This window comes from Lissotriton vulgaris, chromosome 7 (genome assembly GCF_964263255.1).
Source record: "Lissotriton vulgaris chromosome 7, aLisVul1.2, whole genome shotgun sequence".
In the NCBI taxonomy this organism is placed as follows: Eukaryota; Metazoa; Chordata; class Amphibia; order Caudata; family Salamandridae; genus Lissotriton; species Lissotriton vulgaris.
The window spans coordinates 1,227,166,326-1,227,310,504 of record NC_141695.1 but is presented as its reverse complement, the minus strand read 5'-3'; positions in this window follow the sequence as shown (position 1 = coordinate 1,227,310,504).

Sequence of the window (144,179 nt, the reverse complement as noted above, 5' to 3'; positions counted from 1 at the left end):
ATTGGCATCTCAACAGTGGGAGACATGTGGGACCATGGGGCTGTCATCACGTTCGACCGCCTGAAGGAACTCTACGAAATGGGACCACATGAAACCTATCGGTATGTCCAAGTTCGTCATGCTCTGCTGGCGGTTATTCCGGTGGGGTCAACTCTCCCAGAGTCGTCCCCGCTAGAGGATCGCCTCTTGACTGACTATATGGTGGAAAAGGCCACCTCCCTTACCTACCGGAAACTCCTGAATAATTCCCCAGACCCGCTAGTGCCTCTTAAGGGAAAATGGGAACAGGAAGTGGGGGAGATGGATGAACACGAATGGAATGAGGCACTGGCATCCCCTAAAGAGGCGGGCATATCCTCTAGAATGAGGCTCATCCAACTCAAAGTTCTGCACAGGACATACTACACCAGAACATTGCTTCACCACATACAGCGAGCCCCTGACCCCTTCTGCTTGCGCGGCTGCGGGGAGGAGGGCACACTATTCCACACACTCTGGGACTGCTCCCTTATACAAACATATTGGCGTCAGGTCATGCGCACCGTCTCACAAGTCCTGGAGGTCTCTGTGCTTCCAGAGCCGCGTCGCTGTCTTCTTAATGTGTGGGAACCAACTGACCTGTCCCGACATGGCCGCCTCTGGGTGACGATTGGTATGATGATGGCTAAGAGGGACATCGCGCAGCGCTGGGGGGTGGCAGATCTACCGAAGGCCTCCCAATGGTGTGTAAATATGGATAGGGCCATGGTCACGGAGCGGGCGGTGTATTTGTCCAGGGGGTGCCCGGCCAAGTGGAACAAAGTTTGGTCCCCATGGAATGTTTACCGGGGTGAGGTTTGTGAGCCACTTCCTGAAGGGGACACACTAGAGTCGGATGAGGAAGAGTGAATGTGAGGGGAGGGCATGGTGGCAGGGGGGGGTTACACCGGGTGGGGGCGGAATAACGGAATGGGGCGATTGCTACGGTATCTACCAAGATGTGCAAAGTGCTATTGGAATGGACTCAGAAGCACACTTCCACCTAACTGGCATTAAGTTTCCTGTGTCGATGGCAACGTGATTTCCCGAAGTTTGAATGTTCTTTTTTAGGTATAAAACAGAAAACGAAAACCTCATAATTTGGCATGGACCATTCGCAATCCCTTCTTCACAATTTCCTTTTGGAGCTTCATCCTCATGTCCTCACGACCGCATGTACTGTATTAATGCATATTTATTTGCTTATGCGCTTTCTTAGCGGCCGGCCCAGTTGGGTTGTAGGCGACGAGCTGTGTACTAATCTGTGAAGGCTCAATAAAGGTTTTCAAAAAAAAAAAAAAAAAATTATGGTCCAAGGCTAAAATAATCCAAGCAATGATAGCAACCCAGGCTCTCTATAGAGCTGGGCATCAATAGGTATATGCAAAGGGCCTCATTTACAACATTTTGATACAAGGCAGCACAGCAAGCCTTCCTGCTGCCCTGCCGTGCATCAACAAAAATAATCTACAAGATACAGCCTATTCCTGTCCTTCTCACATGTGCCAGCGCACAAACAGCTTCCATTGGTCAGCACAGACACCCTTGCATCATTTTGTAAAGGTGCCTGAGCTGAGTTGATGATTGTTTTTGTGGACACCTTCCTGCACAAAACAATAATTAAAGGCATTTTCATTTTTCAATGCATTCTGCAGAATGCAGGAAGCATAGAAAGAAGAACAAACAAGGGGAATAAAAGTATTTCTCCTCATTGCACCTCCTTATGCCTCCCATGGGGAGGCATTTGATTCTGAAGCATTCCCAGCGTTACAAAATATTGTGAATCTGGGAATGCATCACGTTCCATGGATGTTTGTGGTACCAACCACAGCAACAGCCATGAAATGCCACTTTTTTAATGCAGAATTATGCTTGAAATTCAAAATATATTTACAAGGCCATGAAAAGTCACAAGGGTGACTTTACATGGCCTTATAAGTATTGGGTAACCCATTGCGCTGCCAGTGCATCAATAAAAGTGATGCACGGGCGGCATATTGGGCTTGCAAATAAGGCCAAATTGTTTAAGACGAGACCAGGAAAAAGGCACTGCCCATGTCCCTCGTCTTGGGTTGGTCCAAGGCTGGGAAGGAAGCAGATGACTACAAAAACAGAAATGGCCGGTACAAAATGCAATGCAAGTAGATGCCAGAGGGCCTTACAAGTAAAAAGGGCAGGCCACGGCAGGCTGAAGCGAATGAACGACATTGCCTGAGGAGTTGGAACCATTGAGGTGCCGAATGGGTAAAATAGACAAATGAAGGGAATTAACTTTGAAAATCATGGGCACATGTAGAAAAAAAATGGCGCTTGCAAATCCTGATTGAGGAGCAGAAATGGACGAGGGAGACAATGGAAGGGGGTCACTTAACAAAATCATACGCATTTTCCAAAACAAAATGGTGCTTGCACCTTCTGTGGTTATTTGGGGGTGGGGAATCATGACCAAGACCACAAAGTGCTTAAAAGTGCCCAAAACTGAGGGACAATAAAGTGTAGAGGCAAGAAAGAAATAAATGGTGCTTGTTTTCAAGAGTGTTTCTAAGAAATACTGGTGCATCTTGGGATTACTTGTTTTCCTCTAAGAGCTACGCGTTTTTTGTTCTTTTCTGTTAATTTATTTATGTTCAATAGGGCAGCTATTTAAAAATAACAAGAAGGAGAACGCATAATATGAAGCCAGTGGTCCTGCCATATATTTGTTTCCTATTTAATTAATAGTGTTTTCCTTCCCACATGCAAGTAGGATTCAGAGAAAAGATCAAAGGAGGTTTCAGTAAATATCAAGGTAAATATTCACGCAATAGCTGTACTGCCTGCGTTCTTTTTTCCCACATTCATTGACACCAATGCTTACTTTGGCCACCACAAATGGAAGGAATGTGTAATTAATTGTATTTATTTAACAATGCCCTTACCTGATGTTGATTTGGAGCGCCACTGCTTCCTCTGCAAATATTCATTTGCTCTCTTATACGTGGCACTTTCATTATTCCTGGCAATGAGAGGATCTACAGTCGATGCCAGGTCCAACTTATTTCCTCCGATGGAAAATTTCCAGTATGATGCCTTAGAGTAGTGCTGCATGTCAGAAGAGATAAACAGACCTGCTGAGCGCACAGTTTGCTTAATTTGATGTTCGGAATTGCCACATTACAGTTTGTCTTTGTATCCATAACTTATTGAATTCTTTGGAAACTTCGTCTCTTACTCATAATTTAAGCGAAAAGCATAATCTATGTTCCCCACAAAACAACCACTAAAATAATTGTGCATTCAGCAACGACTGCAAACAAGTAAACATCAAATCCCTAGAACAGAATACTGATATCTGAAAAATGTCTACAGAAAATCAACACCACAAAACGGTAAGAACGACACCAGAATTACTACAGAGTACCGCAAAGCAGTGTTAATGACACAGAAGAAATGTCTCAATTAAAATCAGCAAAGCAATAGGTTTGTTTTAAACTATTTTATGTAAGCTTTATAAAAAATAATTGTCATATTCTTTGACTTCTACCCAAAGAACCTAAGTTGCACAATTGAGAACTATCTTACTTTTTTCAGTGGAAAAATGTAAAGAAATGCAAACATATTCAACTAAAACACTAGACTCCAGTCTCCTTGTGCTTTCCAATATTAGTCAGCTTTTATCATGATTGAGCACAAGATCATTCTCAGTTCCAGCTTCAAAGTTGCTAGAGCTCTATCCATGTCTGACAAAGGCCTTTACCTACTAATGGTTTTCATAGGCACTTGTGTAAATCAACTCAAACTTGCACAATTTAGCGCTTTTAAAAATGGAAAGCAAACTGATGCTATATTTTGTGTCATATTGCATAACACAGGTGCAAACCTTTAGTAGAGGAGGCCCTTTTGCTTCCTACATGACAATCCATGCACAGTAATTACATATATATTTTGCCTCAAAATAGATCATATAAATTTCTTTCTTAGGTATGGCGGTGGCATTCTTAATATTTCGCAACCACCCCTGCTTCACCATTTCCACAATACAGTTCTAATTCTGTCTATAACTCAAGAACTAAAAAGAAATATTATGTTATGTTATGTTTGTTAAAGTTTATAGAGTGCTCACATCACCCTGGGGCATCCCGGCGCTATCCAGGCAGGCATACACCTTGAGGGAAGGCATAGAGTGTAAATTAGCCAAGTTTCTAAAACAGGTTTGCTTTCAGCTGTTTCCTAAAAACGTTGTAACTTGTGATTTTTCGAATATATTGCAGGAGTTGGTTCCAATACCTCAGCGCAAAGAACGAGAAGTCTCTGCCTCCCGTCCAAACCAACCATATACGAGGAGTCTGTAGAAGGTCATGAGCCCTGGATCTACGATTCCTACTCAGAATGTATTTACGTTGTTTTTTCCCCCTAAGTACAGGGTGACTCTTTCATTGACCGCCTCATGCGTTAAACAGCAAATCTTGAAAAAGGATATTTTCTTTACTGCCAACCAATTCATCTCCTTCAAAAGGGTAGTTGAGGGTGAACCTGCCGGTTGGTTCAGGATCATTCTGGTTGCAGTATTCTGCTCAACCTGAAGTTTGGCCAGTAGTGTCTCTCCAACCTCCGCCAATAAAGCATTCCCGTAATCCAGTCGACTGATAACTATTGCTTGTACAAGTGTTCTCCGGTGTGGGACGGGAATGTAAGGTAAGATTTTCCTCAAGAGACGGAGGGAGTAGTAGCATAAACTTGTTGTGGCAGAGACATGATCTTTCATATTCAGGGCACGATCGAACTTTAACCCCAAATTTTTTACTGACCCTTTAGGCGATGGAGCCGGTCCCAGCTCATCCGGCCACCAGTCTCCCGACCAGACATCTATTGCTTTTCCCAACAGTATCAACTCCGTTTCTCCGGGTTCAACCGGAGACAGTTCACTGTCATCCAGCCCAAGATGGAAAGTATACCTGCGGCGCAACAAGCTTTGTCTAGTGTGGGGTTCGGTCCGATGGTAAAAATGAGCTGCGTATTGTCTGCATAAGAGACGATCTTGAAACACAGTTTCTCGCCAATCCTTGCCAGTGGGGTCATATACATGTTAAAAAAGGGTATTGCTTAAGCAAGAACCCTGCGGAACGCCTCTGCCCAGATGTCTTTTTTTGAAGGTGTAAGGTCCCAACATCACTGTTTGGGTTCTCCCTGACAGGAAGTCGTTTAGCCATTTGCGTGCCAACTCCTTAATGCCCAAGGCAACAAATCTCTCCGCCAGCCTGGAGTGCGAGATGGTATCAAAGGCTGCGGAGAGATCGAGGCGTATCAGGATTGCTGAGCCCCCGCTTCAATACTTAGGGTGAGTGAGTCTGTCACTGCCAGGATAGCAGTCTCGGTACTAAACCCTGGCCTGAACCCTGACTGTGACGGATCCAGGAGGTGATTATCTTCCAGGTAAGTACAAAGGGGCATATTTACAATAACTGGCGCATCCATGCAAATCAGTAGGGATGCGCCATTTATTGTGCGCCAAAGCTCCGCCATCATGAATGCGCTGCATTTACAATGCGACGCACCATGGGGCAAAAATGGCACAGATGCGTGACGCATCTGTGCCGTAAAAGTGACGCATTGCTGGAGTTGCGTCGCAAGCGCGACGCAGTTCCAGCAATGCTCTGGGGACCCTATCTAGTTAATGCTGCATCAATCCTTACGTCTGCATCAGGCAGGCGCAGGGTTTTGACGCAGCATGGGCCTAAAAGTGACTGAGTGAAATCTTGTAGATTTCACTCAGCCACTTTTAGGAGGCGTTCCTGCGCCAGAACGCCCCCCCCTGCACAGGAACACCTACATGTGGCGCAGGGCATTACAACATGACGCATCTCACAGATGCGTCACGTTGTAAGTACCCCAGCACCATGAAGCAGGATTTCTGCCACCGCTGCGTCACAAAAGTTATGCAACAGCGGCGTAAATGAGGAGCAAGGGGCTTGTAAATCTGCCCCTAAGTTGTCGGTTAATGATACCTTCCAGGATTTTGCTCAACAATGGTAACAGGGAAATAGGTCGGTAATTACCGAGAATAGAGGGGCCCACCTTTGGGCTTTTACAAAATAGGGCGCACAAATGCCTCCTTCCATATCGCTGGAATATTACCAGTGTGTATAGACTGACTAAAGACGTCTCTAATCGTTTGGGCACAACTGGTTGCTAGGAGTGTCATAATCTTTGGTGGGCAGAGATCTAAGGGTGTCCCAAATTTGGCCATAGCCAAAACTTTCATGACCTCCTCCGTCGTAATTGATGTAAAACTACTCAATGAGCATGCTGTATTTTCCTACTGCTTCTCTGGCATACTAATTACCGCTACGTGGTATGTGGTTGGTGGAATAAAGTTCTCAAAACGTGTGCTAACGAGTTACATAGTTCCTGAGACACCACCGGAGATTTACTACACACTTTCGGGGATACAAACTCCTGTACTATCCCAAACAACGCTTTGGAGGAGTTACTAGTGTTTTCAATATGGGTAATTATAAACTGCCGCCTAGCCCCTTTAAAATTCAGGGAGTATTTAGCTAGAGCCTGTCTGTAGAGTGCTTTATTTTCATTAGTCTTATTAGAACGTCACCTTCTTTCCAGACCCCCACAGCTAGCTCTTTCTTTTTTTAATTTCACCATATACCAGGGGGCAGAGGCCCGCCTTGTCATGCCACTCCGTTTCTGTATTGGAATATGGCATCCAATGCTATTTCCAAGGCGGAATTAAAAGCCACCAACTTAGCGTCACCATCTTCGGTATTTGTGACTGGGCCCGGAGAAAAAAACCTCATCAAAGGATTCTGCTGTGAGCTTATACCATTTTCTACCCTGTTCAGGAGTTAATATAGCAGGGCAGTTAGCCAATGTTTGGTCTAGTTGCTGCATATTAATCTCAATCAGAAAGTGATCTGTCCAAGGGAGGGGGTCTGGCACATTACATCTGAGCTGGTCTATATTGGAGAAGACCAGATCCAGTTGATGGCCAGCTATGTGTGTAGCGCCTTCGACCCTTTGAGTTAGTCCCATCAATTCCAGGGAGGAAAATAGTTTATTTACCTCAGGGTCTATCAAGTTTTCCCCATGAAAATTAAAATCTCCAAGCAAAATGAATGTATTTGTCGCCAGCACTTGTAGTGACAGGTGTTCCATCAAAAGATCAGTGAACCTAACTTTGGGGCCTGGAGGCCGATAGATTAAAGCACGGTACCAGCAATCCGATGCAGAAGCGGTAACCATAAAAATCCCTAATTCCAGACAGTCATTACTGACTGTCGAGGTCCAGTTCACCACCAAATGATTTTTAAAGCCAATAGCAATCTCTCCTCCCGTTTTTATTTCTCTTTCCAGATGCATGAGCTTGTAATTCTCAGGAATGGCCAGTGTGATTGCAGGTTGGTTAGCAGGACTTAACCATGTCCCAGTAAAAAAACACATATCTGGATCATAAGTATCTATTATGTACCATATTTCGTAGGTGTATTTGGCGAGGGATCTGACATTACATTAACATAATTCTGTTTCTTAGTGACTAGTTCTGGTGTTTCCTCCCGTTGTATAGAGCCCCCTACTAGTGCTGCCATTTGAAATTGGCATGACCTAAAGATTACTGGCCCTTCCAGAGCGTGTATTAACTTCTGGGTTCAGTTTCCCGGCAGCCCTCTATTTGCATGTGCTTGTGTTTTTATTTCCAACAGGGAGTCTGCAGAGTAGCTTATGGGCTCTGAAAACCGAGGAACTGTCTTAAAAAGAGCAGCATCTCTGGCCACTGGGCGTGTTACGTCACGGACGGGCGCAGATGGGCTTGCCTTTGCCTTCGGTATGCATCCTCTTTTTAAATACTGCCCCGTGTCAACCATTAGTGCGCTGACCGTGCTGTCCCCCCCAAGATGGCTGCCCGCCGTGCGAGTATCGCATGTGTGTCCTTGCAAGACCCCCTCCACTTCCTAGCGCGGCTGGAGAGTCATCGCGGGATCAAGCAGTGAGTGACTGCAGGTGAGAGCAAAAAAGTAACTCAATTTAAAACAACCAAAGCGTTTCTTAAAACAGGTTTTCCTAAAACTCCCGGCTTCCGCCTCAGGAGATACAGCTAACCTGGGATTATGCTCCACGATTGCCTCCTCTTTTATCCTGCCCCTGTGTCAACCACTAGAGCGCTGACTGTGCTGTCCCCACCAAGATGGCTGTCCGCCGTGCGAGTAGCGCATGTGTGTCCTTGCAAGACCCCCTCCACTTCCTAACTCGGCTGGAGAGTCATCGCGGGATCAAGCAGTGAGTGAATGCAGGTGAGAGCAAAAAAGTAACACAATTTAAAACAACCAAAGCGTTTCTTAAAACAGGTTTTCCCAAAACTCCCGGCTTCCGCCTCAGGAGATACAGCTATCCTGGGATCCTTCACCCACGATTGCCTATTCTTTTATCCTGCCCCTGTGTCAACCACTAGCTCACTGACCGCACTGACCCCCTAAGATGGCTGCCCGCCGTGCGATTAGCACATGTGTGTCCTTGCAAGACCCCCTCAACCTCCTAACTCAGCTTGAGAGTCGTCACGGGATCAAACAGTGAGTGAATGCAGGGGAGAGCAAAAAAGTAACACAATTTAAAACAACCAAAGCGTTTCTTAAAACAGGCTTTCCTAAAACTCCCGGCTTCCGCCTCAGGAGATACAGCTAACCTGGGAAATACAACAATAAGCTCTATACCTCTCTCTTTGGACAATAAAAACATGATGACTGATGACCTTTGCTGAGTTGCCTTCAACTCAATAACATTGTAACTGAAGCACTAAATGGAAACACTTAGAATACCCAGTAACCCTTAGCTATCATAATCCTAAAATGCAACCCTGGACAAAACCTCACCCTGAGTTGCAAATACAAATATGTGGCTCTGAAATAATGCTGAAGAAAGAATCTCATTGCTAATCATGCATTAATCGTTGTTGACTTTAAACCAATCTATTCATCACCTCCGATGCAAGCCACTCATTGCCTGTAGACAATTCAAACGATCATGGAGGGTTGACTACAGCACGGAACACAAAATGGCCTTTAATCTAGTCCTTGAGGAATACAAGGAAGCAATCACAAAAGCCAAAATGGATTACTTTACAACAATAATATATGCAGCCAAAAACGCCTCTAATTAGCTCTTTAAACGGTTACCGTCCTATCTAAATGGCAGCAGGATAACCAGTTCACACCAGGCCAAAACTTCTGTAATACGATTGCCAACTTTTTTCAAACCAAAGTACAGTCGGTCTATAACAAACTCCTCAGAACAGCGCCCAATTCAGCTGAAAATAATAATAATATCACTGATGAGAATTGAACACTTAGTAGCTTGGCTAGTTTTTTTACTCTAACAATAGAGAAAGTTAATAATCTGATATTACTGACCAAGTCAGGTCTCCCCCACTGACCCATGTCATCGTGCCACTTTACATCTGGTCTAGGAAAAGACCAGTACATTTCTAGCCCCTCTTTTAAATGAGGAGATTAGCAGTAGGACTTTTACACGTCTTGGAAAAAGGCATGCATTAGGAATATTTTGAAGAAACCCTCTTTAGATCCCACTGAGGTGAAGAACTAAGTCCAATATCCTGTACCGCGGGGATCCCGTAGAGGCCAAGTGTTACCTCCCGGCGGCTGGAACAATGTGACTCCGCAGGATTTGGTGCACTTTTTATTTATCTGTTTCCTCTATAATGTTCCCCGGAGGTTCTACTTGAAGCCCCTTTTAAAAAAACTGAATTTTAACCAGGTTCGTTCCGCCCTTTGTTATCTACAAATGTTAAAACCTGAAAGTACTTTATATGTGATTGGATTCCTAAAATCACCTCTAAAATCCAGAAATCGTAGGGAGATCTGACAGTTTTATATATCTCTGTTACCTTACCTGTAGTCTTTTTATCATTTTCATGTTTTTTTTTAATGGAATTAATTTTATAAAGATCTGTGATCTTGATCGTGTTATACCTTTTATATGTGTTTTATGTTTATTGTTGTAAAGTCACTTTTATGGTTTTTTACTCATGTAAAACCGAATAAAGTATTTGAACTGAACTGAACTGTCTACCAATACCAGTTAAATCTTAGAAAAATCAATTAACACTAAACTAACCCACTACTTAAATTGCAAAAACCTTTGAGACTCCCCCAACATGGCTTTAGAACACACCGCTCTGCCCTGATCATGGCCACAGAGGAGATTCACAGACAGTTGGATGTGGGGGAAGAGCCATCCTTATCCTACTTGACCTATCAGCCGCATTCAACACAGTTAACCATGTGGTGCTAATGCAGCGGCTGAAGGTAATCGGTAATAAAGAGACAGCTCTAACTATACTCTCCTCCTTCATGGCATTCAGGGAGCAGAGGGTCTGTTGGGACAATCCTAAATGAGAGAGATTCTGCCTCCCATGTGGAATACCGCAAGGCTCAGCTTTATCACCAACCTTGTTCAATATCTATGTTACCCCTCTGGCCAAACTAACCCGAGAACACAGTTTCACCTTGATCTCATATGCGGACGACACCCAGATAGTGATATCTGTCTCACAGAGGGTTGAAGTTACAGCTTTTAGCTTCCACAATTGTCTGAAGTGTATCATGGCCTGGATGAATTTAAATGTCCTCAAGCTTAAAACAGATAAAACAGAGGTCATTGAGTTTGGATAGGGTCCATCTCTATGGAATCACACATGGTGGTCAACTGAGACAGGTAACTGCCCCCTTCCATCTACTAAGGCTAGAAACCTGGGAGTAATGTTTGACAGCTAGTTAAAATGTTCAGGACAGATCAATCACCTGACTTCCTTATGCTTCTTTTTATTGAAGATTCTGCTTAAGATCTTGCCTTTCATTCCTCAGGACCTTAGGAAAATGTTAATAGGAGCTTTATTCCTCTCAAAAATTGACTACGGCAATGCATTATTGTTGGGCATCGACTAGAATCAGACTGCCAAACTGCAGTGATTGCAGAATGCTGCAGCACCAGTACTACTTAACATCCCTAAATATCACTCCATCTCCGCTAGCATTAGGCAGCTCCATTGGCTTCTGATCCAACAAGGTGTTGAATTTAAATCTCTTTGTTTGGTACATAAGGTGCTGTATGGTGGCGGAGCCATTGATATGCAGAAACTATTTCTCTGGTATTCCCCGCCACGGAAGGGCTACTTCAGGTTCTCAAAATCCAACAATCCAGATGGGGAGGGAAATGCCCATCCCACTGAGCAGCCAAACTTTGGAAAAGGCTGACGATTACTATTAGGCTACAGCCTAATAGGTTTCCGTTTTGTAAAATGTTTAAGACCTGGCTATTTCTCTGGTACTGAGCCTGGTTACTTACTACATGTTGCCCCTAGCGCCAATATACCTCTGCATTCATGCGCCTCACAAATACGCTACTTACTTACTTACTTACCTCATATGTAAGCCGCTCCCGTAGCATGGGTTAGTCTCGTAGTTCATGGATTTTTGTTACCAGTCTACATGAATGCCATAATACTAATCTGATTCCCCTCCACAGAGATACCATGAGTTCTAATTGTAACAGAAATCACAACAACAGGCACAGAGGGGGAAAGGTTTAGGGGAAGAGGGGGGAAACAATGAGGAGGGTCTTGTCACACTTCAGAACTGCTAGGGAGGTCTGCAATGAAATAACAAATGATTCGAAAAGAACCTTGTACCATCCATATCATGTACAATCCTTCTACCTGATTACCTCAAGTAACAAGTCCTCTAGCTCAGCCCTTTCTTCTCTAAATCTTAAGCACTCTCTCACTGGAAATATAAGCAAACAATATTTATTTGTCCTCTTGAAAATCCTTGTGATTTAATGTTTGTGTAAGGTGCTTTTAATCTTATTAGAGAATTAAGTGCTCTTACGTTCAAAGCCAGTTCCAGTCTTGTAAATCCAGGGAAAATAAAAGTATGTACAATGCTGACAATGAGAATCGGAGAGACACAAAGAGAAAATCAAGATGGTACCAAAAATTCAAAAGTTATAGAAAATAGCGGGCACACAAAATAGCTACAAATGTACAACATACTCAAATGGTGATGATTGAAAAAACGATCTGAGTAGCAAGACAGTGCATAAAGTAGGATGTCAAAAGTTCCGATCAGTCAGTCTACCACAAGGCACAGGCGCAACAATGATCCTTCAGCGATTGCCAAACACAAACTGCTTTTGGGAAGCGGTGAGACTCTGACTTCACTCTACTTTTATAAGATCTTAGTCCAATATGGCCGCCATATTTGAAACCCTGCTGCTCACGTAATTCAGGTTGATTTCGTTTTGGTTTTGGTGCTCACCACAATGCACACTAGCTATTGTCTGAATTTCAATATCCTCTGATCTAGCACTCCATTTGCAGTAAGCATTTAACAAACACCATTTAGACTTTTTCCACTAGTAACTTGACAATTATTAATACCCCTACTTTGTGTAATCCTTAGAGTATCCCCTACTTTAGGGCCTTCCTTAGGTATTTCAGGGTTATTTTTATGAAATTTCCTTATGGCCTGAGGGGCACAGACATTTTGTGCTAGCTCCTGAGAATTTTCCTCTTTACCGTAACCCTTCAATTTATTAAAATATTACAATTTCCTATTCAATATTCATGGATCCGGGATAGTATGAACCTCATCTTTCACTTCCGAGTCTTGCATTGTAGTGTTTTTTCAATTTAGGTAAAAATGAAGCACTGGAAGAATTGTCATTGTCTCTGGTAATGCCAAATTCATTGCCACTGGACTAATCAACTTACTCATAAAAATAATGCTTTGATAGTTGTGGGCTGAATTTTTCTGTTGCCATGCAATTTTTAAAATACAGGATGGAAAATCATACTATATCTCCTATCTGATACTGAGGTTTGTTTCCCTGTTTTGATCTGCCTGCATTTTTATCTCATGCCTTGCTTTCATTAAAGTGTTTTTTTTTTAATTTTTAAAACCTTTATTTTCAAATAGTGCACACAGCTATACAGCCTTACATCCCGGAGGCTGGGCAGCAAATTAGTAGACAATGGGTCAAAGTGCAAGAAGCAAGGTACCAGCACGTGTCAAGGTTGTAAATTTTCATTTTTTGTATTTTTATGAAAAAGGAACAAATACAGAAAAAGGCGCCAGAACTAGCGCTAAGAAGTAAGGCAATTAAATCATTATGCAGTGGGGCCCAATCTAGGAGTCGGTTAGGCACAGTGATCACAGTTAAATTCAAAACAATATGGATGCATAGAACCATGGGGGGGGAAGCACAGGATAGTAGTGAAACCAGAACGCCAGTTGGAGTTATAAGCTATGGGGTCAAATGTTCTTCCAGTGGGGCGGTTTCCGGTGGTATGCAGATGTCACCCCTGTACTCATTCCAGGCCCCCCACAGCTTCTGCCATTTCTTGGGTTGACCCCTGGCTACATACACAGTCTTTTCTCTGAACATACACCAATCCATGTTGGCCTTCCACTGTACCACCTTCGGGGCTGTTGTCGCACCCCACATCTGCGCAATGTCCCGTTTTGCAACCATATTCCCCAGGGTAACCCATTGTGTTTGTGCGGTGGTGTAATCTGTTGGGCCCCAGATATTCAAGAGGCATCTCCGGGCCTCCGCATGAACTTCCACCCCAGTTACCTCGCTCATAATCATGTGTACCCGCCTCCAGCAGGAGGCTATCGCACTACACTCCCAAATGATGTGCATGAAAGTGGCCAGAGCGCCACAGCCACGTCGACAGTGGCCATCAACCGAGTGTCCCATGTGTATTAATCTGGGACCAGTGACATAAACTCTGTGCAGAATCTTCAATTGCACCAGTCGAAGCTGGGCGGGAATAGCAACCTCCTTGGGGGACGACACCGCACATTGCCAGTCCTCGTCGTCGATCTCTATCCCGTCCCACACCCACTGATCTCTCACCCCCAGAAGAAGGTCCGTACGAATATTTATCAGTTTTTTATACGTTAGGGAGATAGCGCTATCCGGCATATGGCCGTCGAGTACCCGATGTTCCAGGGGAGAATATTCAGGGATCGTCTCGCCCTCCGGCATGACCGACAGGAGTGCGTGTCGCAGCTGAGCGTACCGAAAATATTCCGTTCCGCCCAGCTGGAGCTCTGTCTGTAGTAGGGCAAAAGATTTCACCTCCCCTCGTATCATCATATCCTCCACCCTAGATATGCCAATCATGTCCCACTTGTCGAATCCCTTGGTGTGCCACAGTTTACCCAGAATCTCAGAGTCATAAAGTGGAGTTGCCATCGTGAGCCTGTCCTTCCACCCCTGTGACTTTGTAATCGTTCTCCAGATATGCACAGCTATTTTCGTTGGCCCAGACATCCGCCTATCAAGAGATCTCATGTACAGCGCCCTATGGTATTTTCCACCATCCAGGAGCCACCGATCCATGGCATAGCCCGGACTATCTGCCGGGCCGTAAAGGCCGTGATTAAGGGCTGCCAACTGAGAGGCCCAGTAGTATCTCTGCACGTCTGGCAGTGCTATACCCCCATCATACCACGGGAGCGTGAGCTTCGTGATAGCAATGCGTGGCCGGCCATCCCAAAGCAGGGAACGTTGCAAGCTCTCAATTTCCCCCAAATATCTAGCTGGGACCGGGTCTTGAGTATTTTGCAGGGCATACAGGAACCTGGGTAGAGACATCATTTTAAATAATGCCGCGCGCCCAAGAAGGGAGAGCGGAAGTCTACGCCAACCCTCTACGAACCGTCGGAAACGAACAAGAGAAGGAAGCAAATTGTTCTCGTAGCGTGCTTTGGGGTCAGTTGAAATGTAAATCCCCAGGTATTTAAATCCCTGTCTCGCAACCTGTATGCCGCAGTCCCTTGGAAGACGAGGTGTCCCCCCTCTCAGAACGTACAAGTGCGACTTTGACCAGTTAATGCCCAGGCCACAGTGCTGGCCAAAGAGTTGAAGCACGTCACATACCACGATGAGAGATTTGCAAGGGGAGGTGAGATACAGAAGGATGTCATCTGCATATAGCGACACTCGGTCCTCGAATCCAGGGGACCAGCGAATGCCGTGCATGTCAGGGTGGTGCCGTATCCACGCTACCAACGGTTCAAGTGCCAGTGCGAACAAGAGGGGCGACAGGGGACAACCCTGCCTAGTGCCCCTGTGAAGGGCAAAGGCCGCTGATACACGACCATTGACCGTCACGTTGGACAGCGGGCTGGCGTATAAAAGTTTAACATCAGTCAAGGTAGATGGGGCGTCATGGCGCCCCAAATCCAGGCGCACTGCTGGTTCTGCACTTGTTTTAATTTATTCCATTATTCCATTATTTACTCCAAAAAATCCAAAGTACTCCGTGGATTAGAATGATGTTATTTCATTTATTTCCGATGTACTGTCAACACATGATTAGCCAATGCTTTTCAATGATACTTTTCCTACCGCGGATATGCCACAACAGGCCTTATTCCGGGCACGTATCTCAAACAATATACATCCTTAATATTCAATGCTGATGTATCCCAATGCATTTCAAACTTTTATAAGTTCTTCCTCAGGGGTTCACTGAAAAATTAAACGAAACATTGCTGTGAGCATATTGCTTAAATAGCTACAATTGAATACAATTTACACCAAAGTTACATAGCTCTGCTGTACATGTTAATCACCCCATGGTTAAATGCGCTGCCCTCAGAACTCGGAGCTGAAATGTTACCGTAATTACATTAAAGTGAATCACCTTCCTGTCTTAACTATCCCGATGTTGAACCCTCCTAAACCCAACGCTCAATCTCCAGTGTACCACCCCCGTTGATGTCCTCCCACTATCTATCCTAGTGTATCTTGCCATAATTCCATACCTGCAATATTAAGTGCTTCAAACGCGCGCAGAGGCGGTGTTGGACTTCACGCCATTTACTCCCATTAAATAAACTGTTGAGATGAAATCCCGCCGTTTTTAAACCCACCTATCCCAGCGTGTCATTGCCTTCACCTCTGTGGGATACTACCATTCCCATAATGCATTTCAACCCACAACCCGGTCTCCCTGCACCCACGTGATTCACATACTCGTTGCTTACTGTTCCCCGCCCACCCTATTGATCAAATCTAATGCGCATAAAAGCAATCTTTCTAACCACGTGATGTTTTTACATGAAGATTATTAACGTGACATGTATCAACGACGTAAAACACAGTAAAAATCGCACTCTAAATAATAAAACATGAAGCTCATGTCCTTGCTTAGTGAAAGCAAAATGCGTCCAAGCGAATTTCATTAACTTTTTAAAGATGTGCTTTTCATGTTAGTTTTCAGTCCATCAGACGTCTGTTGTTTTTACTTGTTCATTACTTTCTATGGGTGCTACTCGCAGATCGGGCAGACAAATATTCACAAATCTGGTCAAAGTTGCCGTGCACACCTGATTTCAATTTTTAAACCGTTGTATTCCATTTCTTCATTTGAGACGTTTATGCGTGCACCCTGGATGTACGTGGTCCACCCGTTAGCCACGTAGAAGTTAAACATCAGTCAAGGTAGATGGGGCGTCATGGCGCCCCAAATCCAGGCGCACTGCTGGTTCTGCACTTGTTTTAATTTATTCCATTATTCCATTATTTACTTCAAAAAATCCAAAGTACTCCGTGGATTAGAATGATGTTATTTCATTTATTTCCGATGTACTGTCAACACATGATTAGCCAATGCTTTTCAATGATACTTTTCCTACCGCGGATATGCCACAACAGGCCTTATTCCGGGCACGTATCTCAAACAATATACATCCTTAATATTCAATGCTGATGTATCCCAATGCATTTCAAACTTTTATAAGTTCTTCCTCAGGGGTTCACTGAAAAATTAAACGAAACATTGCTGTGAGCATATTGCTTAAATAGCTACAATTGAATACAATTTACACCAAAGTTACATAGCTCTGCTGTACATGTTAATCACCCCATGGTTAAATGCGCTGCCCTCAGAACTCGGAGCTGAAATGTTACCGTAATTACATTAAAGTGAATCACCTTCCTGTCTTAACTATCCCGATGTTGAACCCTCCTAAACCCAACGCTCAATCTCCAGTGTACCACCCCCGTTGATGTCCTCCCACTATCTATCCTAGTGTATCTTGCCATAATTCCATACCTGCAATATTAAGTGCTTCAAACGCGCGCAGAGGCGGTGTTGGACTTCACGCCATTTACTCCCATTAAATAAACTGTTGAGATGAAATCCCGCCGTTTTTAAACCCACCTATCCCAGCGTGTCATTGCCTTCACCTCTGTGGGATACTACCATTCCCATAATGCATTTCAACCCACAACCCGGTCTCCCTGCACCCACGTGATTCACATACTCGTTGCTTACTGTTCCCCGCCCACCCTATTGATCAAATCTAATGCGCATAAAAGCAATCTTTCTAACCACGTGATGTTTTTACATGAAGATTATTAACGTGACATGTATCAACGACGTAAAACACAGTAAAAATCGCACTCTAAATAATAAAACATGAAGCTCATGTCCTTGCTTAGTGAAAGCAAAATGCGTCCAAGCGAATTTCATTAACTTTTTAAAGATGTGCTTTTCATGTTAGTTTTCAGTCCATCAGACGTCTGTTGTTTTTACTTGTTCATTACTTTCTATGGGTGCTACTCGCAGATCGGGCAGACAAATATTCACAAATCTGGTCAAAGTTGCCGTGCACACCTGATTTCAATTTTTAAACCGTTGTATTCCATTTCTTCATTTGAGAGGTTTATGCGTGCACCCTGGATGTACGTGGTCCACCCGTTAGCCACGTAGAAGTTAAACATCAGTCAAGGTAGATGGGGCGTCATGGCGCCCCAAATCCAGGCGCACTGCTGGTTCTGCACTTGTTTTAATTTATTCCATTATTCCATTATTTACTCCAAAAAATCCAAAGTACTCCGTGGATTAGAATGATGTTATTTCATTTATTTCCGATGTACTGTCAACACATGATTAGCCAATGCTTTTCAATGATACTTTTCCTACCGCGGATATGCCACAACAGGCCTTATTCCGGGCACGTATCTCAAACAATATACATCCTTAATATTCAATGCTGATGTATCCCAATGCATTTCAAACTTTTATAAGTTCTTCCTCAGGGGTTCACTGAAAAATTAAACGAAACATTGCTGTGAGCATATTGCTTAAATAGCTACAATTGAATACAATTTACACCAAAGTTACATAGCTCTGCTGTACATGTTAATCACCCCATGGTTAAATGCGCTGCCCTCAGAACTCGGAGCTGAAATGTTACCGTAATTACATTAAAGTGAATCACCTTCCTGTCTTAACTATCCCGATGTTGAACCCTCCTAAACCCAACGCTCAATCTCCAGTGTACCACCCCCGTTGATGTCCTCCCACTATCTATCCTAGTGTATCTTGCCATAATTCCATACCTGCAATATTAAGTGCTTCAAACGCGCGCAGAGGCGGTGTTGGACTTCACGCCATTTACTCCCATTAAATAAACTGTTGAGATGAAATCCCGCCGTTTTTAAACCCACCTATCCCAGCGTGTCATTGCCTTCACCTCTGTGGGATACTACCATTCCCATAATGCATTTCAACCCACAACCCGGTCTCCCTGCACCCACGTGATTCACATACTCGTTGCTTACTGTTCCCCGCCCACCCTATTGATCAAATCTAATGCGCATAAAAGCAATCTTTCTAACCAGCGGGATTTCATCTCAACAGTTTATTTAATGGGAGTAAATGGCGTGAAGTCCAACACCGCCTCTGCGCGCGTTTGAAGCACTTAATATTGCAGGTATGGAATTATGGCAAGATACACTAGGATAGATAGTGGGAGGACATCAACGGGGGTGGTACACTGGAGATTGAGCGTTGGGTTTAGGAGGGTTCAACATCGGGATAGTTAAGACAGGAAGGTGATTCACTTTAATGTAATTACGGTAACATTTCAGCTCCGAGTTCTGAGGGCAGCGCATTTAACAATGGGGTGATTAACATGTACAGCAGAGCTATGTAACTTTGGTGTAAATTGTATTCAATTGTAGCTATTTAAGCAATATGCTCACAGCAATGTTTCGTTTAATTTTTCAGTGAACCCCTGAGGAAGAACTTATAAAAGTTTGAAATGCATTGGGATACATCAGCATTGAATATTAAGGATGTATATTGTTTGAGATACGTGCCCGGAATAAGGCCTGTTGTGGCATATCCGCGGTAGGAAAAGTATCATTGAAAAGCATTGGGTAATCATGTGTTGACAGTACATCGGAAATAAATGAAATAACATCATTCTAATCCACGGAGTACTTTGGATTTTTTGGAGTAAATAATGGAATAATGGAATAAATTAAAACAAGTGCAGAACCAGCAGTGCGCCTGGATTTGGGGCGCCATGACGCCCCATCTACCTTGACTGATGTTTAACTTCTACGTGGCTAACGGGTGGACCACGTACATCCAGGGTGCACGCATAAACGTCTCAAATGAAGAAATGGAATACAACGGTTTAAAAATTGAAATCAGGTGTGCACGGCAACTTTGACCAGATTTGTGAATATTTGTCTGCCCGATCTGCGAGTAGCACCCATAGAAAGTAATGAACAAGTAAAAACAACAGACGTCTGATGGACTGAAAACTAACATGAAAAGCACATCTTTAAAAAGTTAATGAAATTCGCTTGGACGCATTTTGCTTTCACTAAGCAAGGACATGAGCTTCATGTTTTATTATTTAGAGTGCGATTTTTACTGTGTTTTACGTCGTTGATACATGTCACGTTAATAATCTTCATGTAAAAACATCACGTGGTTAGAAAGATTGCTTTTATGCGCATTAGATTTGATCAATAGGGTGGGCGGGGAACAGTAAGCAACGAGTATGTGAATCACGTGGGTGCAGGGAGACCGGGTTGTGGGTTGAAATGCATTATGGGAATGGTAGTATCCCACAGAGGTGAAGGCAATGACACGCTGGGATAGGTGGGTTTAAAAACGGCGGGATTTCATCTCAACAGTTTATTTAATGGGAGTAAATGGCGTGAAGTCCAACACCGCCTCTGCGCGCGTTTGAAGCACTTAATATTGCAGGTATGGAATTATGGCAAGATACACTAGGATAGATAGTGGGAGGACATCAACGGGGGTGGTACACTGGAGATTGAGCGTTGGGTTTAGGAGGGTTCAACATCGGGATAGTTAAGACAGGAAGGTGATTCACTTTAATGTAATTACGGTAACATTTCAGCTCCGAGTTCTGAGGGCAGCGCATTTAACCATGGGGTGATTAACATGTACAGCAGAGCTATGTAACTTTGGTGTAAATTGTATTCAATTGTAGCTATTTAAGCAATATGCTCACAGCAATGTTTCTTTTAATTTTTCAGTGAACCCCTGAGGAAGAACTTATAAAAGTTTGAAATGCATTGGGATACATCAGCATTGAATATTAAGGATGTATATTGTTTGAGATACGTGCCCGGAATAAGGCCTGTTGTGGCATATCCGCGGTAGGAAAAGTATCATTGAAAAGCATTGGCTAATCATGTGTTGACAGTACATCGGAAATAAATGAAATAACATCATTCTAATCCACGGAGTACTTTGGATTTTTTGGAGTAAATAATGGAATAATGGAATAAATTAAAACAAGTGCAGAACCAGCAGTGCGCCTGGATTTGGGGCGCCATGACGCCCCATCTACCTTGACTGATGTTTAACTTCTACGTGGCTAACGGGTGGACCACGTACATCCAGGGTGCACGCATAAACGTCTCAAATGAAGAAATGGAATACAACGGTTTAAAAATTGAAATCAGGTGTGCACGGCAACTTTGACCAGATTTGTATAAAAGTTTAACCCACCCTACAAATTCCGGGCCGAAGCCGAGCTTCGCCAACACTGCCAACAGGTAGTTCCATTCGAGGGAGTCAAACGCCATTGTGGCATCCAACGACGCCAGAACGGCTGGCTCCCTGAGCGTGTGAGCCCTGGCCAGGGCTCCATGGAGTCTCCGAAGATTAAGGGCTGTGTTGTGATGTGGAATAAAGCCCGACTGGTCGGGGTGCACTAAGTCGCCAATTGCGCCAATTAAATGGTTGGCCAGCAGCTTGGCAAGAATCTTAGGCTCAGCATTCAACAGAGAAATGGGACGATATGATCGGCACAGATCTCTGGGTTTCCCTTCCTTATGGATAACCACAATGGTGGCCAGCCTCTGGTCGTGGAGAAGCATGCCCGTCTCTCGCGCCTCCAAGAACATGTTGTGCAGGGGCGAAGATACGACATCGGGCTTGATCTTATACAATTCCACTGGAATACCATTGGGGCCGGGCGCCTTACCGGGTCTGAGGGAGCGAATGGCAAGGGCTATCTCGTCCGCGGTGATGTCCCTATCCAAGTCCTCACGGTCCGTCTCTGACAGACACGGGAGAGCTATTTCCGCCAAAAGCGCACTGGAGTCCGTCTCAGACCGGTCCGAGACCGAAGTGTAGATGGTCTCAAAGTAGTCCGAGAACGACGCCACTATTGCACTCGGATCGGTGACAAGCAGGCCGTCTTCCCCCAACACCTCCGGAACCACGCGACTGGCTCTCTCCTTCTTGTCGAGCCAAGCAAGGAGCTTGCCCGCCTTGTCTCCGACATCATAAATTCTACCCTGTTGTTCCCTACCCATGACTTTGGCAGCATCAGAGACAATATCACGATATTCTGATTGTTTAAGCGAGAGAGCATGGAGCAGCTCAGGCGTCGGGCCCGCCTCCAATTGGGAGTCCAGCTCCATAATCTCAGCCTCGATGCGCACCATGTCAGCATCTCTGCGTCTCCGGACGTCCACAATAAGGGAGAGAGCCTCACCTCTCAGAACCGTCTTAAACGCCTCCCACAGTGTGGCGGCCGATGCATCCGACCCAGTATTCTCAGAGAAATATTTCATTAAAGTGTTTAATGCACACTCGTATATGTTATCTATTCTCAGAATTATTTCATAGAAAGGTAGACAAGTGTCAGGATGTCTAAGTAGCTGCCAAGAAGTAAACTTTGTTTTAATTCCTAGAATTCTTCTTTTGCCTCCCAATCCCACTTAAATGGAATCCATTTCTTTAACAGCTTATTAATTGCTTATATGAGCTGAGAAGAAAATCTTTATCAATTGTAAACGCTTTAAGAGCCTATAAAATTACAGTTTTTTTCACCTCCGGACATCTAAAATAATGCACGCAACTTGAATGAAAAAAATGCCAATGAACCTAATTAGTGGGAAATGCTCTCTCTTAGCTTATGAAAATGAAATTGGTTAAGGTGATCACTGCCAACGTCCATTTGTGAGACCAGCAAGTAAAGATTCCATCAGTGCCCTAGCCACTGTGAGTGCAGTCACTGAACTCAGAAGTAGAGCCTCCGGATACTTGCTGGCATGATCCACCAAGACCAGGAGGAACCTGTTGCCAAGGGCTGTCTTGGAATCTAGAGGCCCAACAATGTTGATGCCCACCCATTCAAAGAGAGTGCCAAGGAAGTGCATTTAATAGTAGGACATGTAATTTTACGTTTTTTTTGTTAAAAATTATTTTTATTAAGCATCAATATAATGCGTAACTCTCAGAGCAAGGCCCTCAAGGGCACCACAGTACATACAGGAGGCGGGATTCCAACATAGACTGTGTTGGGCTCAGCTTCACATGGTCCCTCGACCAGTCGTGGCATGATACAGCGTAAAGTATGCCAAAATATGAAACATGAAACACCCCCCCAACCAAAACAACCCACACCCCACCCCACTCCCCTCCCGGTGGTGACAAAAGCATAAGGGGAAAGATAATTCATACAAAAACAAAGGGGGTATTCAGCAACGCATCATAGGGGTTGTTGTAGAAATGAGAGGTAGGTCCTGAAGACATCGCAGGAGCCGCAACTTGTCGACATACCAGAGTGGTGCTCTACAGTTGGAAGAGTTGCATGGCCAGTATCGACAGAGGGCAAACTGCAGCTGGCAGGCCCGAGACAAAACGGCTACCAAAGAGCCCCAGCTGAGCACAAAGTCCTCATAATTGTCCCGGAAAATATCCGCCAGACACAGGAGTGTCCGTCTTCTTCCACGCAGCTGCCACAGTAAGCTTGGCTGCCCCCAGACAGGCCCACATGATCACTTTATCGGATTTAGATTGCCTGACCAAGGAAGGATCCCTATTGCCCAGGAGAGCAAAATCAATGGAAACTGGGATAGGATAACCCAAAATATCTTTGATGTGGGATAAAATCTCTTACCAGAATGGCCGAATCTTGGGGCAGTCACACCAAATGTGTCTGAAATCCCCTAGCAACCCACATCCCCGCCAGCAGAGATCAAAAGTACCAGGGAAGATACATCAGAGCTTAGTAGGGTAGAGGTACCAATCGTGTAATTGTTTATAATGGGCTTCTCGGAGGGCCATGGATTGGTTATGCTGTGCAATATCCCTCCAGATGTAAAGCCATTCCCCTTCTGATATGTCCCTACCTAGAACTCATTCCCAGAAAGTCATATAACGTGCCCGCGGGGAATGAAGAGTGCAGAGCAACAACCCATAAATAGCAGAAATCGTGCCTTTCAAAGAACCTGCCCTATGAACCACCAATTTCTCTATGTCTGTAAGGTCTCTGTTAGCTGCCTCCCTAATAGAGGGCATCGTAACCCAGTGCTTAAGTTGAAGGTAGTGCAAATTCTTTTCTACATTCCTCAAATGTCAGGACTCCCCCGTACCAGAAAAGGTCAGAAATTTTTAAGCAATCCCCCTCCCTCCAACTGTCGAATGGGCCCTCATGTAGTGCTCGGGGAAAAGCAGGGTTGAAGTGTATAGGTGTATAGGGGGAAGGGAAGGAGCTCCACCCCTCTCTCCTAGAAACCCTATCCCAGATAAGCAACGTCGTTCGGGTGGGTGTGCTAAGATAGACATTAGGTGGATGGTCACTTCTGGGTTTCTACAGCACATCCCAAATAAAGCGACCTGTTACGGCACGGTCCATATGGAGCCAGTGCTTGTCAGTCTTCCTGGCAGACCATTCAGCGATGACCCGCATTTGAGCAGCTTGATAATATAAAGTGAAGTCGGCGAGAGCTAGACCTCCCATATCCCAAGGTCGCCTAAGTACCTGATAGGGCAAACGCGCTCTCCCTCCTTGCCAAATAAATTTAGTGATCAGAGTGTGAAGACTCGGTAAGAGGGAGCGCTCTAACTCGATAGGAAGTGCCTGGAACAGATATAAGAATTTGGGCAAAATCGTCATTTTAATGGCGTTGATGAGCCCTAACCAGGAAAGGTAGAGAGGCGACTGATGCTTGAGATCACGCTGAAGTTGAGTCACAAGGGGGGGATAATTTGCTTTAAACAGGTCACCCTCCCGGGCCGTAAGGTGCACCCCCAAATATAACAAAAAGGATTTAGCCCACAGGAAAGATGTAGGGAGTTTCCAGCGTCTAACCTCAGCAGAAGGAAGGGTGAGGTTAAGTATGAAAGATTTCGTGAAATTTACTTTAAAGCCTGCCACCTTTTCAAAAGCATGTAGTTCGTTTTGCACCGCCTGTAACTAAGATATGGGGTCCGTAAGCAAGAGGAGAATGTCATCGGCAAAGAAAGAGGCCTTATGCTCGATATCGCCAAAGGGGATGCCCTTGATTTCAGCATTAGATCGCAGGCGGACCGCCAATGGTTCAATACTAAGAGCAAATAAAATGGGCGACAGAGGTCACCACTGGCGGGTGCCCCTGCCAAGAACAAAAGGCGAAGAGGAACGCCCATTTACCTTCACTCGAGAGATGGGATGTTGATAATTGGCCTTCACCATATCAAGAAAGGTGTCGCCGAACCCAAATCTTCGCATGGCCAAGAAGAGGAAAGCCCAATCCACCCGATCAAAGGCTTTTTCCGCATCAAGGCCTACTTAGATTGTGGGCAGCTTAGACCTAGATGCCTTTTCGATCAAGTGGACCGTACGCCTAATATTGACAAGCGTTTGCCGGCCCTTAATAAAGCCTGATTGATTGGGATGTATTAAGTTTGGCATCAAATGCTCTAAACGAGCTGCCAGGATGGCAGAGTACAACTTAGCATCCAAATTAAGAAGCGCAATGGGTCTGTAGGAGCTGCACAATTGCGGATCCTTACCAGGCTTGGGATTACCGTGATTACAGCCTCTGTCATAGAGTCAGAGACGTGTGCATCTGCAGAGACGGCCTGGAATACAGGCGTAGGATGGGGAAGGAGCTCTGCCGAAAAACATCTATAAAAATGGGCGGTAAGGCCATCAGGCCCTGGGGCTTTATGAAGCATAAGTCTCGAGATAGACTCCCGGACTTCCTTCAGCGTTAATGGGGAATCCAACAGAGCGGCAGTCGCCCTGGAGATCTGTGGAAGGACCAAGGTGTCCAGAAAACTTTGTTGGCGGGCCGTATCCGGAATAGAGCCCTGGTATAGCTGACCATAAAAATCCCTAAATAAATTAGCCTTATCAGAATCGGCGTGTGCAAGATGGCCCTGACTATCCAGAATCCCCCCAATAAAATCCCTTTCTCGTTGAACCCTAAGCTGACGAGCTAAGTGCGGACCTATTTTATTACCCTGAGTGAAGGAGGAGCGATGGAGCTTTAGCAGAGTAAAGTCTGCCAGGTTGGAGTAAATGGCCTGCAACTTGCCGCTGAGAGCGGTCAGTTGTCTCTGCAGCATTCTGGTCGGGTGAGCTTTGTGTGCTTGCTCCACTGCCTCGAGTTCCTTTTCAAGATCCTCCCTTTGCTCAGCCCTTTGCCTATTTAATATCGGATTAAGCTGAATTCAATTCCCAAGCAGAACGGCCTTAAAGGCATCCCAAGTGTTCAGCGGAGATGTATCCTGCGGGTCATTACGCTCAGAAAATTCTACGATAGTCGCTCATAAGTCTTCTCGGGCCTCAGAGTCGCAGGTGAGAACTAACGGAAAATACCAGCAAGAAGATCGCGGGGCGTGTCAGTCCAATAAAGGCCCAGGGAAATCAAACTATGATCTGAAATAGCAAGCGGGAGAATCTGGGCAGCCTGAAGGGACCCTAACAAAGACTGGCTAACAAAGATATATTCAATTCTAGAGTACGTCCTATGTACATGTGAGAAACGTGTATAGTCTCTCGCAGTGGGGTGTAGGGAACGCCTAGCATCAAGGAGGCCTAGGTCAGCAAATTTCTCTTAGACCGTGCCTGAAAAGGTACTAGTGGCGGCACTACTAGAGCTAGAACTATCAAGAGGCCCCTTCCAAGTAAGATTAAAGTCACCCAGCAACACAATAGGACCCTCGGCAAAGCCCCCTATCTGGTCAAGAGCGCGTGAAATGAAGGCAGACTGCCCTGAGTTAGGGGCATATAGCGAAACAAAGGTTCAAAGATTACCTTTCTAAATACCTTTAACAAGCAGTAACCTCCCCTCCTTATCAGATTGGACAGCCGCGAGTTGAAAATGTGTGGAGACATGAAAGAGCAAGGCCACCCCATTGTGTTTCGTAGGAGCAGAAGCGGTGTAGATTAACGGATAGCTCCTGTGACGCAGCCTAGAGACCTCAGCCCGTTTGAGGTGGGTCTCCTGTAATGCCACCACCTCAAAGTTGCGATCATTTAGGTATTTCCACACCCTATGAAGTTTCTGGGTGGAGTTCAATCCCTTAACGTTCCAGGAGGCTACGTTAACCATCCGGAAAAGAGACCCCCTCTGTCCGGATCACAGTACGTACAGAACTATCTCCACAGCCCCCCCTCCCCACATGGTGTCAACACAGCCCCATACCAACCCCAAAACAATAGGCAAAGAGAAACAACCCCCCCAGTCACCACCGGAAACCCTCCCCCCCAAACCCCACCAACAACCACAGTACCAGAAAGCCAGATGACCCGAAGGGCATCGGCTCAACCTTCCCCCAGGAAACCCAGGAAGAATAGTGGGTAGCATGGGCAAGGCCCACAGCTCCTGATCGGGAAGGCAAAATAATTAGGAAACAGTGTAAAATCATGAAGGCGAGGAAACAAAAAACAAAAACCTCAGTGTCCATGAAGCCGCACTGTGAGTTACCATCCATATCTCAAGGGCACCTCTCATCATTGCGCCCGCCAGTGGCGCCATCATCGTCCAGGGCATCGTAGAAGACCCCAAATACAAACGTCATGCGAGTAAACAGCTCTCCTGAAAAACCCCAACGTCAATGGGCACACCAACAGCAACGTCCCTCCAGAGAGTCTAACAAACTCAGATTTGGCATCCTAGAGGTCATATATTCTCAATCAGCCACAGCCTATTAGCGCCTCCTCGAGACAGTGTTCCAGGTGAGTGGGCCACCCCTTGGCGGAGCCGTCCCCCAAGAAGAGTCCCCATCAGAAGCCCCCTCTGGAAGAGAAAGCCCCAAAACTCGCAGCCCCTCTGTAAGGTCCGACACGTGGTGGGTTTTATTGCCATAGTCAAAGATGAGACCAAAAGGGAAGGACCATCTGTAGCGAATTCTATCCTTATTCTAGTTAGGCGCCTTGATGCCCATGGGCTAAGTCTGCGCATGATAAGACTGCTTTCATTCATTCATTAATTCTTGCAACTTAGCAGTAATGGCTTCATCGCCTGCCGGCGCGCCAGGGTTGCTAAGGCCAAATCCTGATAAAGAGTGCAGCTATGTCCCTGGAAGGATACCTCATCCTTTTTCCTGGCAGCCGAGAGGATGGCCTCTTTGACCCCGAAGGAGTGGAGCTTAACCAGCACCCCCGAGGACGTTTGCGTTGGGTCGCCTGGAGCACCCCCACACAATGGACCCTTTCGATCTTGGTTTTGAGCTGCTGAGGAGCCAGAATCTCGGCAAAGATCCCAGTGACGAAGGCCTCCTGGTCCGGCCCTTCCGCCCGCTCTTCCAAGTTCCTTATGCGAATGTTCTCCCTCCGGGATCTATTCTCCAAATCCTCCGCTTTAAGCAAACCCTGCTGAAGCTGGGTTTGGAGGGACTTGTGGTCATCCTGTAGCTTAGCCTGAGCCGCCACTAAATCCTGCGTCTGTCCCTCAACCTCCAAAAGGCGGGTGCCCACTGCATCAACGTCCTGCCGAAGGGTGGTAAGCTTTTCAGTAAGATCAACCTTCAACTGATCCACAGAGAAGCGAAGGTCTTGCTTAAATTCCCGGCACAACTCCACCTTGAAATCGCGGAAGGTGGCCACCAGGTCCTCATATCGGGCGGGTGCACAGTGTCACTCAGGGCAGATCCAAGACAAGGCGAGGCAGAGGTGGCGCAGAAAAAAACGTGGCCCCAGGGGTGCGCTGGGACATCAAATAAGGTAGGCAGTCATCGGAGGTACCGGGGGGGATTCACAGCACACAGCATTATAGGCCCCAAACAGTGCCAGCAGGAGCTTCTTCCCCAAAACTCTGCCAGCAACAATAAGCATGCCCCCCAGCAGAGCCCGCAGCCTCGCTGCCCGACATCCAGCGCTGAGTCTTCAGTGCCTAGTGTTCCCCGCTGTTGCCACCATCAGTGCCAGGGCTGCCGCCATCTTAAGGTCAGGCACCGGGGAAATTAGCTCCCTCGCCGACCGCAGATATCCTCAAGCGGCACCACAACAAACACATGCGGGGACAAAGGCACGCAACCGGGGTAACTCACAAACTCCCAAGGAGTCTGACATCGCTGCACCGACCAGCCGCCTCCGTCACAGCATGGAGTCGCGCGGAGTGCCCCCCGCCATCTCGCGTCTCCGCCGCTGCAGCTCAGTACCTTGCCGCTCATCATCTCAGCAAGAGGGCGGGATCTTCATGGTCAGGCAAGAGGCCCCCTCCGGTTGCACACAGGGAACCTCCAGTCCACTCGGGGACTCTGGGCCGGTGCCGAGAATCACAAAATGGCGGCCGAAGCCCGGGAGCCCCGCTGACCTGCCTCTCAGCCCCCATAGCGCTTATCGAGAGGCGCCGCAAACATCACACAGGGTCCAAGATCATGTCGCCAGGAATCAGACAGGTAGTATTACTTGGCCACGACCCCCATTTTACGTTTTACATGTTCCGGTAGTGAAAAACTCTTTAATACATTTTTCTCTACTGCAAGGACTACCTCTCTCATTGGATAACATTGTAGTTACTTTATTACATTAAAATGCTGTAAGTTACAAATTGGAACAGGTAGCTGTACCTTGATTGGTTTCTGTGGAAGCCCGTAATTATTGCTGCTGCTGTGCCCTGCCATTCCAGCCTGAGGGAGAGGGAGCGGAGCCAGACAAGAAGTCCCAGGCTCCCTGTGGCCCCTGCCGTTGCCACCCCCACCTACGCCAGCTTTTCGCGCCAGGAGGCCAGCATAGAAACAACACCGGGCTGCCACAGCACGGGAAGCCCGTAATTACTGCTGCTGCTGTGCCCTGCCATTCTGGCTTGAGGGAGAGGGAGCAGAGCTGTACTACAAGTCCCAGGCTCCCCGTGGCCCCTGCTGTCCCTACCACCACCAAAGCCGGGTTTTCACACCAGGAGGCGCGCATAAAAACAACGCTGGGCTCCCGCAGCGCGGGACGCTAGTGGGTGTGCCCAGGTCGTGCCCAAGGGCGGGCCCGTCTGTGCCCGTCTGCTCCCGTCAGTGACCGACAGAGGCCGGGCTGGGCATCTCCTCTTATGTTTTGAAGCCAGAATGGGTAAGCGCAAATTATCTTCCTCGAATGACATGTTGAAGACCACAGCAAAGGTCCCTTGCAACTGTACCTCCATAATATCTTACTTAACGACTGCTGTGGGTGCCATTACATCTGAAATTCATAACGTGGAAGCCCAATTGGCTATGGGAGGGTAAGCTGTTGTTAGCAATCCCTGTCAGTTGGAATCCCCGTTAATGAGACTCCTAATCCTGATCCTGTTGAGGTTCCTCTGGTTGAAGTCTGTGGTTTAACTTGGGACAGTATCTCTTTATTGAACCCATACCTGGAAACAACAATTAGGGATGTTGATAGTCCGGACAAAATTCTATCTAAGGAATCTGTTTCAGCCCCTGTAAGGAAAAAAAGAAAGAAGGGCACCAAGCTGGGATTGAACAATAAGGAGTTGGTGATGCAGGAGGGGGGAAGAAGTCGCCTAACTGTGGAGGAGCGGCTGCCCATCCAGCAGTTCAAAAAACACAATGGACATGGAATTAGTTCTAACACATATTGACACTCTCTTTGATACTCTAAGAGTTGATGTAATTAATTATATAAAATTTGCGATTGAGGGGATCATGAAGAAACTAGCTTGTCTAGAAAGGGTGTGACCTGTCCTCAGGCATTACCAGGGAATTGAACAGCAATATACAATGTAACAAACTGCTTTGTAACATGAATACTTTTCCTGTTATCAAGGTGACTCCCCTGGGGGATGGTTGTGTAATTGCCCCACACTCAGGGATTATGCCTGGGATGTCCTCCCAAGAAGCCGACGTAAGTGATTATCAGGTCGGGTTACCCAGGGAGTCAGAAATAAGATCAAAGGCGGAAATGTCCAACTCAAAGGGGGGATTAACCAGGTTAGGCTTCATCTGCCTCCAGAAGCCACCCCGCTAGTGGCAGTTTTATCCGGGGTACCCCCTCTTGAGTAAAATGTTTAGGAATTACCTGATAAGTTAATTTGTAAGGTTAAATTCTGGTGTGCCTCGCACTCTGAAGGAGGATTTAATGCATCCTCACATGTCATTATGGCCAGACGGGTTGGGTGGGTAGGTCCCTGCCCTAAACAAAAGAAGGGTGATTGTGTTGTTATTAATTTTGACCAGAGGGATATAGCGGGTCTGCTTTTTCAAGGTAACAAACATGAGGGTAAAGAGGGTATTATTGCACTTCCCTATGGCTTCTTTTACCCGCCCAAAATTGTTGAACGACCGTACAACTTCACACCCCTGTTTAACCGGCAACTAGACACAAACAGGCATGAACTGAATAGTAGTTCTAGGCCAAGGGGTGACCATCAATCTCATGAGAGATTAGCTGGAAATCCTGCTGCTCCCCTAATCTTGGGGAGAGATGTAGGAGTAAGCTCTGTCAACCACAGGCTAAATTTAACAAATAGATTTTCACCACTGAACCAGATGGACGGGAACAACTGACTGATTGGTGGCTCCCCTATATAGAGGCAAGTTGTGGATACTCAGAGAGTGGACCTGAACACTCTGCCCAATAGAGATGGGCCAAGAGCACCAGGTCTAGGGAGTATGATGTTATTGGGCTCCAAGAAACTTGGGAAGTTGATAATATTTTTGGCTGGATGGTTACGCAACATATGTTGAGCCAGCAAGGCCTTCTATAGCGGGCCGATCCAAAGGTGGTCTCATAACTATGATCTCTTCAAAGGTTACAGGTAGCCATCGCAAACTGGATCTCGGTTTATCGAACTGTCTAGCTGTTGAAATTGTTCCCACCAATGGAACTAGGATTTTAATTGTGAACTTTATTAATTCATTTGATAGATTCAGTTCTATGGAGCATCTATCCAATATTTTAAATTGTTTTTGGAATCCTATGAGGAGAAACAAGTCACACTTTATTTAGTCATCATTTTGGGTGATTTTGACATTCATTTATGTCAAAATAATTGCCATTTTGAAGATAGTTTAGGTCCAAGCAAATACATGGACACACATTTTGAACATACGCAACAAGATGAATTTCTTGATGACATTTTGGTGGAGTTTGGCCTCCTATACCCAACTGAAGGGATTGGGGAGGTCGTAGAACCTTCTTTTAAAGGTAGAGGAATGAACACTGAACTATTGACTATATTTTTATTAGCTCGTCCTTGGAAGTTTATGTTAAAGATTTTACTGCTTTTTGGTCACAGTTTAGTGACCACAATCTGTTGCATTTGATATTGGATGGAGGAATAGGGCTTAATCTTAAATCTAACAGACGTGTTCCTAATCTACCTGTTAAATCCAAATATCAGGGTTGTAGACTCAAATGGTGTAATGTGATCCCTGAAGAGTTTTGTAATGAGCTAGTTGCTAAAATAGGATCAGAGTTAGAGTTCTGCCATGACCCTAGGACTCTGGATAGTAAGATTCTCGTGGCCTATGTTGAAATATGCAATAAAGTGGCTGGAGCTTTAACATTTACCTGTAAAGAATACCCTAATAGAGGTGATAATGGTTTGACCACGAGTGCACAAACGCTCACCAAAAGTTGATGGTTGATCTGAAACAAACACCACATGACAAACACCTTATAGCCAACCTCGGGAAAAATTATAACAGTGCATAATCGTAAAAAAGAAATTAAAGAGGAAGCTTGGAACAAGTTACTATCCACTGATGTAATTAAAAATAGTTCCAAGTTCTGGCATGTTGTCAACAAACGTTTATTTTATAAGAACAGCGGCCTGTTGGATTGCAACATTCTGTTTCAGGCCTGAACGTATCCTCAGGATCGAACCGATGCTCATATGGGTCCACGACTCAACAGTCCCAAGTCTGGATATGAAGGATGGGGACAAAGGGGAGGGAGACCAGTAAAACACAAAAACATAAATTACTACCTTCACCTTTGCAACCTCCCCTAATCCTTTAATCCTCCATTGTACCCTTACTTCCGCTAACCTGTAAAGAAAGACAAAGATTGCCGGCTAGCAGGGGTGCTGAGCTTGTAACCTCTAATCTCCATACCATTCACTGGAAAACATAAAAGGATGCATAAGGCTAAAGACTACTCTTTCTTTGTAATATAGTATTTTCCATTAACCAAATGTATCTACCTGGTATTCTAAGGATAAGGCAGTTGCTCAGAAGACCCTCAGTCTATGACCTCACTGTGGAGGACAAAATAAAAGTATGTGCAAAATGAGAATGAGCTGTAACAGTCATACAAAAACAACATGAGTATTCACAGCAATATGAACAGGAATGAAAGTTAGGGTAGCACTTAGTTCCATCTTTCAAATGATATCCAGGAGGTTCTGGGATACAGAACCAAAAGAAACGAAGAGTTACGTCACTCTTAGCAGAAGCAAGAACCTCCTGCCAATATATGTAACATTATGGAATCACCATAACGTAATTTGCCAATGATTCTACTATTTCCCTCGCATGAACTCTATGGGCAAAGTACTGGGAAGAGTTGACCGACGTAAGGAGAATCACGTATAGTACACCCACTTAATCCACATCCATAGGTAGAAATCAACAACATAACCAAATCACTTTCTCCCTAGCAAGAGCTCTAGAAAATGACCAGCATAGAGCTCACCAACGTGAAAATAGACAATGAGCACTCAAGCCCGGAGTGCTCCCAAGGAAATAATCAGGCATTCAGGTATCTCCAAAAGGAACAAGGAACCAGCCCAAGGCACCCTTACCCAACCAAGAACACAGCAAGAACTGGCCAGCGTCAATCCTCTGACAACTCGAATAATCGGCAGCATCCAAACCCGCAGCCTCGCCTATCTCGAGTCTTCCGCATCACTTGGGATGTCACATGTTCTACAGAGACAGCAGGGAATTGTAGTATTCCCGAGCCTCATTGCGTGCCTGTGCAAGGGGAGCCTCTGTGTCCCCTGACAGTACATCCCCTCCTGGGGAGCACAGGCAGACACATGGCTTGTCAGGGTGTCAGTTGTAAAATTCAGCAACCAGCCTGGGAGCATGTAAAGAAGACTCAGGTTCCCAAGAGTTCTCCTTAGCACCGTACCCCTTCCAGGCTATTCGAAACCAGAGGTTATTGCGACTGATCTTGGAGTCAAAGATTCTAGCCACCTCATATGCCTAGTAATGACTAATCCACACAGGACCTGGTTTTGCTTGTGCTAGACCACACGCAGATTTGAGCAAAGAGACATGGAACACAGGGTGTATTCGCATGTGGGATGGTAAAGCAATCCTCACTGCCACTGAGTTGATAAGTCTCACTGCTCTGTAGGGGCCTATGTACCTGGGATTGAACAAACTATATCTTTTGAATCGGTTGTTGTGTGACAATAACCACACTAGATCCCCTTTTTTGTAGGTGGGCCCTTGATGCGGTGCCTGTCAGCCTGTCTTTTTTATCGATCCTTAGCATGAATCAGGTGTTTTTAAGTGTGGTGCAGGATCTTCTGTATCTGTGCTATCCTTTCATGTACTTCTGAAATAAGCTCACTCCTACCTGGTGTAACAAAAGGTATAGAGCAAGGGTAATGCCCGTAAGTACTGTAGTACGGAGAGTGTTTGGTGAAACTGTGTTCAGTATTGTTGCGCTATTTCTGCCAACCGTAACCACTCCACCCAGGCATCAGTGTTGTTCTCAACATAGCTACGTAAGTACTGTTTCAGTGTTTGATTCAGTCTTTCCGTCTGCCCGTCTGTCTGTGGGTGGAAACTAGTTGATTAGGCAGGGGAGATCACCAGCGCCGAACACCTTAATTTCTAGAATTTGGCTGTGAACTGGGCACGACGGTCCGATACAATCACCTGAGGGAGGCCATGAATTCTCACCACATGTACCATCAATAGTTTGGCTAGTTGTCCTGCTGTAGGGATTGTCTTACAGGCTACAAAATGCCCCAATTTAGTTAAATAGTCAATGATTACCAGAATAACTGTATATTCTTTGTCTTTTGGAAGCCCCACTATAAAATCCAACAAGAACCTTTCCCATGGAACATCTGGGGTGGGTAGAGGTTGTAATAGCCCCTGGGGTTTACCTTTAAGTGGGTTTTTTTAGCGCACACGATGCAGATTTTTATCCATACAGGAATGTCTTTTCGAAGAGAATGCCACCAAAACTGTTGTAAGATCTTTTCACATGTTTTGTTGTTGCCATGATGACCTGCACTGGGATCAATGTGGCACCACTGAAACTGTTCCAGCTTGAGCATGGGAATGAGTCCCTTTCATGAAAACACCTTGTTTATTTTTCCATTCCGGATGATGTTTTAAGCAATCCTTCCATTGAAAGGTCTGGAGTCCTTTCAAGACGTCTTGCTGAAAGTTGTCACTGTGTACCACTCCAATAAATTTCTGAGGATCCAGAATGGCTCTTTCGGGGTTGATCAATGGTACTTGCCTAGACAGGGCATCCGCTTTTTTGTTCATGTTTCCAAGACGGAACGTTACTATGAAGTTGTACTCTTCAAAAAATGTCATCCATCGTAGCAACCGAGGAGTGAGCTGACGTGCGGTCTTTAAAAACTGGAGGTTGCGATGATCCATATAGACCATAACTGTATATTTTGCTCCTAACAACCAGTGCCTCCATTCCCCAAACACGTCTTTGATTGCTAGCAATTCTCTTTCTGTTATAGTACAGTTGGACATGAAATCGACCGGATGCATGTGTCCTGTGGTGGTATCTCTTTCGGATAGCACTGCTCCAATCGCAACATTGTGGCGTCAGCTTGCAGGATGAATGGCAAGGTTGGATTGGCATGCGTCAAAATTCGGAGCAGTAACAAATGCTTTTTTCAGAGTGTCGAATGACATCTGTGCTTCCTGAGTCCACTGGAAGGGTATGTCCTTTTTCGCCAGGCGAGTAAGAGGGGCTACTTTGTTGGAGAATTGGGATATAGAACGCCTGTAAAAATGTGCAAGTCCCATAAAACAATGTATATCTTTCACATTCTTAGGACAAGGCCATTTAGTAATGGCTCTCACTTTCCGTTCTGCTAGTACCTGTTCTGAGGGAGTGAGCATGACTCCTAAGAATTCAACAGTAGATAATTAAATTAGTATTTGCTGATCTTGCAAAAAAGATGGTGTTCCCTCAAGACTTGTAGACTCAAACTCACATGTCTGATGTGATCTGTTTCTCGTATAGAATAAATCAGGATGTTGTCTATGTATACCATGACTAACCAGTCCAGATATTCCCGTAAAACATCATTAAGGTAGATTGGAATGCAGCAGGAGCATTGCATAAGCCAAATACCATGACTAGGTACTTGTGTATATAATCCATATCTAGTCTTGAAAGCCGTCTTCCACTCATCCCCCTAGCGCATCCTCACCAAATGGTAGGCACCACCGAGATCCAGTTTCATAAATATCACAGCTCCTTTCACCTGCTCCAATAATACCGATATTAACGGGAGTGGGTATTGGTTACGTATGGTGATGGTATTCATAGTGCAAAAGTCAATGCACGTCCTTAACTCTCCGTTCGCCTTAGGTATGAAAAATAACTGGGAAGCTACGGCTGAACACGACGGACGTATAAATCCCAAAGCCAAGTATTTATCTAAATACTGGCGCAGGTCTTTGTTTTCAGGTTCTGTTAAAGCATAAACCCTCCCACAAGGCACCACAGACCCAGGCTTCAAATCAATCCTACAATCGTAGGGTCTGTGGGAGGGCAACACTTCAGCCATTTGATCATCAAAAGCATCTTCAAACTGTTGATAGCAAGAGGGCAGATCTGTCTCCTTCTCTGTGTCACTACCAATGTGCTGACTATTTTCCAAGGCTGGAGTAAGCAACTTGGAGGTTTGCTAACAATGTTTTTTGCAATATTCAGAATCCAGGCTAAAGGTTTTCTGCTTCCAGTCGATAGTGGGGTTGTGTGTGGAAAGCCACAGTAATCCTAATATGATTCCGTATAATGGGGCTTGGATGATGTTAAAGGATAGAAGTTCTTGATGTTCTTGATCACATTCCACGATATACGACTCTGTTGCCTGGCGTATGGGACCAGACTCAAGTTGTTTGCCATCCACCGCAAACACCACCTGAGGTATAAGGTTTGAGACAAGCTGTACCCCTAATCTGTGGGCTTCTTCAGTATCCATAAAACAACCCATGGCCGCAGAATCCACCATGGCTTGCTTGGAACAAAGTTCTTGGTTGATATACACCACTACTGGTAGAAAGAAATGTTCCTTAACTGCAACAGATTCTTTCTTTAGGGAAGGGATTCACAAAACACTTGAAGACTCCCCTGCCTCATGTCTCTAGCTCTTTAGTTTTCCGTCAAGGGCTTTTTACTGTTCACAACTCATGATCCCATGCATGAACGACTGAACTTGGGTTTTACTGGACACTCTCTCAGGTAATGACCCTTTCTCCCACAATACAAACATAACACATTTTTTTCTCTGATGTTCTCTCTCATCCACAATCAGTGATGCTCTCACTGTTCCGATTTCCATTGGTTCAGGGAAGGTCACTCCAGGATCAAGAGTTCTTGGTCTTTCGAAATGAGTGGGGTATATCTCTTTTTTCTTGCCTTCCCCTCTTCGCGCCCTTAATCTATGATCCAGACACATTGTTAACTCAATTAAAGCAGAGTACATATTAGGTTGGGGATCCACTTGGGCCTCCACTTCCTCTCGGACGCCGGAGAGGGGTACCGACAGTCAGAGCGGGGCCTCATTTTCCCGAGCAGTTGCCGTGTGAGGTGAGGTAATCTCCCACACAATGCTGGAAATGGACAAATAACTCAATCCCACCAGTTAACATTGGGGATCCAAGTTCCTGGTAGGAGTAATTGATTTATTGATGCACAGTATTATTATTCTTATATTTACACTCACTTGTATTTTTGGCAGTAGATATTCAAATCTAGGTCCTGAAGAAAGCCGGACAGGTTGTTCTACACGGCTGAAACATGTTGACCTCACTGCACAGCGCCACAACATAGTTATATTTTCACACTATTTGGCGTTATTTTAAATTTGACACTAGGACAATCCCTATTAAACTTTATTTTTTGCCCTAGTAGCCAATTTTATATTTCACTCACATATTCACAGCACTGCACTCCATCAGCATCATTTGAATTGCACTGTGGCTAGAGTTTCCACCTCAGAAATCCATCTCTGCACCATCAAGTGATGGGTTGGGTGAGGTTTGGATTTACTATTCGTATCCCACATGATGACATTCACCATAAGGGTGGGCTGATGGGAGTTTCTCAGCCTTGTGCTATTTCATTTGGTTGCAATACGATCCCACCTTGTCTTTAGTTTCTAGTACAGCACACAGACCGATTTGACCAGACATCTCATTTCTTTGTTATCAGATCCACTTGGGCGATCACATCCTTTAGGTCCTCTCTAAGGCCTTGATAAAAGATAGCTGATTGTTTGCTTTCTGGTCACTGCGATTCCGCTACCAACCTTCTGAAGGCGTTCAGATATCCTATCAAGTCTTTGTTCCCTTGTTTTAATTCGAGGAACATCCCGGTCTGTCGAGAAGGTGTCTGCTCTGGGGTCAAAGGATCTAACAAAGGAGACTGTCCATTGAGCAGCATCTCCAGCCAGATAGGAAATGAGAAAAGCCACTCTTGCCTGATTTGTAGAAAAACAACTTAGGCTCACAGTTGAAATAAAGTAGTATTTGAGTTATAAAAACCTGAACCTTGTGTATGTCTCCTGTGAATTTTTCTGGTGGTGCAAGAGGTATAGGTGTAGGGATTTCCACTACCATAGAACTAGTTGTGGGCTGTGATGGATTACCAAAATCAAAGGGATTCCGCTGCATCCTATCTACCCTTGCTTGTAAAGCAGCGGTTTCATTACGTGAAGACGTTAGCGCGACCTGTACTGTGGCTAACGCCGCCATGACTTCGTCTAAGGTGGCCATCTGAAAATCAGCTCGACCTGGAGGATAAATCTATGTGTGGGATAATTATTCTGTCCCAGGCTAGAACATATCCTCAGGATCGAACCGATGCTCATAGGGGTCCACCTCTCAACAGCCCTAAGCCTGGATGCGAAGTCACACAGACTAAAGGGTGGCTCAGCGGGGGAAGGAAAGGATGGGGATAGCGGGGAGGGAGACCTGTAAAATACAAAAGAATAAACTACTACCTTGACCTTTGCAACCTTCCCTAATCCTTTAATCCTCAATTGTACCCATACTTCCACTAACGTGTTAAGAAATAAAAAGATTGCCGGCTAACAGGGGTGCTGAGCTTGTAAACTCTAATCTCCAAACCATTCTCTGGGAAACATAAAAGGATGCATAAGGCTAAAGACTACTCTTTCTTTGTAATATACTAGTGTCTATTAACCGCATGTATCTACCTGGAATTCTAAGGATACGCCAGTTGCTCAGAAGACCCTCTGTCTATGACACCCCTGTGGAGGACAAACTAAAAGAGTGTGCAAAATGATAATGAGCTGTAAAAGTCACACAAAAACAAGACCAGTATTCACAGCAATATGAACAGGAATGAAAGTTAGGGTAGCATTTAGTTCCGTCTTTGAAATGATATCCAGGAAGTTCCGGTCTATAGAACCAAAATACACGATTGTGAAGAAAGATTCACTTTATCTGGCCTTAATTGACCTTTCTTCTACTTTCAATAGAGTAAATAGATCAAAACGTTGGCACTTGCTAATAAAACTTGGACTAGACGAGAACATTGTACATTTTCTGGCCCATTTACACAACAACCTATCTGCCACAGTTAGATTTGACCAAAAAGACCACCTTACTAGTAGCTTCCGTATTGTTAAAGGTGTCAGACAGGGATGCATTCTAGCACCACTCCTATTACCTTTATATATTAACAATTTGGATTCAGTTTTAAATAAGAGCAAGGAAGGACATCCCTCGTGTGGGAGAGCGGTTAATTGTGGCTCTCCTATACGCCGATGATGCCGCCTTGATATCTAGAACTGCAATTGGACTTGGGCACCTTTTAATTTCCTTTGCCGATTTTATGAAGGTATTGGACCTGGATGTTAATTGTTCTAAATTACACACAATGATTTTATAGTGTAAACCAAGGCAACTAAAGACTCTTGTTTGTGATAACAATGTGATATCACGGGTTAATGTGTTTACTTATTTAGGGGTTCTATTTGATGAAAGGGGATCGTGGATTCCACAAATGAAAGCTAAAACAAATGTTAAGGCCAGATCCACCTTAGAAGTTCTCGACTTTGCCCGTAGATTGGGGGCAAAGCCTATGCAAACCAAGTTAAACATTTACAGGGCCAAATGTATTACCATAGCATGTTATCAATCTGACATATGTGTATATAGGGTATTGAGGGACATTAAAATAGTTGAAAATAATGTTCTTAGAAACTTGTTATCTGTCCCACAGGCAGCATCCTCTTTTATAATCCATCAAGAAACTGGGTTAGGGTTTATATCTGACCTAATCAGCATGGCAACCTTATTAAAGTGGATAAGCATTTGGACAAACCCAGAGCTAGGAATGAATTTTGAAATTATTCGTGATTGTTTAGCGCTTGATTATGCAAGCAGTATCCCTTGGCTGCGCCACGTAAAAAAGCTTGCTACCAACCTAGGAAGGCCAGAAATGTTTAATTTACTAGAGAACCTGATTAAAGCGGACTTTTACTTGGGATAAAAATATGTTTTTGCATGTTGCACAGATGGATAGAGAGGCCAGGGAAATCAAACAAGCTTTGAAAATGTAATAGGTCCCGCCTTTGACTAAGTTTAAGCCATTTGCTTTGCTATTGGTATTGTAAAGCATAGCAAATGGCTTTAACTTAATGAAAGGCGAGACCTATTGCATTTTTAATGCTTGTTTTGCTTTCCATTTCGGCTTCTCTTCCACGTCTCCATCTTTCGTCTTCCCCTTAGCCCCTACGTTATTTCCTCGTTAATCATTTTCATTGTCCTACCTACCCTCCGGATTCCTTTGCTTTTTCTTCCCATTTCTCGTACCTCTTTTCAACTGTAGCACAGTAGTGCCTCCTTTTCTTCTTTTTCACACCTCTCTCACCCCGATCCTGTTTTATCTCCCCATCCCCAACTATTTTCTTCCCTTCCACATTTTGTTTCTTTACCCACATCATTGGTTTCCTTAACTCCTCTTGAACCCCATCACTTGTTGTCGACTCTAATTTCCTTTCCCTGTTCTAAGTTCCATAATCTTGCTTCCCACAGCACTTACTCCCCGCTGCCTATTTCCAATCCTAGTCTGCAGAGCTTGAGTATACACAACATTAAGTTGTTTGGGGGGATTTCTATCAATTCCTCTATTACTGTCTTACCTTCCCTTTCAGCAATATGTCTAATATACTCCTTTCCTGTCTACAACTGCTCTCTCCCAATCCTCACGTCACCTGTTTTTCATCACACTTCTTTCCTTTACTCTACATTTTCTTACTTTTCCATTCTGTCTCCTCTAGCATCTTCTCATACATTCCCCCACCTACTTCTTTTCTTTTTGATTTTCTCTTTTCAGTTCTCTTCTAAATCTGTTTTGTCCATCACCTCTTTCTTCCTTTGCCAACAGACCCTCGCGTCCACTCCTATTGTGTCTCCAAACTTCTCCCAGCCAATTATATTTTGCCAGCTGTTCCTCCCTTTCTCCCTAGCTCCTTCTTACCCCATTTGCTCCTCCCAGGCTCTCCTTTACTTGTTATCAGACCAACACCACCCCAAGGGGGGCAGCTCCGCCTTCTTGTTGGAGCCGGTAGTGGTTCTCCTCAGACAACCCAGAGAGTGTTTAGTTGCAAGAGTGACTGACTGCCTAACCAGGGAAAGCGGTGAACACTGGAGCTCTGAGAGTTCACATTCCAGGCTGGCCGTGCTAGGCACCCTTGACAGCAGTAGTGCCCCTCCTTCCAGTGCTTGGCTGTAGGCTTCCCCTCTCTCTCTCGGGGAGCTGCGAGGGCATGACGAACACTGGCACTAAACTTTGCCGCCTCTCCCTTCAGTTCCAGGATACTGACGAAGCTCGCTGGTAGCTATATTGATGTCTATGGGATTACAGGACAGCAGCTATAATCCCAGCTTCCATATGCACACCACTTTATCTGCACAGCTCTATTTCCCTCATCAGAAAATTGTGAATGCTGAAATACTGAATGGCAGCCTTTAATGCGTATCTTAAAAAAACACACACACACTTCCGCATAGGTACTACATAAATAAATATGTCTGAAGCATGCATACTGTAAAGGGGGATCTATCTACATGTACGCTTCATTAGCACTGAAGCAGTTATCTAGGAAGAAGGTCCAGTGTCCCTTTGCTGTATGTGCAGCACAAGCTGTAGTGTTCTTCTGTCTGTCTGCTGCATGTGCAGCACAAGCTTCAGTGTCACTCTGCTGCATGTGCAGCAAAAGCTGCAGTGTCCCTCTGTCCGTTTGCTGCGCATGCAGAACAAGCTGCAGTGTCCCTCTGTTTGTCTGCTGCATGTGCAGAACAATCTGCAGTGTCCCTCTGTCTGTTTGCTGCACATGCAGCACTAACTGCAGTGTCCCTCTGTCCATCTTCTGAACGTGCAGCACAAGCTGTAATGTCCCTCTGTCTGTCTGCTGCACGTGCCGCACAAGCTGCAGTGTTCCTCTGTCTGTCTGCAGCATGTGCAGCACAAGCTGCAGTGTCCCTCTGGCTTTCTGCTGCACGTGCAGCACAAGCTGCATTGTCCCTCTGTCTGCTTGCTGCATGTGCAGCACAAGCTTCAGTGTCCCTCTGCTGCAGGGGCAGCACAAGCTGCAGTGTCCCACTGTCCATCTGCTGCACGTACAGCACAAGCTTCAGTGTGCCTCTGTCCATCTGCTGCAAGTGCAACACAAGCTGCAGTGTCCCTCTGTCCATTTGCTGCACGTGCGGCACAAGCTGCAGTGCCCCTATGTCTCTCTGCTGCACGGACAGCACAAGCTGCAGTATCCCTCTGTCCCTCTGCTGCACGTGCAGCACAAGCTGCAGTATCTCTATGTTCCTCTGCTGTAAGTGCAGCACAAGCTACAGTGTCTTTCTGCTGCATGTGTAGCATAAGCTGCAGTGTCCCTCTGTAACTCGGTTGCATGTGCAGCACAAGCTGCAGTGTCCCTCTGTCCATCTGCTGCACGTGCAGCACAAGCTGCAGTGTCACTCTGCCAATCTGCTGCACATGCATCACAAGCTGCAGTGTCCCTCTGTTCATCTGCTGAATGTGCAGCACAAGCTGAAGTGTCCCTCTGTTTGTCTGCTATGCGTACAGCACAAGCTGCAGTGTCCCTCTGTCCATTTGCTGCACGTGCAACACAAGATGAAGTGTCCCTCTGCCAATCTGCTGCACATGCATCACAAGCTGCAGTGTCCCTCTGTTCATCTGCTGCATGTGCAGCACAAGCTGCAGTGTCCCTCTGTCCCTCTTCTGCATGTGCAGACCCAGCTGAGGTGTCCCTCTGTCTCTCTGCTGCATGTGCAGCACAAGCTGTGGTGTCCCTCTGTCCCTCTGCTGCACGTGCAGCACAAGCTACAATGTCCCTCCATCCCTCTGCTGCATGTGCAGCACAAGATGCGGTGTCCCTCTGTCCATTTGCTGCACGTGCAACACAAGATGAAGTGTCCCTCTGCCAATCTGCTGCACATGCATCACAAGCTGCAGTGTCCCTCTGCTGCATGTGCAGCACAAGCTACAGTGTCCCTCTGTCCATTTGCTGCACTTGCAGCACAAGCTGCAGTGTCCCTTTGTTTGTCTGCTGCATGTGGAGCACAAGCTGTAGTGTCCCTCTATCATTTGCTGCACGTGCTGCACAAGCTGCAGTGTTCCTCTTTCTGTCTGCAGCATGTGCAGCACAAGCTGCAGTGTCCCTCTGGCTTCCTGCTGCACGTGCAGCACAAGCTGCATTGTCCCTCTGTCTGCCTGCTTCATGTGCAGCACAAGCTTCAGTGTCCCTCTGCTGCAGGGGCAGGACAAGCTGTAGTGTCCCCCTGTCCATCTGCTGCATGTGCAGCACAAGCTTCAGTGTGCCTCTGTCCAACTGCTGCAAGTGCAACACAAGCTGCAGTGTCCATCTCTCCATTTGCTGCACGTGCGACACAAGCTGCAGTGCCCCTTTGTCTCTCTGCTGCATGTGCAGCACAAGCTGCAGTATCCCTCTGTACCTCTGCTGCACATGCAGCAAAAGCTGCAGTATCTCTCTGTTCCTCTGCTGTAAGTGCAGGACAAGCTACAGTGTCTCTCTGCTGCATGTGTAGTATAAGCTGCAGTGTCCCTCTGTCCATCTGCTGCACGTGCAGCACAAGCTGCAGTGTCACTGTGCTGCATGTGCAGCACACGCTACAGTGTCCCTCTGTCCGTTTGCTGCACATGCAGCACAAGCTGCAGTGTCCCTCTGTTTGTCTGCTGCATGTGGAGCACAAGCTGTAGTGTCCCTCTGTCATTTGCTGCACAAGCAGCACATGCTGCAGTGTCCCTCTGTCAGCTTGCTGCATGTGCAGCACACGCTACAGTGTCCCTCCATCAGTTTGCTGCACGTGCCACACAAGCTGCAGTGTTCCTCTGTCTGTCTGCTGCATGTGGAGCACAAGCTGTAGTGTCCCTCTGTCATTTGCTGCACAAGCAGCACAAGCTGCAGTGTCCCTCTGTTTGTCTGCTGCATGTGCAGCACACGCTACAGTGTCCCTCCATCAGTTTGCTGCACGTGCCACACAAGCTGCAGTGTTCCTCTGTCTGTCTGCAGCATGTGCAGCACAAGCTGCAGTGTCCCTCTGGCTTTCTGCTGCACATGCAGCACAAGCTGCATTGTCCCTCTGTCTGCTTGCTGCATGTGCAGCACAAGCTTCAGTGTCCCTCTGCTGCAGGGGCAGCACAAGCTGCAGTGTCCCACTGTCCATCTGCTGCACGTACAGCACAAGCTTCAGTGTGCCTCTGTCCATCTGCTGCAAGTGCAACACAAGCTGCAGTGTCCCTCTGTCCATTTGCTGCACGTGCGGCACAAGCTGCAGTGCCCCTATGTCTCTCTGCTGCACGGACAGCACAAGCTGCAGTATCCCTCTGTCCCTCTGCTGCACGTGCAGCACAAGCTGCAGTATCTCTATGTTCCTCTGCTGTAAGTGCAGCACAAGCTACAGTGTCTTTATGCTGCATGTGTAGCATAAGCTGCAGTGTCCCTCTGTAACTCGGCTGCATGTGCAGCACCAGCTGCAGTGTCCCACTGTCCATCTGCTGCATGTGCAGCACAAGCTGCAGTGTCACTCTGCTGCATGTCCAGCACAAGCTGCAGTGTCCCTCTGTCCGTTTGCTGAATGTGCAGCACAAGCTGAAGTGTCCCTCTGTTTGTCTGCTATATGTACAGCACAAGCTGCAGTGTCCCTCTGTCCATTTGCTGCACGTGCAACACAAGATGAAGTGTCCCTCTGCCAATCTGCTGCACATGCATCACAAGCTGCAGTGTCCCTCTGTTCATCTGCTGCATGTGCAGCACAAGCTGCAGTGTCCCTCTGTCCCTCTTCTGCACGTGCAGACCCAGCTGAGGTGTCCCTCTGTCTCTCTGCTGCATGTGCAGCACAAGCTGTGGTGTCCCTCTGTCCCTCTACTGCACGTGCAGCACAAGCTACAATGTCCCTCCATCCCTCTGCTGCACGTGCAGCACAAGATGCGGTGTCCCTCTGTCCATTTGCTGCACGTGCAACACAAGATGAAGTGTCCCTCTGCCAATCTGCTGCACATGCATCACAAGCTGCAGTGTCCCTCTGTCCATGTGCTGCATGTGCAGCACAAGCTGCAGTGTCCCTCTGTCCCTCTTCTGCACATGCAGACCCAGCTGAGGTGTCCCTCTGTCTCTCTACTGCATGTGCAGCACAAGCTGTGGTGTCCCTCTGTCCCTCTGCTGCACGTGCAGCACAAGCTACAATGTCCCTCCATCCCTCTGCTGCACGTGCAGCACAAGATGCGGTGTCCTTCTGTCCATTTGCAGCACGTGCAGCACAAGCTGCAGTGTCCCACTGTCCGTCTGCTGCACATGCAGCACAAGTTGCAGTGTCCCTCTGTCTGTTTGCTGCATGTGCAGCACAAGCTGCCATGTCCCTCTGTCTGTCTGCTGCATGTGCAGCACAAGCTGCAGTGTCCGTCTGCTGCACGTGCAGCACAAGCTGCAGTATCCCTCTGCTGCAGTGTCCCTCTGTCTGTCTCCTGCATGTGCAGCACAAGCTGCAGTGTCCCTCTGCTGCATGTGCAGCACAAGCTACAGTGTCCCTCTGTCCATTTGCTGCACTTGCAGCACAAGCTGCAGTGTCCCTTTGTTTGTCTGCTGCATGTGGAGCACAAGCTGTAGTGTCCCTCTGTCATTTGCTGCACGTGCTGCACAAGCTGCAGTGTTCCTCTTTCTGTCTGCAGCATGTGCAGCACAATCTGCAGTGTCCCTCTGGCTTCCTGCTGCACGTGCAGCACAAGCTGCATTGTCCCTCTGTCTGCCTGCTTCATGTGCAGCACAAGCTTCAATGTCCCTCTGCTGCAGGGGCAGGACAAGCTGTAGTGTCCCCCTGTCCATTTGCTGCATGTGCAGCACAAGCTTCAGTGTGCCTCTGTCCATCTGCTGCAAGTGCAACACAAGCTGCAGTGTCCATCTCTCCATTTGCTGCACGTGCGACACAAGCTGCAGTGCCCCTTTGTCTCTCTGCTGCATGTGCAGCACAAGCTGCAGTATCCCTCTGTCCCTCTGCTGCACATGCAGCAAAAGCTGCAGTATCTCTCTGTTCCTCTGCTGTAAGTGCAGCACAAGCTACAGTGTCTCTCTGCTGCATGTGTAGTATAAGCTGCAGTGTCCCTCTGTCCCTCGGCTGCATGTGCAGCACAAACTGCAGTGTCCCTCTGTCCATCTGCTGCACGTGCAGCACACGCTGCAGTGTCACTGTGTTGCATGTGCAGCACACGCTACAGTGTCCCTCTGTCCGTTTGCTGCACATGCAGCACAAGCTGCAGTGTCCCTCTGTTTGTCAGCTGCATGTGGAGCACAAGCTGTAGTGTCCCTCTGTCATTTGCTGCACAAGCAGCACATGCTGCAGTGTCCCTCTGTCCGTCTGCTGTACATGCAGCATGAGCTGCAGAGTCCCTCTGCTGCATGTGCAGCACAATCTGCAGTATCCCTCCATCAGTTTGCTGCACGTGCAGCACATGCTGCAGTGTCCCTCTGTCCATCTGCTGCACCAGGTGCAGCATAAGCTGAAGTGTCCCTCTGTCCACCTGCTGCATGTGCAGCACAACCTACAATGTCCCTCTGTCTGTCTACTGCATGTGCAGCACAAGCTGCAGTGCCCCTCTGCTGCATGTGCAGCACAAGCTGCAGTGTCCCTCTGTCTTTTTGCTGCATGTGGAGCACAAGCTGCAGTGTCCCTCTGTCCATCTGCTGCATGTGCAGCACACGCTGCAGTGTCCCTCTATCCATCTGTAGCACATGCAGCACAAGCTGCATTGTCCCTCTGCCCGTCGGATGCACATGCCACACAAGCTGCAGTGTCCCTTTGTCTGTCTGCTGCATGTGCAGCACAAGCTACAGTGTCCCTCTGTCCATCTGCTGCAGTGTCCCTCTGCCCATCTGCTACATGTGCAGCGCAAGCTGCAGTGTCTGTGTGCTGCATGTTTAGCACAAGCTGCAGTGTCCCTCTGTCTGTTTGATGCACATGGAACACAAGCTGCAGTGTCCCTCTGTTTCTCTGGTTCATGTGCAGCACAACCTGCAGTGTCCCTCTGTCTGCCTGCTGCACAAGCGACAGAGTCCCTCTGCCCATCTGATGCACATGCAGCACAAGCTGCAGTGTCCCTCTGGCCATCTACTGAATGTGCAGCAAAAGCTGCAGTGACCCTCTGCCCCTCTGCTGCACATGCAGCACCAGCTGTGGTGTCCCTCTGTCTCTCCACTGAACATGCAGCACAATCTGACTTGTCCCTCTGCTGCACATGCAGCACAAGTTACATTGTCCCCATCCCTCTGCTGCACGTGCAGCACAAGATGCGGTGTCCCTCTGTCCATTTGCAGCACGTACAACAAAAGCTGCAGTGTCCTACTGCCTGTCTGCTGCATGTGCAGCACAAGCTACAGTGTCCTTCTGCTGCACATGCAGCACAAGTTGCAGTGTCCCTCTGTCTGTTTTCTGTACCTGCAGCACAAGCTGCAGGGTCCCTCTGTCTTTCTGCTGCACGTGCAGTACAAGCTGCAGTGTCCCTCTGTCAGTCTGCTGCACGTGCTGCACAAGGTGCAGTGTCCCTCTGTCCGTCTGCTGCACGTTCAATACAAGCTGCATTGTCCCGCTGTCCACCTGCTGCACTTGCAGCACAAGCTGCAGTGTCCCTCTGTCAATCTGCTGCATGCGCAGTGCAAGCTGCAGTGTCTGTCTACTGCATGTGCAGCACATGCTGCAGTTTCACTCTGCTGCATGTGCAGCACTAGCTGCAGTGTCCCTCTGTCTGCTTCCTGCATGTGCAGCACAAGCTGCAGTTTCCCTCTGCAGCATGTGCAGCACAAGCTGCTGTGTCCCTCTGTCTGTTTGCTGCACATGCAGCACAAGCTGCAGTCTCCCTCTGTTTCTCTGCTGGATGTGCAGCACAAGCTACAGTGTCCCTCTATCTGCCTGCTGCACAGGCTGCAGTGTCCATCTGTCCATCTGCTGCATGTGCAGCACAATCTGCAGTGTCCCTCTGTCCATCTGCTGCACGTGCAGCACAGGCTTGAGTGTCCCTCTGTTGCATGTGCAGCACAAGCTGCAGTGTCCCTCTGCTGCATTAGCAGCACAACCTGCTATGTCCCTCTGTCCAACTGCTGCAAGTGCAGCACAAGCTGCAGTGTCCCTCTGCTGTATGTGCAGCACAGGCTGGAGTGTCCCTTTGTCCATTTGCTGCACATGCAGCACAAGCAGAAGTGTCCCTCTGTTTGTCTGCTGCGTGTGCAGCACAAGCTGCAGTGTCCCACTGTTAGTCTGCTATATGTACATGACAAGCTACAGTGTCCCTCTGTCCATATGTTGCACGTGCAGCACAAGATGAAGTGTCCCTCTGCCCGTCTGCTGCACATGCAGCACAAGCTGCAGTGTCCCTCTGTCCATCTGCTGCTTGTGCAGCACAAGCTGCAGTGTACCTCGGTCCCTCTGCTGCACGTGCAGCACCAGCTGCGGTGCCCCTCTGTCTCTCTGCTGCACCTGTAGCACAAGCTGCAGTGTCCCTCTGTCGGTCTGCTACACGTGCCACACAAGCTGCAGTGTCCCTCTGTCCGTCTGCTGCACGTGCAATACAAGCTGCATTGTCCCTCTATCTGCATGTGCAGCACAAGCTGCAGTGTCCTTTAGTCTGTCTGCTTCATGTGCAGCACAAGCTGCAGTGTCCCCCAGTCTGTCTGCTGCATGTGCAGCACAAGCTGAAGTATCCATTTGCTGCACTTGCAGCACAAGCTGCAGTGTCCCTCTGTCTGTTTGCTGCACATGCAGCACAAGCTAAAGTCTCCCTCTGTTTCTCTGCTGCATGTGCAGCACAAGCTGCAGTGTCCCTCTATCTGCCTGCTGCACAGGCTGCAGTGTCCCTCTGTCCATCTGCTGCATGTGCAGCACAATCTGCAGTGTCCCTCTGTCCATCTGCTGCACGTGCAGCACACGCTTGAGTGTCCCTCTGTTGCATGTGCAGCACAAGCTGCAGTGTCCCTCTGCTGCATTAGCAGCACAACCTGCAATGTCCCTCTGTCCAACTGCTGCAAGTGCAGCACAAGCTGCAGTGTCCCTCTGCTGTATGTGCAGCACAGGCTGGAGTGTCCCTTTGTCCATTTGCTGCACATGCAGCACAAGCAGAAGTGTCCCTCTGTTTGTCTGCTGCGTGTGCAGCACAAGCTGCAGTGTCCCACTGTTTGTCTGCTATATGTACAGGACAAGCTACAGTGTCCCTCTGTCCATATGTTGCACGTGCAGCACAAGATGAAGTGTCCCTCTGCCCGTCTGCTTCACATGCAGCACAAGCTGCAGTGTCCCTCTGTCCATCTGCTGCTTGTGCAGCACAAGCTGCAGTGTCCTTCAGTCCCTCTGCTGCACGTGCAGCACCAGCTGCGGTGCCCCTCTGTCTCTCTGCTGCACCTGTAGCACAAGCTGCAGTGTCCCTCTGTCGGTCTGCTACACGTGCCACACAAGCTGCAGTGTCCATCTGTCCGTCTGCTGCACGTGCAATACAAGCTGCATTGTCCCTCTATCTGCATGTGCAGCACAAGCTGCAGTGTCCTTTAGTCTGTCTGCTTCATGTGCAGCACAAGCTGCAGTGCCCCCCAGTCTGTCTGCTGCATGTGCAGCACAAGCTGAAGTATCCATTTGCTGCACTTGCAGCACAAGCTGCAGTGCCCCTCTGCTGCATGTGCAGCATAAGCTGTGGTGTCCCTCTCTCTGTCTCCTGCACGTGCAGCACATGCTGCATTGTCCCTCTGATGCATGTGCAGCACAAGCTGCAGTGTCCCTATGTCTGTTTGCTGCACGTGCAGCACAAGCTGAAGTGTCCCTCTGTCAGCGCACAAGCTGCAGTGTTCCACTGTCTGTCTGCTGCAAGTGCAGCACAAGCTGCAGTGTCCCTCTGCTACACGTGCACAACAATGTGCAGTGTCCCTCTGTTCATCTGCTGCACGTGCAGCACAAGCTGCAGTGCTACTCTGCTGCATGTGACAGAGAATCAGAGGGACACTGCAGCTTGTGGTGCATGTGCAGCACAAGCTGCATTGTCCCTCTGTCCATTTGATGACCGTGCAGCACAAGATGAAGCGTCCCTCTGTTTGTCAGCTGTACATGCAGCACAAGCTGCAGGTTCCCTTGTCTGTTTGCTGCTCATGCTGCACAAACTGCAGTGTCCCTCTGCATTTCTGCTCCACATGCAGCACAAGCTGCAGTGCCCCTCTGCTGCATGTGCAGCATAAGCTGTGGTGTCCCTCTCTCTGTCTCCTGCACGTGCAGCACATGCGGCAGTGTCCCTCTGATGCATGTGCAGCACAAGCTGCAGTGTCCCTATGTCTGTTTGCTGCACGTGCAGCACAAGCTGAAGTGTCCCTCTGTCAGCGCACAAGCTGCAGTGTTCCACTGTCTGTCTGCTGCAAGTGCAGCACAAGCTGCAGTGTCCCTCTGCTACACGTGCACCACAAGGTGCAGTGTCCCTCTGTTCATCTGCTGCACGTGCAGCACAAGCTGCAGTGCTACTCTGCTGCATGTGACAGAGAAACAGAGGGACACTGCAGCTTGTGGTGCATGTGCAGCACAAGCTGCATTGTCCCTCTGTCCATTTGCTGACCGTTCAGCACAAGATGAAGTGTCCCTCTGTTTGTCAGCTGTACATGCAGCACAAGCTGCAGGTTCCCTTGTCTGTTTGCTGCTCATGCTGCACAAACTGCAGTGTCCCTCTGCATTTCTGCTCCACATGCAGCACAAGCTGCAGTGTCCCTCTGTCCATCTGCTGCTTGTGCTGCACAAGCTGTAATGTACCTCTGTCCCTCTGCTGCACGTGCAGCACCAGCTGTGGTGTCCCTCTGTCTCTCTGCTGCACTTGCAGCACAAGCTGCGTTGTCCCTCTGCTGCATGTGCAGCACAATCTACATTGTCCCTCCATCCCTCTGCTGCACGTGCAGCACACAATGTGGTGTCCCTCTGTCCATTTGCAGCACGTGCATCACAAGCTGCAGTGTCCCGCTGTCCATTTGCTGCATGTGCAGCACAAGATGCAGTGTCCCTCTGCTGCACGTGCAGCACACGTTGCACTGTCTCTCTGTCTGTTTCCTGCATGTGCAGCACAAGCTGCAGTGTTTCTCTGTCTGTCTGCTGCACATGCAGCACAAGCTGCATTGTCTCTCTGTCCGCCTGCTGCACATGCAGCACAAGCTGCAGTGTCCCACTGCTGCACGTGCAGCACAAGCTGCAGTGTCCGTTTGTCCATCTGCTGCACATGCAGCACAAGCTGCAGTGTGCCCCTGTCCATCTGTTGCACATTTATTTATTTATTTATTTATTTATTTATTTATTTATTTATGAGTTTTTATAGCGCTAGAATCGACTCCAGCTGGAGTATCTCTGCGCTTTTGGGCCGGCTGACATACACAGAGGAATGAGTCAGGTTGGAACTAGATCTCATTTTTAAACAGCAGGGTTTTAGGTTGTTTACTGAATTTCAGATGTTCAGAACATAGTCTGAGAGTTAGAGGGAGTCTGTTCCACAGTGTGGTCCCACTACTGATAGGGCTTTGCCTCCGTGCCTTGCCTTCTTGGCGCGAGGCACTACCAGTAGATGGCTATTACTGGATCTGAGCGATCTGGGGGGGATGTAAGGAGTAAATTTCTTTTCCAGGTAGGTTGGGCATTGTCCATTTACGCTCTTGTGAATCAGACAGCATATTTTAAATGTTGTCCTTTGTCGAATCGAGAGCCAGTGCAGTTTGTCTAGGAGGGGCTTTGATGCTGTTCTTGGAGGGGCATTGAGGACTAGGAGAGCCGCTGTATTTTGAATTACCTGGAGTCTGGCCAACACTCCCTCATTGGCAGAAAGAAGCAAGCCATTGCAGTAGTCGATTCGACTCAAGATAAGGGCTTGTACTAGGGTTTTCCTGAATGAGTCAGGCAGCAGGGGAAAGACTTTGCGCAGCAGGCTAATGGTATGGAAGCATGAGCCTGCAACATAGTTGCTGTGTTGTATGAGCGATAATTCCTGATCAAGGCGGATCCCCAAATTTTTGACGACCTGTTTGGGTTCTGGGACCGTACCAAGATCAGGTGACCACCAATCCGGGGTCCACAGTATTTTAGCTTCTCCGAACAGCATAACTTCAGTCTTGCTGACGTTGCACTGTAGCACAAGCTGCAGTGTCCCTCTGTCCGTCTACTGTACTTGCAGCACAAGCTGCAGTGTCCTTCTGTCCATCTTCTGCATGTGCAGCACAAGCTGCAGTGTCCCTCTGTCGGTCTGCTGCACGTCTTGCACAAGCTGCAGTTTCCCTCTGTTAGAAATGGGCTTACCAATTATACAGCGGGTAGCATGGAGCAGAGAGGGCAGGCCAAACTTCAGAGGACATGTGTAAAGCGTCCATGCAGTACTCACATACGACACACCAGGCACACCACAAAAGAGACACGATACCGCTTCTGGTTGGAAAAAGAATAAGTGTTGTATTATCTCCAACCTGCAAAGGTAAAACACAACAATAGCAGTAATCACAAGGGGGCGCCAACTAGCGCCATAGCAATGAATGCAAAGGGGATTATTTACATGGGAAAGGGGCAGGAATAAAAAGTTAAGTCCGTGAGTCCATGGCTGAAATAAAAACGTGTTATCATTGGCATGAAACCTTAGGAGAATACGTGAGGGAAACAAATACTAATGCTGAAACCCAAGGTCAATATCGCAGGGCAAACTCAGGCTTTAATCCTTGGCCTCACCTAGATGTAAACTGTAGGCGTAAACTAAAGCATTAGACATAAAATACACACTAGGTATGGAGGCATAGCCACACAACAGTACCTGCATCCGCGTCTCCTGTGAAAAGAAACAGACGGCACCTGGCCTTAACAACTGACATAGACATGCAAATGTACTATCAGGCCTGGGCTGGCATATTCATGCCCACCCTGGGGCACATACCTTTGGCACAGAACATATCAACAGTGGGCATAACACTAGGTATAACACAGCTGGCCAGGCCTTAGCACCTCCTGTAAGAAAAGAAACAATGGGTGCATAACATTGACATCGGCCTACAACCTCAGTAGAGGGACCTCTGGACGTCAGGCAGGAGCCTTATCCTTGGACAGGAATCACGGTGCTCATAAGAATGGCAGAACACACATCCACATTGGCTCAACTAATCATGAGTAGGGGCGCAGTGACCTAAGCACCAACCCTTAACCGAATAGGGGCTCAAAAGCACCTCCAGGTGACATAAAAACACTAGGCACCCAAGACCGGCAATCCCTCCCTCAACAGTGGTATCATACATGAGGCTGGACCATCTGCAGCTAAACTCCCATAGCCTGACTTCCCCTATTGGCCTGGAATCAGGCAACTCACTACTGCAGGTACAACCCAGGTCCCTGAACCACCCAGGGCCCACACCTCCGAGTCTCTGTCCTGGGTCTACTGGCCCAATGTTGCAGGTGCCCCCTGCCAGGCGGGGCACCTGGAGAACAATACTGTTCCTGGGAGCGGCAGTTCACCATGGAATGCTGGCACAGGGGGATGTGCACCAACAGTATGCCCTGATACACCCCCAACACAGTCTGTTTGAGCCCCACACTCACTGGGCTCTAGGCAAGGTATCCACGCTTCTGCTCCTCGCTCCAGGATTCCTGGGAAGTAGGGTGGGGGGCAGGCACTGACAATGTGCCTCGAGGCCTCACCAGACAGACGCAGGCACTGCTCCCCGAGCGGAGGTGGGGTAGGCTCCTGCCCTATTTTCAAGGCTGAGAGGTGGCAGGATCTGGCGCGGTAGCGCTTAGGAACACAAAAGCAGCCTCTTCCAGCTGTGCAGCGCTAGACACCACACAGCGCCTCTTCTCAGCCCAGCTCCTCATACAACGCTTCTAGATCACAGCGCTTAGCTGGCAGCACTTATCCAGGGCCAGGCAGCCCTTCTAACAGTCCAGTGCTTGGTTGAAACAGCGCTTTGCAGGCACACACAGCAGGCAGTACAGTTCAGGCTTTTCAGGACTACCCAGGGCTTCTGCAGCACAGCACTTCCAGGATTATAGCGCTTTGGCATGCAGCGCATCCTCCAGGCCCAGTACGTCCAGGAGCACAGCGAAAGGGGGGCAGACTAGGGATGAGCGGATTTTGCGGATTGGCAATCCACAGATTTGCGGATTTGCGGATTGCAAATTTTTTTTTTTTTTTATGTTCGCACGGGTTTCTGCAAGTTCGCACGCGTTTTGTACAGTTTCGCAAAATTGTACAAAACGCATGCAAACACAATTATAGGAAGAGAAAGAAGCTCCTGGTCACAGGAACAGCACGGGGATTGCGCTCATGAAAGTCAAGGATGCAAAGGCCTCTACCCAGCATCACAGCTGATTTTCCACGGTAGATTTGGGAAGAGGCACACCTGTCCAGCCTCGAAGACGCTCATGATTGTTTTTGGGCCAATGAATGAATCACTGATTTTGAGCATCAACTAGTTCGAGCGACCATGCAAAGGCCGCCCTCTACCCAGCATCTGATCACAGCTGATTTTCCACGGTAAATTTGGGAAGAGGCACACCTGTCCAGCCTCGAAGATGCTCATGATTGTTTTTGGGCTAATGAATGAGTCACTGAATTTGAGCATCAACTAGTTCGAGTGACCATGTGTGTGTTACTATGCAATCGCCCTGAAGGGCGCAGGGGTCCCTTGAGTGACCTGTGTAAGGCTGTGCCTGTAACTATTTTACAATGGCGCCAGCAAGCTGCCAGCGCCGTTGTAAAATAGTTACAAAGTTAGCTTGCACAGGAAGAACTTAGATAAAATAAAGCAGCACCTGCTTCGTTTTATCTAGTGGTTCCTGTGCAAGCTAACTTTGTAACTATTTTACAACGGCGCTGGCAGCTTGCTGGCGCCATTGTAAAGTAGTTACATGAGTGTGGGTTCAACTTTTGAACCCGTTACGTTCGCGGATTTTTTTTTGCGGATTTTGCGGGAAATCCGCAAAATTCACGGATTGCGGATTTCCCCAAAATCCGCAAAATCCGCGAGCGTAACGGATTTCACGCTCATGCCTAGGGCAGACAGTCCCAGCAGCAGGCCCAGGGTAACACTCCTCACCTCCTGGGTGGCGAGGTCCCAGATGCTCCTTCCCTTCTGGGTGCTTCTTTGCGCAGCGCTTGCGTAGCGCAGGGTCCCGGCAGCTCCAGGGTCCTAGGGGGGCCCTCCTTCCTCAGGGACCCGGGGGACAGAGCAGTAGGCACTACTGGGCCAGGTCAGCAGGTAGTGGGGGCATCATCAAAGCAGGGTGGTAGGCTTTCACCATCCCACTGCAGCGTGGCCCTCCTCCTACACGGCAGCCTGAACTCCTGAAGTGGGGCTTCACAAGCCCTGGGGACACTAGGGGGGTCCTCGATGGGTGCAGGGCCCAGCACACAGGCCCAAGTGGCGGTATCCCCTTGCAGCAGGTCCCCTCTCATTCCTGTCCCAGCTCTGTCTCTGCACATCACATCTCTACTGCTCTACCTATACCAGAAAGGCTGGAAGCTTCTAGAAGGTCCCTCCAAATGCTGGGATTGCTGGGTACCAGACAACTAGACCGCTAACCCATATCAGACAGGTGAACTAGTTCTAACTGGCTCAGGGGGAGGAGGAGAGAACCCTGGGTGCCAGGCTTTCCCTCCAAATGCAGGGGTGGCTGGGTACCTAACAACTAGACTGCTAACCTCCTGCAGTCAGGTGGCACAACGCATAGCCTTGGCAGCCATTTTAAATGCAAAACACAAATGCAGCATTTCACCAGGGTACATGTTTACAATGGGGGAAAATAAATGTACACACCATTGCATTACATTTAACAATAACATGGTGTCTCACACCACACATGGCCTATTCGGTAACCTTCACCATGGGGGAGACATCTCAAATTAGGGGGGCGAAAAGCAAAAACTTTTTGGGGAAAAGGGTCAAGTCCAACACAACCCCCCAAACCCAAAAGCCAGGGTAGACCAATCAATGGCTTGATGGGCTTCCCTGCTTGGGGTGGAAAAAGGTAGACCAAGGCCCGCAACTGTAGGGGCATCTACAGGTTCCTCGCCATTCTGGAACCCGATGGTTCACACTCGCAATCCTCCCTTTACCAACTAAACCACCCCACTGGTGTTCTCTAGTGGGATGTGGCCAGGACTGGCCTCTAGGACATCCAAAAGTCTCTGGCCCTCGTTCTCTCACAGAGTGGGAGGCTTTAGCCTCAGGCCGGTAATACCCTTGGACCAATCTCCTCCTACCAAACTGCCACTGGTCCTCCCACCTGGGGTATGAACCCTCAGCCTGACCAGCAGTCAGGGGCGAAGCTCTCCTCCACCTGACTCTCCTTCTGTGGTTCTGCCCTCTCCTCCTCTGTGGAGCACCCTCAGAACATCACTCTCTCCCCAACCTGGAGTCTAAACCCTCAGGTTGAACCAGTGACAGGGCCGAGTCCTCCCTATCCCTGCACCCCCTCCCAGAGTTCCGCACCCTCCTAACCGGAGTAGTACCCCTGAGAGTCAAATCCGGGGGGACACTGTTTACAGTCGCCCCACCCACCAGGGCAGGCAATCCCTGTCCCTGGCCACCCAACCCGGGATCTGCGCCATGTGGCTGAGCCGGTGACAGAGGAGAGACCTTCCTCCCTCTGCACCCCCTCCCAGAGTTCCGCACCCTCCTACTTAGAGAAGTACCCCTGGTAGTCAATTTTGGGGGGACACCAATTACAGACGTCCCACCCGCCAGGTTAGGCAACCCCTGAACCTGGCACCCCAGTCCAGGATCTAAACCCTGTGACTGGTCAGACCCCCGAACCTCTGGAGCTCCGATTACAGATAATCTGGGTTCTCCTGACACGGGGGATCCCCTTCACTGGAAGGCACATCAGGACAGCCTAGGCTCCCAACCTGGGGTTCCCTTATAGAACTCGCCAGGCCCTGTGACTGCGGTTGGGGCACCTCGGGACACCTACCCGTCTCACTCCTTCCTGTAGATAGGATGTGAGGCCCTACAACCCTCTCACTATCCTGGGACCTAGCAAGGCTACTCCTCACCTCTCCCGCCTCGCCGGGTCGGAAGATCCCTGCACCACTCCCTTCTGGATCACTCCCCAATGGCCTCTCAGACTCTATGGCACTTACCCAGAGGTCTGTCTCCCATGCAAGTTCCCTGGGGTCTATGAACCTACACTGCAACAGGTGGTGCCGCAACTGGGGAAAACAACTGCGTAGCAGGTGCTCCTTGATGACTACATGGAACAACCCTTCCCCATCATCCACTGTGCGATCCACCAACCACTCCTCCAATGCAGTCCAACACTCCTCCGCAAACTCCTTCCAGGACTGGTGGGACAGCTTTCCCCTGCCCCTGAACACTAACCTGTCCCCTTCTTCCTGGGAATCAGGCACCGTCTCCTGTGCTCTGGAAGTGGGACTCCCTGCACTGGAACCACTCTTGCTGCCACCACTGGATCCCACCCTCACCGGTGAATCCAGACCACAGAAACAACTCTCAGGGGACAACCTACCCACCTGAGCTAGTCTCTCCGCCATCCTCTCTTGCGCTAGGACCATTTCTGTCTCTAGCCTCTGCTCTTCCACCCTCAGCTGCGCTAACTCCTTGGCATGCCTGAGCTTTTCTAGTGCCAGCGATGCTCCCTTTCTTCCCTTCTGTCTACCCACTCCTCTGGGGACGGGAAAGGGATGGGGCAGTGCCCCGGTACTGGACCCAGTGTGGGACTCTCTATCTATGGTGTCCTCCTCAGCTACTGGCGTCTCTGCCCTATATACTTCTACCTCCTCTTCATCAGAGTAACCATCCTCCGGGGTTATGGACTGGGAGCCCTCCCTCTGGTCTCTACCAAATCCACCCTTCACATACGCGGAGGGGTAATCAGACAGGTCTCCCCAGTGCTCTAAGGGTTCCCCCCTCTTGAGAGCCTTGTAGAGGAACAACTTCCTTTCAACATTGCCTACTGGGGGTATCCCTATCTCCTTGCAGAAAAACAACATTTCCTGCTTCGTGTAATCCATGAGGTTGTCCACATTATAAACCAACCCCATTGTGACAGGGTACACCCAGGACACACCACCCACAGTACAACAAAGGGACACAATTCAAAAAAACTGTTCAGGAGGAAGCAATAATGATAAAATCAATAATCAGCAAAACAATAATCCCCAAAAACTGTGATTACTTCTCAGTGCTTGTTGGACCTAGATTACCCCAAGTCTACATAAGGTAGCTTGGCACAGTAGTGGCTACAGCTAACTCAAGGCGTTGGTTAAGTACTTACAAGTCTCACTCACAGTAACTCAGTGATGAACCACTAAAATAAAAGACACAACACCACTGTTTGGAAAAATACCGTTACCTTTTATAAAAATAATATTCTTTTCTTGTTGTACTTTTAGACAGGTATAATACACATTTAGGTTACACCTTGTTCATGTAATTCAGATCACACTTCAATATTTTTCCTGGTCAGATTTTAAGAATCAAGGGTACAGTTATGGTCAATGGCTATTCAGGTCACAATACACTTCACTACCGTATGTTTACAGAAAGGAAAATGCAGTCTGACAGTTCAATACGTTTTTAAATACTCATTAGCAAGTACATTACCCCACAGCTCTTAAGTAACTGCTCAACTCGACAGACCTCTTCTGGAGGTAGATCTTCACAGCATAACCCACCAGTTAAGTAACTAAAAGGAAGACACAATAGTATTAACAAGGCTCCCCTCTAATTAATTTCCAGGCTACGCCTATCTGGTAGAGGATCTACTCCCTCAGTTACCAATAGTCTGTAAGGGTTTTTACTCAGGAACCCTGTGGTTCCCTGCACAGCTTCCTCCTCTCTCCTCTAAGCCAATTATTGGATATTTTTACTCTACATTAGGCAGTTCACTAGCTCGCTTCCTCAAATCAGGCTTTCCTGGACTGTTCAGTTAATTGCTGGGGTCGTAGCCCCACTGTCTTGCTTCCTCTGCACTCAGCACTGCCGCCTCCCGCTCCCACACTACCCAGCTTACTTGAGGGGCTTGTTGAACTTTCAGTACCAGGCGCGATTCCACTGTGCAGCGCTGGGCCAAGGGGGCCTGGTTGACGATTAGCGTGTTGCACTTGCTCCGGTATCTGGGCGTGAGGGGGCTGTGTGCGCTTCCTTTCCTCAGGTGCGCTTCCGTTTTCCAGCGCTGGGCGAAGGGGGGCCTCGCTGACGATCGGCGCATTCACTTCTCGCTCCGCTGGTGAAAGGCTGTCCTGCCTTCCGCCGGTTCTCCTCAGCTTCCTCTGAGTAGCGCCAACACTCCACTGGGCATGCGCGATGCTCTCCTGCACTCCGCCTCTTGAGTCGCGCTGCTCCTCGGCGCCTGCGCGATCCTCGCCGGTCACCTCGCCTCTCAGGATAAACGCTGCACTCCTGGGCCTGCCCGAACCTAGGCCCCTCCTGCTTTCAATAGCGGACGCGCTGAGGACATGCGCGGAAGCGCTTCCTGACTTTCACTGACGCGACCGGTGCCCCCGGGGTCCCGCAGTCAGCCAACACAGCGCCGCTCTCCACACGCAGTCACTTCCCTCACCTGGCTCCATGGAAGGTATCCTCCTGATCGGGGCACTCGCTCTTCAGGTCGCTATAGTGCCACAGACACCCGCCTTCACCACAGCTGCTCTACAACACTGGTAAGTGCAGCGCTGGGTATGGGAAGTCAGGGATACCCTCTGTTAAGAGTGTTCTGAGAGGGTTCACTGGGGCACAGATTTAGAAGGGTCTTCCTTCTCAAGTAGCTTAATTTCCTTATCAGCAGTTGATGTTTTGAGAGGGATTGGTCAAAGGTTGAAGGGGGAACAACCCTCTGAAGAAACTGTCCGCCTCAGAGACAAACTAGCTGCTCTCAGTGTGTCCACCTCCTCTCACCACTGCCTCACTCCTCCACTCTTGGGTCAGCACAAAATGGCTGCTGGTCACTGGCCTTATATAGGGTGGCCTGAGACCTGCAGAAGTCTCTAGTGGATTCTAGAAGGTTCCCTAATGTTAACCTATGGACCTGTCCTCCAGTAGTGTCCGTTATGGCAGTTGGTGGACACCATTTTAGGTTTCTGGAGATCCCTAGATTTTCAAGGGGGCTGACTAGGCCTCACAGGTTATGAGGGAAAAATGGCGTCATCGCCAAGGAACACCTAGCCCCCTGACAGCATTAAAAAATTCCTGATGGACATATGTAAAAATAAAAATAGAAACTCTGGGAGGCTAAGGGGGACAAAAATAAATAATAATGGTTAGAGTCTCCCCAGAAGCAGACAGGTCTAACACGCGTCCGCCCCAGCTGAAAGTGGGGAGAACTACCCAACCCCTTGGGAGTCCTCATCACTAAGGCGGAAATACCTGGATAGACCGTCTGCGTTGGCATGGTCCGTCCCAGGTCGGTGTTCCACCCTAAAGTCCATTCCCTGTAGGGAGATGGACCACCTCAGCAACTTGGGATTCTCCCCCTTCATTTGCATCAGCCAACGAAGGGGGCGATGGTCAGTCTGAACTAGGAAGTGCGAGCCAAACAGGTATGGCCGCAGCTTCTTCAGAGCCCAAACCACCGCAAAGGCTTCTCTCTCAATTGTACTCCACCTCCTTTCCCTGGGGAGTAGTCTCCTAGACAGGAAGACCACGGGTTGATCCAAGCCCTCATCATTTAGCTGCGATAACACTGCCCCAATGCCATGTTCTGACGCATCTGTTTGGACAATGAATTCTCTAGCAAAATCAGGGGCCTTGAGAATGGGAGCGGAACACAATGCTTGTTTCAAGGTCATGAAGGCTCGCTGGCAAGCCTCCGTCCAGACTACCCGTCGGGGTTGCTTCTTGGAAGTAAGTTCAGTGAGGGGTGCCACGATAGTGCCATACCCCTTCACGAAGCGACGGTAGTATCCAGTGAGGCCCAGGAAGGCTCGGACCTCTGTTTGAGTCTTGGGGGGCTCCCAGGCGATGATAGCCTCAATCTTTGCCTGGAGGGGCTGCACCGTCCCTCTGCCCACCAAGTGACCTAAGTACACCACCGACCCCTGTCCGATCTGACACTTGCTGGCCTTGATTGTCAAGCCAGCCTGTTGCAGGGCATGAAGAACAGCTTGCAGATGCTGCAAATGGTCCTCCCAGCTGCTACTGAAGACAGCAATGTCGTCCAGGTATGCAGCAGAAAAAGCTTCCATTCCAGAAAGGACCCTGTTCACCAGCCGCTGAAAAGTGGCAGGGGCATTCTTGAGCCCAAAGGGCATCACACGAAATTGGTAGTGTCCCTGAGGTGTAGAGAAGGCTGACCTTTCCTTCGCCTCCTCGGTAAGGGAAATCTGCCAGTACCCTGAAGTTAGGTCAAAGGTACTTAAGTATTGAGCAGCTCCCAGCCGGTCAATAAGCTCATCCGCCCGTGGGATGGGATGTGCATCAGTTTTGGTTACTGAGTTCAAGCCTCGGTAGTCCACACAGAATCTCAATTCAGGTGTGGTGCCTGGTGGGGCAGCTTTTGGTACCAAAACCACCGGGCTAGACCAAGGGCTTCCAGAAGGTTCAATCACTCCCAGCTCCAGCATCTTGGCAACTTCACTCTTGATGCTGGCCTTCACCTTGTCCGACAGCCGGTAGATTTGAGACTTCACAGGTGGGCTGTCTCCTGTGTCCACGTCATGGGTACACAGGCGGGTCCTACCCGGGACAAGGGAGAACAGAGAAGAAAATTGCTCCAGGATCTGGCGGCAATCACTCTGCTGTTCAGGAGTTAGGGATGGCGAGAGAATTACTCCCTCCACCGACCCATCCTTTTCTTGGGACGAGAGAAGATCAGGGAGAGGTTCACTTTCTTCTTCCTCTGCTCCATCGGTTACCATCATTAAGACAACCTCGGGCCTCTCATGATGTGGCTTGAGGCGATTGGCATGCAGCACCCTGTGGGGCTGCCTCGGGGTCTTAAGATCCACCAAGTATGTGGACTTCCCCTTTTTCTCCAAAACCTCAAAGGGGCCTGTCCAACGGTCCTGGAGGGCATTTAGCTCTCCAGGTTCCATCACCCACACTTTCTGTCCAGGCTCCAGTTCCACTGGGTGAGCGTTGTGGTCATACCACTCTTTCATAACTGCTTGGCTGGCCTCCAAGTTGTCTGAAGCTTGCTTCCACAACTTAGCCATTTGGCTCCGGAAGGCCAGCATGTAGCTCACCACGTCCTGGGGAAGCTTCCTGGGAGTCCGTTCCCATCCGTCTTTCACCAGGCTGAGAGGTCCCCGTACAGGGTGCCCGTACAAAAGTTCGAAGGGGCTGAAGCCCACTCCCTTTTGTGGCACTTCCCTGTAGGAAAACAAGAGACAGGGTAGGAGGATGTCCCATTTCCTCCGCAGGCTCTCAGGTAGACTCCGTATCATACCTTTCAAGGTTTTGTTAAACCTTTCCACAAGACCATTGGTTTGTGGGTGATAAGGAGTGGTAAACCGATAGGTAACTCCGCACTCCTTCCACATAGCCCGCATGTACGCTGAAAGGAAGTTAGTCCCCCTGTCGGACACAACCTCCTTGGGGAAACCCACTCGGGTGAAGATCCCCATCAGGGCCCTTGCCACTACAGGTGCAGTGATGGTCCTCAGAGGTATTGCCTCTGGGTACCGTGTGGCATGATCCACCAAAACCAGTATGAACCGGTGACCAGCTGAAGTTGGTGGATCCAATGGCCCCACAATGTCGATGCCCACCCTTTCAAAGGGGGTGCTAACGACCGGTAGTGGTTCCAGGGGAGCTTTTAGCTTCACCCCTGTTTTCCCACTAGCTTGGCAAGACACACACGTCCGACAATATGTATCAGACGCCACTTTCATTCGAGGCCAGTAGAAGTGGGGGACAAGCCGGGCAAAGGTCTTGTCCTGTCCTAGATGTCCTGCCAATGGTATCTCATGAGCCAGTTCCAGTAGAAAGGCTCTAAAGCATTGAGGGACCACCAAGGCTCTGGCTGAACCATGGCCAGGTGCCCTGGGCTCACTGTAGAGGAGTCCATCCTCCCAGTAAATCCGGTAGCTCCCTACAATGTTTCCTGCTGCCTGGGCGTTGGCCTGTTGCCGCAGCCCCTCGAGAGTAGGACACTCTTTCTGAGCTTCACAGAACTCTTCCCTGGAAGGACCTCCCTCCACATGCCATTCAGTAGGGATGGGTAGTTTTTCCAGGGAAGCAACATTCTCCCCTGTGGACTCCAGATCCACCTCCGCAGGTGGCCCGTCTGTCTCACGAGGTGGAGATGTCGAGGCAGGGTCCTCCGGCCTCCTGTCCTTCTCCTCTCTGGCAGCCGGCTGGGCCATTGTTCCAGGCTCCAGCGTAAGTGAACTCCCCATTCGGGCAGTCGCGGACCTTGTGCTGACACAAGTCCAGTCAGGGGGTCCCAGCATCTCAGAGTGAGTCTGGTACTCCACTCTCCTCCAAGCATTGTGCTCCATATCATTCCCTAACAGGCAGTCAACAGGCACGGCAGGGCTTACGGTGACTCGAAGTGGACCTGCAACCCCTCCCCACTCAAAGGGAACCTCAGCCACAGGGTAGTGGCCCAATCTGCCGTCAGCCATTACGGCGGGATGGAGAACATCTGGGATGACCTGCTCTGGAGACACCAGCTGACTCCTTACCATAGTCATGCTGGCTCCTGTGTCTCTCAGAGCCTCCCCTCTACGGCCATTGATGGTGACCCACTGCTCATACTTAATAGTATTAGAGGGCAGCTGGGTCTTTGGAACCATCTCCTTATCTCCCAGGGACACTAGAGTGACACCCGCCCGCTCCCCTCCATTAACCAAAGGCATCTCCTCCCCGAGCACTACACTAGTGATTCCCGGGGCTTTTCCTCCAGTGGGAGGGGGTGGTCTTTTTGGGCATCTCACATCTCCTTTATAGTGTCCCACACCACCACACTCAAAACAATGAACAACCCTTGGCTGCTGGCTTTGGCCAGGGGTAGGGTTGCGAGGGGGGTTACTCTTAGGGATGAATCCTCTGCCCCTTCCTTGCGAAGTATTTTGTGGCCCTTTTGAGAACTCCCTCTTAGTTTCCCCTCCCTCTTTCTTCTGGGGGGCGCCCTGTCCATGCTTCTGGGAATCCCCTCCAGTCCCCTTAGTCGACACCCGGGTACTAACCCAGATGTCCGCCTCCTCAGCAAGCTTCCTGGGGCTGGTCAGCTTGCTGTCCACCAGATGCTGTCGTAGTTCGGGAAGACACTTCTCGAGTAGGTGTTCCTTGAGTATGAGGTCATATAGTCCCTCATAGTCCCCTACTTCGCTGCCTCTCACCCAACCCTCCAGGGCCTTCCTGGAGTAGTCCAAAAAATCTACCCAGTTTTGCGTGCCTAGTTTGTGGCTGCCCCGGAACTTTTGTCTATATTTCTCAGGGGTCAACCCAAACTTCCTTAGCAGCGCTGACTTCATAGCCGGGTAGTAGGTCTGTTCACTCTGATCAAGGGCCAACAAAGTATCCCTGCCAGTGGGGGGCATGTATTTATATAACCCACCCCCCCAGTGGACTTCCAGAATCCCATGGGCCCTCAGTGAGACCTCGTAGGCGGCTAGCCATTTGGCAATGTCATCACTGGGCACATAGCATGCCATAATATCTTTTGGTAGGTAAGGTCTGGGTTCCCTGGTATTGGTCTGGATATCGCTGCCACCATTCTCTGGTTTGGGGGTTCGTAGGTTTAGGGCTTGTAAATCCATCTCTTTGATGGCCCTCTCATGCGCCAACCTCTTTTCCTCCCTCACCATGTCCATCCTGGCTAGTTCTATTCTCATCCTCCTCTCCTCCCTCCTATCTTCTAACTCGGCGTCGGTCAGGCCCCTCTCTGAGACACTACTGCCCACTCTGGAAGGTGTCCTAGGACCTGTTAAAAGGTTCTCCCCTCCCGCCTGGTACAGTGTTGCGGTCTCCAGGACAGTGTCCTTGTCACTCCCCTCAGGATCTACCTCCTCCCCGGAATGAGCCTCCACCCATGCCCGGATACTGGTCAGCAGCTCAACTTTCCTGGCGCCTTTCTTGAAAAACACCCCCTGCTGCTGACACCATTCCTTCAATTGGGTCACAGTATAATTTTCCAGCTCTTCCACATTTATCTCCATTTCTATTTGGAGTATAAACTTCTTCCCAGGAGAAATCCACAAAGTAACCTGGGGTCAACCTCCACCCACCGCCAGAAGTCAATTTAGAAAAATCAAAATTTAAATTAGGAGGGCCGCAGGGAGAAAACTCCAGGTGAGGTCTCGTGGTTGGCACTGCGTTACTAATAAGTGAGTGTAAGCACAAATCCGTGATCCCACCGCTGAAACACCAATTATGTTGGACCTAGATTACCCCAAGTCTACATAAGGTAGCTTGGCACAGTAGTGGCTACAGCTAACTCAAGGCGTTGGTTAAGTACTTACAAGTCTCACTCACAGTAACTCAGTGATGAACCACTAAAATAAAAGACACAACACCACTGTTTGGAAAAATACCGTTACCTTTTATAAAAATAATATTCTTTTCTTGTTGTACTTTTAGACAGGTATAATACACATTTAGGTTACACCTTGTTCATGTAATTCAGATCACACTTCAATATTTTTCCTGGTCAGATTTTAAGAATCAAGGGTACAGTTATGGTCAATGGTTATTCAGGTCACAATACACTTCACTACCGTATGTTTACAGAAAGGAAAATGCAGTCTGACAGTTCAATACGTTTTTAAATACTCATTAGCAAGTACATTACCCCACAGCTCTTAAGTAACTGCTCAACTCGACAGACCTCTACTGGAGGTAGATCTTCACAGCATAACCCACCAGTTAAGTAACTAACAGGAAGACACAATAGTATTAACAAGGCTCCCCTCTAATTAATTTCCAGGCTACGCCTATCTGGTAGAGGATCTACTCCCTCAGTTACCAATAGTCTGTAAGGGTTTTTACTCAGGAACCCTGTGGTTCCCTGCACAGCTTCCTCCTCTCTCCTCTAAGCCAATTATTGGATATTTTTACTCTACATTAGGCAGTTCACTAGCTCGCTTCCTCAAATCAGGCTTTCCTGGACTGTTCAGTTAATTGCTGGGGTCGTAGCCCCACTGTCTTGCTTCCTCGGCACTCAGCACTGCCGCCTCCCGCTCCCACACTACCCAGCTTACTTGAGGGGCTTGTTGAACTTTCAGTACCAGGCGCGCTTCCACTGTGCAGCGCTGGGCCAAGGGGGCCTGGTTGACGATTAGCGTGTTGCACTTGCTCCGGTAGCTGGGCGTGAGGGGGCTGTGAGCGCTTCCTCTCCTCAGGTGCGCTTCCGTTTTCCAGCGCTGGGCGAAGGGGGGCCTCGCTGACGATCGGCGCATTCACTTCTCGCTCCGCTGGTGAAAGGCTGTCCTGCCTTCCGCCGGTTCTCCTCAGCTTCCTCTGAGTAGCGCCAACACTCCACTGGGCATGCGCGATGCTCTCCTGCACTCCGCCTCTTGAGTCGCGCTGCTCCTCGGCGCCTGCGTGATCCTCGCCGGTCACCTCGCCTCTCAGGATAAACGCTGCACTCCTGGGCCTGCCCGAACCTAGGCCCCTCCTGCTTTCAATAGCGGACGCGCTGAGGACATGCGCGGAAGCGCTTCCTGACTTTCACTGACGCGACCGGTGCCCCCGGGGTCCCGCAGTCAGCCAACACAGCGCCGCTCTCCACACGCAGTCACTTCCCTCACCTGGCTCCAGGGAAGGTATCCTCCTGATCGGGGCACTCGCTCTTCAGGTCGCTATAGTGCCACAGACACCCGCCTTCACCACAGCTGCTCTACAACACTGGTAAGTGCAGCGCTGGGTATGGGAAGTCAGGGATACCCTCTGTTAAGAGTGTTCTGAGAGGGTTCACTGGGGCACAGATTTAGAAGGGTCTTCCTCCTCAAGTAGCTTAATTTCCTTATCAGCAGTTGATGTTTTGAGGGGGATTGGTCAAAGGTTGAAGGGGGAACAACCCTCTGAAGAAACTGTCCGCCTCAGAGACAAACTAGCTGCTCTCAGTGTGTCCACCTCCTCTCACCACTGCCTCACTCCTCCACTCTTGGGTCAGCACAAAATGGCTGCTGGTCACTGGCCTTATATAGGGTGGCCTGAGACCTGCAGAAGTCTCTAGTGGATTCTAGAAGGTTCCCTAATGTTAACCTATGGACCTGTCCTCCAGTAGTGTCCGTTATGGCAGTTGGTGGACACCATTTTAGGTTTCTGGAGATCCCTAGATTTTCAAGGGGGCTGACTAGGCCTCACAGGTTATGAGGGAAAAATGGCGTCATCGCCAAGGAACACCTAGCCCCCTGACAGCATTAAAAAAATTCCTGATGGACATATGTAAAAATAAAAATAGAAACTCTGGGAGGCTAAGGGGGACAAAAATAAATAATAATGGTTAGAGTCTCCCCAGAAGCAGACAGGTCTAACAGTGCTCTATTTGCAATGTAACCTGTGGCCGCTGTGGTACAGCGCAAACACAAGTCCTATCCCACCGCTTGCCAACAATGTTAGAAATGGGGTTACCAATTCTACAGGGGGTAGCATGGAGCAGAGCGGCCAGGCCAAACTTCAGAGGACATGTGTAAAGCGTCCACGCAGTACTCACAGACGACACATCAGGCACACCACAAAAGAGACACGACACATCTTATGGTTGGAAAAAAAATAAGTGTTGTATTATCTCCAACCTGCAAAGGTAAAACACAACAATAGCAGTAATCACAAGGGGGCGCCAGAGCAATGAATGCAAAGGGGATTATTTACATGGGAAAGGGGCAGGAATAAAAGGTTAAGTCTGTGAGTCCATGGCTGAAATAAAAACGTGTTATCATTGGCATGAAACCTTAGGAGAATACGTGAGGGACAGAAATACTAATGCTGAAACCCAAGGTCAATATCGCAGGGCAAACTCAGGCCTTAATCCTTGGCCTCACCTAGACGTAAGTTGTAGGCGTAAACTAAAGTATTAGACATAAAATACACACTAGGAAAGGAGGCATAGCCACACAACAGGGCCTGCCTCTGCGTCTCCTGTGAAAAGAAACAGGCAGCACCTGGCCTTAACAACTGGCATAGACATGCAAATGTACTATCAGGCCTGGGCTGGCATATTCAAGCCCACCCTGGGGCACATACCTTTGGCACAGAACATATCAACAGTGGGCATAACTCTAGGTATAACACAGCTGGCCTGGCCTTAGCACCTCTTGCAAGAAAAGAAACAATGGGTGCATAACATTGACATCGGCCTACAACCTCAGTAGAGGGACCTCTGGGCATCAGGCAGGAGCCTTATCCTTGGGCAGGAATCACAGTGCTCATAAGAATGGCAGAGCACACATCCACATTGGCTCAACTAATCATGAGTAGGGGGGCAGTGACCTAAGCACCCAGCCTTAACCGAATAGGGGCTCAAAAGCACCTCCCGGTGAAATAAAAACACTAGGCACCCAAGACCGGCATTCCCCTCCTCAACAGTGGTATCACATATGAGACAGGACCATCTGCAGCTAAACTCCCATAGCCAGACTTCCCCTATTGGCCTGGAATCAGGCAACACACTACTGCAGGCACAGTCCAGGTCCCTTAACCACCCAGGGCCCACACCTCTGAGTCTCGGTCCGGGGTCTACTGGCCCAACGTTGCAGGTGCCCGCTGCCAGGTGGGGCACCTGGAGAACAATACTGTTCCTGGGGGCGGCAGTTCACCTTGGAATGCTAGCACCGACAGTATGCCCCGATATACCCCCAACACAGTCTGTTTGAGCCCCACACTCACCGGGCTCTTGACAAGGTCTCCACGCTTCTGCTCCTCGCTCCGGGATTCCTGGGCAGTAGGGTGGGAGGCAGGCACCGACAATGTGCCTCGAGGCCTCACCAGACAGACGCAGACACTGCTCCCCGAGTGGAGGTGGGGTAGGCTACTGCCCTATGTACAAGGTTGAGAGGTGGCAGGATCTGGCGCGGTAGCGCTTAGGAACACAAAAGCAGCCTCTTCTAGCTGCGCAGCGCTAGCCACCACGCAGCGCTTCTCCTCAGCCCAGCTCCTCATACAGCGCTTCTAGATCACAGCGCTTAGCAGGCAGCACTTATCCAGGGCCAGGCAGCCCTTCCAACAGTCCAGTGCTTGGATGAAGCGGTACTTTGCAGGCAAACACAGCAGGCAGTACAGTTCAGGCACTTCAGGACTATCCAGGGCTTCTGCAGCACAGTGCTTCCAGGATTACAGCGCTTTGGCATGCAGCGCATCCTCCATGACCAGCACGTCCAGGAGCACAGTGAAAGGGGGGCAGACAGTCCCAGCAGCAGGCCCAGGGTAACACTCCTCACCTCCTCGGTGGCGGGGTCCCAGATGCTCCTTCCCTTCTGGGCGCTTCATTGCTCAGCGCTTGCGTAGCGCAGGGTCCCGGCAGCTCCAGGGACCTAGGCGGGCCCTCCTTCCTCAGGGGCCCGGGGGACAGAGCAGTAGGCACTACTGGGCCAGGTCAGCAGGTAGTGGGGGCACCATCAAAGCAGGGTGGTAGGCTTTCACCATCGCCACTGCTGCGTGGCCCTCCTCCCACACGGCAGCCTGAACTCCTGAAGTGGAGCTTCACAAGCCCTGGTGACAGTAGCTGGGTCCTCGATGGGTGCCGGGCCCAGCACACAGGCCCAAGTGGAGGTATCCCCGTGCAGAAGGTCCCCTCACATTCCTGTCCCAGCTCTCTCTGCACATCACATCTCTACTGCTCTACCTATACTAGAAAGGCTGGAAGCTTCTAGAAGGTCCCTCCAAATGCTGGGATTGCTGGGTACCAGACAACTAGACCACTAACCCACCTCAGACAGGTGAACTAGTTCTAACTGGCTCAGGGGGAGGAGTAGCGCACCCTGGGTGACAGGCTTTCCCTCCAAATGCAGGGGTGGCTGGGTACCTAAGAACTAGACTGCTAACCTTCTGCAGTCAGGTGGCACAACGCATAGCCTTGGCAGCCATTTTAAATGCAAAACACAAATGCAGCATTTCACCAGGGTACATGTTTACAATTGGGGAAAATAATTGTACACACCATTGAATTGCATTTAACATTAACATGGCGGCTCACACCACCCATGGCCTCTTTGGTAATCTTCACCATGGGGGAGACATCTCAAATTAGAGGGGCGAAAAGCAAATTTTTGGGGGGGAAAAGAGCCAAGACCAACACCCTCTGTCCGTCTTCTGCACATGCAATACAAGCTGCATTGTCCCTCTATCTGACTGCTGCATGTGCAGCACAAGCTGCAGTGTCCCTCTGCTGTAAGTGCTGCACAAGCTTCAGTGTCCCTTTGACCATCTGCTGCATGTGCAGCTCAAGCTGCATTGTCCCCCTGTCTGTATGCCGCATGTGCAGCACAAGCTGCAGTGTCCCTCAGCTGCACGTGCAGCACAAGCTGCAGTGTCCCTCTGCTGCATCTGCAGCATAAGCTGCAGTGTTCCTCTGTCTGTCTCCTGCACATGCAGCACATGCTGCAGTGTCCCTCTGCTGCATGTGCATCAGAAGCTGCTGTGTCCCTCTGTCTGTTTGCTGCATGTGCAGCACACGCTGAAGTGTCCCTCTGTTTTGTCTGCTGCATGTGCAGCACAAGCTGCAGTGTCCCTCTATCCACTTGCTGCACATGCAGCACAAGCTGCAGTGTCGCTCTGTCAGTACACAAGCTGCAGTGTCCTTCTGTCCATCTACTGCATGCGCAGCACAAGCTGCAGTGTCCCTCTGCTGCATGTGAAGCATATGCTGCAGTGTCCCTATGTCCCTCTGCTGTAAGTGCAGCACAAGCTGCAGTGTCCCTCTGCTGCATGTGAAGCATATGCTGCAGTGTCCCTATGTCCCTCTGTTGCATATGCAGCACAAGCTGCAGTGTCCCTCTGTCTGTACCCTGCACATGCAGCACACGCTGCTGTGTCACTCTGTCTGTCTCCTGCACATGCAGCACATGCTGCAGTGTCCCTCTGCTGCATGTGCAGCAGAAGCTGCTGTGTCCCTCTGTCTGTTTGCTGCATGTGCAGCACATGCTGCAGTGTCCCTCTGTTTTGTCTGCTGCATGTGCAGCACGAGCTGCAGTGTCCCTCTGCTGCATGTGCAGCACGAGCTGCAGTGTCCACTGTCCATTTTCTGCATGTTCAGCACAAGCTGAAGTGTCCCTCTGTCCATCTGCTGCATGTGCAGCACAAGCTGCAGTGCCCCTCTGTCTCCCTGCTGCATGTGCAGCACAAGTTGCAGTCTCCCTCTGCTGCATTTGTAGCATATGCTGCAGTGTCCCTCTGTCCGTCTGTTGCATGTGCAGCACAAGCTGCAGTTTCCCTCTGTCCATTTGCTGCACATGCAGCACACGCTGCAGTGTCCCTCTGTCCGTCTCTGCATGTGCAGCACAAGCTGCAATGTCCCTTTGTCCATCTGCTGCAGGAGCAGCACACGTTGTAGTTTCCCTCTGTTTCGTGTGCAGCACAGGCTGCAGTGTCCCTCTGCTGCATGTGCAGCACAACCTGCAATGTCCCTCTGTCCATCTGCTGCATGTGCAGCAAAAGCTGCAGTGTCCATCTGCTGCACATGCAGCACAAGCTGCAGTGTCCCTCCGTCCCTCTTCTGCACATGTAGCACAACCTGCAGTTTCCCTCCGTCACTCTGCTGCACGTGCAGCACAAGCTGCAGTGTCCCTCTGTTTGTCTGATGCATGTGCAGCACACGTTGCAGTGCCCGACTGCTGAACATGCAGCACAAGCTGCTGTATCCCTCTGCTGCATGTGCAGCATAAGCTGCAGTGTCCCTCTGTCCATTTGCTGCACTTGTAGCACAAGCTGCAGTGTCCCTCTGTTTGTCTGATGCATATGGAGCACAAGCTGCAGTGTCCCTCTGTACGTCTGCTGTACGTGAAGCTTGAGCTGCAGTGTCCCTCTGCTGCATGTGCAGCACAAGCTGCAGTGTCCCTCTGCCCGTTTGCTGCACGTGCAGCAGAAGCTGAAGTGTCCCTCTGTTTTGTCTGCTGCAAATGCAGCACGAGCTGCAGTGTCACTCTTTCTGCTTGCTGCACATGCAGCACAAGCTGCAGTGTCCCTCTGTCCGTCTGCTGCACCATTTGCAGCACAAGCTGCAGTGCCCCTCTGTCTTTCTGCTGCACATGCAGCACAACCTGCAGTCTCCCTCTCTCAGTCTGCTGTATGAGCAGCACAAGCTGCAGTGCCCCTCTGTCTGTCTACTGCACGTGCAGCACAAGCTGCAGTGTCCCTCTGTTTGTTTGCTGCATGTGCGCACAAGCTGAAGTGTCCCTCTGTTTGTGTGCTGGCCATGCAACACAAGCTGCAGTGTCCCTCTGTTTGCTATACATGCAGAACAATCTGCAGTGTCCTTCTGTCTGTCTGCTGCACCACATGCAGCACATGCTGCAGTGTCCCTCTGTCTGTCTTCTGCAAGTACAGCACAAGCCTCAGTGTCCCTTTGTCTGTCTGCTCCATGGGCAGCACAAGCTGCAGTGTCACTCTGTCCCTCATCTGCACGTGCATCACAAGCTGCAGTTTTCATCAATCTGTTTGTTGCACGTGCAGCACAAGCTGCTTTGTTCCTCTGTCCCTCTGCTGCTCGGCCCCTCTGCAGCATGTGCAGAAAAAGCTGCAGTGTCCCTCTGTCATCTGCTGAATGTGTAGCACAAGCTGCAGTGTCCATCTGCTGCACGTGCAGCAAAAGCTGCAGTGTCCCTCTGTCCGCTTGCTGCATGTGCAGCACAATCTGTGGTGTTCCTCTGTCCCTCTGCTGCATGTGCAGCACAAGCTGTGGTGTCCCTCTGTCCCTCTGCTGCACATGCAGCACAAGCTGCAGTGTCCCTCTGTCCCTCTGTTGCACGTGTAGCACAAGCTGCAGTGTCCCTCCATCCCTCTGCTGCATGTGCAGCACAAACTGCAGTGTCCCTCCATCCCTCTAATGCACATGCAGCACAAGCTGCAGTATCTCTCTGTCCCTCTGCTGTAAGTGCAGCACAAGCTGCAGTGTCCGTCTGCTGCACGTGCAGCACGAGCTGCAGTGTCCCTCTGCTGCATGTGCAGCACATGCTGCAGTGTCCCTCTGTCTGTCTCCTGCACATGCTGCAGTGTCCATCTGCTGCATGTGCAGCACAAGCTGCCATGTCCCTCTGTCTGTTTGCTGCATGTGCAGCACATGCTGCAGTGTCCCTCTGTTTTGTCTTCTGCATGTGCAGCACAAGCTGCAGTGTCCCTCTATCCACTTGATGCACATGCAGCACAAGCTGCCGTGTCCCTCTGTCAGTGCATAAGCTTCAGTGTCCCTATGTCCGTCTGCTGCATGTGCAGCACAAGCTGCAGTGTCCCTCTGTTTGTCTGTTGCATGTGCAGCACACGTTGCAGTGTCCGTCTGCTGCACATGTAGCTCAAGCTGCTGTATCCCTCTGCTGCATGTGCAGCACAAGCTGCAGTGTCCCTCTGTCCGTTTGCTGCATATGCAGCACAAGCTGCAGTATCCCTCTGTTTGTCTGATGCATGTGGAGCACAAGCTGCAGTGTCCCTCTGACTGTTTGCTGCACAAGCAGCACTTGCTGCAGTGTCCCACTGTACGTCTGCTGTATGTGCAGCTTGAGCTGCAGTGTCCCTCTGCTGCATGTGTAGCAAAAGCTGCAGTGTCCCTCTGTCATCTGCTGCATGTGTAGCACAAGCTGCAGTGTCCATCTGCTGCATGTGCAGCACAAACTGCAGTGTCCCTCCATCCCTCTGCTGCACATGCAGCACAAGCTGCAGTATCTATCTGTCCCTCTGCTGTAAGTGCAGCACAAGCTGCAGTGTCCATCTGCTGCACGTGCAGCACAAGCTGCAGTGTCCCTCTGCTGCATGTGCAGCACAAGCTGCAGTGTCCCTCTATCCACTTGCTGCACATGCAACATAAGCTGCAGTGTCCCTCTGTCAGTGCACAAGCTACAGTGTCTCTATGTCCGTCTGCTGCATGTGCAGCACAAGCTGCAGTGTCCCTCTGTGTGTCTGCTGCCTGTGCAGTACACGTTGCAGTGTTCATCTGCTGCACATGCAGCACAAGCTGCTGTATCCCTCTGCTGCATGTGCAGCACAAGCTGCAGTGTCCCTCTGTCCGTTTGCTGCACATGCAGCACAAGCTGCAGTGTCCCTCTGTTTGTCTGATGCATGTGGAGCACAAGCTGCAGTGTCCCTCTGTCTGTTTGCTGCACAAGCAGCACTTGCTGCAGTGTCCAACTGTACGTCTGCTGTACGTGCAGCTTGAGCTGCAGTGTCCCTCTGCAGCATGTGCAGCACAAGATGCAGTGTCCCTCTGCCTGTTTGCTGCACGTGCAGCACAAGCTGCAGTGTCCCTCTGTCCGCTTGCTGCACGTGTAGCACAAGCTGCAGTGTCCCTCCGTCCCTCTGCTGCATGTGCAGCACAAACTGCAGTGTCCCTCCATCCCTCTGCTGCACATGCAGGATAAGCTGCAGTATCTATCTGTCCCTCTGCTGTAAGTGCAGCACAAGCTGCAGTGTCCATCTGCTGCACGTGCAGCACAAGCTGCAGTGTCCCTCTGTCTGTTTGCTGCACAAGCAGCACTTGCTGCATTGTCCAACTGTACGTCTGCTGTACGTGCAGCTTGAGCTGCAGTGTCCCTCTGCTGCATGTGCAGCACAAGATGCAGTGTCCCTCTACCCGTTTGCTGCACGTGCAGCAGAAGCTGAAGTGTCCATCTGTTTTGTCAGCTGCACATGCAGCACGAGCTGTAGTGTCCCTCTGTCTGCTTGCTGCACATGCAGCACAAGCTGCAGTGTCCCTCAGTCCATCTGCTGCACCATGTGCTGCACAAGCTGCAGTGTCCTTCTGTCTGTCTGCTGCACATGCAGCACAACATGCAGTGTCCCTCTCTCCGTCTGCTGCATGTGCAGCACAAGCTGCAGTGCCCCTCTGTCTGTCTGCTGCACGTGCAGCACAAGCTGCAGCGTCCCTCTGTCCGTTTGCTGCATGTGCGCACAAGCTGAAGTGTCCCTCTGTTTGTGTGCTGCACGTGCAGCACAAGATGCAGTGTCCCTCTGTTTGCTCTACATGCAGCACAAGCTGCAGTGTCCTTCTGTCTGCCTGCTGCACCACATGCAGCACATGCTGCAGTGTCCCTCTGTCTTTCTGCTGCAAGTACAGCACAAGCCTCAGTGTCCCTTTGTCTGTCTTCTCCATGGGCAGCACAAGCTGCAGTGTCACTCTGTCCTTGATCTGCATGTGCATCACCAGCTGCAGTTTCCATCTGTCTGTTTGCTGCACGTGCAGCACAAGCTGCTTTGTTCCTCTGTCCCTCTGCTGCTCGGCCCCTCTGCTGCATGTGCAGCAAAAGCTGCAGTGTCTCTCTGTCATCTGCTGCATGTGTAGCACAAGCTGCAGTGTCCATCTGCTGCATGTGCAGCACAAGCTGCAGTGTCCCTCTGTCTGCTTGCTGCATGTGCAGCACAATCTGCTGTGTCCCTCTGTCCCTCTGCTGCATGTGCATCACAAGCTGTGGTGTCCCTCTGCTGCACATGCAGTACAAGCTGCAGTGTCCCTCCGTCCCTCTGTAGCACGTGTAGCACAAGCTGCAGTGTCCCTCTGGCCCTCTGCTGCATGTGCAGCACAAACTGCAGTGTCCCTCCATCCCTCTGCTGCACATGCAGCACAAGCTGCAGTATTTCTCTGTCCCTCTGCTGTAAATGCAGCACAAGCTGCATTGTCCATCTGTTTGTGTGCTGCATGTGCAGCACAAGCTGCAGTGTCCCTCTGTTTGCTATACATGCAGAACAAGCTGCAGTGTCCTTCTGTCTGTCTGCTGCACCACATGCAGCACACGCTGCAGTGTCCCTCTGTCTGTGTGCTGCAAGTACAGCACAAGCCTCAGTGTCCCTTTGTCTGTCTGCTCCATGGGCAGCACAAGCTGCAGTGTCACTCTGTCCCTCATCTGCACATGCATCACAAGCTGCAGTTTCCATCTGTCTGTTTGCTGCACGTGCAGCACAAGCTGCTTTGTTCCTCTCTCCCTCTGCTGCTCGGCCCCTCTGCTGCAGTGTCCCTCTGTCATCTGCTGCATGTGTAGCACAAGCTGCAGTGTCCATCTGATGCACGTGCAGCAAAAGCTGCAGTGTCCCTCTGTCCGCTTGCTGCACGTGCAGCACAATCTGCGGTGTCCCTCTGTCCCTCTGCTGCATGTGCAGCACAAGCTGTGGTGTTCCTCTGTCCCTCTGCTGCACATGCAGCACAAGCTGCAGTGTCCCTCTGTCCCTCTGTTGCACGTGTAGCACAAGCTGCAGTGTCCCTCCATCCCTCTGCTGCATGTGCAGCACAAACTCCAGTGTCCCTCCATCCCTCTAATGCACATGCAGCACAAGCTGCAGTATCTCTCTGTCCCTCTGCTGTAAGTGCAGCACAAGCTGCAGTGTCTGTCTGCTGCACGTGCAGCACAGGCTGCAGTTTCCCTCTGCTGCACGTGCAGCATAAGCTGCAGTGTCCCTCTGTCCGTTTGCTGCATATGCAGCACAGGCTGCAGTGTCCCTCTGTTTGTCTGATGCATGTGGAGCACAAGCTGCAGTGTCCCTCTGTCTGTTTGCTGCACAAGCAGCACTTGCTGCAGTGTCCCACTGTACGTCTGCTGTATGTGCAGCTTGAGCTGCAGTGTCCCTCTGCTGCATGTGTAGCAAAAGCTGCAGTGTCCCTCTGTCATCTGCTGCATGTGTAGCACAAGCTGCAGTGTCCATCTGCTGCATGTGTAGCACAAGCTGCAGTGTCCCTCCGTCCGCTTGCTGCACGTGTAGCACAAGCTGCAGTGTCCCTCCATCCCTCTGCTCCATGTGCAGCACAAACTGCAGTGTCCCTCCATCCCTCTGCTGCACATGCAGCACAAGCTGCAGTATCTATCTGTCCCCCTGCTGTAAGTGCAGCACAAGCTGCAGTGTCCATCTGCTGCACGTGCAGCACAAGCTGCAGTGCCCCTCTGCTGCATGTGCAGCATAAGCTGCAGTGTCCCTCTGTCTGTCTCCTGCACATGCAGCACATGCTGTAGTGTCCATCTGCTGCATGTGCAGCACAAGCTGCCGTGTCCCTCTGTCTGTTTGCTGCACGTGCAGCACATGCTGAAGTGTCCCTCTGTTTTGTCTGCTGCATGGGCAGCACAAGCTGCAGTGTCCCTCTATCCACTTGCTGCACATGCAACATAAGCTGCAGTGTCCCTCTGTCTGTCTGCTGCAAGTACAGCACAAGCCTCAGTGTCTCTTTGTCTGTCTGCTCCATGGGCAGCACAAGCTGCAGTGTCACTCTGTCCTTGATCTGCACGTGCATCAGAAGCTGCAGTTTCCATCTGTCTGTTTGCTGCACGTGCAGCACAAGCTGCTTTGTTCCTCTGTCCCTCTGCTGCTCGGCCCCTCTGCTGCATGTGCAGCAAAAGCTGCAGTGTCCCTCTGTCATCTGCTGCATGTGTAGCACAAGCTGCAGTGTCCATCTGCTGCATGTGCAGCACAAGCTGCAGTGTCCCTCTGTCTGCTTGCTGCACATGCAGCACAATCTGCTGTGTCCCTCTGTCCCACTGCTGCATGTACATCAAAAGCTGTGGTGTCCCTCTGCTGCACATGCAGTACAAGCTGCAGTGTCCCTCCATCCCTCTGTAGCACGTGTAGCACAAGCTGCAGTGTCCCTCCGTCCCTCTGCTGCATGTGCAGCACAAACTGCAATGTCCCTCCATCCCTCTGCTGCACATGCAGCACAAGCTGCAGTATCTCTCTGTCCCTCTGCTGTAAATGCAGCACAAGCTGCAGTGTCCATCTGCTGCATGTGCAGCACAAGCTGCAGTGTCCCTCTGCTGCATGTGCAGCATAAGCTGCAGTGTCCCTCTGTCTGTCTCCTGCACATGCAGCACATGCTGCAGTGTCCATCTGCTGCATGTGCAGCACAAGCTGCAGTGTCCCTCTGCTGAATGTGCAGCACAAGCTGCATTTCCCCTCCTTCACCCTGCTGCACGTGCAGCACAAGCTGGAGCGTCCCTCTGTCCCTCTGATGCACATGCAGCAGAAGCTGCAGTATCCTCTGTCCCTCTGCTGTAAGTGCAGTACAAGATGCAGTGTCACTCTGCTGCATGTGAAGCATATGCTGCAGTGTCCCTCTGTCCCTCTGTTGCATATGCAGCACAAGCTGCAGTGTCCCTCTGTCTGTACCCTGCACATGCCTCACAAGCTGCTGTGTCCCTCTGTCTGTCTCTGCATGTGCAGCACAAGCTGCAGTGTCCCTCCTGTCCATCTGCTGCATGTGCAGCACAAGCTGCAGTGTCCATCTGCTGCATGTGCAGCACAAGCTGCAGTGTCCCTCTGTCCGTTTGCTGCATGTGCAGCACAAGCTGAAGTGTCCCTCTGTTTTGTCTGCTGAACGTGCAGCACAAGCTGCAGTGTCCCTTTGTCGTCTGCTGCATGTGCATCACAATCTGCAGTGTCCCTCTGCTGCATGTGCAGCACACGCGGCAGTGTCCCTCTGTCCGCTTACTGCACGTGCAGCACAAGCTGCAGTGTCCCTCTGTCCCTCTGTTGCACGTGTAGCACAAGCTGCAGTGACCCTCCATCCCTCTGCTGCATGTACAGCACAAACTGCAGTGTCCCTCCATTCCCTCTAATGCACATGTAGCACAAGCTGCAGTATCTCTCTGTCCCTCTGCTGTAAGTGCAGCACAAGCTGCAGTGTCCGTCTGCTGCATGTGCAGCACAAGCTGCAGTGTCCCTCTGCTGCATGTGCAGCATAAGCTGCAGTGCCCCTCTGTCTGTCTCCTGCACATGCAGCACATGCTGCAGTGTCCATCTGCTGCATGTGCAGCACAATCTGCTGTGTCCCTCTGTCTGTTTGCTGCATGTGCAGCACATGCTGAAGTGTCCCTCTTTTTTGTCTGCTGCATGTGCAGCACAAGCTGTAGTGTCCCTCTATCCACTTGCTGCTGCACATGCAGCACAAGCTGCAGTGTCCCTCCGTCCCTCTGCTGCATGTGAGCACAAACTGCAGTGTCCCTCCATCCCTCTGCTGCACATGCAGCACAAGCTGCAGTATCTATCTGTCCCTCTGTTGTAAGTGCAGCACAAGCTGCAGTGTCCATCTGCTGCACGTACAGCACAAGCTGCCATGTCCCTCTGCTGCATGTGCAGCATAAGCTGCAGTGTCCCTCTGTCTGTCTCCTGCACATGCAGCACATGCTGCTGTGTCCATCGGCTGCATGTGCAGCACACGCTGCTGTGTCCCTCTGTCTGTTTGCTGCACGTGCAGCACATGCTGAAGTGTCCCTCTGTTTTGTCTGCTGCATGTGCAGCACAAGCTGCAGTGTCCCTCTATCCACTTGCTGCACATGCAACATAAGCTGCAGTGTCCCTCTGTCAGTGCACAAGCTGCAGTGTCTCTATGTCCGTCTGCTGCATGTGCAGCACAAGCTGCAGTGTCCCTCTGTTTGTCTGATGCATGTGCAGCACACGTTGCAGTGTCTGTCTGCTGCACATGCAGCACAAGCTGCTGTATCCCTCTGCTGCATGTGCAGCACAAGCTGCAGTGTCCCTCTGTTCGTTTGCTGCACATGCAGCACAAGCTGCAGTGTCCCTCTGTTTGTCTGATGCATGTGGAGCACAAGCTGAAGTGTCACTCTGTCTGTTTTCTGCACAAGCAGCACTTGCTGCAGTGTCCAACTGTACGTCTGCTGTACGTGCAGCTTGAGCTGCAGTGTCCCTCTGCTGCATGTGCAGCACAAGATGCAGTGTCCCTCTGCCCGTTTGCTGCAAGTGCAGCAGAAGCTGAAGTGTCCCTCTGTTTTGTCTGCTGCACATGCAGCACGAGCTGCAGTGTCCCTCTGTCTGCTTGCTGCACATGCAGTACAAGCTGCAGTGTCCCTCTGTCCATCTGCTGCACCATGTGCAGCACAAGCTGCAGTGCCCCTCTGTCTGTCTGCTGCATGTGCAGCACAAGCTGCAGTGTCCCTCTGTCCGTTTGCTGCATGTGCGCACAAGCTGAAGTGTCCCTCTGTGTGTGTGCTGCACATGCAGCACACGCTGCAGTGTCCCTCTGTCTGTGTGCTGCAAGTACAGCACAAGCCTCAGTGTCCCTTTGTCTGTCTGCTCCATGGGCAGCACAAGCTGCAGTGTCACTCTGTCCCTCATCTGCACATGCATCACAAGCTGCAGTTTCCATCTGTCTGTTTGCTGCACGTGCAGCACAAGCTGCTTTGTTCCTCTCTCCCTCTGCTGCTCGGCCCCTCTGCTGCAGTCTCCCTCTGTCATCTGCTGCATGTGTAGCACAAGCTGCAGTGTCCATCTGCTGCACGTGCAGCAAAAGCTGCAGTGTCCCTCTGTCCGCTTGCTGCACGTGCAGCACAATCTGCGGTGTCCCTCTGTCCCTCTGCTGCATGTGCAGCACAAGCTGTGGTGTTCCTCTGTCCCTCTGCTGCACATGCAGCACAAGCTGCAGTGTCCCTCTGTCCCTCTGTTGCACGTGTAGCACAAGCTGCAGTGTCCCTCCATTCCTCTGCTGCATGTGCAGCACAAACTCCAGTGTCCCTCCATCCCTCTAATGCACATGCAGCACAAGCTGCAGTATCTCTCTGTCCCTCTGCTGTAAGTGCAGCACAAGCTGCAGTGTCTGTCTGCTGCTGTCGTGCAGCACAGGCTGCAGTTTCCCTCTGCTGCACGTGCAGCATAAGCTGCAGTGTCCCTCTGTCCGTTTGCTGCATATGCAGCACAGGCTGCAGTGTCCCTCTGTTTGTCTGATGCATGTGGAGCACAAGCTGCAGTGTCCCTCTGTCTGTTTGCTGCACAAGCAGCACTTGCTGCAGTGTCCCACTGTACGTCTGCTGTATGTGCAGCTTGAGCTGCAGTGTCCCTCTGTTGCATGTGTAGCAAAAGCTGCAGTGTCCCTCTGTCATCTGCTGCATGTGTAGCACAAGCTGCAGTGTCCATCTGCTGCATGTGTAGCACAAGCTGCAGTGTCCCTCCGTCCGCTTGCTGCACGTGTAGCACAAGCTGCAGTGTCCCTCCATCCCTCTGCTCCATGTGCAGCACAAACTGGAGTGTCCCTCCATCCCTCTGCTGCACATGCAGCACAAGCTGCAGTATCTATCTGTCCCTCTGCTGTAAGTGCAGCACAAGCTGCAGTGTCCATCTGCTGCACGTGCAGCACAAGCTGCAGTGCCCCTCTGCTGCATGTGCAGCATAAGCTGCAGTGTCCCTTTGTCTGTCTCCTGCACATGCAGCACATGCTGTAGTGTCCATCTGCTGCATGTGCAGCACAAGCTGCCGTGTCCCTCTGTCTGTTTGCTGCACGTGCAGCACATGCTGAAGTGTCCCTCTGTTTTGTCTGCTGCATGGGCAGCACAAGCTGCAGTGTCCCTCTATCCACTTGCTGCACATGCAACATAAGCTGCAGTGTCCCTCTGTCTGTCTGCTGCAAGTACAGCACAAGCCTCAGTGTCTCTTTGTCTGTCTGCTCCATGGGCAGCACAAGCTGCAGTGTCACTCTGTCCTTGATCTGCACGTGCATCAGAAGCTTCAGTTTCCATCTGTCTGTAAGCTGCTTTGTTCCTCTGTCCCTCTGCTGCTCGGCCCCTCTGCTGCATGTGCAGCAAAAGCTGCAGTGTCCCTCTGTCATCTGCTGCATGTGTAGCACAAGCTGCAGTGTCCATCTGCTGCATGTGCAGCACAAGCTGCAGTGTCCCTCTGTCTGCTTGCTGCACATGCAGCACAATCTGCTGTGTCCCTCTGTCCCACTGCTGCATGTACATCAAAAGCTGTGGTGTCCCTCTGCTGCACATGCAGTACAAGCTGCAGTGTCCCTCCATCCCTCTGTAGCACGTGTAGCACAAGCTGCAGTGTCCCTCCGTCCCTCTGCTGCATGTGCAGCACAAACTGCAATGTCCCTCCATCCCTCTGCTGCACATGCAGCACAAGCTGCAGTATCTCTCTGTCCCTCTGCTGTAAATGCAGCAGAAGCTGCAGTGTCCATCTGCTGCATGTGCAGCACAAGCTGCAGTGTCCCTCTGCTGCATGTGCAGCATAAGCTGCAGTGTCCCTCTGTCTGTCTCCTGCACATGCAGCACATGCTGCAGTGTCCATCTGCTGCATGTGCAGCACAAGCTGCAGTGTCCCTCTGCTGAATGTGCAGCACAAGCTGCATTTCCCCTCTTTCACCCTGCTGCACGTGCAGCACAAGCTGGAGCGTCCCTCTGTCCCTCTGATGCACATGCAGCAGAAGCTGCAGTATCCTCTGTCCCTCTGCTGTAAGTGCAGTACAAGATGCAGTGTCACTCTGCTGCATGTGAAGCATATGCTGCAGTGTCCCTCTGTCCCTCTGTTGCATATGCAACACAAGCTGCAGTGTCCCTCTGTCTGTACCCTGCACATGCCTCACAAGCTGCTGTGTCCCTCTGTCTGTCTCTGCATGTGCAGCACAAGCTGCAGTGTCCCTCCTGTCCATCTGCTGCATGTGCAGCACAAGCTGCAGTGTCCATCTGCTGCATGTGCAGCACAAGCTGCAGTGTCCCTCTGTCCGTTTGCTGCATGTGCAGCACAAGCTGAAGTGTCCCTCTGTTTTGTCTGCTGAACGTGCAGCACAAGCTGCAGTGTCCCTCTGCTGCATGTGCAGCACACGGGGCAGTGTCCCTCTGTCCGCTTACTGCACATGCAGCACAAGCTGCAGTGTCCCTCTGTCCCTCTGTTGCACGTGTAGCACAAGCTGCAGTGACCCTCCATCCCTCTGCTGCATGTACAGCACAAACTGCAGTGTCCCTCCATTCCCTCTAATGCACATGTAGCACAAGCTGCAGTATCTCTCTGTCCCTCTGCTGTAAGTGCAGCACAAGCTGCAGTGTCCGTCTGCTGCATGTGCAGCACAAGCTGCAGTGTCCCTCTGCTGCATGTGCAGCATAAGCTGCAGTGCCCCTCTGTCTGTCTCCTGCACATGCAGCACATGCTGCAGTGTCCATCTGCTGCATGTGCAGCACAATCTGCTGTGTCCCTCTGTCTGTTTGCTGCATGTGCAGCACATGCTGAAGTGTCCCTCTTTTTTGTCTGCTGCATGTGCAGCACAAGCTGTAGTGTCCCTCTATCCACTTGCTGCACATGCAGCACAAGCTGCAGTGTCCCTCCGTCCCTCTGCTGCATGTGAGCACAAACTGCAGTGTCCCTCCATCCCTCTGCTGCACATGCAGCACAAGCTGCAGTATCTATCTGTCCCTCTGTTGTAAGTGCAGCACAAGCTGCAGTGTCCATCTGCTGCACGTACAGCACAAGCTGCCATGTCCCTCTGCTGCATGTGCAGCATAAGCTGCAGTGTCCCTCTGTCTGTCTCCTGCACATGCAGCACATGCTGCAGTGTCCATCGGCTGCATGTGCAGCACATGCTGCTGTGTCCCTCTGTCTGTTTGCTGCACGTGCAGCACATGCTGAAGTGTCCCTCTGTTTTGTCTGCTGCATGTGCAGCACAAGCTGCAGTGTCCCTCTATCCACTTGCTGCACATGCAACATAAGCTGCAGTGTCCCTCTGTCAGTGCACAAGCTGCAGTGTCTCTATGTCCGTCTGCTGCATGTGCAGCACAAGCTGCAGTGTCCCTCTGTTTGTCTGATGCATGTGGAGCACAAGCTGCAGTGTCACTCTGTCTGTTTTCTGCACAAGCAGCACTTGCTGCAGTGTCCAACTGTACGTCTGCTGTACGTGCAGCTTGAGCTGCAGTGTCCCTCTGCTGCATGTGCAGCACAAGATGCAGTGTCCCTCTGCCCGTTTGCTGCAAGTGCAGCAGAAGCTGAAGTGTCCCTCTGTTTTGTCTGCTGCACATGCAGCACGAGCTGCAGTGTCCCTCTGTCTGCTTGCTGCACATGCAGTACAAGCTGCAGTGTCCCTCTGTCCATCTGCTGCACCATGTGCAGCACAAGCTGCAGTGCCCCTCTGTCTGTCTGCTGCATGTGCAGCACAAGCTGCAGTGTCCCTCTGTCCGTTTGCTGCATGTGCGCACAAGCTGAAGTGTCCCTCTGTGTGTGTGCTGCATATGCAGCACAAGATGCAGTGTCCCTCTGTTTGCTGTACATGCAGCACAAGCTGCAGTGTCCTTCTGTCTGTCTTCTGCACCACATGCAGCATATGCTGCAGTGTCCCTGTCTGTCTGCTGCAAGTACAGCACAAGCCTCAGTGTCCCTTTGTCTGTCTGCTCCATGGGCAGCACAAGCTGCAGTTTCACTCTGTCCTTCATCTGCACGTGCATCACAAGCTGCAGTTTCCATCTGTCTGTTTGCTGCACATGCAGCACAAGCTGCTTTGTTCCTCTGTCCCTCTTCTGCTCGGTTCTCTGCTGCATGTGCAGCAAAAGCTGCAGTGTCCCTCTGTCATCTGCTGCATGTGTAGCACAAGCTGCAGTGTTCTGCTGCTGCAAGTGCAGCACAAGCTGCAGTGTCCCTCTGTCTGCTTGCTGCACGTGCAGCACAATCTGCTGTGTCCCTCTGTCCCTCTGCTGCATGTGCATCACAAGCTGTGGTGTCCCTCTGCTGCACATGCAGTACAAGCTGCAGTGTCCCTCCGTCCCTCTGTTGCACGTGTAGCACAAGCTGCAGTGTCCCTCTGCTGCATGTGCAGCACAAACTGCAGTGTCCCTCCATCCCTCTGCTGCACATGCAGCACAAGCTGCAGTATCTCTCTGTCCCTCTGCTGTAAATGTAGCACAAGCTGCAGTGTCCATCTGCTGTACGTGCAGCACAAGCTGCAGTGTCCCTCTGCTGCATGTTCAGCATAAGCTGCAGTGTCCCTCTGTCTGTCTCCTGCACATGTAGCACATGCTGCAGTGTCCATCTGCTGCATGTGCAGCACAAGCTGCAGTGTCCCTCTGCTGCATGTGCAGCACAAGCTGCATTTCCCCTCTGTCTCCCTGCTGCACGTGCAGCACAAGCTGCAGTGTCCCTCAGTCCCTCTGATGTACATGCAGCACAAGCTGCAGTATCCTCTATCCCTCTGCTATAAGAGCAGCACAAGCTGGAGTGTCCCTCTGCTGCATGTGAAGCATATGCTGCAGTGTCCCTCTGTCCCTCTGTTGCATATGCAGCACAAGCTGCTGTGTCCCTCTGTCTGTCTCTGCATGTGCAGCACAAGCTTCAGTGTCCCTCCTGTCCATCTGCTGCATGTGCAGCACAAGCTGCAGTGTCCATCTGCTGCATGTGCAGCACAAGCTGAAGTGTCCCTCTGTTTTGTCTGCTGAACGTGCAGCACAAGCTACAGTGTCCCTTTGTCGTCTGCTGCATGTGCAGCACAATCTGCAGTGTCCCTCTGCTGCATGTGCAGCACAAGCGGCAGTGTCCCTCTGGCCGCTTACTGCACGTGCAGCACAATTTGCTGTGACCTTTTGTCCCTCTGCTGCACATGCAGCACAAGCTGTGGTGTTCCTCTGTCCCTCTGCTGCACATGCCGCACAAGCTATGGTGTTCCTCTGTCCCTCTGCTGCACATGCAGCACAAGCTGCAGTTTTCCTCCGTCCCTCTTTTGCACATTTAGCACGAGCTACAGTGTCCCTCCGTCCCTCTGCTGCACGTCCAGCACAAGCTGCAGTGTTCCTCTGTTTGTCTGCTGCATGTGCAGCACATGCTGCAGTGTCCCTCTGCTGCATGTGCAGCACAAGCTGCAGTGTCCCTCTGCTGCACGTGCAGCAGAAGCTGCAATGTCCCTTGGTCCGTCTTCTGCATGTGCAGTACCCCTGTCTGTCTGCTTCATGTGCAGCACAATCTGCAGTGTCCGTATGCTGCACATGCAGCACAAGCTGCAATGCCCCTCTGCTGCATGTGCAGCATAAGCTGCAGTGTCCCTCTGTCTCTCTACTGCAAGTGCAGCACAAGCTGCAGTATCCCTCTGCTGCATGTGCAACACAAGCTGCAGTGTCCCTTTGCCTGTTTTCTGCACGTGCAGCAGAAGCTGAAGTGTCCCTCTGTTTTGTCAGTTGCACATGCAGCACGAGCTGCAGTGCCCCTCTGTCTGCTTGCGGCACATGCAGCACAAGCTGCAGTGTCCCACTGTCCGTCTGCTGCACCACGTACAGCACAAGCTGCAGTGTCCCTCTGTCTGTCTGCTGCACATGCAGCACAACCAGCAGTGTCCCTCTTTCCGTCTGCTGCACGTGCAGCACAAGCTGCAGTGTCCCTCTGTCAATTTGCTGCATGTGCGTACAAGCTGAAGTGTCCCTCTGTTTGTGTGCTGACGTGCAGCACAAGCTGCAGTGTCCCTCTGTTTGCTGCACATGCACCACAAGCTGCAGTGTCCCTCTGTCTGTCTGCTGCACCACATGCAGCTCACGCTGCAGTGTCCCTCTGTCTGTCTGCTGCAAGTACAGCACAAGCCTCACTGTCCCTTTGTCTGTCTGCTCCATGGGCAGCACAAGCTGCAGTGTCACTCTGTCGCTCATCTGCACGTGCAGCACAAGCTGCTGTGTCCCTCTGTCCCTCTGCTGCTCGGCCCCTCTGCTGCATGTGCAGCAAAAGCTGCAGTGTCCCTCTGTCGTCTGCTGCACATGCAGCACAAGCTGCAGTGTCCCTCTGTCCATCTCTGCATGTGCAGCACAAGCTGCAATGTCCCTTTGTCCATCTGATGCACGAGCAGCACACGTTGTAAGTTCAAGTTCAAAAGACCTTTATTCGAATTTCATAAAATTCATAAAAGTACCGATTGCAGCAATAATTCATTAAAATAAAATACATACAAACAGATAGAAAAATTATACAGAAGAACATTCCAAAATTTTTGTACAATAACAATAAAATAAGTTCCATTTCGTTGCATTATATACAAAGTGATACCATTATGGCTAGTTACTGATTTAATTTCAGGGGTTTTCCATTGTCTTACGCGCTCGTATAGCCATTCTTAAGAAAGTGCTGGTGCGAAAAGTCAATTCTTCAGTGTCCAAAGTAAGCAGCATTATATATGATTCTTTGAGGGTGAGGGGTCTGTGTTTTTTAAAATAGGGGGTTAAAAACCATCTGATAAATCTCAAGTAAAATTTACAGAAAAATAAAAAGTGCAGATCATCTTGAGTACTCGTACCGTCACAGGGACATGGGGTGAGATCAGCACTGTGTCGATACCCCAGAGGAAATGACAACAAGAATTTAACGGTTCCTGCCCTCAATCGAAACAATAAAGCTCTCTCCCACCTAGACATAGGGAGGCAGAGATAGGGCGGGAGGGTTTGCCCACACAGTCCATTTCCTATGTATTTCGTAACACTTGATTTCTGGGATTCTCTTCCAAAGCGACCATTTCTGTAAAGTGCATAGAGTGCATTTTGAACCTCCACTTTGTCCTTTGGTTCAATTAACATTGGGTTGGTGAACAGGGTACCTCTGTCAATTTCATTGAGTGATTTAGAAACTTCTGTGAGCCAGGGGAATATTCATACCATATTCACAATTTAGGCAGTCCTTAATAATGTTTTGTGTAAGGACAGCAGCATCATTTCTCCAGATCCTGATCCAGAAAAGAGCCGGTCTGGCTCTAATAAAATCACTTATATAAGGAAGATTTAGTTCTTTGTGACAGATGAAGTCAGATGAGGAAATCGGGGCATCCAGCACTTTTCTACAGAAACGGTTTTCCTCTCTTTGAATACATGTACTGCTTCCCAATCCCCATACCTCTGCTCCATACGTAGCAACAGGTGAGCACTGCAATTTAAAAATCTTTAAAATAGCCTTAGTGGCACCAATTTTCTTTGGGCGAGGGAGGCTCAACACAGAATTGTTGGCTTTCGAGAACTTGCTCGTGGCGTGGGCCAAATGCCCACTCCAGGAGCTGTTCGCAGTGAAAACCAACCCTAAATAAGGAAAATTAGGAACAGATTCTAGTTTATCTGTGCCCATTCGAATTGTGTTTAGTTTTCTTTTACCTGGGCCACAGGACATGATAAAAGATTTTTTTAAATTTACCTTTAGGTCCAGACCCTCCATAAATTTTACAAAGCAATGTGCCAGCAGGCGAAGGGCATTTGGAGTGCGGGCCATGAGCACTGCATCGTCTGCGTATAAAAGCACGGGTAAAGGATTACCTAAAATCATTGGGACATCTGATGTGGCTTTTTTCAGGCAATTAGATAGGCCATTAATGTAAATGATGAACAACAGGGGTGCTAAAACGCACCCCTGTCTCACCACCCTTCCTATCTCAATGGCTCCCGAGACCTCTCCACCCATCCCAATATGTACCCGTGCTTTCAGGTCAGTATGGAGATAGGCTAGAAATCTAACGAGAGTATCATCAAGACCATTAGATGAGAGAATTGACCACAGCTTAGATCTGTTTACAAGATCAAAAGCGGATGAAAGATCCATAAAAGCGAGGTAGGTAGGGGATGAGCGGGCAATGCAATATTTATCAATTATCAATTTCAAATTTAAACATTGCTCCACAGTTCCTACCCCGCTCCTGAACCCCATCTGACATGGGTCCAGGAAATCAGTATCCACTGCCCATTCCAATACCCTATTGTAAATTATGCGTCCTAGGACTTTTAGGGTATTGTCCAAAAGGGAAATGGGGCGATAGTTTGCTGGATCTGTCCTGTCCCTTTTTATAAATTGGGCAATAATACTGGTGGCCCAAGTAGATGGCATGGCTACTTGTGGAAGACTGTTGAAGATGTTAAGAAGTATAGGTGTCCACAAGTCAACATTATATTTAATAATATCGATAGGGAGACCATCTGGTCCAGGTGCTTTATTTCCTAGACTTTCCCTTATATCTATTTTTACTTCATGATCCAAGATCTTTAAACCATCCAATTGGTCTGGTTTAGGAAGAAAATACTCACCAGGCTCTTCAGGGGAGCTTCATATATTTGGGAGAAATGGCTCTCCCACGCTGCACTAGTTATATTGCATCTTATTTGGGTGAGCTCTTTGCCCATTGCCCTCATTTTTCGGACAGCGGACCAGAATGGGCCACTGCCACCCAAATTAGCACTAATTAACAAAGAGTCCCAGTGATTGGACAGTAGGTAAGCCTTCCTTACCGATATTATCTCTTTGTAATTTTTCCTGGCGGCTTGAACAGCAACTCTGCACATTGGTTTGGCAGAGAGTACTTTTCTTAACTCTCTGTTAGCCAAGGAGCAAGATGAGTCAAACCACCTAGGCTCTTTGCATTCTTTGGGGAGTGGGACTGACAAGAGAGTTTTAATGGTATGACATAATGCTTCAAAATCTGCTATTAGTTTCTCATTGTTGCCAGTGGGGGACAAGCAGGATTTTATCAAATGTGGGTGTAATGTTTGTACGCTATCTAAGATAGCCCCACAGTCAACTCCTCTCCATTTCAATCGAAGGCCATCAATTGAGGGTGTAATATCCCTTGCCCCATTTAGATTCATATAAATTGGACTAGATACAAGATTTAAAATCACCAGCAAAGGATTATGATCACTAAAGGAAGTTTGCACCACAGAGGTGTTTACTATACAATCAGTTAAGAGTGGTGAGGTGAATACATAATCAATAGTAGAGCTACTATCCCTGCTGATAAACGTGGGGCATGGGGGAAATTCGAGTTGTGCCCTTCCCTCATAGCATCAGCAAGGTTGAATTCAGTTAATATTTTAGACAATTCTGATCCCCTGCGATCTGCTGAGTCAGGGCAAATAGGGTAATCAGACCCATAATTCTCTGTTAGTTTCACATTAAAATCGCCCCCTATTAAAATACCAATGTTAGTGTCTACTAATGAGGAACATTCAAGCATACTTAAAACCTTTGATAATTCCAAAAAATATTTGTTCGGTACAAAATAAAAATCATTATTGTAAAAATTAATTAAATAAATCAAAGTCTTTGACTTTATCTTATATTCAAGAATTTGGATGTTGGGATTAACAGAGTTATCAATCTGCAGATCTCTGATTATACCACCTGCTAGAATTCTAATCCCTATGAATAAGCCATCCACTGCTCGACCAAATCTAGGTTTGGGTGATGTTAAACTAAAACAGTGGTACCCCTCAATATACAAATTCCCTACAGCCCATGTTTCTTGAAACATAAGAATATCCACATCATTAATTATCTCAATCCATGCAGGGTCCAACAACGTAGCTTCCAGCCCTGCAACATTCCAACTTAAGATCGATAAGCCATAAGCATTGCAACATTTACCCGATCTACTCTCAATATTCCTAATTTTGTGGTGAGTTGACTTATGGGAAATGGGCAAAGTGGGCAAAATGCTATTGGTAGACACGGTTTCTATAGGATCAATCAGGTCATGGCAAACTGCAACTGGAACTGGAGGTCCCTCCAATTTACCAGTTGCAGCCTGTCCATATATTTCGTTATTGGCCGCTGTTCCCAGTCAGTCCTGATCGTCTAAATTAGAAAAATAATCAAATCGATTATAAGTAGGAATGTTGAATGTTGATGGTGTGAACTGATAGGGATCAGGAGCTGGGTAAGACCTTTCTCTATAGTTGTATTGGTGCATGGTTGGGAATTGTGGATAATGGGGAAAATGAGGGGCGGGGATTGACATTGATGGCTGATTCCGCAAATTGTGGCTATTCATATGATTGACAATGGGCTTCTGATATTGGATAAAGAGCGGTGATTTAATCCTTGCTCCAAAATTCATTTCGTGATAAGGGATTGTAGGGTGACTCGCCATAGCCTGTTCAGGGGGTATCAAATGCCTGTAAAAATAACCTAATGGAAGGAGTGTGGTGTTAAATTCCCAGGGAGAGGGTGACGGGGTGCTAGCAAGTGTTTTCTCCGCCCATTGAGGGTTTTTGAAACTTATGGTAACACAGTCACCCTCAAACTTTTTCCTGAGTGGGCCTATCCAACCCACTCGCTGGGTGTTAATGATCTCCCTTGCACCATCTATAGGAAAATTGCAGTTTGCAATTAACCAGTGGAGGGTTTTATTTTTAAGAGATGAAAAAGTTTCATCCTAGTCCTTCCTCAATTTGGTGACATTTACCAGCACCAATACATACGCTCCGCATTCTGGTGGAAGATTGATGCGGGAGGGAACTTGCTTAGTTGTTTTTTGTGACGGTTGGGCCGCAGAGGAACTACTTGCGGGATTTGCGGGTTGGCCAGTAGTGGTCGCATTTAGTTTTTTAGTATTCTGGTCCATCCTTTTATCCAGAGCAACGTTATTAGTGCTAAGGGTAACTGCTGACAGGCTAATAGGTGGACCCTTCAATGTTGCTGATGTAGCTAATGGGGCTTTGGGTGTAACATTAATGATTGTGGTTGGTGCTTGTGGAGTATTAAGTTTGGTGCCAACTGTTTTATTTGAACTAGAGTTTGTTGCACCATTTACAATGCGTTCTTTGTGTAAATTCTTAATAGGGATACTCAGATCGGCTATTTGCTTTTCGATCCGAGTGAGCCTACTCTCAATAGGAGATAAGTAAATACTCAATAATTCAGCCAACCTTTCCAACATGCGCTCATTAGCACTTTCAAAGTTATCATTGATAGTATCATTATTAACTGACATTCCACCCTCCTGCTCATTCTCTCTATCAACCTCCTGGATAGTCTCTGTTGCTCTGGTTATATTTTGGTTAAGGTTAGAGTTAGATCCTTTCCCAGTTTTTCTTTTTGTCAGACCATTTTTCCTAGTCTTTGTGGTCTGGGACTTTGGTGCATATACCCTATGTTTTTGGATAGCCCCCTCACGTCTACCTCTTAGTTGTCTTGTGTTATCAACAGGTATTTCTTCAGGTGTTGGGTTGATAAGTAAATCAGGGGTTTTCTCCAAGTCCATACTAATGTCTGTGTCTGAGTCTATCAGGGGAATAGAGGCTGATAGATTAACCTCACTTGGGATGGTATGAATCTTGGCACAAATGTATACTAAAGGTCTAATATTATTTGGCAAGACCTGAACAGGTGTAGTAGCAGCAGCAATAAGACCAAGGGAAGAGCGTTTGGCGTGGGCCAGATCTTGAGAGACCCTGCGCTCTAAGAGCGAAATACCTTGGTTTATGGCATCATTGGCCTTAGTAATGAAATTATCTATGGGACCAATTACTGAACCACCCCCCGCAGCGGCTGTTTTGCTGCGACTGCCCCTTGGAGACATAGTGGTGGAAGCGTATACTAGGCCAGAGACAATATGGGCTAACGTTTGTTATACAGAGCAGAAGTAGTAAACAATGAACAAAACACATATGTAAAAGCTAGGGGGGGTGAAAAGTTAGGATTACCACTCAATGAACACAGTAATATAATTATTGACCAGCATACACGTACACCCAGCTGCAATATGGAGCACAGTCAAAGTCAGTGGCACACGTTTTTCATACAAAGTGTGTCTTTCGCAGTCCAAAACACATACACTAGAGTGGAAATACCTTACGGTGAAGAAGTTAGGGGGGTGGCCCCGTTCCGTCCTATTCGTGCCACTGAGGGCCTCAGAGGGCCCGCCCTTGTCCCGGGCTTCTCCCGGTCGCTCCCGTGCGCGACTCGCGGGGCGAGAGGGGTGTCAGCCTTTTTCTAGCGCCTCCGGGCGCTCCTGGCACATCACGGGCGCGCTGCCGCCCCAGAGGCTGCTGGGGAGTGTGGTCCGGTCCCTCTGGTCTGCCTCCCGGCGTCTTACTGTGCAAACACTGCCGCCGTTTCCCTCAAGGCTCCGCCCGATGGCGTGGTAGCAAAGAAGTATGCCTCCTGGTGTTCCCCCTAGGCTCCCGGGGGTCAGCCTTTTTCTAGCGCCTCCGGGCGCCCCTGGGGCGTCGCGGGCGCGCTGCTGCCCCAGAGGCTGCTGGGGAGTGTGGTCCGGTCCCTCCGGTCTGCCTCCCGGCGTCTTACTGTGCAAACACTGCTGCCGTTTCCCTCAAGGCTCCGCCCGATGGCGTGGTAGCAAAAAATGACGCCTCCTGGTATTCCCCCTAGGCTCCCGGAGGTCAGCCTTTTTCTAGCGCCTCCGGGCGCTCCTGGCACGTCACGGGCACGCTGCCGCCCCAGAGGCTGCTGCGGAGTGTGGTCCGGTCCCTCCGGTCTGCCTCCTGGCGTTTTACTGTGCAAACACTGCCACCGTTTCCCTCACGGCTCCGCCCGATGGCGTGGTAGCAAAAAATTATGCCTCCTGGTGTTCCCCCTAGGCTCCCGGGGGTCAGCCTTTTTCTAGCGCCTCCGGGCGCTCCTGGCACGTCACGGGCACGCTGCCGCCCCAGAGACTGCTGGGGAATGTGGTCCGGTCCCTCCGGCCTGCCTCCCGGCGTCTTACTGTGCAAACACTGCCGCCGTTTCCCTCACGGCTCCGCCCGATGGCGTGGTAGCAAAAAATTATGCCTCCTGGTGTTCCCCCTAGGCTCCCGGGGGTCAGCCTTTTTCTAGCGCCTCCGGGCGCTCCTGGCGCGTCACGGACGTGCTGCTGCCCCAGAGGCTGCTGGGGAGTGTGTTCCGGTCCCTCCGGTCTGCCTCCCGGCGTCTTACTGTGCAAACACTGCCGCCGTTTCCCTCACGGCTCCGCCCGATGGCATGGTAGCAAAAAACGTATGCCTCCTGGTGTTTCCCCTAGGCTCCCGGGGGTCAGCCTTTTTCTAGCACCTCCCGGCGCTCCTGGCGCGTCACGGGCGCGCTGCCGCCCCAGAGGCTGCTGGGGAGTGTGGTCCGGTCCCTCCGGTCTGCCTCCCGGCGTCTTACTGTGCAAACACTGCCGCCGTTTCCCTCATGGCTCCGCCCGATGGCGTGGTAGCAAAAAATGATGCCTCCTGGTGTTCCCCCTAGGCTCCCGGGGGTCAGCCTTTTTCTAGTGCCTCCGGGCGCTCCTGGCGCGTCACGGGCACGCCGCCGCACCAGAGGCTGCTGGGGAGTGTAATCCGGTCCCTCCGGTCTGCCTCCCGGTGTCTCACTGTGCAAACACTGCCGCCGTTTCCCTCACGGCTCCGCCCGATGGCGTGGTAGCAAAGAATTATGCCTCCTGGTGTTCCCCCCACATGTTTGTGCTTCCCTCTGTTGCATGTGCAGCACAACCTGCAATGTCCCTTTGTCCATCTGCTGCAGGTGCAGCACAAGCTGCAGTGCCCCTCTGCTGCATGTGCAGCACAAGCTGCAGTGTCCCTCTGTCCATTTGCGGCACATGCAGCACAAGCTGAAATGTCCCACTGTTTGTCTGCTGCATGTGCAGCACAAGCTGCAGTGTCCCTCTGTCCATCTGCTGCACATGCAGCACAAGCTGCAGTGTTTTCTGTCCACCTGCTGCATGTGCCGCACAAGCTGTAGTGTCCCTCTGTCCATCTGCAGCATGTGCAGCACAAGCTGCAGTGTCCCTCTGCCCGTCTGGTGAACGTGCCGCAGAAGCTGCAGTGTCCCTTTGTCCATCTGCTGCATGCGCAGCACAAGCTGCAGTGTCCCTCTGTCCATCTCTGCATGTGCAGCACAAGCTGCAATGTCCCTTTGTCCATCTGCTGCACGAGCAGCACACGTTGTAGTTTCCCTCTGTTGCATGTGCAGCACAGGCTGAAGTGTCCCACTGCTGCATGTGCAGCACAACCTGCAATGTCCCTTTGTCCATCTCCTGCATGTGCAGCACAAGCTGCAGTGCCCCTCTGCTGCATGTGCAGCACAAGCTGCAGTGTCCATCTGTCCATTTGCGGCACATGCAGCACAAGCTGAAATGTCCAACTGTTTGTCTGCTGCATGTGCAGCACAAGCTGCAGTGTCCCTCTGTCCATCTGCTGCACATGCAGCACAAGCTGCAGTGTCCCTCTGTCCACCTGCTGCATGTGCCGCACAAGCTGCAGTGTCCCTCTGTCCATCTGCAGCATGTGCAGCACAAGCAGCAGTGTCCCTCTGCCTGTCTGCTGCACGTGCCGCACAAGCTGCAGTGTCCTTTTGTCCATCTGCTGCATGTGCAGCACAAGCTGCAGTGTCCCTCTGTCCATCTGCTGCAGTGTCCCTCTGTCCATCTGCTGCATGTGCAGCACAAGCTGCAGTGTCTGTCTGCTGTATGTGCAGCACACGCTGCTGTGTCAATCTGCTGCATGTGCAGCACAAGCTGCTGTGTTCCTCTGTCTGTCTCCTGCATGTGCAGCACATGCTGCAGTGTCCCTCTGCAGCATATGCAGCACAAGCTGCAGTGTCCCTCTCTCTGTTTGCTGCACATGCAGCACCAGCTGCAGTGTCCCTCTGATTCTCTGCTGCATGTGCAGCACAAGCTGAGTTGTCCCTCTTTCTGCCTGCTGCACAAACTGCAGTGTCCCTCTGTCCATCTGCTGCACGTGCATCACAAGCTTGATTGTCCCTCTGTTGCATGTGCAGCACAGGCTGCATTGTCCCCCTGCTGCATTTGCAACACAACCTGCAATGTCCCTCTGTCCATCTGCTGCAAGTGCAGCCCAAGCTGCAGTGTCCCTCTGCTGCATGTGCAGCACAAGCGGCATTATTCCTCTGTCCATTTGCTGGATGTGCAGCACAAGCTGAAGTGTCTCTCTGTTTGTCTGCTGCATGTGCAACACAAGCTGCAGTGTCACACTGTTTGTCTGCTATATGTACAGCACAAGCTGCAGTGTCCCTCTGTCCATTTGCTGCACATGCAGCACAAGATGAAGTGTCCCTCTGCTTGTCTGCTGTACATGCAGCACAAGCTGCAGGTTCCCTCTGTCTGTTTGCTGCTCATGCAGCAATAACTGCAGTGTCCCTCTGCCTGTCTGCTGCACATGCAGTGCACACTGCAATGTCTCTCTGTCCATCTGCTACACGTGCAGCACAAGCGGCAGCATCCCTCTGTCCCTCTGCTGCACGTGCAGCACCAGCTGCAGTGTACCTTTGTCTCTCTGATTCATGCATCACAGCTGTGTTGTCTCTCTGCTGCACGTGCAGCATGGGCTAAATTGTCCCTCCTTCCCTCTGCTGCAGTTGCCTCTGTTGGTCTGCTACACGTGCCGCACAAGCTGCAGTGTCCCTCTGCTACATGTGCAATACAAGCTGCATTGTCCCTCTATCTGCCTGCTGCATGTGCAGCACAAGCTGCAGTGTCCCTCTGCTGCACGTGCAGCACAAGCTGCAGTTTCCCTTGGTCCGTCTGCTGCATGTCCAGCACAAGCTGCAGTGTACCCCTGTCTTTCTGCTTCATGTGCAGCACACGCTGCAGTGTCCATATGCTGCACATGCAGCACACGCTGCAATGCCCCTCTGCAGCATGTGCAGCATAAGCTGCAGTGTCCCTCTGTCTCTCTACTGAAAGTGCAGCACATGCTGCAGTGTCCCTCTGCTGCATGAGCAGCACAAGCTGCAGTGTCCCTCTGTTTTGTCTGCTGCACGTGCAGCACAAGCTGCAGTGTCCCTCTGTCCACTTGCTGCACATGCAGCACAAGCTGAAGTGTCCCTCTGTCAGCGCACAAGCTGCAGTGTCCTACTGTCCGTCTGCTGCATGTGCAGCACAAGCTGCAGTGTCCCTCTGCTTAATGTGCAGCACAAGGTGCAGTGTCCCTCTGTCTGTCTGCTGCACATGCAGCACATGCTGCAGTGTCCCTCTGCTGCATGTGCAGCACAAGCTGCAGTGTCCCTCTGTCTGTTTGCTACATGTGCAGCACAAGCTTAAGTGTCCCTCTGTTTTGTCTGCTGCACGTGCAGCACAAGCTGCAGTGTCCCTCTATCTGCTTGCTGCAAAAGCAGCACAAGCTGAAGTGTCCCTCTGTCAGCGCCCAAGCTGCAGTGTCCTACTGTCCATCTGCTGCATGTGCAGCACAAGTTGCAGTGTCCCTCTGCTGAACGTGCAGCACAAGGTGAAGTGTCCCTCTGTCCGTCTGCTGCACATGCAGCACAAGCTGCAGTGCCCTTCTGCTGCATGTGACAGAGGGACGGAGGGACACTGCAGCTTGTGCTGCATGTGCAGTACGAGCTGCAGTGTCCCACTGTTTGTCTGCTATATGTACAGCACAAGCTGCAGTGTCCCGCTGTCCATCTGCTGCATGTGCAGCACAAGCTGCAGTGTATGTCTGCTGCATGTGCACCACACGCTGCAAAGTCAATCTGCTGTATGTGCAGCACAAGCTGCAGTGTCCCTCTGTCTGTCTCCTGCATGTACAGCACATGCTGCAGTGTTCCTCTGCAGCATGTGCAGTACAAGCTGCAGTGTCCCTCTGTTTCTCTGCTGCATGTGCAGCACAAGCTGCGTTGTCCCTCTGTCTGCCTGCTGCACAAGCTGCAGTGTCCCTCTGTCCATCTGCTGCACGTGCATCACAAGCTTGATCGTCCCTCTGTTGCATATGCAGCACAGGCTGCATTGTCCCTCTGCTGCATTTGCAGCACAACCTGCAATGTCCCTCTGTCTGACTGCTGCACGTGCAGCACAAGCTGCAGTGTCCCCCTGTCCCTATTCTGCACGTGCAGCACCAGCTGCGGTGTCTCTTTGTCTGTCTGCTGCACGTGCAGCACAAGCTGTGTTGTCTCTCTGCTGCACATGCAGCATGAGCTCAATTGTCCCTCCTTCCCTCTGCTGCACGTGCAGCACATGATGTGGTGTCCCTCTGTCCATTTGCAGCACGTGCAGCACAAGCTGCAGTGTCCCGCTGTCCGTCTGCTGCATGTGGAGCACAAGCTGCACTGTCCCTTTATCCGTCTGCTGCATGTGTAGCACAAGTTGTAGGGTCACTCTGTCTGCCTGCTTCATGTGCAGTACAAGCTGCAGTGTTCGTATGCTGCAGATGCAGCACAAGCTGCAATGCCCCTTGTCTGCATGTGCAGCATAAGCTGCAGTGTCCCTCTGTCTCTCTACTGCAAGTGCAGCACATGCTGTAGTGTCCCTCTGCTGCATGTGCAGCACAAGCTGCAGTGTCCCTCTGTCTGTTTGCTACATGTGCAGCACACGCTGAAGTGTCCCTCTGTTTTGTCTGCTGCACGTGCAGCACAAGCTGCAGTGTCCCTCTGCTGAACGTGCAGCACAAGGTATAGTGTCCCTCTGTCCATCTGCTGCACATGCAGCACAAGCTGCAGTGCCCTTCTGCTGCATGTGACAGAGGGATGGAGGGACACTGCAGCTTGTGCTGCATGTGCAGTACAAGCTGCAGTGTCCCACTGTTTGTCTGCTATATGTAAAGCACAAGCTGCAGTGTCCCTCTGTCCATTTGCTGCACGTGCAGCACAAGATGAAGTGTCCCTTTGTTTGTCTGCTGTACACGCAGCACAAGCTGCAGGTTCCTTCTATCTGTTTGCTGCTCATACAGCACAAACTGCAGTGTCCCTCTGCCTGTCTGCTGCACATGCAGCACAAGCATCAGTGTCCCTCTGTCCATCTGCTGCTCATGCAGCACAAGCTGCAGTGTCCCTCTACTGCACGTACAGCACCAGCTGTGGTGTCCCTCTGTCTCCCTGCTGCATGTGCAGCACAAGCTGTGTTGTCCCTCTGCTGCATGTGCAGCACAAGCTACATTGTCCCTCTGTCCCTCTGCTGCACGTGCAGCACACGATGAGGTATCCCTCTGTCAATTTGCAGCACTTGCAGCCCAAGCTGCAGTGTCCCGCTGTCCGTCTGCTGCATGTGCAGCACAAGCTGCAGTGTCCCTCTGCTGCACGTGCAGCACAAGCTTCAGTAGCCCTCTGTCTCTCTGCTGCACATGCAGCACAAGCTGCAGTGTCCCTCTGTCAGTCTGCTGCACGTGTCGCACAAGCTGCAGTGTCCCTTTATCCGTATGCTGCATGTGCAGCACAAGCTGCAGTGTCCTTCTGGCCATCTGCTGCATATGCAGCACAAGCTGCAGTGTCCCACTGCTGCACGTGCAGCACAAACTGCAGTGTCCGTTTGTCCATCTGCTGCACATGCAGCACAAGCTGCAGTGTGCCTCTGTCTGTCTGTTGCACATGCAGCACAAGCTGCAGTGTCCCTCAGTCCATCTGCTGCATGTGCAGCACAAGCTGCAGTGTCCCTTTGTTGGACTTGGCCCTTAGGGCTGGTTCCCCCCTAATCTTTTTGCTTTTATTTGTGACCCTGTGTTAGTGATTTTTGGGTCTCTGCGCACTTTTCCCTGGGTCCCAGAGTGAAAGTGCGTGCGTGTAGTATGGCTGGCCTGCCCTCCCATAGGAATGCATGGGGAATGTGTGTGTCTCTGGTAGTTCCTGATGCATGGGGAGTGCAGGCTCGAATTTAGTATGTGTAAACTCGTGAGAGTGAATGCTGAGAGATGGTGTATGCGGCATGTATGTGTCTAGAAGGGAAGTGCTACTTCTGGACATTGAGATATGTGTGCAGTGAGGGTGCTGGAGCGTGATTGGCTGGAGCTGGCTGGCATGTCAGGCTCCAGGAAGTCTGGATGGGTCTGCCCGGTGGTGAGTGGGAGATTAGCATGAGTGATGTGTGGGAGGAGTGTACCTGTGTCCTGGATGAGCTGGGTTTTCCCCACACAATGCTGGCTCCGCCCCCCTGTGGTGTGTCTAACGACCCTAGCCTCCCCAGTGAAAGAAAGGGGTGGTTGGGCCATCAAGAGTGCTCCCAAACCAGCTGCAACTGGTTTCTACCCACCCTGCTCCTACAGACAAAGGAAATTAGCTGTATAAAAATGGGGCTGTGTCCCCATGAATGTGTTCTTGTTCCAGGATCCTGAGGGGGCTGCTGTTGGGCCAGAGGACCGCCACTTGGAGTGTCTCCCTGCCTGGAGACCCAGTGTGCTGGCTCTGGGCCCAGCCTTGCCCCCCTGCCTGCCCTAAGGACCTTTTGCTGGACTTCTGGGCTTCCAAGCGCCTAGAAGCGCTTGATTTCTCCTGCAGCACTGGGAGCGCTTTATTTTGACACATAGCGCTAGGAGCGCTTCACTTTTCACCTAGCGCCTGGAAGCGCTGTAATTCTTGCTAAAGCGCAGGGAGCGCTTTCCTTTTCCTTAGCGGCTGCCCACGCCGCAAATTGCCTTGTCTTTGTGCCAAGCGGCGCGGGTGCCACCCCGCTCATTGCCGCACGTTCACAGCCGGTGCCCACCCGGCATTGCCCCCGAGATTGCCGCTGTTGTCCGTGCATTGCTTCCCTCGAGGGAGCCCACTCCTCGAGGAATTCATCCCCCGCCTGCGGTGCATGAGCCGGGCCGCCGCGCTGCCCGCGACGACCCGGAAGGAGCTCCCAGGCCGGCCAATTGCTGCGCGGCCCTGGGAGAAGGTACCGGATTTCCCGCCCCCACAGCGAGAAGCAGGAAGCAGCCATCTCCTCCGGGGCTCCCGAGGGAGAGAGAGAGAGCCCCGGGGTGTCCCGCCGAGGAGCTTGGACGTGCGCCCCGGGTGGAGCACGAGAGAGAGGAGTTCCCCACCCAACGGGAGCAGAGCCAGAGGAACCGAGGAGCCTCCGCCTGAGAGCCCGGTGAGTGTGCACGGGCAAGGGGAGGCTCAGGGGGCATTACCTTTCCGAGTCCCAGGGAAGGACTCCGATGGCAGGGGCACTACTTCAGAGCCGGAGAGGCTCAGGCTGCACTCTGTTCGAGCCCAGAGGCTCTTGGGGGCAAAAGCTGCTTCGAGTCCCCAGGAGGGGGGCTCCATCGAAGAGGCAGCATTTGTTTATGCTTGGAGCCTGCGAGGCTCAGACCCGTCCACATTATTTCCTTTGAGCCCACAAGAGGCTCCCTGCCCGCATCTTGGTTGGTGGGAGCCACAAGGCTCCAGGGGCAGCATCTTTTTGTTCAAAGCCCTAAGAGGGCCAAGGGGGCATTTCCTTGATTCTCGAGTCCCCAGGAGGGAGACTCCAACATGCCCGCATTGGTGCTTCCAGCCCAGAGAGGCTCGAGGCACCCCCAGTGTTTCTGGGTCCCCCGTGAGGGACCCCACAGCCCAGGGAGGCTGCATTGAGTCATTCTAGAGCCCTGAGAGGCTCTCCCTTGTTGCCCACATTGTTCTGGCCAGAGCCTGCGAGGCTCCTGCAGTGGCCCAACAGTGTATCCAGCTGCCCAGCACTTTGTGGGCAGCTGCCATGTTTAGGCCCCTGACATTTGGACACAGGGACTGCCACAGATGGTGGCGAATGTGGATTTTGCGCTTTTGTGTTGCTGTTCCTTGCACCTCTGATGGTATGTTATGCTTCATGTGCTTTACCCTTACACCTCTGAATGAGTAGTTTATTCATCATGTGTGTTGTTGCTTTTACACCTCTGAATGTATTGTGATGCATCATGTGTTTCCTTCCTTAGACCCCTACAGGTATAGCGATACTTAGGTGGTTTCCTTCTTGCTAGTACAGGTGGTACTAGCGAGGCCCAGGTTCCTTGTGTAATCTCCTAGGATAGTGAGGATTGCATAGGTGGTGCTCACCTGGTACCAGTAGTGGCTGGTTGTGTGTTACAAGTTCTATTTTTGTGCTACAGTAATTTTATTCTATGATCTAAAAAGTGCTAAGTTCTAAAAGTGCATACCCTTGACAGTGGTCCAGGTGGCCCTGTCCTGTACATTATCCCCTGTAAATTCTGCCCGTGCCTCTGGCACAATGTAAAGTGTGTGTTTTATCTAATGTGTGTATTGTAATACAAAGGCTATTTTTTATATAACCTTGTGTGGAGTTTCCTTTGTGGTGGGCCTTGGGTGTTGTTGCTGGGGTGCGTGCGCAAATACTTAGCTTATATTGCCTCCAAGTTTAGCCTTGACGGCTCGCGCCACGTTACCTAGAGGGTGAGCAGGGGTTACCTTGGTGTGGACTCCCTTGCCCTGACTTAGGAGTGGTGGTCTCTGACTGACTTTGGCGTGAGCCCTGGCCAGCCGGGGATCCCATTTCTAACACCCTCTGTCTGTCTTCTGCATGTGCAGCACAAGCTGCAGTGTCCCCTGTCTGTCTGCTGTATGTGCAGCACAAGCTGCAGTGTCTGTCCGCTGCACATGCAGCACAAGCTGCAGTGTCTCTCTGCTGCATGTGCAGCATATGCTGCAGTGTCCCTATGTCTGTCTCCTGCATGTGCAGCACATGATGCAGTGCCCTCTGCTGCATGTGCAGCACAAGCTGCAGTGTCCCTCTGTCTGTTTGCTGCATGTGCAGCACAAGCTGAAGTGTCCCTCTGTTCTGTCTGCTGCACGTGCAGCACAAGCTGCAGCGTCCCTCTTTCTGCTTGCTGCACATGCAGTACAAGCTGCAGTGTCCCTCTGCTGCATGTGTAGTATATGCTGCAGTGTCCCTCTGTCCCTCTTTTGCATGTGCAGCACAAGCTGCAGTGTTCCTCTGTCCATTTGCTGCACATGCAGCACAAGCTGCAGTGTCCCTCCGCCCGTCTCTGCATGTGCAGCACAAGGTGCAGTGTTCCTCTGTCCATCTTCTGCACGTGCAGCACAAGTTGGAGTTTCCCTCTGTTGCTTGTGTAGCACAGGCTACAGTGTCCCTCTGCTGCATGTGCAGCACAACCTGCAATGTCTCTTTGTCCATCTGCTGCACGTGCAGTAAAGCTGCAGAGTCCCTCTGCGGCATGTGCAGCACAAGCTGCAGTGTCCCTCCGTCAGTCTGCTGCACGTGTCGCACAAGCTGCAGTGTCCCTTTATACATCTGCTGCATGTGCAGCACAAGCTGCAGTGTCCTTCTGGCCGTCTGCTGCATATGCAGCACAAGCTGCAGTGTCCCACTGCTGCATGTGCAGCACAAACTGCAGTGTCCGTTTGTCCATCTGCTGCACATGCAGCACAAGCTGCAGTGTGCCTCTGTCTGTCTGCTGCACATGCAGCACAAGCTGCGGTGTCCCTCTGTCCATATGCTGCACATGCAGCACAAGCTGCAGTGTCCCTCTATCTGCTTGCTGCACATGCAGCAAAAGCTGCAGTGTCCCTCTGTCAGCGCACATGCTGCAGTGTCCCTCTGTCCGTCTGCTGCAAGTGCAGCACAAGCTGCAGTGTCCCTCTGCCCATCTGCTGCATGTGCAGCACAAGCTGCAGTGCCCCTCTGTCTCCCTGCTGCACGTGCAGCATAAGCTGCAGTATCTGTCTGTCCCTCTGCTGTAAGTGCAGCACAAGCTGCAGTGTCCCTCTGCTGCATGTGTAGCATATACTGCAGTGTCCCTTTGTTCCTCTGTTGCATGTGCAGCACAAGCTGCAGTGTCCCTCTGTCTGTTTGCTGCACATGCAGCTCAAGCTGAAGTGTCCCTCTGTCCGTCTCTGCATGTGCAGCACAAGCTGCAGAGTCCCTCTGTCCATCTGCTGCACGTGCAGCACAAGTTGGAGTTTCCCTCTGTTACATGAGCAGCACAAGCTGTAGTGTCCCTCTATCTGCTTGCTGCACATGCAGCACAAGCTGCAGTGTCCCTCTGTCTGTTTGCTACACGTTCAGCACAAGCTGAAGTGTCCCTCTGTTTTGTCTGCTGCACGTGCAGCACAAGCTGCAGTGTCCCTCTATCCGCATGCTGCACATGCAGCACACGCTGAAGTGTCCCTCTGTCAGTGCACAAGCTGCAGTGTCCTACTGTCCGTCTGCTGCATGTGCAGCACAAGCTGCAGTGTCCCTCTGCTGAACGTGCAGCACAAGGTGTAGTGTCCCTCTGTCCGTCTGCTGCACATGCAGCACAAGCTGCAGTGCCCTTCTGCTGCATGTGTGTCAGGTCCCGGTGTCCTCAGGATCGTGCGATGCTATAAAGGGGTCCACCTCTCGACAGCCACTGGGTCTGAATGAGAACAGACTCACAGAAGTGGTCAAGCGAGGGATATCAGGAAGGGTAGGAAGGGAGCAGCTGGGAGAGAATGCTGAAATGAGAACAAGGCACTATGAGCAAAGGACACACCTAAACCGATAATATCTACAAGTAAATAACACAGTGTACAACCTATCATTTACATTTCTATGAAGGCTCATTTACCTGGAATAGGGAAAAGGTTGGCTTTGTCTGGCAATCGGAAATGTAGAACATGTAGTTCTGATCTATAACACAAGAACCTCAACGTTATCAGTTGAATCTGAATCACATTGGCGTCTTAAACATATGCAAGATATACACGTACCAAAGGTAAATACTGTTAAGGCTTCAACAGAGGGCAAATGGTAAACAGCCTGCCAGGCGAAGCTCATAAATCCCTGTTGTATTTGCACAAAATAGAAAAACAATAATTAATCTTCAATATCCACAAGAATACCTCTGGTTGAAAGTCACCCGAGAATCCTTTCTGTATTTTGCACCTTAGCCCACAGAACATTGACTGCTGAATACCTCTTCAGCATTTACTGCAATGGAACCATAGTCCAGAATGTGAGCAACTCTTATTGTCAAAATTACTCTGTAAACGATAGAAATGCAAATATCCCAAAACAGCTTTCAATGTGTCAAGGCTCCCTCTGACTGTGGGATTATCAGCGATAGGCACTCCAAGGTGCATGCAGTAATTTATGCGCTTATTACAACTCTCAAAGACACTCCAGGAAGTAATACGCACCCACAGCGGGAGTGCACGGCAGCCGCCAGTAAATGGAAACAGTCACGGATACGCACCCACAGCGGGAGTGCACGGCAGCTGCCAGTAAACGAAAACAGTCACGGAAATACAGCCTCCGAGGAGACTTACCAACGGAGCCTCAGCCGAGGGCTCCTTGAGCTCATCACAAGCTCTGTGGCCAAGATCGGGAATGCTTACCCGAACACTCTCGAGGAAATACCAAAATAGAAGAACATACAAAGGATACGCTGGATACCAAGGGGGAAGTAATCCTACCGTGTCTTCTCACGAACACCAGAATCAACGGCAAGGACTCTCCTCCTCCTCGCCGTCGTGAGGTTTCCGCGTGTGACGTCATTGACTAGAGGCGTCGCACGCAAACCTGGAATCATGGGTAATGTAGTTTAATTAGAAATGACTCAAGGCAGTGTTCGAGACTACCCTACTCCGTGGGACACGACAGTACATCCCTCCCCCGAAGAACACTGACAGAGACATGGTTTGTCTGAGAAACGTTTATGGAACAGTTTGACAAATCTAGGAGCATGCACCCCTAAGGCAGGTTCCCAAGAATTCTCCTTGTTACCAAAACCCTTCCAGTATCTCTCTGTCCCTCTCTGTAAGTGCAGCACAAGCTGCAGTGTCCCTCTGCTGCATGTGTAGTATATGCTGCAGTGTCCCTCTGTTGCATGTGCAGCACAAGCTGCAGTGTCCCTCTGTCCATTTGCTGCACATGCAGCACAAGCTGCAGTGTCCCTCTGCCCATCTCTGCATGTGCAGCACAAGCTGCAGTGTTCCTCTGTCCTTCTTCTGCACGTGCAGCACAAGTTGGAGTTTCCCTCTGTTGCTTGTGCAGCACAGGCTGAAGTTTCCCTCTGCTGCATGTGCAGCACAACCTGCAATGTCCCTCTGTCCATCTGCTGCACATGCAGCACAAGCTGCAGTGTCCCTCTGCTGCATGTGCAGCACAATCTGCAGTGTCCCTCTGTCCGTTTCCTGCACGTGCAGCAAAAGCTGAAGTGTCCCTCTGTCCATCTGCTGCATGTGCAGCACAAGCTGCAGTGCCCCTATGTCTCCCTGCTGCATGTGCAGCACAAGCTGCAATGTCCCTCTGTCCCTCTGCTGCACGTGCAGCACAAGCTGCAGTATCTCTCTGTCCCTCTGGAGTAAATGCAGCACAAGCTGCAGTGTCCCTTTGCTGCATGTGTAGCATATGCTGCAGTGTCCCTCTGTCCCTCTGTTGCATGTGCAGCACACGCTGCAGTGTCCCTCTCTCCATCTCTGCACATGCAGCACAATTTGGAGTTTCCCTCTGTTGCATGTGCAGCACAGGCTGCAGTGACCCTCTGTCCATCTGCGGCACGTGCAGCACAAGCTGCAGTGTCCCTCTGCTGCATGTGCAGCACAAGCTGCAGTGTCCCTCTGTCTGCTTGCTGCACATGCAGCACAAGCTGCAGTGTCCCTCTGTCAGCGCACAAGTTGCAGTGTCCCTCTGTCCATTTGCTGAATGTGCGGCACAAGCTACAGTGTCCCTCAGTCCCTCTGCTGCACGTGCAGCACAAGCTGCAGTATCTCTCTGGCGGTTTGCTGCACGAGCAGCACAAGCTGAAGTGACCCTCTGTTTTGTCTGCTGCATGTGCAGCACAAGCTGCAGTGTCCCTCTGTCTGCTTGCTGCAAATGCAGCACAAGCTGCAGTGTCCCTCTGTCAGCGCACAAGCAGCAGTGTCCATCTGTCCATCAGCTGCAAGTGCAGCACAAGCTGCAGTGCCCCTCTGTCCCTCTGCTGCATGTGCAGCACAAGCTGCAGTGCCCCTCTGTCTCCCCACTGCATGTGCAGCACAAGCTGCAGTGGCCCTCTGTCCCTCTGCTGCACATGCAGCACAAGCTGCAGTAACTGTCTGTCCCTCTGCTGTAAGTGCAGCACAAGCTGCAGTGTCCCTCTGCTGTATGTGTAGCATATACTGCAGTGTCCTTTTGTTTCTCTGTTGCATGTGAAGCACAAGCTGCAGTGTCCCTCTTTCCATTTGCTGCACATGCAGCACAAGCTGGAGTGTCCCTCTGTCCATCTCTGCATGTGCAGCACAAGCTGCAGTGCCCCTCTGTCCATCTGCTGCACATGCAGCACAAGTTGGAGTTTCCCTCTGTTGCATGTGCAGCACAAGCTGCAGTGTCCCTCTATCTGCTTGCTGCACATGCAGCACAAGCTGCAGTGTCCCTCCGTCAGAGCACAAGCTGTAGTATCCCTCTGTCTGTCTGCTGCACGAGCAGCACAAGCTGCAGTGTCCCTCTGTCCGTCTGCTGCATGTGCAGCACAAGCTGCAGTGCCCCTCTGTCTCCCTGCTGTACGTGCAGCACAAGCTACAGTGTCCCTATATCCCTCTGCTGCATGTGCATCACAAGATGCAGTATCTCTCTGTCCCTCTGCTGTAAGTGCAGCACAAGCTGCAGTATCTCTCTGTCAGTTTGCTGCGTGTGCAGCCCAAGCTGAAGTGACCCTCTGTTTTGTCTGCTGCACGTGCAGCGCAAGCTGCAGTGTCCCTCTGTCTGTCTTCTGCTTGTGCAGCACAAGCTGCAGTGTCCCTCTGTCAGTCTGCTGCACGTGCCGCACAAGCTGCAGTGTCCCTCTGTCCGTCTGCTGCATGTGCAATAAAAGCTGCATTGTCCCTCTATTCGACTGCTGCACCTTCAGCACAAGCTGCAGTGTCCCTTTGTCCATCTGCTATATGTGCAGCACAAGCTGCAGTGTCCCCTGTCAGTCTGCTGCATGTGCAACACAAGCTGCAGTGTCCATCCACTGCACGTGCAGCACAAGCTGCAGTGTCCCTCTTCTGCATGTGCAGCATAAGCTGCAGTGTCCCTCAGTCTGTTTGCTGCACGTGCAGCACAAGCTGCAGTGTCCCTCTATGTGCTTGCTGCACATGCAGCACAAGCCGCAGTGTCCATCTGTCAGTGCACAAGCTGCAGTCCCTTTGTCCATCTGCTGCATGTGCAGCACAAGCTGCAGTATCTCTCTGTCCCTCTGCTGTAAGTGCAGCACAAGCTGCATTGTCCCTCTGCTGCATGTGTAGTATATGCTGCAGTGTCCCTCTGTCCCTCTGTTGCATGTGCAGCACAAGCTGCAGTGTCCCTCTGTCCATTTGCTGCACATGCAGCACAAGCTGCAGTTTCCCTCTGCCCGTCTCTTCATGTGCAGCACAAGCTGCAGTGTTCCTCTGTCCATCTTCTGCACGTGCAGCACAAGTTGGAGTTTCACTCTGTTGCTTGTGCAGCACAGGCTGCAGTGTCCCTCTGCTGCATGTGCAGCACAATATGCAATGTCCCTCTGTCCATCTGCTGCAGTGTCCCTCAGCTGCATGTGCAGCACAATCTGCAGTGTCCCTCTGTCTGTTTGCTGCACGTGCAGCAAAAGCTAAAGTGTCCCTCTGTCCATCTGCTGCATGTGCAGCACAAGATGCAGTGCCCCTCTGTCTCCCTGCTGCATGTGCAGCACAAGCTGCAATGTCCCTCTGTCCCTCTGCTGCATGTGCAGCACAAGCTGCAGTATCTCTCTGTCCCTCTGCTGTAAGTGCATCAAAAGCTGCAGTGTCCCTTTGCTGCATGTGTAGCATATGCTGCAGTGTCCCTCTGTCACTCTGTTGCATGTGCAGCACACGCTGCAGTGTCCCTCTGTCCGTCTCTGTATGTGCAGCACAAGCTGCAGTGTCCCTCTGTCCATCCACTACATGTGCAGCACAAGTTGGAGTTTCCCTCTGTTGCATGTGCAGCACAGGCTGCAGTGACCCTCTGTCCATCTGCTGCACTGCAGCACAGGCTGCAGTGTCCCTCTGTCCGCTTGCTGCACATGCAGCACAAGCTGCAGTGTACCTCTGTCAGCGCACAAGCTGCAGTGTCCCTCTGTCCATTTGCTGCACGTGCAGCACAAGCTGCAGTGTCCCTCTGTCCCTCTGCTGCATGTGCAGCACAAGCTGCAGTATCTCTCTGTCCCTCTGCTGTAAGTGTAGCACAAGCTGCAGTATCTCTCTGTCCGTTTGCTGCACGAGCTGCACAAGCTGAAGTGACACTCTGTTTTGTCTGCTGCACGTGCAGCACAAGCTGCAGTGTCCCTCTATCTGCTTGCTGCACATGCAGCACAAGCTTCTGGGTCCCTCTGTCAGCGCACAAGCTGCAGTATCTCTCTGTCCGTCTGCTGCAAGTGCAGCACAAGCTGCAGTGTCCCTCTGTCCCTCTGCTGCATGTGCAGCACAAGCTGCAGTGCCCCTCTGTCTCCCTGATGAATGTGCAGCACAAGCTGCAGTGTCCCTCTGTCCCTCTGCTATACGTGCAGCACTAGCTGCAGTATCTGTCCGTCCCTCTGCTGTAAGTGCAGCACAAGCTGCAGTGTCCCTCTGCTGCATGTGTAGCATATACTGCAGTGTCCCTTTGTTCCTCTGTTGCATGTGCAGCACAAGCTGCAGTGTCCCTCTGTCCGTTTACTGCACATGCAGCACAAGCTGGAGTGTCCATCTGTCCATCTCTGCATGTGCAGCACAAGCTGCAGTGCCCCTCTGTCCATCTGCTGCACGTGCAGCACAATTTGGAGTTTCCCTCTGTTGCATGTGCAGCACAAGCTGCAGTGTCCCTCTATCTGCTTGCTGCACATGCAGCACAAGCTGCAGTGCCCCTCTGTCAGCGCACAAGCTGCAGTGTCCCTCTGTCTGTCTGCTGCACGTGCAGCACAAGCTGCAGTGTCCCTCTGTCCCTATGCTGCATGTGCAGCACAAGCTGCAGTGCCCCTCTGTCTCCCTGCTGTATGTGCAACACAAGCTACAGTGTCCCTCTGTCCGTCTGCTGCACATGCAGCACAATCTGCAGTGTCACTCTGTCCGTCTGCTGCATGTGCAGCACAAGCTGCAGTATCTGTCTGTCCCTCTGCTGTAAGTGCAGCACAAGCTGCATTGTCCCTCTGCTGCATGTGTAGCATATCCTGCAGTGTCCCTCTGTCCCTCTGTTGCATGTGCAGCACAAGCTGCAGTGTCCCTCTGTCCATTTGCTGCACATGCAGCACAAACTGCAGTGTCCCTCAGTCCGTCTCTGCATGTGCAGCACAAGCTGCAGTGTCCCTCTGTCCATCTGTTGCACGTGCAGCAGAGGTTGGAGTTTCCCTCTGTTGCATGTGCAGCACAGGCTGCAGTGTCCCTCTGCTGCATGTGCAGCACAACCTGCAATGTCCTTCTGTTTATCTGCTGCATGTGCAGCACAAGCAGCAGTGTCCCTCTGCTGCATGTGCATCACAAGCTGCAGTGTCCCTCTGTCCGTTTGCTGCACATGCAGCACAAGCTGAAGAGTCCCTATGTGTGTCTGCTGCATGTGCAGAACAAGCTGCAATGTCCCTCTGTCTGCTATATGTACAGCACAAGCTGCAGTGTCCCTCTCTCCATTTGCTGCACGTGCAGCACAAGCAGTGTTGGACTTTGCTTTTTTGGCAGGTTCACCCCTGAACTTTATGCATTTGAACTCTGAAATAATTGTAATGATTTCTGGTCTTTGCGCACTTTAGCACTGTGGCGCAGTGTAAAGTGTGTGCGCTCTCTGAATGCGTGTTTGAGGTTGGCCTGCCCTCCCATAGGAATGCATAGGGAATGTATATGTCCATGTTAGTTCCTGATGCGTGGGGATTGCAGGTGCGAGTTTGGTATGTGCGGACTCGTGTGATTAAATGCTGCCCAATGATGTGTGTGGCGTGATTGTGTCTAGTGTGGAAGTGCCACTTCTAGAAGTTGGCATGTTTGTGTAATTTGTGTCTGGCGTGTGATTGGCTGGAGCTGGCTGGTGAGCCTGGCTCCAGAAGTCAGAATGGGTCTGACCCGGTGGTGAGTGTTGAGATTAGCATGCTGATAGCTGGGGAGGAGTGCACTCAGGACCTGAATAGGGCTGGGCTTTCCCCACACAATGCTGGCTCCGCCCTCTGTGGTGCGTCTTATGACCCCAACCTGGCCAGTGAAGTGAGAGGAGCTGAGCCCATCAAGAGTGTTCCCAAACCAGCTACGCCTGGTTTTGCCCCCACCCTGCCTACCCCTCGCTTTGCCCCGTATTTGTGCTGTGAATGAAATCACCGCCGGCCGTCCCGGGACACCCCTGTGACGTCATTCCCCGGGCCGCGCTGTGATTGGCTGCTGGCCCGAGGTCTGACCCGGAAGTCAGGCGACCCGCGGCGTGACGGGGCCAGGCCCGCCACAAACAGGAAGCCGAAGCAGCCTGCCGTGTCCTGCCCGGGGCTTCCAAGTGAAGTGAGAGCCCTGGACTTCTGCCAACACCGAGGGAGGACGGGAGCCCACCCCGCCTCCCAGGATGTCCCCGCCCCAGGGGCAGCACCGGCGGAGGAGAACCCCGCAGAGGAAGCCTGCAAGCTGGTGAGTGGGGCCCGGTGACCATTATTGAAGAGGAGGGCGTCCATTCCTGAATGAGCCCTAAAAGGATCCTAGGCAGATTCCTTCCACATAGAGTGGCCCCGGTTGACAGGCTGCTCCACGAGTCATTGGGGCATTTCTCCAGAGCTTGAGAGGCTCCGACCTGGGCATATTTGTTTACGAGCCCTGAGAGGCTCCAGGGCATCATAGTAATTTCGAGTCCCCCGGGAGGGACTCCTACATTTCAGAGGCATTCAGATATAGAGCCCCCAAGGCTCCTTGAGGGCCTTTTGGGCGGTAGAGCGGCCCCGGCAGGCAGCGGGCCGATCTCCCCACACTGGACACAATTCTTTAGAGCCCCAAGGCTCCCCACCCACATTGTTGTTGAGCCCACGAGGCCCCATCGGGGGCATTTTACCTACAGAGCCTGCCAGGCTTCCTGCTACAGCTGCCCAGCACTTGGTGGGCAGCTGCTCCATTTAGGCCCCCCTGACATTGCGGACACAGGGCGTCCTAGCCCAAGAGAGGTAGGTTGGCCTGGGGACAGTCACAGGTTGTGGCATATGTAATTTCCGCGCAATTGTTCTTTTCTGCACCTCTGAATGTGTTTTTATGCATCATGTGCTTTTCCCTACACTGCTGAATGTATTTTTATGCATCATGTGTTTTCTTCCCAACACCTCTGAATGTTGTGATGCATCATGTGTAATGTGTTCATGCCTATACCCCTAAATGTATAGTGATACTTAGGTGGTTGTTCTTTCTAGTACAGGTGTTGCTAGTGAAGTCCAGGTTCCCTGCGTAGTTGTAATGACCGGATTCGCGAACCAGATGGGATCAATTCCTGAGAGCACCTCCAACCCAGTCGGAACGTAATCACTTCCCTCCTTAGAACGTATTTACAATGGGTATATGTATATGTATGTACATCTCGTTTCTAAGGATGGGGAAAATAGCAATACACATGCATAGGTTTTCTACAATATCCCATTCATACCAACTAGTCTCACGGCCAATTAGGCCCAGACTAATCTACCCTGGGGCAGTTCTGATTATGTACCATTACACACTGATCACCCTCAGTGCTCACTCGACACGCAATCCGGCGTGCCATACACACTGAGCTGCAGCCCCAGTGCTCTCTTTTTATCCGGTCCACAATCCGGCGGACCTACACACTGGTTTCCCTCCCAGTGCTCGCTTACTTACAACCCGATCCGCAATCCGGCGGATCTAATCACCAGTCTCCCACCTGGTGTTCTCATTAACGCTGCTTACCAACGACGATCACTCTCCTATGAATACCTTTGGAAGGAATCTCTCATTGGCTACTCGGGATGATACTACAATGATATGAATTAGCACAGCTTTCCAAATTGAATCATGTACCTTCTGCTCTCAGCATCAAATGGTCCCTCTCTCCCTCATTATTCAGTCACCTCTTACCAGACCGGGATTTACATCCGTTCATGAAAACGATGTCTGACTAGAAGACCAGGTTACCCTGTTTGAACAAGAATACAAGGCACATGTCGGTTCACTAGGAACTGGGGTATTTTATTACAATGATTATAAACACATCACTATACTATAACATATGTCCTGCAAAGAAAAGTGAAAGGTTAGAATATGCACACTATGCAAAATGGGGCAGAGGTCACCTTATGAGCACGAAATAGGGGTTCGACAGTCATCTAGGTTCCCTTCTCGTCTGTGCCTTGGCTCTATCGGAATCACACCTCAGCAGTCACGAGTACACGTCTGCACCGCTATGCTCTGTCTCCTCCGCTTCCCTCCAAGTCACTGGAACCTTCCTATTTATTAGCTGCTGTCTCTCTCTCTCTCTGTCTCCGATCGCTCTGCGCTAGTCCTCTCTCCTCCTCAATCTTTCTCAGAGAGTATCAGCTTCATGATCTTTCTCGGACTTCAAAATGGCGACTGTCTGCCTGGAAATAATTAATTGCATTGATGCTAACGGCTAGCTGCCGCCTACAGACTGACTGACTGACAGCCTAACACTTTCGCTAATATGGAAGCTTGTCCTTTCATGGAAAGTTACGGCCAGTAACCTGCCGCCCACCAAATTCTTGTACCTCCCCGTACCAAGGACACGTTCCCAGCTGGCCAGCCTGATGTTGTGTCTTCGGAGTGGAGAAAAATACATTCTTTTGATAAGGGCCAGCCTGAGCCGGTTCTCTCCTAGCGAACAACACTTCGAAACTAAAACATTACACTTGACCTAGAAGCATCTCAAGCTGCCGGGGCAGAAAGCAAGATGGAGTCTCTCCCATTTGAGGCCTACAAGGCCCGAAATAAGCATAACTCCATAGAAGGTATACTAACACTCTTGCAAAAGGACGGATTATCACTAATACTAATGAATTTATCCCCTAGCTTAAATTTATAAGCCCTGATCTAAGGAAAAGGGTACGGAAAGTGCATTACTGTGCCTTATGAATAGGCCCTGCTTATAGTTCTAATCCCTGCACAATGAAAGGCCAACTTCAAAGAGGCATGAACAATTAGTGAGTGCGCCAGACTGTTCCCTGAATGGCAAAATGGGGAATGGAGTTGACAGAACACCAGCCCGTTGTGAGCAAGACCCAGGATAAACACACAAATTCCACGTGTAAGAAACACATATGTATCTTGTGTAGGATGGACACTCCCGCATTTCTAACTTTTTATTCTGTTATTTTATTTTCTTACTACCATTGGCTACTTGTAATGGTTTTTATTAACTGTACAATAAAGCACTTACTTACTTACTTAATCCCTGCACTAGAGGAGTAATAGGCTGGAGTCACCTTCAATCATTCTCCCTCAAAACAGGGCCGAAAAAGTCGGTCAGAACACTTCACCCTTGACTCCAGTCTATTAATCACTCTCTATATGGAACTAACATCTGTGGAAGAATAATAGGAAACAAAACTAACCGATCTATTTTTCTTGCCAAACCTACAGTATTGGAATAGAGAAGGAATGCACTGAATAAAGCAGCAAATAGCTACTAAAACACAAATAGAAATCATAATACCCCCTAATATCTGTCGTAGGGAATGCAAGTCAGGTAACCAATTGAAGAGCCAGTCAAACCAGCCCTGATCAATATGTTTTCTAACCTCTGCAGTCAAGTCATGAAGTTTGTCAATAATGGCCTGAATTGAGTTTGTGTGGTCGGACAAATTGAAACAGCAAAGACCCTCAAAGTCAGAACAGTCATGTCCGTGCTTTAACAGGAGATAGTCGATAGCTGCGCGGTTCTGCAGAATTGCTCTGCGTTCACCCTGGGCATCTAATAGCATATCAGATAAGATGGTAGAGGTTTTATTAATCGATTTCACCATCCAATAGGCCATTTTTCCGATGGACTTCGCATTGTAAACGGCTAATGCTGGGACACCAACAATGGAGATAGCTAAACTAAGATATTCGGATTTGGAATAGAGATGTAAGGAAGTATCACAGTCCTCATTTAGCATCAAGAATCACGGACTACACAGGAATAGGAATTGGGATGTGAAGAAAACATTAATAAACTCAGTCTAGTGATGGCACACGGGCCTCCGGAAATATTTGCAGGAATATAGGGCCAAGAGGAGTTGCTGCACGAAAAGAGCCAACCAGCAGGTAACAACATTGTACGGTAATGGCTAGGGGCAACAACTATACTTTTACAGGTCATATTATTTTTAACAGAAACACATGATTTTGGGGGTCTTTGTGAGCACAGCAAGCGTTCATGAGCCGAAAAAGAAGTAGCGGCTCTCAATTTTAACTTTACACATTCAGTAATTGCACTAGGATCACAAGTCAGGAAAAAGCACAAATCACCCTGCGTGATATTATACGTGGTAATCTGAGAATGAATTAGGGGAATGGACTCTGAAAGAATTCATGGGCCGCGAAATCGCCCAGAATAACATTGGGTCGGGCATTTGATATATTGAAAATATTTTTAAGAGTCTCTAATGAGGCAGGGACAGCAACCAAACAGGTCGCTAAAATGTCAGTTACTGAGCGCATGGGTGTCAAGCAAAAATGCGGGGACTTAGTGACGCGTTTAGCTAGGGTAGTCCAAAAGTTTGATGATGAATCCCACGCAGCGAAGGAACGCGGTACTCGGGTTCTCGGTTCAACCAAAGTCTGTGGGTTCCCTCCTCTCCCGACGTAGCAGACCAAAAGGAGTCCAACGCCGGCACATCCTGCAGCAGCAGTCCAAAGAATGATCTGAAACAGGCATTATTCATTCTCGTAGGTAACATTTGTCAGCCGGGACAGCTTCCCAGCTATCTTTTCCTGGTCTCATCACCAAAACGGTGTTGTCATGACCGGTTGCAATTATTTCAGCTTGTTCAGGGGGACTTTTAGGCGATTGCACCCATATTTTTGCTCCAGGATTATCAGTAGATCCAAAGCCTTTTTGGCCTCGTACAGTTAGTAAAGTTGGGGCAGTGCCTTTCTGAATCTCACCGCTGAAAACAGGCATAATTAGCAATTAAGCAACTCGGTCAGTCTTTTGAATCGATAAATCAACCTCACTGCTATTTAGCAGGAGGACCTTAATCTCTCCCTGATAATCACTGTCAATCACTCCTCCGAGAACTTGAACACCTTTTAGGGCAAGGCCCGATCTAGGGGCAATCAGACCAAAACTTCCAGCTGGTATACAGACACCAATGCTGGTCTCGACAATGATTCGGTCTTTACCTTTAAGTACAGTGTCATTCATGGCATGCAGGTCCAAGCCTGTAGAACCTGGGGTTGCTCTGCATGGAGCCAAAGCTCCGGGGGAAATTTCCCAATACATTACAGTATTGCCAATGGTGTTTGGTTTTACATCGACATTTGGGGGAAACAAACGCATCAAAGGAGATTCAGCATGTAACAAGGGACGATTATTCAGAATTAACAATGCTTGAAATAAACAGTCCCGCCAATTTTTATATTTATCATCAGTTAATTTTCGCAACTGTTCTTTAAGCAAACCATTCATTTTTTCAATGAGACCCGATGCTTGTGGATAATAAGGAATATGAAACACCCACTCTATATTGTTTTGCACACAGAATTCCTGTACCAATCTTCCACGAAAGTGGGATGCATTATCAGATTGAATTTGAAATGGAATGCCATAATATAATATGATCAATTCCAATGTTTTAATGGTATTCACTTGAGTAGCTTGTTTGCAGGGAAAGGCCACCAAAAGGCCACTGTAAGTGTCGACAATTGTACAAACATATTGACAGTTCTTGCTCATAGGGAGCGGGCCAATGTAAACAATCTGCCAAATTTGAGCGGGCAATTTTCCTCGATGTAAATGGCCTTTAACAATTTGTGGTACTTTTCGTTGTCTAGAATGTTGACATATGGGACAATGCAGAATAGCATCTTTAATGAAATTTAAAGGAATATAAATTCCTCGATCGGTGGCCCACCTGCTAGTGGCTCTCTCTCCAAAATGTCCTGCTTTCTGGTGGGCCCATTTCGCCAATCCCGCCAAATCAGAATCTTGCATGTCCACCACTGCCTCAGCAAATTTAGATTTCTCATCTGCAATGTTATGAAAGAATTTGTCTAGAGAGTCTATCGGGGTATGAGCATCCACATGAAAGATTGTCACAGTACTCTGTGGGAGCAGTTCCCAAATTTCTTGCCATAATTCTTTTCCCCACAATTCTTTTGAATTCAATTCCCAATTACGAGAATGCCAGGTTGGTAACCATACCGCCAGTCTATTAGCACTGGACCAGGAATCAGTAAAAATATGACATGTGCCAGGTAGCTCCTGTTTCAAAACTTGGTAAACTGCATATAATTCAGCAAACTGACTGCTCTTTCCTTCACCAGTTGTACTCAACAATTTTTGTGTGATCAGATTATAGGACACTGCCTTCCAATGCCGATTATCTCCAATGAACCTCGCTGAACCATCCGTAAACCACACATGTTTTCTGTCCTCCACGGACAAATCATCAAATGGCTTACCCCACTTGACAGGAGATTCCTGTACTGCAGGTACGGAGCAATCACTCCCAGTCTCATTCGATGGCGCCTGCGCCACTTGCTCATGTAATGCTGCCACACCTTTCGGACCCGCACGTGCCCTGTCCTGAATGTACCATTTCCTCTTAATCACACTCGCCTCTTGAGCATGTCCAATTCGATGAGTTTTCGGTGAACTCAAAACCCACTGCATAATAGGAATTTCAGGTCTCAAAATCACATCATGACCTAAAGTCAATTGCTCGGTATCCACCAGAGCCCAATAACATGCAAGCAACTGTTTCTCAAAAGGTGTATAACGCTCACCAGCCTCAGGTAACTTTTTAGTCCAAAAACCTAATGGCAATTTTTGTCTGCCTTGCTTTTGCCACAGAATCCAAATTGCGTACAGACCTTGTACAGACACCTTTAAATCCACATCACCCTCGCCCACAGGCCACAAATCCAAAGCATACTGAATCGCTTCTTTTGCCAAATTAAATGCATTCTGTTGTGGTTCACCCCATTCAAACGCATGCTTTTTGCGAGTGACTCGGTATAAAGGAGCCAATATCTGGCTCAAATGGGGAATATGTTGATGCCAAAAACCAAACAAGCCAATGAAGCTCTGAGCCTCTTTTCTATTCCTCGGAACTGCAAAATCTAAATTTTTTGTTTAACTTGCGGGATCACCTCTCTGTGACCTTCATGCCAATTGATACCTAAAAACTTAACATTTTGGGATGGACCTTGTAGCTTGTCAGGATTAAGTTCCCAACCTTTTTCACGCAAGCAATCAAGGATTTGATCCAATTGGGTCTGAACTTGATCTTGTGTTTCGCCTTGAATTAAAATGTCGTCAATATAATGACACACTTGAATTTGCAGATGTACAGTTACTTCAGACAAATGCTCCGCCACCAGCCAGTGACAGATCGTAGGACTATGTACATAACCTTGATGAAGACTTCTAAACGTCATTTGACGTCCATTCCATGTAAAACTGAATTGTTCCTGACACTCGGGGGCAATCGGAATTGAGAAAAAAGCATTAGCAATATTAATAGACGCATACCAAGTACCTGGATGCTTTTGGATTCTTTCAATTAAAGTCACAATATCTGGTACTGCAACAGTCAAAGGGGGTGTGTGTTTATTCAGTTCTCGATAATCCACCGTCATGCGCCAAGAATTATCACTCCTGCGCACGGGCCAAACGGGATTATTCCAAGCAGAAGTAACCGGAGTTATAACTCCTGCGTCAACCAAATCCTGAATTGTGGCACTAATCTCCTCATGGCCACCTGGAATACGATATTGTTTCTGAGAAACCACCTTAGTAGCTTGGGGAATTTTTATGGGGGCCATCCGTAAACGGCCAACCCGTACGGGTCTGGACGATATATAATGTTTAGTTCCAAATTGATAACAACCGTCATCCAAATGCAAAGTCATTCCTTTTAAAATATCAATTCCAATTATATACTCCAAGAGTGGTACAACTAATACAGAATATTCTCTTCGGGGAATCCTACCTATTCTCATTTCAAGTGTAGTTTGCACTGCGGGAGTCTCCTTTCCACCTAAACCAGTAATTGTGAAGAATTGACCTTTGAATTTCTTTGATTTACCATGAATTAAAGTGGCCTCCGCTCCTGTATCTACTAATGCTCGGGCCCTTTGGATATTACGATGTTTCCAAAAAATTTCAATATCTACATAGGGTCTATTGTCTTTGTGAGCCCACCTGCGTACTGGAGCTTGACCTATTTCCTAGTCATTTTTACTGCGTTCTGTCAACCAGGACAAATCAGGGTAAATGCTCTCATGTTTCTTGGATATCAAAATATCCTGTTCATATCCATCTCCATTACGAAATGGATTTTTGTCATTCTCATAGAACTGTGAGTTACAATCAGAAAGCCTGTGACGATCCTCCCTTCTCCTCAACTCAGGGGACTGATCCCTTTCATCTCTATATCTGTTGTAGACACGATCATCTCTCCCCCTTTCTTTTTCCCCCTCTCTCCCCCTAACTTTTTCACGACAAGGGGAATCATCACGCTCATAGCGTCGTCCATCACGACGATCAGAATCCACATGACGTCTGTCATCACCACTGTCATCAGAACAACCACGATCACAATCATTCTTTCGCACACGACGGGCACCCTTCTTCCGATCCAAACCACGCCTACGAAACATGTCCCATAAGCGATTGTTAGGTTCACCGTCAATGTCTTCCTTTTTCATACCATCAGCCAACAGTGCAAGAAACATATCACGTCTAGAGAATTTATAATCTCCAGCAGTACGACCCTCCGGTCTGGACTGCCTCTCAGGTTTAAACCAGTCACCCAACTCACCAAGCTGACGGACAGATTCAAGCACTATAGACAAAGGATTGCCAGTTTGATTAATCAACAAAGTCATCATAACCTGCTTATAAGCAACAGGGGAAGAACGGATAATGCGATTCCGCACAGAAGATGTCAATAAGCCATCCAACAACCTGTCAGCAGTACTAAGAAAAACCGCAGTTTTCATCACCTCCTCTTTCAAACGCTGCGACGCATCGCGCAAAGTGTACCACGGCTTGTCATTGACAGGCCAATCAGACTCAGTAGGGTATTTGTGATTACAGCCATCAGTCGCTAGCTGGGGTAGACTAATTTGGCCGGCACCATTAAAATTTCGAAAATGGTCTTGTACAGTAGAATCAGAACTCAAAGAGCAAAAACGTAAACAATCACCTGCATCTAGCATGATACCTGCAGCACCTAATTCATAAAGGCGCACCATCCACGTAAGTAAAGCCTCACCAGGCCGTTGACGAAATCGTTGCAAAATGTCACTAACTTCCTGTTGAGTAAAATCTTCAATACTATCCATATGAATACCATTAGGATTACCAGGAGCCTGTTGCAATTTGCGTCGAAAAACCGGGTGTGCAGAAACCTCCGGACGAGCCTCCAAAGAAGCCCGAGCCATAGATGTAGAAGAACAATCAGGAGTAGGTACGTCACCAGAACGGGAAGAGCGACCACGGTCGCCAGAACCATCATCTTTGTCACAAGAAGCAGATTTACAGTCACGACCGGAGCGAGAAGACTCGCCTTTGTCGGACTCCTCAACCGAGCAGCCAGAATCATTCGAGTCCCAGATATTACCATCCCACTCATCAGGGTTCCAATCCAGTCCAGCTTTCGCCACGACCAGACGCACTTTCCGCTTAGAAACACGACCGCGACGGTTTCTGTATTTGTATTTCGCAATTCGGACCGCAGCCCTTTCGGCTATAGTCTGATAAGTTTCAAGTTTGTCGGCAAGCAATTTATTTTGACACCGCAAAAGAGTATGCGCATTTTGCACTTCAACAAAGTTCTCTTCCATATCCACAAATCGCTTCTGTAATTTTACAAATTTCTCATGAAGCATTCTGTAAGCAGTCAACACAATCCAACCTCTGCGTCCAAAAATAGGAAGCTCATCATCCTTCACTACTGGATCCTTCTGCAAGCAAGAAACCACATCAGCCGGCTCTGCCAGCTCCAAACAAGAAGTCCAATTCTCACTCAAACCAGTAGAGTCGGCCCACTCACGGGCCAAAGCCTCGTAAGGCGTTGATTCCCAGCCGGGAATCTCAACAGGCAATTTGAAAGTAGATTTCGATTTACGCGAAAACATTTTGACACACAAAAGATATATACACAATAATCAACAAAGAAAATACGTACGTGCCGAGTGCAAACCAACAAGATCAAAACAATACAGCGCACACAGGCTTCGTAAACAGTTTGTGACGCCAGATGTAACGACCGGATTCTCGAACCAGATGGGATCAGCTCCTGAGAGCCCCTCCAACCCAGTCGGAACGTAATCACTTCCCTCCTTAGAACGTATTTACAATGGGTATATGTATATGTATGTACATCTGGTACCTAAGGATGGGGAAAATAGCAATACACATGCATAGGTTTTTCTACAATATCCCATTCATACCAACTAGTCTCACGGCCAATTAGGCCCAGACTAATCTACCCTAGGGCAGTTCTGATTATGTACCATTACACACTGATCACCCTCAGTGCTCACTCGACACGCAATCTGGCGTGCCATACACACTGAGCTGCAGCCCCAGTGCTCTCTTTTTATCCGGTCCACAATCTGGCGGACCTACACACTGGTTTCCCTCCCAGTGCTCGCTTACTTACAACCCAATCCGCAATCCGGCAGATCTAAGCACCAGTCTCCCACCTGGTGTTCTCATTAACGCCGCTTACCAACGAAGATCACTCTCCTATGAATACCTTTGGAAGGAATCTCTCATTGGCTACTCTGGATGATACTACAATGATATGAATTAGCACAGCTTTCCAAATTGAATCATGTACCTTCTGCTCTCAGCATCAAATGGTCCCTCTCTCCCTCATTATTCAGTCACCTCCTACCTGACCGGGATTTACATCCGTTCATGAAAACGATGTCTGACTAGAAGACCAGGTTACCCTGATTGAACAAGAATACAAGGCACATGTCGGTTCACTAGGAACTGGGGTATTTTATTACAATGATTATAAACACAGCACTATACTATAACATATATATATATCCTGCAAAGAAAAGTGAAAGGTTAGAATATGCACACTATGCAAAGTGGGGCAGATGTCACCTTATGGGCACGAAGTCGGGGTTCGACAGTCATCTAGGTTCCCTTCTCATCTGTGCCTTGGCTCGTCTCGGAATCACACCTCAGCAGTCACGAGTACACGTCTGCACCGCTATGCTCTGTCTCCTCCGCTTCCCTCCAAGTCACTGGAACCTTCCTCTTTATTAGCGGCTGTCTCTCTCTCTCTCTGTCTCCGATCGCTCTGCGCTAGTCCTCTCTCCTCCTCAATCTTTCTCAGAGAGTATCAGCTTCATGATCTTTCTCGGACTTCAAAATGGCGACTGTCTGCCTGGAAATAATTAATGGCATTGATGCTAACGGCTAGCTGCCGCCTACAGACTGACTGACTCACAGCCTAACACTTTCGCTAATATGGAAGCTTGTCCTTTCATGGAAAGTTACGGCAAGTAACCTGCCGCCCACCAAATTCTTGTACCTCCCCGTACCAAGGACACGTTCCCAGCCGGCCGGCCTGATGTTGTGTCTTCGGAGTGGAGAAAAATACAGTCTTTCGATAAGGGCCAGCCTGAGCCGGTTCTCTCCAAGCGAACAACACTTCAAAACTAAAACATTACACTTGACCTAGAAGCATCTCGAGCTGCTGGGGCAGAAAGCAAGATGGAGTCTCTCCCGTTTGAGGCCTACAAGGCCTGAAATAAGCATAACTCCATAGAAGGTATACTAACACTCTTGCAAAAGGACGGATTATCACTAATACTAATGAATTTATCCCCTAGCTTAAGTTTATAAGCCCTGATCTAAGGAAAAGGGTACGGAAAGTGCATTACTGTGCCTTATGAATAGGCCCTGCTTATAGTTCTAATCCCTGCACTAGAGGAGTAATAGGCTGGAGTCACCTTCAATCATTCTCCCTCAAAAGAGGGCCGAAAAAGTCGGTCAGAACACTTCACTCTTGACTCCAGTCTATTAATCACTCTCTATATGGAACTAACATCTGTGGAAGAATAATAGGAAACAAAACTAACCGATCTATTTTTCTTGCCAAACCTACAGTATTGGAGTAGAGAAGGAATGCACTGAATAAAGCAGCAAATAGCTACTAAAACACAAATAGAAATCATAATACCCCCTAATATCTGTCGTAGGGAATGCAAGTCAGGTCACCAATTGAAGAGCCAGTCAAACCATCTCTGATCAATATGTTTTCTAACCTCTGCAGTCAAGTCATGAAGTTTGTCAATGTGGGCCTGAATTGATTTTGTGTGGTCGGACAAATTGAAACAGCAAAGACCCTCAAAGTCAGAACAGTCGTGTCCGTGCTTTAACAGGAGATAGTCGATGCTGCGCGGTTCTGCAGAATTGCTCTGCGTTCACCCTGGGCATCTAATAGCATTTCAGATAAGATGGTAGAGGTTTGATTAATCGATTTCACCATCCAACAGGCCATTTTTCCGATGGACTTCGCATTGTAAACAGCTAATGCTGGGACACCAACAATGGAGATAGCTAAACTAAGATATTCGGATTCGAAATAGAGATGTAAGGAAGAATCACAGTCCTCATTTAGCATCATAGAATCACGGACTACACGGGAATAGGAATTGGGATGTGAAGAAAACATTAATAAACTCAGTCTAGTGATGGCACACGGGCCTCCGGAAATATTTGCATGAATATAGGGCCAAGAGGAGTTGCCACACAAAAAGAGCCAACCAGCAGGTAACAACATTGTACGGTAATGGCTAGGGGCAACAACTATACTTTTACAGGTTATATTATTTTTAACAGAAACACATGATTTTTGGGGTCTTCGTGAGCACAGCATGCGTTCATGAGCCGAAAAAGAAGTAGCGGCTCTCAATTTTAACTTTACACATTCAGTAATTGCACTAGGATCACAAGTCAGGAAAAAGCACAAATCACCCTGCGTGATATTATACGTGGTAATCTGAGAATGAATTGGGGGAATGGACTCTGAAAGAATAGTACATAACGGACAGAATTCATGGGCCGCGAAATCGCCCCGAATAACATTGGGTCGGGCATTTGATATATTGAAAATATTTTTAAGAGTCTCTTATGAGGCAGGGACAGCAACCAAACAGGTCGCTAAAATGTCAGTTACTGAGCGCATGGGTGTCAAGCAAAAATGCGGGGACTTAGTGACGCGTTTAGCTAGAGTAGTCCAAAAGTTTGATGATGAATCCCACGCAGCGAAGGAACGCGGTACTCGGGTTCTCGGTTCAACCAAAGTCTGTGGGTTCCCTCCTCTCCCGACGTAGCAGACCAAAAGGAGTCCAACGCTGGCACATCCCGCAGCAGCAGTCCAAAGAATGATCTGAAAGGAAAATCAAATACAGGCATTATTCATTCTCGTAGGTAACATTTGTCAGCCGGGACAGCTTCCCAGCTATCTTTCCCTGGTCTCATCACCAGAACGGTGTTGTCATGACCGGTTGCAATTATTTCAGCTTGTTCAGGGGGACTTTTAGGCGATTGCACCCATATTCTCGCTCCAGGATTATCAGTAGATCCAAAGCCTTTTTGGCCTCGTACAGTTAGTAAAGTTGGGGCAGTGCCTTTCTGAATCTCACCACTGAAAACAGGCATAATTAGCAATTGAGCAACTCGGTCAGTCTTTTGAATCGATAAATCAACCTCACTGCTATTTAGCAGGAGGACCTTAATCTCTCCCTGATAATCACTGTCAATCACTCCTCCGAGAACTTGAACACCTTTTAGGGCAAGGCCCGATCTAGGGGCAATCAGACCAAAACTTCCAGCTGGTATACAGACACCAACGACGGTCTCGACAATGATTCGGTCTTTACTTTTAAGTACAGTGTCATTCATGGCATGCAGGTCCAAGCCTGCAGAACCTGGGGTTGCTCTGCATGGAGCCAAAGCTCCGGGGGAAATTTCCCAATACATTACAGTATTGCCAATGGTGTTTGGTTTTACGTCGACATTTGGGGGAACAAATGCATCAAAGAAGATTCAGCATGTAACAAGGGACGATTATTCAGAATTAACAATGCTTGAAATAAACAGTCCCGCCAATTTTTATATTTATCATCGGTTAATTTTCGCAACTGTTCTTTAAGCAAACCATTCATTCTTTTAATGAGGCCCGATGCTTGTGGATATTAAGGAATATGAAACACCCACTCTATATTGTTTTCCACACAGAATTCCTGTATGAATCTTTCATGAAAGTGGGATGCATTATCAGATTGAATTTGAAATGGAATGCCATAATATAATATGATCAATTCCAATGTTTTAATGGTATTCACTTGAGTAGCTTGTTTGCAGGAAAAGGCCACCAAAAGGCCACTGTAAGTGTCGACAATTGTACAAACATATTGACAGTTCTTACTCATAGGGAGCGGGCCAATGTAATCAATCTGCCAAATTTGAGCGGGCAATTTTCCTCGATGTAAATGGCCTTTAACAATTTGTGGTACTTTTCGTTGTCTAGAATGCCTGACATATGGGACAATGCAGAATAGCATCTTTAATGAAATTTAAAGGAATATAAATTCCTCGATCAGCAGCCCACCTGCTAGTGGCTCTCTCTCCAAAATGTCCTGCTTTCTGGTGGGCCCATTTCGCCAATCCCGCCAAATCAGAATCTTGCAAGTCCACCACTGCCTCAGCAATTTTAGATTTCTCATCTGCAATGTTATGAAAGAATTTGTCAAGGGAGCCTATCGGGGTATGAGCATCCACATGAAAGATTGTCACAGTACTCTGTGGGAGCATTTCCCAAATTTCTTGCCATAATTCTTTTCCCCACAATTCTTTTGAATGCAATTACCAATTATGAGAATGCCAGGTTGGTAACCATACCGCCAGTCCATTAGCAGTGGACCAGGAATCAGTTAAAATATGACATGTGCCAGGTAGCTCCTGTTTCAAAGCTTGGTAAACTGCATATAATTCAGCAAACTGACTGCTCTTTCCTTCACCAGTTGTACTCAACAATTTTTGTGTGATCGGATTATAGGACACTGCCTTCCAATGCCGTTTATCTCCAATGAACCTCGCTGAACCATCCATAAACCACACATGTTTTCTGTCCTCCACGGACAAATCATCAAATGGCTTACCCCACTTGACAGGAGATTCCTGTACTGCAGGTACGGAGCAATCACTTCCAGTCTCATTCAATGGCGCCTGCGCCACTTGCTCATGTAATGCTGCCACACCTTTCCGACCCGCACGTGCCCTGTCCTGAATGTACCATTTCCATTTAATCACACTCGCCTCTTGAGCATGTCCAATTCGATGAGTTTTCGGCGAACTCAAAACCCACTGCATAATTAAGTATGGGCGAATTTTGCGAATCTCGCGTTCGCAAATTTTGCGGATTTGCGAACTCGCAATCCGCAAAATACGCGAATTCTCGCGAATTTGCGGATTTTTTTTGTGTGTTCGCAAGGATTTCTGCCAGTTCGCGAGGGTTTCGTACCAGTTCGCAATTGCGAACTTACATTTCGGCTCGCAACGGTCGCGATTATGTTGTTTCTACGTCTGGTTCATCATCACAGGTACCCAGCACTCTCTGTTTCACCACTGCAACCCTCTGTTACATTAATGCCACCCTCTGGTTCATCATCACTGTAGATTATGGGGGGGAAAAGCAAGTACACCAGCCCTGCTTCAACTGACATGAATTAATTTGGGGTTAGTTTATTAATGTGTCACTGTTTTAAAATTCCAGTCTGGCACCTGCTTCCTTATCTGTAATTTGCTTTCTGTTGCAGTGCATTTTTTTTACCAGGACCTTTGTGGCCTACTTGTAGCTATTCTATGAGCCTGCTGTGAGGGTCAGAGCAGGGTCATACAATTGTTGCAACTAGCAACTGAATTCTGGAGGGGCCCCAGTCAGGAAGCACTACAGGGAATTGTTACTAATGATGAGTTTGAACTCTTGCACCTGCCGAGTGCTTTCAGTTTTGCAAAACACGTTTTACTGCAATTTCGCAGGATTTGCGGGGCGCGAACACTCGCGAGATCGGATTCGGAAGCCGCGAATTCGTGCGAATATGCAATTTGTTTTTTTGCGGCGTGTTAGTTCGCAAGGTTTTGTGCGTTTTTGCGAGCCACTCGTAGCGCAAGGCACGAAGTTACCCTCGCGGTCGTTCAAGGGCGCGGCCATTTTGTTTGCCTGACGTATTTCCGTTTCCGGGCGCGAAGTGTAATCTCGCAAAGTGTGCGGCTCGCCAGTACAGTTTCGCGAGTGTTCGCAAGGAAAATCTCGCGCGAACTTACCCGCGCGGTCGTGAACGGGCGCGGCCATCTTGTTTCTCATTCATTGCTATGGTTCTGGGCATGGTCTTTGTATCCTCTCTAAATCTCTGCCATCCTTTGATTGTTTGAAGTTTTTTTGGATCTATTTTACTTATTATCTATCCCTCTATTTTTCTAGCCCTATATTTTTGTGTTTACTGCTACTTTTGGTTAATTTTAAACTACTTTTTTAAACTATTTTCTTTTCTTCTCTTCCCTATTCTATTTTCTTTATTCCTTTCCGCCCAGACCATGGTGAAGGGAGCCGGGAAGCATCCCGAGAAGGGGAAGGGTCCCGCACCCCTTGTCTGGCTCCCGTGCGGGCGTTTGAGGGGGGAGGAGGTCGTACCCAGGGAGATCTTTACCCCGGAGGAGGTGGGCCAACTCATTTTTTATGTTCAGCGCCGCCTCCCCAGGACCATCATGGGAGGCGGCAAGATCAGTGCCGGGTACGGGTTCTGAGAGCGCCGGAAGCAGTGGGAGAAGGTGTGCCAGGCCATTTACCACCACTCTCGGGTCTGGCGCACCAACAACCAGGCCACCCACCGCTGGACGGATGTCCTGACCCGTGAGCGAGATCTGCTCAACCTCCTTGGCCTTGAGATCCCCGGGCTTGGTGAGTAGTAGTAGCTATTTCTTTACTACTATGTTTTCTCCTGCTGTGTTATTATATTGCAAATTTTTGTTTTTTACCAAGAGCAATAATGCTGCTCATTACATTGTAGGTAAATTATATTTCAAAATCTTCTGTGCATTTCAGGTACACTGCTCTCCTTCTTCTCAGTAGTGTTGCTACTATGCTTATTTGTTTTAGATTTTGTGTTCAGATTTTTAATTACCGGCGCATCCCTGCAAAGTAGCAGGGATGCGCCAGTAATTGTGCGTCACGCCACCATCAACCATGGTGCGCCGTATTTACAATGCGGCGCACCATGGGCCCAAAACGTCACCAAAGCATTACGCATCTGTGCCGTAAAGGCGGCGCATTGCTGGAGTTGCGTCGCAACGATGGTGCAGCTCCATCAATGCTCTGGGGTGCCCTTTCTCCCCAATGCTGCGTCAAGCCGTACGTCTGCTTCAAGCAGGCGCAGGGTTTGAGTCACGCATCATTGTCCTCAAAGTGACTGATTGAAATCTTTTAGATTTCCCTCAGCCACTTTTAGGATGCGTTCCTGCGCAGGAACGCCCTCCCTTGCGCCAGAACGCCCCCTATTGGCGCAGGGCTTTACAACGTGATGCATCTCCCATATGCGTCACGTTGTTAATATACGCCGCACCATTGCGCCTCTTTTGTGCTGCCACTGCGTCACAAAAGTCACGCAACAATGGAGCAAAAGAGCCGCAAGGGGCTTCTAAATCAGCCCCTACAGACTCAAGTCCAGTCCTTCCTTTGTACACATGGCGATAAGAAGAAATAGTGGTGGTGGATTGATAGTTTGAGTATTTTAATGACTGGTTAATGTAGTAGGAAACTTTAGTGTTGTCGCTGATCTTCAATCACAATGGACTTTGGCTGTCAATTTGCGTGCTGCGGACTGCTACCTGCCAATCCTAGGCAAACCTTTTTAGTACTTTGTTTAGTGAGTTACATAAGGTAATTTCCAATTCGACGGTCCGCAAATCAAGCAATACTAAAGTAATAACGTAGTCGACCACATGAGATTGGTCAATAATATATCCCGTGGAGTAGTTGTCTATTTGCTATTTCGCAAAAATATTTTGTTAGTTCTTTTGAAATGTTTGATTTGGTTGACAAATATCATCCATGTTTTCTGTTTTTCTTTCTTTCATGTTGTACATCAGCTTCCCCCAGGGGCAAGAGGAGGACACAGGAGGAGGAGGAGGGTGCTGTTGACGATGCAGGCCAGGACCGGGCAGGCGAGGGCTCCTTTTCTGGCCCCAGTAAGTTTTAATTTTAATATAGAGTACTTATTTTTTCCTAGCGTTCCTCATTCGATTTTTTCTAAATCGTCTTTGATCTTCTTGTAGACAGGATCTAAATTCTTATCCTGCCTCGACTATGACTCCGTGTGGTATTACTAGATTATTCTTATTAGTCTGTCTGTGTAGCTAACTAAGATTGCACATTTGGCATTTCCATTGGACTCCCATTCTAGTCAGCAATAGCTCTATGCACTGAGTGCAGTCCTCTGGGATTGTCCATAATGTCTTTTCAAGTATTCTAAATGTTTATGCTTTGACAATTGCCAACAATAAAAAGGTGAATGACCACCAAGAAAGAATAAGATACTACTTTACTTTTGGTTTTGATAGGAGGACAATCCATTCTACTACTGTTGCAGGGACAAATCTGCACAAACAGAACTATGGGCACTAAATAATGCATTGCTTAGCTTATCAATTATAATAGGTGCTGTTAGACTTTCCACATACCTCAGTGATAACAGACTTTGTAGTTGAACCCCCAATCTCCTTTCTGACTAGATAGTGTGGCAGAGTCGTTTAGCTCCCAAAGTCACCGATGGCAGAGGCACGGACTTATGCTTGCAAACATTCCAAAACCTTTAGCTCATCCACTCTAGTCTGGAGGACCAAAAACCACAGAGTCTATTTGAGTTTAAAAGCTTTATTAAAAGTAAACACATTTATTGAAATCAAGTTTGTCATAAAAGTAAACGTTTAACTGGAAATGGAAAAGTGCTTAGTGCTGACGATTAATTGGACACATTTCTTGTGGTCGAGCCGAGCTCTCATCTGGTTTGAACTTGATCCTGCTCATGTTCTTAGATGTCAAGCTTCTGTCTGTTAGGAGAAAAAGTGGTGCGTGTTAAAAATAAAAAGCAAGCATTCATCAGTTGTGCCAAAAAGTGCAGCAAGACAACAGCCTTCCCTGGAAAAAGGGACATTTTTACTTTACAGTAGACAGTCACAAATTATTAAATTGTATACTGGTTTTTTCACATTTCTTTCTTCCTCCTAGACCAAATATTATATAGTAGTAAGTGGTGTATTCTAACATTATTAAATGTACTTTGTGGGTGGAACATCTGGAGGCGGGGCCAGCGTCGAGGTGGTGGTGGCATTGGACGAGGATAACTCTGGGGAGGAGGCGGTGGAAGTGCCGGACAAATCTGTGGGGGATGACACGGTGGTGGCGGGCAGAGGTAAGCTATACATTCCTTACTCATTTGAGATTGAAGACTGCAGAGTGTGCTTTCTGCACGGGTGTATTATAAATAAACCAGGTAGTAGCCTCCTCTAAATGTACTTCGACTTAGCTGTGAAGTTTTGGCGAGAAGAATCCCAATCAGATCTGAGGTGAACTTGATGGAAGGGATGAACGAAAAGCGAAAGAAGGGTGTAAGTAAGTGTGGAAGGACGAGAAATGTAATGATGACTGGCAAAGAAGAATGATATGTGTTTGCTTGGTCCCCGAGGTGGCTGGGAAGGAAAGAATATGGTATGGTGCATGGCTGGGTGAAAGATGAAGCAAGGATGGGTGTAAGGAGAACAGCCTGGGTGGGTGAAACAGAAACTGTATGTGTGCATATACTTTGAATGGATGGATGCCTGGATCATTCATGGTACTATCTGACTCTTAGATAGCATATGTGTATCTAGAGAGAGTAGACGGTCACTGTATGAACTAAGTGTTACTTTGAAGAGCATGTAACACCGCACCTGCACGTCCGTTCCAGTGTAGGAAAGGCAAGGAAAAGAAGTTGTAATTTTGTCCAAATACTACCATGAATAGTAGCAGTAGTTTGTATTGCAAAGGCAAGCACAGCATATATCCGGTTATTACGGTGGACACTCCCTACCTCTCTTAATAACTTTAGTTTAGTAGTAGTACGTCATTCATGTGTGGGGGTATCACTGTTCACTCAATAATAAGCAAAGCACCTAAAGTCATCCCATATGTCATCAAATACATCCCATGTGAAGTGATAGATAATCAGATTATTTAGCTTCTTTATTTTCCTTTTCTAATACTCAATTGCACTGTAGGGTGAAAGCTAAATTAATTAAGCAGTAGCCCTTTTAACAGAGTATTCTCAGTGCCATCCGTAATAGAAAAGTAAGAGCTTCACCACCTGCATGTACTGGACCGGTACAGTAACGCAAGTCTGTCTCACTCACCATGGTGTGCGTCTGTTTTTCTCGGGTGCAAGTTCACTGCGCTGGCATTATGCCGGCTTGCATAAGATAACGTACCAATTTTCCTAAACAAGAGAGAAGAAGAAGAATAAGACTGGTGTACTGTCATAGTCGACTGTAATGGAAGTCCATAGTGCTTGTAGAATTTGTTCCTTAAACTCCCACTAATGTTAGAGCAAGGATGAAGAAGTCGGAGGTTACATAGATACTGTCCTCAATAGTTATGTACTGTGCTTTCAATTTGCTACTTGTACTGTGACAACTTTCTGCTCAATCATTTTGGGTTAATCTTAAGGAGCATTGGTTACAGACTATGTCTTTCTTTCTTCATGTAGTTGCTCCTTCCAAATCCAAGACACTATCAAGGAGGAAGGAGCTGGCTCGAATGGCCCGGCAACGGAGGCTGGATGCCACTGTCGCTGAATATCGGCGGCTGGTGGCCCTAGAGGAGGAGGAGACGCAGTCTGGTACAACAACAACGTCCACGGGGGCAGCTGCATCCTCCTCAGTGCGGGCTGCCAGCCAGCGCAGTGCTCCAGCGATACGGAGCCGGGCTACCAAAGCCAAACACCAACGCTGAGCAGCAAAGACAGCAGCTGCCCCCCACAGGATTTGCAAGGCACACCGGCGCCTCTTATCCCTCAGACTGTCCTACCTGGAGCATGAGGTCCTGAACTATAAGAACTTGGTGGAGGGCCTCCGCTTCGAACTTGCCACCCTCCGCAAGGAGCATGATGCCCTGGCTGCTAAAGCCAACAGCACCCTGCCATAGTGTCCCTTGCCCCTTTTTTAGAGACTTTTGAGGGGTGGGAATTGGGAGTTGGGTGTTTTGGGGACTTTTGAAGGACAATCGTTGCAGTTAGGGAGGGTCTTGCGGGAGATTATTTTGTTGGGGCTATAAAAATATACTTTTTGAAACTTTAGCTGACCATACCTGTTTTTTACTGCTTTTGAGTCTGGTGGGTGGGGGTTTAACAGTAAGTTTGTTTTCCTGAATAGTCCTAGGACTTTAGTAGTACTACCGTCAATCTCTCGTCTCTCCTAATACTCCATTATACTACCTCCAACCAAACGCCTATCTTACCTGTAATTTCTGTTTGCAAGTAGGGCTAGGCCCAGGGCTGGCTCCACGGGAAACAGCGAATAAGGTTGGCAATCCTGGGCGGATAAAATTTCCTCATAGCGGTGGTACTAGTGGTGTGACACAGTGGCAGTTGCATGCCTATGAAAAAAAAGAAAATTAAATCTGGTTTGTCCCCTGAGCAATACAACGGTACAATAGAGAATATAGCAGGTGACAGTACACTAGAACAGTGCCACATTGTAGCCTAACAAATGGTAAAGTATAACTACTAATTCGGTTGAAGTTCTTTGACATTAGCCATGGGTCTTTGTCAATCAGAGTAAGAATATATCCTCGGATTTCTTCACCAGCCTGTTGGTATCCCCTTATCCTCCCAAGCAAGTGTGTGGATTTATTGCTGTAATTTAGTCACACATCAATCAAAACCACACAGCCCGGGGGAAGAGGGTTAGGGTTTGAAAAATGGATAGGTACGGGGGTTTTTGGGAAAGGTTTTGTGAGACAAGAAAAAATAGCACAGCATGGACAAACAATTGTGAACATAAACAAATCTTTGGGTACAAACCTATCCATCAATCTTTGAAAGTGCATGCACTACTGCATGCATGTCAGTGAAAAGTAAGTAGTACTTTCGACAACTGTGGAAGAAAGAATGCGACAGTACAGGGCGTGTGTGGAAATATTGATAACTATATTCAAGATAAGGTCTCTGTTGCCAGATACCTGAGAGCCTTGCTGGTCACTATAAATCCATTCACAACACTCAATGGGGTTGGTCTGGAAGGTATAGTAGATAGAAAAGGAGAAATTGCTTTTTTTCTAGGTGTCCCCTCACTCACCAGGGTTGCCCCTTGGTGACATGCTTCATCATTGGGGCCATCCCAGTCCTCTACGGGCTGGGGCGTGCTGCGACTTGCAAATTACGTAGGAGCACTTACAAATGACTTTGTGTGGTGCAGATGTGATAGTGGAGTGGACTAAGTGATGTGTTAAAGGATCAATCTAGAAGCAGAGAGAGATCCAAGAAATGCAGTCACAGTCCTAGAAAAACACAATGGATACTGCATCTGTATGTTGTTGTAGTTGTCCTGTTGAATTTGGTAAGTAAGTTGCATGCAGAAAAAAATTCCTCTTATTAGCGGCACTCCTCCATTGCAGCTGACACTTCGTCCATCGATGTTGGTCACCACCAGAAGACACCCTGTAAAAAAAGCACAGCATGGACAAACAATTGAACATAAACAAATCTTTGGGTACAAACCTATCCATCAATCTTTGAAAGTGCATGCACTACTGCATGCATGTCAGTGAAAAGTAAGTAGTACTTTCGACAACTGTGGAAGAAGAGATGCGACAGTACAGGGCGTGTGTGAAATTATTGATAACTATATTCAACATAAGGTCTCTGTTGCCAGATACCTGAGAGCCTTGCTGGTCACTATAAATCCATTCACAACACTCAATGGGGTTGGTCTGGAAGGTGTAGTAGATAGAAAAGGAGAAATTGCTCTTTTTCTAGGTGTCCCCTCACTCACCAGGGTTGCCCCTTGGTGACATGCTTCATCATTGGGGCCATCCCAGTCCTCTACGGGCTGTGGCGTGCTGCGGCTTGCGAATTACGTAGGAGCACTTACAAATGACTATGTGTGGTGCAGATGTGATAGTGGAGTGGGCTAAGTGATGTGTTAAGGGATCAATTTAGAAGCAGAGAGAGATCCAAGAAATGCAGTCACAGTCATAGAAAAACACAATGGATACTGTATCTGTATGTTGTTGTAGTTGTCCTGTTGAATTTGGTAAGTAAGTTGCATGCAGAAAAAAATTCCTCTTATTAGCGGCACTCCTCCATTCCATCTGACGCTTCGTTCATCAATGTTGGTGACCAGAAGACACCCTGTCCACTGCCTGCCTGGCGGATGCTGAATTGCTTCTCGCTAATGTGAAGCCTGACTCCATCCTTTTTTCCCCATTGCACAGACTGAAACCCGGCCTGTAATTATTCAACGAAAAACAGGAAGTGATATAATATTACAAGACCACTGATAAATAAATATAAGGTACGTAGGCTGTGGAGTGCAAAAAGTCACACTTTGATTTTCCTAGTAGACAGTGCAATATTTTTGACAGTGCGTACTCTGTCTGAGTCACCTTTTGAAGGATAAATAAGTATGGGCAAATTAATGTAGCGGATCTTTCCCCTCAAGCTAGGTGTACTGTAAACTGTGTTTTAGAACAAAATTAGATCTTCCCAGCAGTGCTCCCACCCAGACCCTTACTAAAGCCAGTCGCAAAAATGTAGAAGACCCCCAATCAAATCGCAAAAAACGAGGCCTAGCAGAAAACTGGTGACAAAACGTACTTTGAAAGTAAAAATAGGCCCAAATACCCCCTTACCCACCGTGGATTGCATTCAAACCACTTGCAAGCAACCAAGCAAAAGTATCCATAGCCAGCATCCCTCCAAGACTCGAAACCCCCCCACCCAAACACATGCAATAGAAATACTGCTAACCCTAACGAACCCTAAGTTAAGAATAGTGGCAAAGGCTTTCTTTAACTATGCCAAATCCCCCCTTTCCCACCATGGATTTTCTTCAAATGACTTGCAACCAAAATTACACATTCTCACAAGTGCTCTAAGACCCCAGAACTCAGTTGCAAAAATCTAGAACACCCCGAAACACATGCAATCCTGCTGCTAGGGCTAACCCTAACGAACCCTAAGTTACAAAAAGTGCCAAAAGGCTTTTCGGCGTGGATTTTGTCCAAACCACTTTTACCCGGTAGTAGACCTTCCCAGGAATGGCCCAAGACCCGCCAACCCACCCGCCAAAAAGCATAACACCCCCAAACAGGCCAAAATCAACATCTCCTACTTACAATATTTCTTAGCCTTCGGTCCAAACGCGCTGCGTAGCTAGGCCATAAGTCCGGTTTGCCACCACGGATTTCCTGAAAAGCAAATGCAATCAAGATTAGAGTGTCCCAGCAGTGCTCACAGACCCCTAAACTCACCCACAAACAGCCGGAACCCCCCCTCAGAGCACCTCAAAGGCAAGCAAGTCAGCAAAAACACAAAAAAAATTCTGCCTCGGATTTGGTCCAAACCACTTTTATCCGGTATTAGAGCTTCCCAGCAATGGCCCCAGAGCCGTCAACCCAGGAGAAAACGAGTAGAAGACCCCCAAAAAGCCAAAGAGCAAAAGTACAAAAATGGGGACTTAGTCATTTTTTCCCAAATTTCCCAAATCACTCCGCGGGCGCTCTGCAGCTAGGCCCTAACTCCCCTCTGCCACCATGGATTTGCTTCAAACCTCTTGCAAAGTAAAGTATCCATAGCCAGCAGTGCTCCCAGACCCCGAAACCCACCCACAAACACCAGGAAGCCCCCCAAACAGGCCCCCGAAAACGCTACATTGAGCAAAATGTCAGAAATAGCAACAAAAAAAATCGGCGTGGATTTTGTCCAAACCACTTTTACCCGGTATTAGACCTTCCCAGGAATGGCCCAAGACCCGCCAACCCACCCGCCAAAAAGCATAACACCCCCAAACAGGCCAAAAGCAACATCTCCTACTTACAATATTCCTCTGCCTTCGGTCCAAACGCGCTGCGTAGCTAGGCCATAAGTCCGGTTTGCCACCACGGATTTCCTGAAAAGCAAATGCAATCAAGATTAGAGTGTCCTAGCAGTGCTCACAGACCCCAAAACTCACCCACAAACAGACGGAACCCCCCCTAAGATAACCTCAAAGGCAAGCAAGTCAGCAAAAACACAAACAAAAATTCCGCCTCGGATTTGGTCCAAACCACTTTTATCCGGTATTAGAGCTTCCCAGTAATGGCCCCAGAGCCGTCAACCCAGGAGAAAACGAGTAGAAGACCCCCAAACAGCCAAAGAGCAAAAGTACAAAAATGGGGACTTAGTCATTTTTTCCCAAATTTCCCAAATCACTCCGCGCGCGCTCTGCAGCTAGGCCCTAACTCCCCTCTGCCACCATGGATTTGCTTCAAACCTCTTGCAAAGTAAAGTATCCATAGCCAGCAGTGCTCCCAGACCCCGAAACCCACCCACAAACACCAGGAAGCCCCCCAAACAGCCCCCCGAAAACGCTACATTGAGCAAAATGTCAGAAATAGCAACAAAAAAAAATCGGCGTGGATTTTGTCCAAACCACTTTTACCCGGTATTAGACCTTCCCAGGAATGGCCAAAGACCCGCCAACCCACCCGCCAAAAAGCATAACACCCCCAAACAGGCCAAAAGCAACATCTCCTACTTACAATATGTCTCTGCCTTCGGTCCAAACGCGCTGCGTAGCTAGGCCATAAGTCCGGTTTGCCACCACGGATTTCCTGAAAAGCAAATGCAATCAAGATTAGAGTGCTCACAGAGCCCGAAACTCACCCACAAACAGACGGAACCCCCCCTAAGAGCACCTCAAAGATAAGCAAGTCAGCAAAAACACAAAAAAAATTGCGCCTCGGATTTGGTCCAAACCACTTTTATCCGGTATTAGAGCTTCCCAGCAATGGCCCCAGAGCCGTCAACTCACCTGCAAAGAGGTAGAACAACACCCCCACAAGTGCTGAGTCTTTCTTCATTGGGCGTAAACCAGCCCTCTGCTTTGATGGAAATAGGAGTCTGGAGGAGGAGGATAGAGGAGCATGTGAAGACAGTTCTGCTGATGGGCTTGTTTTTGTGATTATCTGATTAAAGTTTGAATTATTTTAACTGTGCACAACAAAGAAAGACAGACACACAGGAATAAAAGTGAATAAGGGCGAAAAAGAAAGTTATTGATTCGTTGTCTCATTTTCAGGGCTCAGTATCACGGTCCGTGAATAAGAATAAGGCTTTGTCATCATACTCTGCGAATTCAGGCAGGGTGAGGTCAGTGTCACCTGACAGAGAAGAAATTCTCTCATCTATGTTGCTGTCCACCTCGTCTTCATCCGGCGCGCTTTCTCGTACTCTGAAATCTGGTGGTATGAGGTGCTGATTCATCTGGATCATTGTTAACCTCTCCAGATTTTTGGGCGAGAGGCGGCTCCGTTTGGAAGTTACAATGTCACCAGCAGCACTGAAAACACGTTCAGAAGGCACGCTTGCGAGTGGGCAAGACAAGTAGTTTAAAGCCTGGTTGGTGAGCTGTGGCCACAATTCTTTTTTCCCATGCCAATACGCCAATGGGTCAGCATTAACATAGACCTCTGTTGAGTCATTCAGATAGTCCTTGACCATCAAATCAAGGTTCTCCTCCAAGGTTCCTCCACTTTGCTTAGCTGTTGCTGTGACCTTTTGAGAACCAAAACCAAGCCGAGCTAGCCAATCCTCTTCAGCCTCCAATGTTACAGTTGTGTCTGGTGGTGCAGATGATCCTGTTGCCGGTCTCTTTAACGGCTGAGAGGTCACTTGTGCCGCAGCCACAGGTGCAGAAGTGGATTGTTGTGACTGGGGATGGCCTGCTGATGCTGATGTACTGCCTTTTCCTTCAATTTGCTGCCGTTCTCTTTCAAACCTCTTGGCTGAGGAGGCTATCCACTGTTTGTACTTTGTAACATCTTCATCAGCAAAAGGAAAGAATGCTCGGCCTGCCAGCGCCTTTTTGTAGCGTGGATCCAGAATAGTAGCACAAATGTAATGCTGGTTTGAGTGGATCATTTTAAGACGTTCATCACCTTGTAGGTGCTCGAATAATTTCTCAGCCAGAACAAAAGGGTCTTGATTTTTTTCATCTTTTTCAAACACAGAACACACCTCCTTCAGTTGGTGCTCCAGCATGTACAACAATGGGATAGCTTTTCCCAAATTACAGTCCTCCTTGCTGACTGCACGCGTGAAGAACTCAAAAGGACGAAGCATGCGTGTCAGGCTTTTAACTATGTTCCATTGCGCCGCACCCATCCTCAGGTCCTCCTTCTGAGCTGTACCCTGTGTTAAGAAATAGTGATCGAGTACCATATACTGCTCATACAGACGCTCAAGCATGTAGAAGGTTGAGTTCCAATGTGTTACCACCTCCTGGATGAGTGCTTTCACTGGCATTTGACGTTCATATAGCAGGCTCCTCAGATGCTTCCGGGCCTTAAAAGAATGGCTGAAATGGTTGCACATTTTTTGGCAGGTCTCCACTACTCTGTACGCTGCTGTCTTTATCACCCAAGAATTTTTTGACAACCAGGTTTATACAGTGCGCCAAACACGGCACTCTGAAATAGTCACCCAGCTGCATGGCCTTAACTATATTGGAACCATTGTCCGTGGAAACAAAACCAACCTGGCGTTTTTTTGGGGACAGCCAGTCAAGGACCTTTGTGTTGAAGACATCCAAAATGTTTTGTGCTGTGTGACGTTTCTCCAAACCAAACATGGCTAGTGTTGCATGTTTCCGAGCAGCTTTAAAAACAATGTCCAGGTCAACACCTGCGTTTAGCTTTGCTTTAGCTCCTGAAAAAGAGACCCAGTGTGCAGTGATGCACATGTAATCAGCGCCTGCGCCACTGGTCCACATGTCTGTTGTCAGATGTATAGTGTGAACAGCACTCTTCTGCAAAGCTGCCCCAATCACCTCCAGAACATCTTCATGTAGTGCTGGAACCGCAACTCGGGCAAAATAGAACCGGCTAGGAACCTTCCATTTAGGTCAGAGCGCTGCCACTAATTCTTGAAAACCATCCCCTTCTACAAAAGAAAAAGGGAGAAGGTCCAGAGCTAGCATTTTAGCCAGCATAGTGTTATACAGACGCGTCAGTGGGTGGTTGCGTTCATATTGCGCTTCTGTAAACAACATCTTTTTAATGTTGCCCTGGACCAAGGATTTACGGGATGATGATGAGGATATTTTCGACCCAGTTACGCTCGCTGATGAACTTTTTCGCATTGGTGTCTCACTCTCTCCCACACTCTTAGTGTGGCTCACATGGGGTGTGCTGCTGACAGGGGTACTGGGTGTAAGTGAAGTGTTTGACACGTCTTCTTCCTCCTTGTCATCATCAGATGAAACATCAAAGTTTTCATTACGTGCAATTCGGGCTTCCTTGATCGCCTGTAGGTGCGCAAACCATTGGACAGCGTGCTGTCTCTCAAGATGACCTCTCTGGCCTCCGGTACCATAGTTGGTACCAAACTTACCAAAACTAACTCGAAGCTTACAAATGCTACAAATGGCTACGTTTTCCTTTTTTGGGCAAACACTAAAGAAGGCCCAAACTGGAGACTTGAAATGTCTTTGGGGGGCGGAGGAGGCGGCGATACTGGTGTTGGTGGTCCTGCTGCTAATGCCAGATGAAGTGGAGGATGTGGATTGCCGAACTTCAGTACGTTTTGCACTTTCACCACCACTAATTGAGGTCGAGGTGGATGGAGGTCCCTTCTTGCGAGAAAGAAATATGAAAGCGGTAGGTGTTGGTGTACTAGTTAACTCCAAATCTAATGATTGTTGTGTTTCCATTTCCATTGCCTTCTCGTCAACATCATCATCACGCTCAGCAGCTTCTCGGGATAGGGTCAAAATGTCTCTTTGCTGCATGCCCGCTGGGGCTGCAGTGACGTTTATGATGACTGGCTCGTCGTCATCGTGAGAGGCTTCATCAGCAGCAGTATCCGTCACTTCTTGTTGAGCCTCATCACACTCCATAGCTATGAGTTTTTCGACGACCTTCCTTTTACGCTTAGGTACCTTTGTCAGATCATGGTGTGCCTCACTCTCAGACGGCAGTGGTGCTGGTTCCTAATTGGGATCCGTTTCATCAGAAGGAGGTGGGCTTGAAGAAGATGTAGACACCAACCTTGATCTTTTCCTTCCTAGGGATGTGGAAGACAATGAATGATCATCAGGAGGAGTGGCTTCCAATGATACCTCGGCTTGATTGTCGATTTCCTGATGTGCCCCTACTTCGGGAGGAACAACTATTGTGGGCACTTGTGACCCTCCATGCACCTCTTCTTGCGCATCTCCTTGCGCTGCCTCTCCTTCCACATGTACTTGGACTTGTACTTGCACATGGTGTTGTTGTTGCGGCTGTGGTTGTTCAACACTTGTCAGATGAGTTACAACAACCTGTGTTGATTCAGGGACATTGCTGCTACTTTCTTGCGATGAGCCACCATCACTAGTCGATGGTGATTGGAGAAGTACACTGACTGCCTCTGAAGCACTCAAGGGCTTTGACTTAATTTGGCGTGGTGGTGGAGGCACTAAACCCAATGGAGCGGGGGTGCTGCTCCCAGCTTGGTCCCCAGCAGATCCTGCTGCTGCTGCAGGCGTACTTTTTTTTTGCTCCCAAAAAACGCGGCGGCCGGCACACCAGCCTCCTTGGTAACTTGCTTCTTCTGCTCCTTACTAGCAACTTTCTTGCTAGAGGAGCTACGGAGACCTTTTTTTGGGGCCATCTTCTTCAGAGCAGGTCAGACAGCAGGCCGCAGTTGCAAGAATTGTAGAGTTGTCTGAGGCCAGACGTGACGTCGCGTGACGTTATGCTGCACACACACACCGCTGCAGGACTTCTTCCTGGCACTGGTGGTTCTCTTGAGTCTTGTGCACCTAAAAGCAATGGAAGACAGAGGAACATCAGTTCAGTTATACACCCCAAAAAAATCGAAAAAAAAAAGAAAAATCAGCACAATCCCATGCCCTCCATGATGCCTACATTCAAGACACCCCACAGAAAGACTAGGCACATGCAACACTCACTAGTCACTACCCCTGGTGAAAAGGCCACAACAACAGGCCCAAAAAACGAAAATCACAGAAAAATAAGCACAATCCCATGCTATGATCCAGCCCCTCCATGATGTTTAAATTCAAGACAACACACAGAAAGACTAGGCACATGCACCACTCACTACCCCTGGGCCCTGGGCATAATGGATGAAAGCTAAGCAAAATGGGTGCAGGCCTGAGAACACTGCCTGCATTCAAAATGGCCCCCTCCATCACAGCACATGGCCAGGGCCTGTAGCAGCACTCAAAATGGCCCCCAACCACATGGCCTGTCCATCCACAACAGGCCCAAAAACGAAAATCACAGAAAAATCAGCACAATCCCATGCCATGATCCAGCCCCTCCATGATGTTTAAATTCAAGACAACCCACAGAAAGACTAGGCACATGCACCACTCACTACCCCTGGGCCCTGGGCATAATGGATGAAAGCTAGGCAAAATGGGTGCAGGCCTGAAAACACTGCCTGCATTCAAAATGGCCCCCTCCATCACAGCACATGGCCAGGGCCTGTAGCAGCACTCAAAATTGCCCCCAATCACATGGCCTGTCCATCCACAACAGGCCCAAAAAACGAAAATCACAGAAAAATCAGCACAATCCCATGCCATGATCCAGCCCCTCCATGATGTTTAAATTCAAGACAACCCACAGAAAGACTAGGCACATGCACCACTCACTACCCCTGGGCCCTGGGCATAATGGATGAAAGCTAGGCAAAATGGGTGCAGGCCCGAGAACACTGCCTGCATTCAAAATGCCCCCCTCCATCACAGCACATGGCCAGGGCCTGTAGCAGCACTCAAAATGGCCCCCAACCACATGGCCTGTCCATCCACAACAGGCCCAAAAAACGGAAATCACAGAAAAATCAGCACAATCCCATGCCATGATCCAGCCCCTCCATGATGTTTAAATACAAGACAACCCACAGAAAGACTAGGCACATGCACCACTCACTACCCCTGGGCCCTGGGCATAATGGATGAAAGCTAGGCAAAATGGGTGCAGGCCTGAGAACACTGCCTGCATTCAAAATGGCCCCCTCCATCACAGCACATGGCCAGGGCCAGTAGCAGTACTCAAAATGGCCCCCAACCACATGGCCTGTCCATCCGCAACAGGCCCAAAAATCGAAAATCACAGAAAAAATCAGCGCAATCCCATGCCATGATCCAGCCCCTCCATGATGTTTAAATTCAAGACAACCCACAGAAAGACTAGGCACATGCACCACTCACTACTCCTGGGCCCTGGGCATAATGGATGAAAGCTAGGCAAAATGGGTGCAGGCCTGAGAACACTGCCTGCATTCAAAATGCCCCCCTCCATCACAGCACATGGCCAGGGCCTGTACAGCACTCAAAATGGCCCCCAACCACATGGCCTGTCCATCCACAACAGGCCCAAAAAACGAAAATCACAGAAAAATCAGCACAATCCCATGCCATGATCCAGCCCCTCCATGATGTTTAAATTTAAGACAACCCACAGAAAGACTAGGCACATGCACCACTCACTACCCCTGGGCCCTGGGCATAATGGATGAAAGCTAGGCAAAGTGGGTGCAGGCCTGAGAACACTGCCTGCGTTCAAAATGGCCCCCTCCATCACAGCACATGGCAAGGGCCTGTAGCAGCACTCAAAATGGCCCCCAACCAGATGGCCTGTCCATCCACATCAGGCCCAAAAAACGAAAATCACAGAAAAATCAGCACAATCCCATGCCATGATCCAGTCCCTCCATGATGTTTAAATTCAAGACAACCCACAGAATGACTAGGCACATGCACCACTCACTACCCCTGGGCCCTGGGCATAATGGATGAAAGCTAGGCAAAATGGATGCAGGCCTGAGAACACTGCCTGCATTCAAAATGGCCCCCTCCATCACAGCACATGGCCAGGGCCTGTAGCAGCACTTAAAATGGCCCCCAACTACATGGCCTGTCCATCCACAACAGGCCCAAAAAACGAAAATCACAGAAAAACCAGCACAATCCCATGCCATGATCCAGCCCCTCCATGATGTTTAAATTCAAGACAACCCACAGAAAGACTAGGCATATGCACCACTCACTACCCCGGGTGAAAAGGCCACAACAGGCCAAAAAAACGAAAATCACAGAAAAATCAGCACAATCCCAAGCCATCCAGCCCCTCCATGATGTTTAAATTCAAAACACCCCACAGAAAGACTCAGTGCACCCACCACTGAGTACCCCTGGGCAAAAGGCCCCAAAACAGCCCAACAATCGAAAATTCCAAAATTGTAGTTGCAGCAACTGTAATGCCCCAAACAAACTTACTTGTGAAATTTCTAATCCAAAAGTGATCCAAAGAAAGTCAAAAAGGCCTCAAATCCAAATATCCAGCAGCATCCACAAAAAGTAATCCTTCCAGCTCCAGATCCAAATGAAAAGTGACCAGGAGATGGACAAAGCACTGGGAGGAGCCTGCTGGACAGGAACAGGAAGTTGAAGACTGAGGGGCACTTCCTTCCTCCCACCCCCCCCCTCCCCAAAATGGACTCCTCGCAAAAAAAGTGCAGCCAAATGTCAACCTAAGGAGTTATTCAGATAAAAATCATCATTTCCAGAAGGTTTATGCTGCTTGCTGGTGGATTTCTTGTGCAGAATTGCAAATTTTATATGTTCGCGTGTGCGAGATTTTTGCTGCTCGCCGCATCTCAAAGCTCGCAATTGCGAAGTACCGCGATACGTGATCACGGCGTACTCGCGTTGACAAACTCTCGCTGTAAAAGTTGGTAAGCCGCGATTACGTAATCGCGCTTGCCAAATTCCCGCGGGATCCCGCAGCAAGATCCAAAAAGGCGCAGCACTCGCAAAATATCAAGAAAAATAACTCGGCAAACGATGAATGATGGGAAGTAAACGCCGCGCGCCGCAAAATTGTATCACCAAGAAAAAAAAAATCCGCTGCGTGCAAATTTGCGGATTTTGCGGGGAAATCCGCGAATCTCGCGGATTGCGAATTTACCGAAAATCCGCGAGCGGAACGGATTTTCCGCCCATGCTTATGCATAATAGGAATTTCAGGTCTCAAAATCACAGCATGACCTAGAGTCGATTGCTCGGTATCCACCAGAGCCCAATAACATGCAAGCAACTGTTTCTCAAAAGGTGTATAACGCTCACCAGCCTCAGGTAACTTTTTAGTCCAAAAACCTAATGGCACTTTTTGTCTGCCTTGCTTTTGCCACAGACTCCAATTTGCATACAGACCTTGTACAGACACATTTAAATCCACATCACCCTCGCCCACAGGCCACAAATCCAAAGCAAACTGAATCGCTTCTTTTGCCAAATTAAATGCATTCTGTTGTGG